The following is a 144,179-nucleotide window of genomic DNA, read 5'->3' as shown; positions in this document are numbered from 1 at the left end:
ACCTATTGTGGAATACACATGAGCAATCCCTCGAAAAAGAAAAGACAGTTACCTTTTCCGTAACTGGTGTTCTTTGAGATGTGTTGCTCATGTCTATTGCACACTCCACCCTCCTTCCCCTCTGTCTGGCAAGAAGGAACTGAGGGTGGGGGGAGCGCACAGCTCCCCTTATACCACGCCATGGAGGCACCACTCCAGGGGTCGCTGGGGCGCTCCCCCACTATGGGTACGGCGAGGGGGAAAACTTCCGGCACCGGTGCATGTGGTGAGTGCGCACACCTATTGTGGAATAGACACGAGCACCACATCCCAAAGAACACCAGTTATGGAAACGGTAACTGTCTTTTGTACACTCTTCGGAGATGAAAGCACCTCACCAAGCATTTGCAGTGACGCTCACACAGCACTGTCAGAGCAGTAGGGTTTATTAGTCACCTGGAACACAGCATAGGAAGTGCGTAGGTTAGTACAGAGAACTGAAGGTTAAAGCACAGTCCATTCTGGGTAGCTCAGCACCAAGACAAGCTAAGCTTCGTGATCTCCACTGTTCAAGCTCTGTCTCTCCATCTGTCAGACTTCCGTGGTCAGAAGAACCTCAGGTTAGAGCCCTGACTGCCTCTAGCAGCCAACACTTATCCCTCACCGCATACCTCTATAGATCTTGAGCTACTGAGAGGCAAGCAAGTCCATAGTTCTCTGGGTCACTGTGTGCTAGGTTTCACTGTTCAGGCAACTGGATTTGCCATTTTCTTCTCAGAGGCTTCATCAATGGGGGAACCAAGACCCAGACAGCTCGGTGACCCACATATCTATGTGTCTTCACCTGCCTTGAGAGCAAACAGCTCCTTTCCAACTCCGAGATAACGCAGCTTACAGGGGAAACTGCGACACACAAAGGCTTCATTAAAAATATTACAAAAAATTCCCACTTTGTCAAACCTCAAAAGGTTATCTAGTCCTAGCACTGAGGCAGGACTAGGTATTATCTTCTAGACCATCCCTGACAGGTGTTTGTCTAACCTATTCTTAAAAATTTCCAGTGACAGATTCCACAACCTGCCTAGGTAATTTGCTCTAATGCTTAACTATACATGGATAACTATAATATGTGTTTTATTTAAAAGTAAGCTTTTGCCTTTCATTAATACAGTGAACTCTATTTTCTACTTCTGGATATCACATAGCAAACCTAAAGGAGCTGAACCTATACAAAGCCAGTAGGTGGATTGGTATTTTCTTTGATGCTGCATGGTGAAGTAAATTATTGTTTTTTCTGTACTCCTTGTTATAGTACCCAGATGTGCTATGACTGTGTAGGAGATATAATAGATTGTAGATTCAGTTCTCTATCCATTTTTGAGATGGTAAGTATGGACACTATTGTAAGAACCTGCAATGAGGAAAATATTTTGTATTGTTTTATGATATTCCAACACATTATATTTGTAAAGGCTTTCCAAAATAGAGTTTGTCTGAGCAGATACCCTTTGAAAGTTAGTGTCTTGTATCCTCTGCCATGTATTTTGGCAACAGCATTGCGAGTCTGAGCAACCCAGTGAATTTCATGCGTCCCATAGTATTTTCAACTCCCAGAGTAGCTAAAAGTCAGAAAAACGTCTTTTTTAAATTTAAAATTATGTTTTAAAATATTGAAGAAAATTTCTGATAGAATTTAATAGTGGTCTCTAAAGATTTTTTTTTCTACAAGTTGTAGACTTCCAGCACGTGCTTAATATCAAATGATGTGGCAAGTCATAATTTCCCGGCGTTACCTGAAGTGCTACTGTGTCTGGTTAGCACTTGATGTGTGTCTCCCAGAAGCACCTATATGGTCTGAACCTAAATTCTGATGCTGCTTTCTGCAGCAAACTGGAAATGCTTCCACGAGTAAGCATTTTTATTATTATTAAATTACTTTGAAAATGAATAATCAGTATTCTTTGTTATTTATTTTGATATTAAATTAAACTTATAGGACACTATCCCAACACAGCTTTTCAATTTCCAGTGTGCCACAATATTTTGTATTGAAAATGCACAATTGTATTGTACCAATTGCCATTTTGTGGTGGAGCAGGGCAGGGTTGGAGGAGGGAATGGATAAACTAGAGATTTGGGCAATTGGATAGAAGCAGGTTGGGGATTCTGATATCCAGAAAGTCATAGGAACAGGTTGAGAATCTGGAACCCACATTCTTGAGCCTTCTCGCACTGGATAAGAAGGGGACACATTTTCATGTTCCAACTTCTTCCCTTTCAAGTACTATCAGAGGGGCGCCTGGTGAACGCTTGAGACAGCTGCCCCACTTGCCCTCTACTAATATGCCCCATTGTTTCTCAGTCCTGGCAACTGGAGATCTTTGCTTTGAGCCTGGGGGTAGGACTGTCCCTCGGGAAGAGCTCTCCAGAACTCTGCCTCCAGGCGTCACATGCAGCAGACTCCAAGGCGTTTCGAAAAGATGTTTAACCAAATGTCACTCAGTTTCTTCATTGGCTTTGAGGGTTTTCTCCTCAAAATCGATACTCAAAAATAAAAAAGTCTTTTGCCATCCTGAAGCGGGTTTGAAGGACAGCTCCTTTCCTCCCAGAGAAGGCAGACAGCAGGCTGCAGAAACCAGCTCCCAGCCAGCCTGCGGGCATGGGCCATGCTGAGATGGTTGAGAAGATCACAAAGCATCCCCTTCTCACAAGCTTCTTTTCGGTGGAGTAGTGAGGCCCTTGTGCAAGAATAGGTTAGGTCCCCGCTCCCCTGGCCTCCTCATCCTTCACTCCTGGGGCCAGAGACCCCTGCCCCCCAGCCCTTCCCCTGGAGCTGCTCAGCTCAACCACAATGGGACCTGGGCACCCCCTGCCTGGCCCCTGTAACTTCCGCACCCCCCAGTCCACCCCCACTGCCTTTTCAAATGAGCTTCTCCCTGTTGAAGTAACAGCCACAGTGTGAGTCTGTGGCTATGGCACCGGCCAGGGAAAGGACCAGGGGCTACCTGGCCCTGTGGGAGCTGAAGCCCCACCAGCGCTGGAGATGCTGCTAGGAGCAGCCCCAAGCAGCTCAGTGCCTGAGCTGGGGATGAGGAATGGCTGGGGAAGGAGTGAAGAGCTTCCCCAGCTACCCAGCAGGGCCACTTCCTGCTGCTCTGCTGGATGGGCCCTTATAATCTCATGGGCCCCGGGGCAACTGCAGCATTGTAGCTACACCAGAGGCTGTTTTACCTGCAAGGCCTCAGCTACCTTGAAGGTGCCAGCTCCTGTGACCTCTCTGATACCAGCGAGTCCTTTTGTGCACAGAGGCTCCAGCTCATGCTCATTCTGTGCAGTCAGGCCCCACTCAGCCCTGCCCCAGCAGCAGGGAGCACAGTGTAAAGTGATTCAGATCCTCTTCCCTAGGAGATGAGCCTAACTGCTCTTCACTTCCAGCCTCCAGGAGTCCCACAGGAGGCCATGAAGTGGCTAGCATTGTCCCCAGGGAGACATACAGGACATATGCTTGCCCTGTCCTTTCAATCTCCCTGGTAACGCACTCTGCTCCTCACCGGCCCCTCTGCTTCCTCTCAGGGGTTTGGCCCAGGGGCTGGTGAAGGATATTGCTCTCAATCAGCTCTTAAAAGGGCAGCAGAAAGTCTCAACACATCTCAGGAGGGAGTCTCCCGTCTAGATCCTCTACAGAAAAGGAGAAATCTCTAAAGCTGGGGTACTTTGAGCGAGGCACTACCATCTCTAAACTAAACTTCCCAGAATTAAGCACACATGGGGACCTAACTTCATAGGTGCTTATGGTTTTAAAAAATGAAACACCCCAAACAAACAAACAAAAAACAAAAAAAACCTTGCAAAGCTGAAGAGCCGTATAATTCTATTCTTACCTGGTTCATGAGGGCATAATTAAGGTGGAGTGGAAATTACCTAGCAAGTCCTTCTTGTGCCTAAGGATTAAAGGTCTTCATTACTCTGCATAAAGTTAAGCCTGCTGTGTCCTCATTAGTGAAGGGGAAAATAATATTAGCTGAGGGAGTATTTCTGCCATAGTCACAGACAGGAGAATAAGGTCTCTCAGACTAAATTTGGAGACATCAGCCTCAGCCCTTAAACTATTGACTGTAATTTCTTATTGTGGAATTTGTGCTCAGTTGGGATGCCATTGTGAGTGTGAGCAAAAATCCTAAAACTGAAATACAGCAACAACAAAACCACTACACCCAAGCTACTTTTAACTAGATCTTGCTAGCAGCTGTCAGGATGATGCTTCACCTGGCTCTGACTTGCTATACATTCAAAAACTTCCAAAGATGTGTCCTGGAAGTCAACTATAGCTCTGCTTGAAGAAACTGGAATTGTGGGCTCACCTCTGATATCCTTCCAAATATTTGTGCTTATTTGCTCTTGGGGGGGAACAAAGACAAAGCAGTCACTGAGGCTTCAGACAAGGGAACAATTCCCTCCCACCAATGAAAGAGCTGTTGAGCTCCCTTATCTCAGCACGTGTTCCCTTTGAAACTGTGGCTTCTCCAGGGTCTGGCGTAGAGATTACACATTAGGGAGAGGCCATTGCCATCTAGAGAGTTGGAAGAGCAAGGCTGGGATTCTCTGAAAACCCCATACAACTCCTAAAGCTCTGTGGGGGAAAAAAGCAGTGATTTTTGTGGGCAGAGAGATCACACACATTTTATGAGGTCTGAAAGGCTCCTACAGGCTCTTCCATCCACACTTTTTCAAATGCTGGGGAGTAGATATCCTCACCCCTGCTGAGGCAGCCTTTGGTAGAAGGGTGTTATGGAACAGAGTGCCCCAGTAAGTTTTCAGTTCCTGTTCAGTTCTACATGGGTGTGACACGCTGTACCTCAAAGTAGTACCTTGAAAACCCATGTTCATCTTTGTGATATGATTATATGTTTTGTGCAAAGTATGCCTTGTGAGGTATCATTTTGCAAGGTCTTGATTTGTTGAACAATAGTATCCTATTGGATTGTATGTACTATCATTGTATGGAAAGTTATGAGGTACTGCTATATTATATGTTAGACATATGTTGTGAGGTTGGGAACACCCACCACCAGCCTCTCAGTTACAACAAAGGAGTAGCCGTCACCAGCCAGACGGTCGTTAATGGCTCTTTAACACCCAATCTACTATCCCAGAGACTTCTTAGAGAAGGCACCTACGCAATGGAGACTGCTTGACCAATGGGGACTGACTGACCCCCATGTCACAGCAAGGATCTCAGAAGGTGAAGAAGGTGTAAAAAGAGAGAAAGTGACATCATCACTTGGCCTTTCCCCGCACCCATCTCAACATCTGGAAGAAGGTCTGGAGGAAAAAGACTTTGAACTGAGGGACTTTGGTCCCAGGCTGGAAAAGGGTCCAGTCCGTGTATTGAAGAACTGTAAGTTGCTTGTGCCATCTGTTGGGGTGAGAAAAGCTGTTTGACTCAGCTCTTGCTTAGTCTAAAAGTTTAGGATTTAGAACGCGTGTTTACTTTTTTATTTCCTTAAGGTAACTATTTCTGACCTTTATGCTACCACTTATAATCGCTTAAAATCAATCTTTCTGTAGTTCATAAACTTATTTTAATATTTTGTCCTTACCAGTGAGTTTGTCTAAAGTGCCTGGGAAATCTCAGGTTACAAAGGCCAGTGCATGTTCACTTTCCTTTGACAGTGTGGTGAACTAGGCAGTGAATGTACGCTGGCCAAGCTTCTGACCAGTGCAAGATGGTACAGTTCTGGTGTGCAAGACAAGAGAGCTGGGGGGAATTGAATGGAGCCTCCCTATTGATGGTTTAGGAATGGCTGGGAGATCATTCATGTAACTTGGTTGTGTCCCTGCCTGTGGATAGCTGTATGAGTGCAGTGCCTGTCAGAGGCTTGCAGCTTGACATCAACAACACCGTGTGAGAGGCAGCCCAGGCTGGTGGGTTTGGAGGGCTCAGCAGTCCCACAGTCCAGGTTGCACCCGAGGGACCCCGTCCCAATGGGTCGATTGAAGTCTTCTCCTTCCTACACTCTGGATGATTTATTGTGCTCCATGTCTGACCTCGAAGATTGTTTGACCAGGAGAGGACTGAGAAAGGAAACATTTGGTCTTACATGTGACTTTTCCAGAATTGCCAACTTCAAGAGATCCATAATGATGAGTCGGACTCTCCAAAATCGTGAGATCAGCCAACAAATCACGAGATCAGAAGAAAGATTCTATTGCATTTTTTCAGTCTGTCTTTTGATTGTTGAGCTCCCTCTGCCCATCCCCTGCGTGTGACAGTTTGTGCTGCCTGCTCTGCCAAATGTACTGAATGAGATGACTTTGGACCATGCTGCAGGAGCTCTCACCCTCATATCTGCCCATTTCCTACTCCCATCCAGTCCTTCCATCAGTTTAGTCCTGCCTCAGTTCAACCCACCCTATTGGCCCCCGCGGCCCACTCAGTTCAGCCCCCCTCTTCCCCAATCTACTCCTTTGAAAACAGAGTGGATGGGGGGAGACTCAGCTGGCTTCTGGCAGGGCTGAACTTCTCACAGGACTCTGGAGCTTCTCACGTCATTGTGAGACGGGCTGCAAGACTCTCCAAAATCCTGTCTCTTGGGAGGGAAAAAATTGCAAAAGTTGGCAATACTGTTTTTCTTTCTAGGACTCTCCACGCCAGACATTCTGAACCTCCTTCAGAGGATTGCATTATGTCCAGGTTTTTTTCCTGGCTACTCCTCACTTGTTAAGTAGTTTGAAAAGGAAGAGAGTGTTTCTCCAGGAAATCTCTAAATTTTTTGTCAAGGCTCTGCTGCAAATGGTTTGCGTTAAATAGCACTTTTATACACTTAGCATTTTTCAGCTTTGAAAGCTATTGTTCTGGAGCCATCTTTCTGAGCGGTGGTTCTAAGCCCAGGATCACAGCAAAGGTCTGGTCTGCTTTCAGTTGCCATGGAAATGAAAAACACCCCACTGTGACACCTGTCAGAGATGGAGCATCCTTAACTGAAAATTCACAGATAAAACAGAATTTTCCCTAGCTAGCAACAATAGGTAAGCTTGTTAGGCAGATTTTTCACTAAAGGGTTAGCAGTGAAATAATTAGCAATGTTGACACTGAAATTGTGATCATTAAATTTCAGATTTAACACACCATTGAAATAAGTGGGACAGTTCACAGCTATTGTTTCAGGCTGCCCTCAGACCTGGAAGAAAACAGGTAAAATTTTCTTTGCAACCACAAAGACCAAACATTTTCTTAAAAAGAAAAGTTTAGAATCTGTTACAAAATTATGAGGTGGTAGATACTTTAGTAAACGGTACAGCCATGGGACTGCAGAATACATGGGGCCCTGCTCTTTTGTTGTCCACACAATGGCACCAACCTTGCCCTGGTTTTATCAAGAATGGTCCCAAATTTCTATTTGCTGGAACCTTCTTTGTTCTGTTCCACCCCCTTATATAGCTTTGTCACAAGGCGAGAATCTTTTGTCTCTCCGGGTCCCCACTCCCCTTCTAAATGGAAAAGCCCCAGGTTTAAGATGGATTCCAGTACCAGGTGACATGGCCACATGTCCTGTGAGACCCCAAGCCTTCATTCTTCCTAGCCTGACCCACAGGAAGGCTTGCAAGTAAACAAAGCCATTTACAACCAATTGTCCTAGTTGATGGGAGCCATTAAGATTCCAAACCACCATTAATGGCCCACACTTTGCATAATTACAATAGGACCTCAGAGTCATAGTTCATATTTCTAGTTTCAGATACAAGAATGATACATTTATACAAGTAGATTATAAGCTTTGTAATGATACCTTACAAGAGATCTTTTGCATGAAGCATATTCCGGTTACATTATATTCACACTTATTAGCATATTTTCATAAAATCATATGGAGTGCAACGTCACAGTTGCTACCATGAGGAGACATAAAGAAAGGAGGGGACATTCATTCACCTTCATTCAGTAGAGTGAACCGTCCTTCTCCTCAGGGGATGGAATAAGGAAAGGCAGAGGAGCTGGAATTGAGAAAAAAGGGAATTCAAGGGTGACCCTGGGAGGGAAAGTGTGACCCATGAACCCCTCTATGCCAACTGGCAAAGGGGTATAGGAATGCCCTGATTTTGGTATGTCCATTCCAGTTCACCAAAGAATGTTGCATGAGATCTCAAATGAAAGCCAGGGTCACACTGGTCGTTAATATTGTTGTCAAACGTCTGTACAGATACTAGGTAAGGAGTTATGTATGTATACTGAAAATATGCAGAGTTGACAAACAGGTTTTCTTTTCAGACAAAGATTCACCTGTCAGCACGTAAATTAAGCACTGTAAGCCAACACAATGGCTACACAGCTGCATACGACGTTACCAGAGGGATGTGAGCAGCAGCACACCAGAAAAACAACCCATGGGGTGGGGGGAGGGTTATGCTGCCTCTGAGTATAGACATTAACGTTGTGGAGATAAGGAAAAGGCAAGGAACATACCTTTTTATGCTGTGCCTGAGAAGTGAATGGGCAGTGCATTTACCTTTGTGAAAACAGGATCTTCAGCAACCTTGACTGGGGAGAGGAGGTTAGCTTAAGTTAAGTTTAGTCTCTAGAAGACATGTAATGGTTTTGCATTATATGTAACCCTTTTATTTCCATTATCCTTACTCACTATCTCTTGAATCTTTGATGATCACCATATTGTTGTTTTCACTATATATATGTCTCAGTGCTGTGGTATTAAGCAAAATGTTGATCCTGAGTTGAACCATACAAGCTGGCATGCACACTGTTCCCTTGGGGACAGCAGACATGGTATTTCGTGTGAGTGTTCGGTGGAGAAGGGGCTGGACACTACAGGGGAATGCTTCAAAGCGGCTCGGGGACTGGGGTACACTTGTTGTTAAACTGCAAGACAATGTAAATGCGTTCTAATAGTTCATGAATTAGGGACCCGATCTTATGGGGTTCCAGGGGCTTCTGTATAGATTATTTAGGTTAATCTTTCTATCTACCCAAGGGGACTCAGTGCTCATTCTAGAAGATACCATCAGAAATGCTTAGTTTTGCAGTTGTATTATGTTGTATTATGCAATAAGCGCCAAACCGTGTAATATAAATGTTGTAGAAATGTACTTAAAGCTCGCGTTCACTCACAGCATGCGTCCCCACTACTGCGACACCGCATTACCATTGGTCCTACCCTTCCCCCTCCAGCTACTATTCTAGAAAATTCTTTGACCTATATAAACGGCCGCGTCAGGCATGCCCAGCTCAGTGTCTACAGTGTTTGTAATCTTTGTTGCGTGTACTCTACTGAAATAGCATAATAAGCCCGTGGCTTTATGTTTTAATTCAATTGTTTGATACCCTTTTAATTTTAAAATACGGATCGGTGCGTTGTTAATATAAGAAAAGGAGCAGACAAACTGAATTATAATGAATGTGCTGATAGTAGTGCAAATACCTCAGACTCCTCTGCTAAGAACTTACATGAAGATAATGCTGCCACCAGTTCCAGTGCGTACAATAAACTGAGTAATGACCAACAGAAACAGACTTTGTCTCTTAGTTCAGGTCAGCGTAGTTCCTATTCAAAGCCATCAAACATTCTATCTGATGACCCCATCTGTGATATTCCAAAAAAATAGATTAGAATGCCAGTCTCGATTATCTAGAGGTCCTTATCAGCCTAGATTGAGTATGTTTCGTAGAAGTAAAATAGGGAATAAACAACGAAGCTTCAGTGCGATTGGTATGAAAAGTATAGGTGGTTAGAATATAGCTCAACAGAGGATGCAGCATTTTGCTTTTACTGCCGTTTCGTCTCCTCTAATGATGCAGCAAACAAAGGTCACACTGATCCAGCATTTACTGATAAGGGATTCAGAAACTGGCATAGGGCTAACGAATATTTTAAAAACCACCAACTGTCAAAACCTCATGTGTTGAGCTGTTCTTCATGGTCAAGTTTTAATGAAGCGATGAGGGCAAGCAGGCTTATCTGTCTAAACAAGAAGAAGAACGGTGCCATAACCGAAGTGTAATGGAGCGACTGATCGACGTTGTTCTGTGTTTGGCGAAAAGTGGGAGACCATTCAGGGGTCACAATGAAAAAGCTGACAGTTCTGAGAAAGGTTTATTTCTAAGTCTTGTCAATATGCTTAAAAAATATGATCCCGCAATGGCAAGGCATGTGCAACAATCTCCTCGAAACGCTACCTATCTGAGTAATCGCATCCAAAATGATTTAATTGTGGCCTTGCACAACGTTGTGCAACTAAAGATTGTGTCTTCGCTAAATGGAAAAATGGTCTCAATAATTGCCGATGACACTACTGATTGTGGACACCATGAACAGACGTTCATTGTGTTGCGGTATTTTGACAATGAAAAACATAGTCCAGTTGAACATTTTGTGTCTGTTCAGAGACTATTAACAGTTGAAGCTCAGTCTATTTTTGACCAGTTAAATGACATCCTTGGCATTCTTAAAATTGACTGGTCATCAGTGACGTCTGTCTGTTTTGAGGCGCAGCTACGTCTGGATGTACTGTGGGAGTTCAAATGAAATGTAAAGAAAGAAACAGTGAAATACTCTATGTACACTGCTATGCGCATTGTTTGAACCTCATCCTAGAAGATGCATGCACTGCAAGTAAACAAAACAGAACTGACTTTTTATGCCTTCATGGAGGGGAGTCCTGTGCGACATAAAGTAATGGAGAAGATTTCACAAGAAGTAGGATCCCAGTTGAAGACTTTGAAGTCCCTGTAAAACACAAGATGGGCATGCAGAGCAGGAACAGTGGCTGCTGTAAAACAAAACTACTCCATCATTTTACAAGCTTTACAAGAGATTATCGAAACAACTCTCCTTGCTGACGCTAAAATAAAAGGGGCCTTATCCATGAACTAAATTCATTCAAGTTCATCTTTGCCCTTCACATGATGCACCCTATTTTCCAGATGGTGGTAAAAGTGAGTAAGGCTCTTCAAGCTCTAGATCTCAACTTACTTACTGCAATGACGAGTGAAAAGCTTGTGTAACTCTTTGGCTGCAATGAGAAGTAGCCCAGAATATTTTCAATCTATTTTCAATGACAGTGTGAAAATGTGTGTAGAGAATGATATGTCGATTCCTCCAGTTAAGAAGAGAAAAACATCCACTCGTATTGATGATGCGTTTGAGTCCCAGCATCACTTTGATACAGAAGAGGAGCAGGAGAGAATAACTTCATTTTACCCACTCCTAGACTTTGTGATTACAGGCATTGACCAGCGATTTGAACAGGAGACTTGTAAAATTGTGCCTGCAATGGGAAAACTGCTGAGCTTAGACATTGGCAGGGACAATATGAGAATCATTGCCAACAAATTTAAAGTGTCCTTGGATGAGTTGGAAGCTGAAGTCAGATTGCTTCGGGGTTATGACGAATCTGTTCCTAAAGTTGGCACTACGAACACCACCAGAGAGTGGCTTGATTGGCTAAAGGAATCGGATCGGTCTTCCATGTTCCAGCCTTTTACAAATCTATTCAATGCTTTGCAGTCTTACCTGTTACAAGCTATTCATGTGAAAGAGCCTTTTCGAAACTAGCACATGTAAAAAGCAAACTAAGAAGTACAATGTCCCAGCAGCGCCTTGACTCACTCATGATTTTGTACATTGAACAAGAATTGGCTTTGTCAGTTAATTACAATGATGTGATTGAGCAATTTAAGTCCATAACACTTGGTGAGGGACGTCTCATTCTCTAGGACAGGAAGATGAAGAGACCTTCATCTGTTGTGGTCAATTTGGGTTAGCTCATTATCTGGTTAAAGATAAAGATCATGAAAATTGACTGTATCTTTGTATATGCCTGGTTATCACTACAGCAAAAATTTGGTATTTTGTGTCTCATTTTTTAAGTTTGTATATTTTAAGTAAAGTTTAGTTGTTAATTTAAAAAACATTACGTTTAGTTAAGTTTTAGTTTCTTTAGTTGTTTGATGAATAAAAATAATGTCCTTTATGATTGAGTATTCAATAAATAAAATTCCCTGGGTGCACACCCTAATTAAATGTGCTGCGCATGCCTATAGGTGCTATAGTATGATTATGCATAGGGTCATGCATAATGAACTTAGAGAACTCATTTCATGACAGGTTTGAAGAGGGATGACAGTACATGTGGAGGAAGGAATGTAGCCTGTATATCACACAGTTTTGGATCTCTCATTATGTCTGCACACAGAACATGGTGCCAGAAGTCAGTTGGCTCCTTCAGGTACATGAACTCAGAAACTAAGAATATTGTATCAAAATGCCCCCCATAATCATGGTGACAGATGGCCACGTAAAAGCGAATGTGTTTAACAACTTGACAATTTTTAGAGCACAATGGCAAACCTACTAAATTGTTAAGGGTTGGATAAAAAGGAAAACAAAGTAAGAAAAGCCACACTATTAGATGTAATGGGCAAAGGCTGCCACATAGTCCATCAGCATCTCAGTATGTCAGCAGCAGACTGGGATGACCCTGGTAAAATGCTACACTTGTACAACTGACTAGGTCTGTCGGTGTGTGAAAAAAATGCACCCTGACTGACGTAGCTATGCCAACACAACCCGCAGTATAGACACAGGGTACATCTACACTTAAAACACTACAACAGCACACTGACAAAAAAGATTCTCCCATTGCTGAAGTTAATCCACCTCCCTGAGAGGCAGTAGCTAGTTGACAGAAGAATTCTTCCATTCTACTCTAGGGGTTAGGTCGGGATAGCTCCATCTCTAAGGGGTGTCAATGAAAGTTTCCAGTGTAGACCAATCCGCAGATATGTCAATGGAAGAGTGCTTCTGTTGATATAGGTAATGTCATTCAGGGAGGTGGTTTCCTACAATGACAAAAAAGTCCCTTCTGTTGATGTAGGCTGTGTCTACACTATGTGGCTATGCCGGCAATTATCAAATCTTTAACGATGAACTAAATTCTTGATAGACTAGTAATAGGGATAAAAAATGCAGATGCTCAAATTAGAATGTTCAAAGAGACAACACTAAATCTCCAAAATCTACAGATGTGTGTAAAGTTATTGGACAAGCTCACAGCCAAATGAAGAGAATAAGTGGGGAAGACAGAGATAATTCACCAAGGAGTATAGGAAAAGTATAGGAAAAGAATGAAAATACATGTACACACAAATTTATGCAAACACAAATGCACGGAGACAAAATGCAAAGCAAGATGTGTGGATACTGTGGAGAAAACCATGAAAATGGAAAATGCCCCATATGTAGGGTCATATGCAATAACTGTGGCAAGAGAAATTCATTATGCCGAAGCTTACAGACAAGAAAAATAAACAGAAAAATATCAAGGATGCATGCAGAGATTCAAAAAAATGAGATATTGCATGTACATTACATTAATGCAGTGCAAAATAGCAAAAATATACAGTTTATAAAGCTCAGACTAGCACCAAATGCAAAGACCAGGGAGCAGTATACAAAGAAACAGGAAATGTAATGTCAAATAGGCAAAGGGGCATCAGAAAATGTGCTGGGGCACATTGTGGGGCATAAGAAAACGTACAAAGAGTTTCAGCATCATGCGCAAACAAAAAAAATAGAAGCAAAATTACAACCAAGCAAAGCCAAATTAAAATTCTACAATGGCACAACCATAATACCATGAGGAGAATGTAAGTTACAAGCAGAATGCCAAGGAAAAAATATACAGACTGAAATTTCAGGTAGTACAGACAACACAGAAGCCACCGCTTTCAGCTAAAACAAGTAAATGCATGAACCTAATGCTCTACACCTGGGGGAAATGATGCACAAGCAAAACAAAAAACAGCCAGAGCAGACAGTATGCTGTGGCATCCCTACAGCAAAGCTGCTAAGTGATTACCACAATGATTTTGAAAGACTGGGATGTTTTCCAGGCATGTTACACCTAGAAATAGATAAAACAATTCTGAGCCAGAACAGCACCTGTCTCACAGAGCAACCATTGCATTAGGAGTAAAAAAACAGGAGCAATGAAGCAAATGAAGAAAGAGCCCACAAGCTGGCTTAATAACATGGTAGCCATTGAGAAGCAAGCAAGCTGTTTATTAGCATAAACAAAGCGCTAAAAGAGCTCACTTCCAAATGTCTATGACTGAAGAAATATTACCTGACTTGGCAGGAGTAACAATATTCTTAGTACTTGATCCCAGGGAATGACATTGGCAAGTGCTACTAGATACAGAAAGCAGCTATCATACCACATTTTAAACACCAGCAGGTACGTAGAGATGGTTGAGTACCATCTGGGATCAAACCTCCGGCAGAAGACTATCAACACCATCAGCAAGATGTACCAACAGGGCTTGCTAGGATCAGTGTCATAGCTGATGAAATGCAACCATGTGTAACCCTTCTGCCCATCAGAGTTGGCAGCAACAAGGGCCGGGTTCAGTATCTAGGGGTTCCATTCCAATAACACAATGCAAAACCAGCTCAAGTCCCCATCCAGTGACCTGGGACAAATATATACCACCCCTGCTGTGCGCCTCCAAGAGGCAATACTTCCCCTCTCGCAAGCATGGAGTCTGAGTGTAGCAAAAAGCCTTTTAATAACAGAGATAAACAATGTGGCATTATGTTGGGGAAACACCACAAACAGGATTCATAACACAACCCATGAGCAAAAACCCACCCCAAGCAAATTGGGGCATGCCCTTTCCCTTTGGTTCTTGAGTCCAGCAACCCGAAATCACCCAAAGTCCAGTGACACAAAAGTCTCTGTCCCTGGTCAGGGCAGCCCCAGAATTTGAAAGTTTATCTGCAGAGTTCTACCTCCCAACCTGGGTGGAGATGGGGGGGGGGGGGGAAGAAGAGGTAAGGGGGCACCTTACATGATCTGAAGCTGCCCCACAGCTCCATAGGCCTTCACTTCGCTCCACCAGCCAGTCCACAAACTGCTCTGCTCAGCTCCACTCCGCGTCCCACAAGCCGCTCCAGCCGTCCCACGAACTGCTCCACCAGCCAGTCCACAAGCCACTCCAGCCGTCCCGCAAACTGCTCCACAATAGATCTTCAGGCTCCCCCACTACTTAACAACACTCAGTGATTTCAGCTCTTAATCAGTTTTTAGCTCTTTTGTGATTTCAGCTTGTAGTAGGGGAGCCTTAGCGCTGGTGCACCATTAGCCCAAAGTGAATTCAGCTCAGCAGCCTGTAACTAGACTCCGAATGGAATCAACATTAGTTCTGATATTCCACAGTGGAGAGAGGAGGAAGTGTAATTAGCATGCAAGACCCTCACCAGGGAACCCATGCCACCAAGTATAAATACCTGTCCCCAACCTCTCTCCATTCACAGAGTTTTGGAACCCATGTCCCTTGCCTTGTGAGTGCTACTTAGTTGATGGTGAGTCCCTCCATCATAACAAAAGGCCAACTACAGTTCCAAGCACAGTTCCCATAATCAGGGTAATAACAATTTATTCTTCCTGCCCCAATAACAGAGACACTGGGGATCCCACAGCAGCCAAAGTGACCATTTGGGCAGCTATGGCCTCATTCTTGGTGGGGTGGGTTTCCTATGCAAATGAGATCAGCCCCTGAAGTTCTTTTCCACAACTTGCCACACCTCACCACCAGATGTCAGGGTGGAGCTCATCCTGACTCTGCTTACACATGCAATGTCATACCAGTGAGACAGGGCTTGAGCTATCACTCCTATAAAAAGGGACAATGGACTAGAGATATGCCCCGGTTGAAAAGGAATGTCTTGCAATAGTGTTTGAGTGTGAAAAGTTCAACCAATAAGCTCAAGACCAGGAAATTATTCAAGTAGAAAGTGACCAGAAACCACTAGAAAGCATTCTTTAAAAGCCATTGCTAGCAGTTTCCAAATGCCTTTAGTGCAGGGATGGGGAACCTATGGCTCGTGGGCCGCATCCGGCCCGCTGCTTAATTCCATCCAGCCCACAGCAAGTCTCTGCACCACGGGCGAGAAGCCCTGGGCTTCAGCGCCCTCCCACTCCTCTCCCCCCCACCCCCCCGGGGTGCTGGAGCCACAAACACTGGCTCACCCCACTGTGGGGGGAAGCTAGGGTTGCCGGGCTGTTAAAAGTCCAGTCGGCTCTGCGCAGCTCCTGGAAGTAGGGGTGATCAGGGAAGCTCTGCATGCTCCCACCCTTTGTCTGTCTTGTCTGTTTAAATGGTAAGCTTTTTGCGCCAGGGACTGTCACTCGTTACATGTTTGGACAGTGCCTAGCACAATGGGGCCCTGATCTGAGCTGGGGCCTCCAGGCACTACAAAATAAAACAATGATAATAACAAACTCAGAATTCTAGTTTATTTTTAAAAATGTAATACAGTTTTAGTGTTAGGAGAAACTATAATTCTCACTTTTGACATCACAACAGACTAATAAACTGACCACACAGTGAGAAAGCAACAAAGACAACCAAATAAAGCCAAAATCATTAACATGAAACTTACACTAAACATCCTACCAGGAAGGTGCCGAGAGCACTTTGCAGGGCCAAGCCCAGAATAATCAGTCCTGACGATCCAATCTTAAATGCTGCAAACTGATGGAAAACAAAAGTTGAGTTAGGAAAATAAGAATTAAACTACATCCCAAAGGTAATTTTAGTATTAGCTCACTAAATTGAGACATGGAAAGTAAGCCACTCCTTGCTCTATAGCTTCATCTAGTGGAAAAGAAAAGGCAGATTAACTTCATCCAAGCAGTTTTCAAACCTGTTCAGGTCCCAGCTTTTAATATGCATTGCCTTGGGGCCTGCTCAGGGCAGGCAGCCTAATCTGTTTTGGAGTTAGATTTTCCAAGCTGCAGTAAATTGGCTCTGAGCACTATGTTACAGGTCAATTTTTCTTATCCATTTCCATATGTCACTATATCTCCTCTGCATTTATTTTAGAATTATACACTCAGTACCACAAAATGCAAGGGGGAAAGGAGACATTCAGTATATAATTGATTTTAAAAGAGAGATTACTTACCAGGAGCCAGTAACCTGTTCGTTTCCTCTGTGCATTCAGACTATTCTGTTGAAGTCCTCTCTAAAGTGGTAACCTCAGAAGAGATTGTCCATCTAGATCAGCATTTCCCAAAGTGTGGTACATGTACTCCTGGTGGTACATGAAAGTATTTCAAGGTGTACACGGCAGAATTTTTTATTTTACTTTATCATAGGTTTTTTTTAGCAGCAGAAAACAAATCACTCAAATTTAATATATAAGAATGGTGTACACTTGTACAATAGAAACACACAGGTTTACATTGTAACTAATCTGATAACACGTTCAGTAACATCTAATAGCACAGCAGAGCCGATGCAAACCACGTGTGCGCGTTACCGCGGCTCGGGCAATACGCTTGCCTTTGTGGCATGCGCAGAAGTCATCCTGATGGATAAAAGATAAAAGTGAATAACTATTGGTAGTAATCTAAAGATCTGGCTACATCAGACAATTGTGAAGAACAAAATTAGTGAAACATGTGAACCATCTGTAAGTTTATTGAACGTATCAGCAGCAAAGAAAACGAAAAAAGCCCGCAAATATGTTGAAGAATATTTTAAACTGGGATTTTCGTGGACTGGCGATGAGGTGGAGCCTGTTCCACTATGTGTGATTTGTTACAAGACTCTCACAAATGAAAGTATGAAACCATCCAACCATTTCGATAGCAAACAAAGAATACGAGGGAAAACCTGTAGAATTTTTTGAAAATAGGCGCAAAGATCTCCAGAAATCCCAGAAAACAATTTGTAATGTGACGGGAGGTGAAAATATGAAAGCTTTGGCAGCTTCATATAGTGTAGAGCACTTAATTGCAAAGTCTGGAGCTGCTGAAGAGATTGGCGAGACATAAGTAAAACCTGCAGACAAAGTAATGGTGCAAGTGATGATTGGAGACAAGGCTAGCAAAACTATAGATTGTGTCCCCCTCTCAAATAATACTGTTCATCGTAGAATCACAGATATGGCTGAAAACGTTAAGCAGCAATTATTGTCAAGAGTACAAAAGAGTTGCTACTATGCACTGCAAGCGGATGAATCCACTGATATTGTGAATTTAGCTAATCTTTTGTTGTTTGTCAGATATGAGCTGAATAATGAAGTCCACGATGATATTTTGTTCTGCCAACCTATGCCAACACCTGCAACCGGAGAAGCTATTTTTAAAGTTATTGATGACTTTATCAAAACTAATGACTTGGATTGGAGTAATTGTGTTGGAATAAGCACGGATGGCGCCAGAGAAAGGAGTTTGATGACTGGTTTGAAGAAGGGAGTTGTTGCACGTACTCAAGCTGTTGCACCAGAAGCAAAAATCGACTCATTGTTGCATTCACAGGGAAGCACTCGCACCCAGAACATGCAGGCAGATCTAAAGCAAGTACTGGATGAAGCTGTGAAAATAATCGATTTTGTGAAAGCCTGCCCTCTGAACACCCGGCTGTTTTCTCAGCTTTGTGATGAGATGGGCAGTGATTACACACACCTCCTATTTCACACTGAAGTGTGTTGGCTTTCACGTGGAAAAGTTCTGAATTGCCTGTTTGAGCTGTGAGAAGAACTGCAAGTTTTTTTTAGATGAAACCTTTAACCTGTGAGACCGTATACACGACTGGAAATGGCTATGCAAACTAGCATATATTGCAGATATCTTTGCTCATTTAAACAACCTCAATCTATCTTTGTAAGGGAAACTCATATCCATATTCCATGTTCAAGACAAAGCGAGCACCATGGTCGCAAAATTGAAACTGTGGCATAAACATCTTAGTCGTTGTGAACTGGATTCCTTTCCATTTCTTCATGACTTAGTAATAAACTTGACTAACGAACTTGATAGTGATGTTTTGCAAACCATGAAGCAGCATTTGGAAAGCTTGCAGAAAGATCTTTGTAAGTATTTCCCTGAACCGGACTGCACCTTTGAATGGATAAGGAACCCTTTTATCATCAATGTTCAAACATTGCCAAATAACCTCTCTGATTCAGAAGAACAGCTCTTGGAGCTGGCTTCAGATAGCTTCCTGAAAACAAAATTTGAGCAAAATACACGAACGTCATTTTGGCTGGGGGTTAGCTCTGAATATCCAGCTCTATCCGACAAAGCTGTCAAGTATGTTCTGCCTTTTCCCACCTTGTATTTGTGTGAGATCGGATTCTCTACTCTGGTTGGCATCAAACCAAAAAAATGAAATCATCTTATTGACGTGGAGCCCCATCTTCATCTTAAGATCACAAACATTGACCCAGATATCCCTGCGATAGTGTCTGGTCAAAAGCAGTTCCATCCCTCACATTGAATAATTTGGTTTGTACTGAAACTTTTTCAATACCGAATGAGTAAGTATTAAAACTAGTGCTTTCTTCACTAACCTAATCAAACCAGCGTATTTTAATTTCAGAATGCTATGAATTCACCATATATATTATATACATACATATACACACATATATATACACACACACACACGCTGTTCTGCCAGACTGTTGATTCGCTTCTATTATTTTAATTATTTATAGTACTATTTCTATATGTAATTATTATTTCTATTAAAATTTTTGTTTCAACTGTATGTAATATAATTTTGTATTTCTAATAACATTTAATCCAGAAGGAAACAAATTAGGAGTGTGTTATAAAAATGTGGTTACCACCGCCTGCCAAAATTATCTTCACCGGAGAAGGGGAACGCCGGTAAGACGAATGTCTCAAAAGGAGTATGCAACTGTTGTAAGTTTGGGAAACACTGATCTAGATCAACAACAAACTCCTTAATCCTGCACTAAAATTCACACTTCCTGCCTACCTTCCCCTCTACCCTGAGTTCTCTATGTAAACAGGAGCCTGTGGTTCAGGAGAGCAAACTGAGGTGGCTGGTGGCCCAGCAGATGCACTCTCTTATAAAGCCTTGGGTACTGAACATTCAATACCATGAGAGGGTGCTCAAGCATCCCGCAACAGACATGGCTTTGAAGAGGGCTCTGTAAACTCGGTGCAGAAGCACAAAACCCCACATGTGAGAGGCTCCCTGATTTCCCACTGCTTGGCCCCATGGAACAGTGCAGGGAGCCGCCCTGTAATTCAGTTGACTCCCCCGCTGTGAAGGAATCTGTTGAGGAAGAGGCAGCTGCAGATATCACCCAGCAGACAGGGCAACACAAAAAGAAAAGTTGGGTGCAGAGTGCAGCAAAATGGCAAAGTGCTGAAGTCTCTGGCACTTTGGAAAAATGCCAAATTCTGCAACCACAGAATAGCAATCACAAGCTTTTCTTCGCAAGGGCAGGAAATAATTTTTACACGAAAACTGAAATTCTGGAGCAAGATTCTGCCACAAGAGGTGGCTTCCTTGTCTGAAGAATACATGTCACTGGCATAATCCATGCAATTACGCTGCACAGGAAAGTTAGGGTGATGATATTAAGTTTATTTATAAAGAGGGAGGGCGGGGCTCTGTTGTGACTTTTAGTCACAGCTCTGTATAGTGGGTGAGGAGCAGCTATCCCATCCCAGTGGGACTGCTGGAGGCATTGTGCTTCAGTAAGGCACAATGCTTCCTGGGACTTCTAGTTGCCCAGGGGACCAGACCTCCTGCTACTCCCCCAAAAGGGATGCAGCATGCTTTCTCTTTCACACTCAGCCAGATCTGCTACCTATTGTTTGTGGGAGTAGGGTTGTCAAATTTCTAACTGCAGAAAACCGAATACTCTTGTCCTGCCCCAAGGCCCAGACCCCACTCCATCCCCCCTCCTTCTGTCACTCACTCTCTCCTACCCTCACTCATTTTCACCAGGCTGAGATAGGGGGTTGGGATGAGGGGCTTGGAGTGCAGGAGGGGGCTTCGGGCTGGGAGGTGGGGCCAAGGGGTTTGGAGTGTGGGAGGAGGCTCTGGGCTGGGGGCAGAGGGTTGAGTTGTGGGAGTGGGTTCGAGGTGCAGGCTTCAGGCGGCACTGACCTCAGGTGGCCCCGGCATTTCCCGGGGACAGAGGAAGTCTGCACGGAAAACAGCAGCAGCATGTCCCTTTGGCTCCTAGGTGGAGGAGTGTCCAGAAGGCTCTGTGCACTGCCCCAGCCCGCAGGCGCTGTCCCCGCAGCTCCCATTGTCCATGGTTCCCGGCCAATGGGAGCTGCAGCCAAGCGGACTTTTAGTGGCCCAGTTGGCAGTGCTGACCAGAGCAGCCAGGGTCCCTTTTCAACCTGGCGTTCTGGTCAAAAACCAGATGCCTGGCAACCCTATGTGGGATACATAGCTTTCTTTGTCCCAGTTCTTCCCACCCTTGGAGTGCTAGCAAGGAGCAGTCCCCTCTGCTCTGGAGAACACAAGGACTGCAATTGTGGCCATTGTCTGCCCAGGGAGCACAGAGGACATGTGGGGGAGAGCCTTACTTTTGCTCTCAGAAGCTAGCAACAATCTGGCCCATAATCTCCACTTCAAAGGTGCTCATGGCATTGTGCTGTAGTACAATGAAAACAGAAAATATCATACTGTCACCCTCCTGAAACTAGATAAGAACAACCAATGGGGAAGGAGGTTTGACACAAGAAAAATAAGGCCAAACAAAGGCAGAATAATAGGAGTGGGAAAGGTTATCAATATGAGTTCAATACCCACCTCTGGGGAAGCAAGATCTCTGCATTCTCAACTGTTTGCAGGCAGACTCCGGCAGGTTTAGCAATCCACTGAAGTGTTTAAAACATTCCACATCAAGATGAGGATGTCATCTGACAAGTAAATTTTTCTTTGAATGAGGGTTCCTTACGTGGGCTCCACTCTGAGTGTGAATGTGCTCCAGATGCCTGAGACCAGAAGATTTTTGCTAGCAGAGTTGATTTTTCCATGCTTGAGCCCTGCACCTCCTTGACCTCTGAACTGAGAGCATAAGGGGTGGGGTGGACTGCCTGCCTCTCCAATTCCTTTATCATGCCCGTGGTCCAGACAGAACACCTTCAGTGTCTGCAGCATTAGGTGGCCTTCTTCTTCTAACCTTCCTCTCCTTCCCCTCTGCATGAAGCCTTATCCTTCAGTTATTCATGGTAAAAAGGAACTGGAGAAGCGGTCAGTCTCCGTTGCCCCTTATGCCCATGGTTCTTAGCACGAGCCAATGAGGCACATAGGCAAAGACTAACAGAGACTGCTAGCAAAAATCTTCTGGTCTGAGGTGCATGGAGCGCATGGGAATCCAGAGTGGAATATACTAATAGGGACCACAAGTCTTGAAGAACTCCAGTTACTGTATGAAGTAACCTTTCCTTATTGCTATTCCTTATGTCTCTAGTGTGAGAAGTTACAATAGTATTTTTTCAAATAGAATACGGTATTTTGACTGTTCTGATTCCTCTTAGCTTACTGGTGGGGGAGGGAAATGTCTCTTGGGAAACTTCTCCATGAGACTGTTAGGTGTTGTAAGTTGGAATGGCATCTTGCCAAGGAGGTAGTTTTGGCTTATGATGATGATTGTGAAGCAGTTTTCATAGTAATGTGCTATGCTTTCCAGCACACAGCCTATTGGAACATATGGCCCTATATGCACAATCTGGATATGAGGGTAACAACTTCCTGTAAAAAAAGGAAATAAGTTTGTATTGGCAGGGAGATGAACTAAATAAGATATGTTAGATCCCTGCACCAAGCTAACACATTAGAAAACTATCTCATTATAGTAAAATGTAGTAAAGTAGGCAGTTTCTCACCAAATGTAGAATCAGTGACTACAAACTCGAGGTGGAAACTGGGAGGCACAACTTACAGTCAAAACCCAGAGAGGCATGATTATGCAATTAACATAACAGAGGAGTGATGGAAACAGAGGGTTGCTTTCTGTTCTAATGTCCAAAATTAGAGGGAGTATTTCCTAAAGGCATCAGGAAACAGAAAAGACATCTCAACAAAAAGAACTAAGGAAAAACTACATCTAACTCAGTGAGAAAGTTGGCAGAGATGGCATCATACTGCTCAGTAACCTGCCACTGGCTTGGGACTGAGCAGTAATGGCAAATGGACATAAGGGATAAGCCCCCGACACAGAGTGTATCCACATTGGATCACACCTACCTTCGTCAGATACTAAAAAGAAAATTGATTTAGAATCCAAATAAACATGTGTTTATTGCTATTCTCTCCTTTGTAGTGTGGCTGGATCAAAATACCAGGAACATCTGGAAAGTGCTACAATGAAGCCTGGATTTAGGCCCCAGTTCAGCAAGCTACCTAAGCAAATGCATAAGTCCCAGGAACATATTTATTTATCGTTGTGATGTGATGAAGCAGGGAAATTGCCCACCAGCACAGCAGGGGTTAAAGAGAGCCTTTGGGCCCAGTTAGCCCCGCCCTGCTATATCTACAGCCAATGCTAGGCCCGAAGGGGGAAGAAAAGGAGAGTCTGGCAAAGAGGTAGAAGAGGTCTGGCAAAGAGGTAGCTGCCTCCCTACCTGAGAGGAGGGGGGTCACTAACCTGCCAGCGGAGACTGCCACCAGGGAGTAAGTATGGTCTCCTCAGCCAAGGGAGACGTTGTGAGGTTTGGTCTCACCAAATTTAGGACTACCCTGCCTGAAGAATAGGGTTGCCAACTTTCTACTCACACAAAACTGAACACCCTTGCCCTGCACTGCTCCTCCTCTGAGGCTCCGCCCTTTCCCCCCCTTATCAGAGGCCCTGCCCCCCACTCACTCCATCTCCCCTCCCTCTGACGCTTGCTCTCCCCACCCTCACCCACTCATTTTCAATGGGCTGGCTCAGGGGGTTGGGGTGTGGGAGGGCTCCAGCTGGGGTTGCGGGCTCTGTGTTGGCTCGGGATGAGGGGTTTGGGGTACAGAAGGGGGCTACTGGCTGGGGGTGGAGCCAAGAGGTTCGGAGTATGGGAGGTGGCTCTGGGCTGAGGCAGGGGGTTGGGGTGTGGGAGGGCATATGGGCTCTGGGCTGGTGGTGTGGGTTCTGGGGTGGGGCCAGAAATGAGGGGTTCAGGGTGTGGGAAGGGGCTCTGGCTGGGGGTGTGGGCTCTGAGCTGGAGCTGAGGATGAGGGGTTTGGAGTAAAGGAGGGTGCTCTGGGCTGGGACTGTGGGTTTCGGAGGGTGGGAGGGGGATCAGCACTGGAGCAGGTGGTTGGGGAACAGCAGGGGTGAGGGCTCTGGCTGGGGGTGCAGGTTCTGGGGGGGATGAGGGGTTTGAGGTGCAGGAGGATGCTGCAGGCTGGGACTGAGGGGTTTGGAAGGCAGGAGAGGGATCAGGGCTGGGGAAGGGGGTTGGAGCACTGGGGGGTGGGAGAGCAGCGTTGCAGGCTACGGGCAGCTCCCAGAAGCAGTGGCATGCTCCCCCTCTGGTTCCTACACGGAGCTGTGGCCAGCCCTGCACGCTGCCCTGTTCGCAGGCACTGCTTCCGTTAGCCACGGTTCCTGGCCAATGGGAGCTGCCAGGCCAGTGCTTGGGGCGGGGGAGCATGCGGAGCCCCCTGGCTGCCCCTACGTGTAGGAGTTGGAGGAGGGACATGCCGCTGCTGCCGAGAGCTGCGCGGAGCAACGGCAGGCAGGGAGCTTGCCTTTGAAAACCAGACATTGGCAACCCTACTGAAGGAGCCTGTGACTGCAGCAGGGGGCTGCCCAGGATCCATGGAAGGGCACTAAGGCAGGTAAGCCACCTCAGTCAATTGGATTATAGGGGCCATGCCCCAAACTGAAGGGACAGTGGTAGGAAGTAGCCCGGGGCAGGTGGGGGAGGGTTGACTCACAAAGAGCCCTGGGCTGGGACCTGATAGAGTGGGAAAGCCTGGGTCTCCCCTACCTCTACAGCCTAAAAGATGGAGGCACCTCATCAAGGGAAACAAGGGGCTGGAGACCAGGTGTGCCAACCACTAGGTGGCCAGCCCTCCAAGTTCCCTGTTACAATCTTGCTGAACTGGGGCTGTAGTTCTCTACTACTTATGAAGGGCTGTGTACCTCTGCCCTCATTCTAAACCCCTTATGAATGTGCGGCTGGCTTATGTGAATCCTATATTGTAATTACCTAGTTTATTTTTTTTTCCCAGATTTAAGATTTTGAAAATGTAATTAGGCACTTGTGAAAGGTGCCAGAATGGCAGCTCCAGAGTCTGAAATCCTCTCCTTATCCACAGAAGAAAAGAGCATAGGCAGCAGCAGTGCAAGTTTCCCTACAGTATCTCCCTATGTGCTGCCAACCTGCCCTGGAGGAACCACCTTCTAGGGGTGAGTAGCTAGCTCAGCCTCCATGCCCATTCAGTCTAATGGCTCTAATTCATTCAGTCATCTATCTTTCCCATATATATTCAAAGCTATATACTCTTATGTATTTGTTTTAATGCTTCCACCAATCACTATGCACGCTCAGAGATAAGGCTCAGTCCGTCACACAATACAACTTTCCAGTGTTATTTAATTATCATGTTTGCTATTGCTGCAATTTAGAATAAATACTCTTTAAATCAAACTTGGGTCATATTCCTGATATTTACAATCATTCCTACAACTGAAGGGAACAATTATTGGCACTAAGTAGGATGGAAGGAAAGCCCAAAGCTTCAAGGCATACAGCAGATGATATATGTGAATTTTACAGCTTACAGAAACTATACACAGTGTTTAGTCAATTTAAAGGTAATGAAGACAAAAATGACATTCTAAAACTCAGAGGAGTCTAAGATGTGTTTCTAATACCTGATGTGTAAACTTGGAGAGAAAGTTGGAAGTAAATTGAAGACTTGAAAGAAATTAGATTACTTGAGAGGGAACTGTAATTGAAAAAAATGAGATGTGTGCACTTGAAATAAATTTATTTACTACCATGGGATTCAGTAATTGAAAAAAAGAGAAACTTGTAGAGCGGAGCATTTGAAATTGACTTGAGTGAGAGAGCAAAAGAGAGGAGTGCTCTACTGAAATGAATTTCCTGATTGATTTGTAGTACTAAACTTTGGAAACATAACCAATTAACTTGAAAGTATAATCTTTGCTCTAGGGAGTCGGGCATTATGGATTTCGAATAGGACACTAACATACTGTGGGCTGAGTGGGACTTGCCTCGTCAAAATTCCCCAGTTCTTGGTCAATGCCCTGTAATAGTTTGTCCAAGATATAACCAGTGCCTGCTTTACATCTAAATTTTTTAGGTAGGATGCTAAAACTTGCTTCTCCTCTATACGTGCTTATTCAGGGCTCAGATGTACCTTTAAGTTACAGTCCCGCTTGGGGGTAGAACTGGAGCTGTACCATCCCAGAGATAGCTCAGAAAAGCAGAACTTCTCCCAGGGCTGGCCAGTACATATCTCAAGGTGTGCAGGTTATTCTTCCCTGCATGACCAGCCAGCTCCACTTGCTGGTGCATGGCTAGGGTTTGTGGGGGATTCCCCTATCTCATCTGCACTCCCAAGGAATACATAAGGAGAACAGCCTCTGTCCAGTGCAGAAAAAGCAAATGTGGTCTGGACTGCACAATTGTGCACAAGGATCTGAGGTGCATCTTGCATCCTCAATGATGCACCATCATATTGTGTTGGGGGTGCAAAGCTGTAAGCATTTCTGTTTCTATGTAATGCATTTTACAGAAATATTCACATGTGCTCATCAGGAGTCCAAACCTGCACCACTATGGTGTATGGGAGTTCTACTGACTTCAACGGGAGCAGGGTTAGTCGCTAATTAAAGGTACTTTTGAAAGTTTCTCCAGTGCTGCATATTGGCCAACAATATAGTCCAGCAGCTACTGGGGCTTTTATGGAGCCCATTCCAGAAATGCATTTGACAGTCTTGTATCCTTATATTCACAACTTTTACAAAACTATAATCTCTTGTACAAAGTATGCCTCATGAAGTATTTGAAAACTCATAATTTGCTGATCATTGTACGTGAAGTTATGAGATTCTACTGTATGACATTGCTGAGATATGCTCCAAGTTTAGAAAAACAGGCACAAACCAGTTCCTCTGAGACAAAGGAAAACTGACACCTGGTTGAGGCATCAAAAAAAATCAAATGGACTATCACCTAGTTAAGTAGCCATTCTTTGGCAGGAAGAAAGGGGTGAGAGAAATTTACATCTTGGCAATAGAACAGTTGGGGGTTTTAATGTAACCAGACTCGCTGTTGCCTGAACCCCAGCTGGAGATGATTTCTCAAAGAGGAGGAAAAGATATAAAAATGAGTAACAGAGGCCTCAAATCACCTCTCTCCTCTCCACATCAACAAAGTTTGAAAGACAAAGAAAGCATCATTGAACTGGTTGAAGGAATCCAGCCAGACAGCTGTAAGCATGTGGTGAGAGAAACCTTTAGCTTTAAATTCACTTAACTTGTTAAATTAGGTATGTCTATATTTTACCTTTTATTTCTTTGTAACTAATTCTGACTTTTATGCCTCATTACTTGTAGTCACAGAGAGATGGATTTTAAGTACTTAAAAGCAAGTTTATTATCTAAGCTGGTGTGTTTGGACTTAAGTTTTCGGCAAACTACATTTGAGATAACTGGGTTTGTGCATATCATCTTTTATTAATGAAATGATGGACTTGTATTGTCCAGAAGGAAAGAGCTGAGCAGTACAAGAGGCCCATTCCTGGGAACAAGTCTGGGAATTTGCAGGTGTTACTCTGTAATATAATTCAGGAGTGACTGGCTAGAAGCTCCCATCTAATTCAGATGGGAATGATTTTTGCACGCTAGCAGCTAATGTGAACAGACCAGGAGTGGTGGTTCTCACAGAGAAGCCCTGTGAAAGGCACTCCAGGTTGAAGAACTGAGAGGACCGCTGTTCAGTCTAGATTGTTCCCTGGGTAATATTACAGTGTTCAGCACTTAACTCTGGTTCTACTTGAAAACGACCAGTAAAATTGGCATTGTGGAGTTCCATGCCTGGAGTCTGAAAGATTCCAGGTCAAATGTGCTTGGTTTACAGGTTTGCTTGCATTTCAACTACTAGCCTTGCAACCTCTGCTTGTGAATAAAGAATTGAGCGGGGCTCTTTCTGCCTCACACATACCCTGTAGAATATTTATTAAAAGTTGTCAAGGTGCCTTCCCCACTCTGAACTCTAGGGTACAGATGTGGGGACCTGCATGAAAACCTCCTAAGCTTACTTTTACCAGCTTAGGTTATAACTTCCCCAAGGTACAAACTATTTTAGCCTTTGCCCTTGGACTTCCACTGCCACCACCAAACTTTATCTGGGTTCCTGAGAAAATGTAGTTTGGAAACGTCTGCCCCCCCCCAAAATCCTCCCAACCCTTGCACCCCACTTCCTGGGGAAGGTTTGGTAAAAATCCTCACCACAGACCCAAACCCTTGGATCTTAGAACAATGAAAAAGCATTCAGTTTCCTTACAAGAAGACTTTTTTAATAGAAGTAAAAAAGAATCACCTCTGTAAAATCAGGATGGTAAATATCTTACAGGGTAATTAGATTCAAAACACAGAGAATCCCTCTAGGCAAAACCTTAGTTATAAAAGACACACAGACAGGAATAGTCATTCTATTTAGCACAGCTTTTTTCTCAGCCATTTAAAGAAATCATAATCTAACACATACCTAGCTAGATTACTTACTAAAAGTTCTAAGACTCCATTCCTGTTCTGTCCCCAGCAAAAGCAGCATGCATACAGACAGACAGACACAGACCCTTTGTTTTTCTCCCTCCTCCCAGCCTTTGAAAGTATCTTGTCTCCTCATTGGTCATTTTGGTCAGGTGCAAGTGAGGTTACCTTTAGCTTCTTAACCCTTCACAGGTGAGAGGATTTTTCCTCTGGCCAGGACGGATTTTAAAGGGGTTTACCCTTCCCTTTATATTTATGACACAAGTGAAGTCAGGTCTTCAATGACACCTGTGGATCCTCATTGCCATTGGTGGTTTTGGATAGATATAATTTATTAGTCCTGTAATTGGAACTTTGTAAACACTACTGTTGAGGATGCACAAGAGGGAATAGAATCTTCAACTCACTCCCACCTACCTGTGTTGGCTCTACAGGGCTAACAGGAGTAAAATGCAATTAAAACTTTAATTTAGTCACAAGTCAGGGCATGGCTTATTCCATGATTTCACTGTTGTAGAATTCAGCCTCTGCTGCAAAATCATGCTCTAGAATCTCCGCTTTCACTTAACAGTTCCTTCTGACATCCAGACTCTTTCATTCTTAGCCTTGCAGAGCCAACACCGCTAACAGGAATAAAAATAGTAAGCTAGTTTGCCAGTGAAGTCAGCACACATGACTCTGAATATATATACAGTGGACAGATCTGAGTAAGAAGGTGCTACTATTTATTCAACACAGTTGCTTTTCAGAATAGAAATGCTCTTCTGAGATACTCTAAAAGGTGTCCTTTGGTGCTATGCTATGGCTGAGATGCTGAGTGCTGCTGTTCTGGAGTGCCTCCTACTGAATTGCACATATGTGCACTACACAATCTGGGACACCACAGCAGCTGGCTCATAAGAATCCTTTGTGTTCCATTATGCAATGACTGGAAGTAGTGCAGAGGATTGGGATGAGGGTTAGTTTATTTTTAACATTTTCTTTTTTTTAATTGCTCTTGAAATGCTAAAAGTGTAAAAAGTGTTTGATTGCAAACCACTCCACAGTTCCTGTGAATACCTCACAAAGAATTTTTTTTTTTTTTGGAAATAAAAAGCTGCTTCCTGTAAGGAAAAGTTGTCGGTCTACTGCAGTAGTGCAGATCACACCCATTTACCCTCTGATAGCTGAGCCAAACAGAGTGTGAGGCTAGACATACAGGAGTTGGTCAGCCCTGTAGAAGTGCTTGCGTTGTGCCAGGGCTGAGCCTCAGCACCTCTAGGCTGGGCAGTTCATAGCCCTGGCACCTCTGGGCTTGCCACATCCATTATGAAAGGAAAAACATTTCTTGAGCCCTGGCACCTTTTTTAATTACAAATTAAGCACTGCCTGTAGATTCGAGAGTAGCTGATTTACCAGAACCAATAGATAGATCTGCTGCAAGGGCTGGATTCCAATCCCTGTACCTATTTGGATATGGGCTACAGATTTCTGTTTCACCAGCAGCTAAGGACAGCTCAACTATTAACCTAAGGCCTAGAATGCTGCTAGCTGTGACGACTCCAGACTATTTGCTGATAGAATTCTGAAGTGGTTGGAAAAGAACCGCGTCTGCCATTCTCAAGCTCTGAAGATTGCAGGTGACACCAGTCTACATATTATAGTCACACTATAAAGATGGAGAACCACTCTCAGAATAATGGTGGGGGGGGGGGGTGTGTGAGTGTGAGTGTGAGCAAGAGCAAGAAAAAGTATAAAGTGTAAATTGTATTGAAACTTTTATATTTAAATATCCGTAACCTTAACAAAGTAGGGAAGTCTGTAAAGGAAAACCAGGAGATTTGTTGCCTAGCAGCTGTGGAGTGGTTATAGAGTGACTGCTTAACACACGAATTGCTGTATTTGTCCTCACACTATAACAGATTTTGTTAAAGTTATGTATCGTATTTGAAATACTATTTACAATGTTTTTATAATATTTACAATGTTCTTTGTGTATTCAATGTTTGCACAAAGAATGTGTATGATACTCTGACATTCTCTGGGAACTATTAACTACTTATCAGGCTCTTATTAGTGTGTGAGGGGAAAAGAGAGGACACTTAGGCCATCTCTGTATTAGACAGCATACAGTGCACTGCTGTACTGATTCAGCTGTGCCACTGTAAGATCTCTTGTGAAACCTCTCTGTGCTGCCGGGAGAGCACTCCCCCATCAAGATAATTAAACCATCCCCAACGAGCGGTGGTAGCTATACCAACAAAAATGCTGGTGCAGACATAGCCTTAGAGAAATTTTATCTATTTTTTCACTTGCCTCAGACTATATCAACACTGAGGCTTGGTCTGACCTAACTCTGTAGTGTAATGTAAGGCAGCTTGCATCAACCTAATTATGTCAGTGTCTACACTACAGCCTTGCTCCCACCAATGGAAATGCCCTACTACACCGACTTAACTCCACCTCCACAAGAAGCATAGGGCTTATGTTGGTGTAGTTAGGACGATGCAGTGTCTGTGTACACTGTGTGTTACTTTGGCAGTCATTCTTGTCAACCCCCAGATCCTTTTCTGCAGTACTCCTTCCTAAGCAATCATTTCCCATTTTTATTTGTGCAATTGTGCACCTCCTAAGTGGAATACTTCACATTTGTCCTTCTTGAATATCATCCAATTTATTTCAGGCCATTTCTTCAGTTTGTCCAGATCATTTTGAATTCTAATTCTGTCCTCCAAAGCACTTGCCACTCCTCCCAGATCGGTATCATCTGCAAACTTTATATGTGCACTGTATAGACCATTATCCAAATAACTTATGAAGATATTGAATAGAACCAGACCCACAACATATCCCTGTGGTACCCCACTTGATATGCCTTTCCAATTTGACCGTGAACTATTAAGTTTTTCAACTCGTTGTGGACCCACCTCATCTTGGCTGTATTTCTCTAGTTAGCTTATGAGAAGATCATGTGAGACCGTATCAAAAGCCTTACTAAAGTCAAGATATATCATATCTACTGGTTTCCCCCACCCCCTCCATCCACCAGGCTTGTTACCCTGTCTAAGAAGGATATTGGGTTGTTTCAACATGATTTGTTTTTGACAAATCCATGCTGACTGTTACGTCTGACCTTATCTTTTAGGTGATTACGAATTGATTATTTGCTTCATTATCTTTCTGTGTACCAAAGTTAAACAGACTGGTTTCTAATTCCCTGGATTGCCCTTATTCCCTCTTTTATGGATAGGTACTGTATTTTCCCTTTTCCAGCCCTCTGGGCTCTCTCCCATCCTCCAAATTCTCAAAGATAATCACTAATGGCTCAGATCTCTTCAGCGAGTTCCTTGAGTACTCTAGGATGTATTTTGTCAGCCCCTACCAACTTGAAGACCTCTAACTTCTCCAAGTGATTCTTAACTTGTGCTTTCCCTATTTTAGCCTCAGATTCTACCCCATTTACATTGTATGACTAAAAGAGAATATCAATCAGTGCTAACTTTTTTGGTAAAAACAAACAAAGGCATTTAACACTGCATTTTCTGTTGTCTTTCCCTCAGAGTAATGGGGCTACTTTGTCCATGTCTTCCTCTTGCTTCTAATGTACTAGTAAAATGTTTTCTTGTTACCGTTTGTCTCTAGATAGTTTAATTTTGTTTTATAACTTGGCCTTTCTAATTTGCTACCGCCATGCTCATGGTGGTGCGGTTTTTTAGTTTTTATGTTCAACCTTCATAATTTGACCTAGTTTCCACTTTTTGTATGACTTTGAGTTTCACTTTGGTGAAGATCTTCTGATTAAGCCACGGTGGTTGCTTACCATACTTCCTATCTTTCCTACATATTGGGATAGTTTGTCTTTGTGCCCTTAAGGTCTCTTAAACTCCCATATCTCCTGAACACACTCATCCTTTAGACTTGCTTGCCACAGGATCCTACCTACCAATTCTGAGTTTACTAAAGTCTGCCTTCTTGAAGTCCATGGCCTTTATTCTGCTGTTGTCCCTTCTTCCATTTCTTAGAATTATGAAGTCATCGTTTCATGATCACTTTCACCCAAGCTGCCTTCCACCTTCACATTCTCAACCAGTTCCTCTCTATTTTTCAGAATCAAATCTAGAACAGCCTTTTCACTAGTTGCTTTCTCTGCCTTCTGTAATAAGTTGTGTCCAATGCATTCCAAAAACTTGTTGTGTCGTCTGTACCGTGCTGTATGTTCCCAACAGATGTCTGAGTAGTTGAATTCCCCCTTCGCTACAAAATCCTGTGCTTTGGATGATTTTGTTTAAAAGGGGGGAAAAAGCTTCATTTGCCTCTTATTCCTGATTAAATGGTCTACAGTAGACATCACCCTTGCTTTTTACCACGTATAACCTTACCCAGAGACTTTCAACAGACTTTCCCACTTCTGTCTCAACCTGATATGTCCTTTAATAAAAGAATACCATAGATTCATTTTAAGGCCAGAACGGGCCATTATGACCCCTCTAGTCTAATCTTTTGTATTACACAGACCATAGAATTTCACCCAGTGATTCCTACATCAAGCCCATATCTTGTGGTTGAGCTAGAGAATATTTTTAAGAAATTATTTAGAAAGTGGTGGTTATCTTTTCAATTGGTAGGAAAGGGAAAAATGTAAATTGGAAGGTAAGAGTACTATCTCAGATTGTTTTGGCTATGTAAAGGCCAACTGGGGAAACTACTAAACACTTTTAAGCTTTATCATAAGTAGTTAACAAGCTGCAGTAAGCAGTCACTGTTGAAAGCTCTGTATTGTCTACAGAGTTTGCAGCTTTGTTAATTTTTTTAAATGAACTGATTTTAATTTAGCAACGGACCCAATAATATGAACCAGAATAGTATAAGAAGAATAATAGTAGAAAGGTATAGAGGCTGCTACCTTTAGGATGATAGGTCAAATCCAGGTAAGATCAAGTAATTGAAAATCACTATCGAATGATGTTTTTGAAATCATTTTGTGATAAAACCACCCTGACAATCTGCACTTTTGTTGGCAGTGTTCATGTACAGCTCATGGAGACTGTTACCTTCACCTCTCTGTTTGCAGCATACTGACAAATCTGTATGGAGGAAAGTAGGAGGCTGTACCTGATCTGTCTCTACGTACCGAATGTCAGTCTCCAGTGCTGCCAATCAAGCACCTTTTGCAAGCTCTAAATTTACGGGGGGAATAATTTAAGTGAAAAAGAAGGCATGGAAATGATGAGCATACCTGTAATTCAGAGACTTAAGTATAACTCTTTTAGTTGGCAAAATTTACTTAAACCATTTCCCGCCCCCCCTCAGTACAGTGGAGGCTGTACACTGCTGGTTCTAATCCTGCATCTGCCACTGACTTGCTGTGTGTCCTTGGGCAAGTCTGATTTCCTATCTGTACCTCAGCTTACTCATCTGTAAAATAGAGAGATGATACTTACCTTTTTGCAAAACACTTTGAAATCCTCAGATAAAATGTGGAAAGTACTCATTTCCTGAATGTTTAGAAAATAGTGCATTTCATTGGCAGGATGGGGTAGTGTGATGAATAGAACTAGAAAGAGGGGCAGGATTTAAGAGGAATCTATCTGGTATTACACCAGGGATTTGGGAATGCATGCTGTTGCTAGGTTTCTACCTGACAAAGACAAGTCTGCCAGCATGTAACACTGACCTCCATGCATGCTCACTAAAGACCTTCCTCCTACAGCTCCACCTGGATGCTGAATCACCTATTGCTAATTAGGTTATTCATAAGTGTTTTCCCCTGTTTAAAGTCTAATTGTGGAGACACAGACAATATAAATAACTTCCACTGTAGGAGACATGCCAATACTACAACTCTGGTGTCTTTGGGAAGTATGTTCTCATAGGTTATTATTTGTGTACCTAAGTAGCCATAAAAATACATTTCCCCTGCTAAAAACTATCACTAAACAGAAAAATGTGCCAACCAGACTTCTTTTTACAGACTCTCAGAAACCTCTAATGACAACTGAAACTACTCATTTATTTGCTGTGCAAAACATTGAGAGCTGAAATAGAACTGAAAGACGGACATTCTGTTCTGTGTGTGTCTACCTCTCTTTCTCCTGTTTTCTTCAGTGCCATTCTCCACACATGGAAAGACTTCCCAATGCCTCAACACCAGGCACCCAGCTTCTCTTAATTCAAATTCCCTCCTTAAAACTCAGTTCTTTCCCAAGGTTTAAAAAATACTAACCTCTGCCCATTTAAAAAAAATGCAGCAGCTGAATTGCTGACAGCTGCCCTTCATTGAAATACAGACGTTGTAAACTGCTCTTTGACCAACTTCCACAGTCTTCCAGTGCATCTTGTGCTTTCTGTCTATTGAAATAGTAAGTTCTTGGGGGCAGGTCTGGTATCTTTCTGTGCATTATACCCAGCAAAGCATACCAAAGGCACTTAAATAGTTTATGGAAAAGGACATCTTCAGAATCCATTCTAACAATTAAGGCTCATTTCATTCAAAATCATGGGCAGATTAATTCTCTCCCCCAACACAGGTGGAAAAGCAAAACTGGCTGCATCTTTTATACTGTATCCAGGAGGCTGGGGAGTTGGGATCCAGAGCAGCTATGGTCCCATAGTTAAGAGTGCAGCCAGGTCCTTTTAGAAGCCTTTATTAGTGTCTAATGTTCCTCTAGTTCAATAACAGCTTGATAGTACAGCTATGGATTTTCCATATAGTTAAATTCCCCTTTAAAAAGCACATACTGTACTTTTACAATGCTGGGTTACAAGGAAGCAAAGTTATGTGTTTGTATTTAACTGCAATAGTTATAGCATGCATATGAGTGTGAAACTGACTCAGGCCAGTCCTTGCTTACAGACAGCCCCCCAACCTGAAGCAACACCACACAACAAAAGCACTAACCCAGGAACCTATCCTTGCAACAAAGCCCATTGCCAACTGTGCCCACATATCTATTCAGGGGACACCATTATAGGGCCTAATCACATCAGCCACACTATCAGAAGCTCGTTCACCTGCACATCTACCAATGTGATATATGCCATCATGTGCCAGCAATGCCCCTCTGCCATGTACATTGGCCAAACTGGACAGTCTCTATGTAAAAGAATAAATGGACACAAATCAGACTTCAAGAATTATAACATTCAAAAACCAGTCGGAGAACACTTCAATCTCTTTGGCCACTCGATGACAGACCTAAAAGTGGCAATTCTTCAACAAAAAAACTTCAGAAACAGACTCCAAGAGACTGCTGAATTGGAATTAATTTGCAAACTGGATACAATTAACTTAGGCTTGAATAGAGACTGGGAGTGGATGTGTCATTACACAAAGTAAAACTATTTCCCCATGTTTATTTCCCCCTCCTACCCCCCCACTGTTCCTCACATGTTCTTGTCAACTGCTGGAAATGGCCCACCTTGATTATCACTACAAAAGGTTTCCCCCCCACACCGTTCTCCTGCTGGTAATAGCTCACCTTACCTGATCACTCTTGTTACAGTGTGTATGGTAACACCCATTGTTTCGTGTTTTCTGTGTATATAAAATCTCCCCACTGTATTTTCCACTGCATGCATCTGATGAAGTGAGCTGTAGCTCACGAAAGCTTATGATCAAATAAATTTGTTAGTCTCTAAGCTGCCACAAGTACTCCTTTTCTTTTTGCAGATACAGACTGACACGGCTGCTACTCTGAAACCTGACTAACATTGGTAGCCAAAGCAGGGAGGTCTCATTAGAATTGAGACTGTTGCCCTCTCCTGGGGTCTCTGCAATGCTGTGGTTAGAGAATTTAAAGTCAGAAAGGATCAGCAGATCATCTGGTCTGACCTACTGTATATCACAGGCCTCCACCCCCAACTTCAAACCCAGCAACTGAAATTAGACCAAAGTATTACAGCCCATCAGAAACTAGACCATCCTGTGCCATGGGCAGAGAATAGGAGGGCCCACGGTGCACCAGTGCGTGAGGCCACTGTAGTGGCAGGGAAATGATTGAGTGAGAGCCTGTTAATCCTGGCAAATGATCCACAAGCTGCAGAGGAAGGCAAAAAAAAAAAATAAATAAGCCCCAAGGTCACTTCCACTCTGACCGGTGGGGAATTCCTTCCGGCCCAAACATTTGGCAATCAGCTTGAACCCTGAACATATGAGCAAGAATCAGCCAGTCAAACACCAGAGAGAGAGAGACAATGCCTGTTGTTGTTGCTGTATGTCATGTATTAAATAATATTTGTGAAGCAAAGGGAGAAACCTTACCGGCAGGGTGGAGAGGGGGAATTGGAATGTCTGCTGAATTTTTAACAGCCAAACACAAGGGCAACAACGACAGCCTATCAAGAAGCTGTACAGCTGAGGAAGGCCTTAAAAGATCATTTTAACAGTGCGCCATTGTATTGCTGTGCGCTGCTTTTGTGTACGTCCGACTTTGGCCTGAATATGGCTCTCTGATTTATAAACACCTTTTATGAATTCGGTGGGAAGGGATGGTGCTTTAGTCTCTGACAATTCTATCTGGTGACACCCAATAAATATATTGTGATTTATTTATTTTTCCAAAAAATGTAATTTTTATTGAATGCATATACACAATGAACAAACACTGTATTGCTTGCAAAGGATACATTTCTTATGTCTTTTATTTTTAAGCTGAGATATTGATGTCAGTATCTTTGTTTGTAACTAATTTGATTTTTAATACATTAAAATTTCATCTTTCATAAAACACTATCTGGATGCCAAAACATGCTGGCTTCTAAATGATTCTAATATTCTCTTATTTCGTTGCCAGTTCATGGTTTTTTAAAATCGACTATTTTAAAAGTCAGTTCCTTTGTTCTCGGACCATGCAGAAGGGTGCCATTTTGAATGACTGAAGGAATTGGGGAGGAGGGTGGTTCAGGCATTGCAAAAGAAAAAATACATTTAAAAAAAAATCATGCAGCTATGCACCTACCTGTGCTTCCTTCCCCTTCCTCTCTGGGCTTGTCTGGGTCTTGGTGCGTCCAGCTGCATATCAAAGAGCTCCTGACTCTCAGCAGGATCTGTATGCCCCTCTGTGTCCCCATCCTCTACAAGCTGGTCTTTGCTGGGCAGTGCTGATGGTCCCTTCTCTTGGTCTTACAAGGTGTCTACTGTCCCATTTGAGGTTAGTAGTTGAGTCCCCACGAAGTATGGAAGAAGAGATCAAGGACTTCTTTTCTGGTCCAGGCAGGAATACTTGGTTTCGCTGGACCTCTGTTTTTGTGCTGGGCCAGGCATATCTGCTCACAAATGTGAATTAGCAGGAAAAGAGACATTTTTCAAAACACACCGAGGATTTTAAAGCTGGGCACGGAGGCACTTCCAGTGACTGACCATCATGCAATGGAGTTCAAAATTATGACTGGAGCAGTTATTGTTGCAGGGACAAGGGCATTGCTGGACTGTGGCTGGAGGACTGTTTTACAAGCACAGGTAAGGCAGCATCCACTGTGGTATTTTGCTGGCAGAAGTATGTTGGCTGAGGAATTGTCCAGGGACCCAGAAAGTGTGGGTTTCACCAGGGGAATCAAATTTTGGGTGTGGACACATGCGAACCTATGGTGACAAAAAGCAACTTCGTCAGGTGGAACAGGCCCCTTTCTCTTGCAGGATTCATCCTACATGTCATCTATTAGTTAAGGGATTTAAAAACAGAGAGAAACTGTGAGTGCTGACATTAAGAAAGCGATATTCATATTTCTGAGCCAAAATGGCTAACTGAGAATTCCAACTGGTGTGAAAGTTCATTTAGGAGAATCAATTATGTGGAAAACGTTTGAGCAGCAAACTTTTCTACTGCTCTCAGACAATGCTGTGATTATTCCAAACAGCCACAGTCACTTTCAGATGTTGGAGAAATAATAAAAGAACAGCCAATGTGACAAAGCTCTGTCCTTGCCTCTGTGGGTCCCGCATTTCCTGGTGGATTTTGCTAGCCTCAGAGGCCCACTGTGACCCTCCACGTAACCCTTCTCTCTCTAGAGACAAGGGTCACAGTCTACTGAGCCATTTTCATCATAAGCCAGCGAGGGAGGTGAGGAAAAGATATCCTTCCTTGCATAGTCTCTGTTGTCTCCCAGTCTCAGTAATTAATCAGGGGGCAAAAGGGGCGGGGGGAGAGCCCAGGCCCACCCTCTACTCCAGGATCCAGCCCAGGGACCCTAATAGTATCAGCTATGGTAGCTGACCTTTTAGAAACATGACATGTACAATTCCCTGGGCTACTTCCCCCACAGCAGCCCTCATTTCCTCAAGCTCCACTTCACCCTCACCTCAGGGCCTCCTTCCTTGTGCCTGATATGGTGTGTACTACTCAGTCTCTCCAACAGCACAACTTCCTCCCACAGCTCCTGACCTGCACACCCACCTGACTGGCTGGGAGGCTTTTAACTAGTTTCAGCCAGCCCCTGATTGGCTTCAGGTGTCCCAATCAACCTAGCGTTCTCCCTGCCTTCTGGAAAGTTCTTAATTGGCCCCAGGTGTCTTAACTGAGCTGGAGCAGCTGCCATTTCACTTATCCTGGTACCAGGGATTTGTTTAGCCTGGAGCTAATATATCTATCTCCCCCTACTTTTCTATAGCCATCTGGTCTTGCCCCATCACACCAAATATAGATGTCAAGCTTCAGATCTGTCTGAAGAAATGAGATGCGGGGAACTGAGATCCTTTGCTGATGATCTGCAAAAGCTAAACATAAATCTTCCTCAAATAAATTATCTAATCTATGGACCCCCTGCCCTGTACATTGATTAAGAAAATGGGTTAGTGAAACCAGTGGATATGTTTTCATCCTGCTGTAACAGAGAGAAAGGAAACCGCCAGGTAATAACTTTGGGTGGGAAAAAATCTTTCTGCCAGACTCCAACACAATAAACTAGTGAGTCTATTATGTTAGATTTCTTTGATTTACTTCCCTTTGTGAAGCTGATCTTGATGAGTGAAGCAATAAGTGTGTCTCATGTCCCACAGGCTTATGCAGGAAGATCTGTAGTTTATTTTTGAAATAAGAGTCAGTACCTGTATGGACTTCTAGAAGAAACTGTTGTGTGAGAAAAACAAAGAGGGGATTCCTCAGTCTGATACAGTACAGGCTGGGGAGAAAAGGGGTGTTTGGTCCGTTGGAGCAAGAAGCTAATCTGCCTCTACGGCTGCCACAACTATTCCCCCTGCCCACTCAGCTCCTGCATGCTACTTCAGTTCCCCACACACGCCCTACACTGGGCCTTACCATTGGGAGCCATTGGAATTTTATCCTTAAATCCATCCTTGCCCATGTTTTATACCACTATTTCTTATTTAAAATTCTTCAGAGGTGAACGTCATATGTCTGATATGACTTATAGAAGCTCCTATGCAGACACCATGGCTCAACAACCTCACCAGTATTGCTAGCAGACATAGTATTCAAAGCTCTTACCTTTGGCCATCTTGAGCCTGCATAACAGTTACAAAGAACATCTGCTTGTCCTTCTCTGCAAAGCTGCTGTGAATTCTCTGAACCCATTTCCAGGGACGACAGCATGCAGGAACAGGCCCATTGGCACACCTTGCGCTGTACATACAACTTGATATCCCAGTCCAAATCTGGCTGCCAAAAATATTTCTGTTCACTCTAATTCTTTTAGTGTGGCTTTCATGCAATTCTGCCATCTGGATTATGGAAATTTTTGGTATCACCACATGGAAACTCCACAATATACAGTCAGTCTCTGCTTGCAGTTCCACTTTTTAAACTGTATATGATGTAATCTGCTCACTGAGGACAACCTTCTACAATGTTATCCTTTGCAACAGAAGAGGCCAGATGTTACACTGCAGTCCCTTTATGCTGCTCCAAGAGTGCAAAGAGCTGTTCTAAGTGCAAAGTAGCAGCTCCAAGCCATTCCTCTCAGCCTTCAGTGTAGAAGGTAAGGGGACATGACTGGAGTATTACTGTGCTCTGGCTATTCTTGGCTACTGGAGCAGCTGCTTGGAGCCACAGGCAGTTGAGTGAAAATTAAAGGAGCCCTGCGCTGCTCTGACCTATGTCAAGAGTTAGGCACACATGTGGCTGACTCGAGAACAGGGAAAATGTTAAGGTGACTTAAAGCCATCTTTGCCTTGCTTTTATTCTGGAATCCAGAACAAAGAATTAAGCCCCAATCTTTTTCCTAAAAAGAAAAGGAGGACTTGTGGCACCTTAGAGATGAACAAATTTATCTGAGCATAAGCTTTTGTTGCATCCGATGAAGAGAGCTGTAGCTCACGAAAGCTTATGCTCAAATAAATTTGTTCGTCTCTAAGGTGCCACAAGTCCTCCTTTTCTTTTTGTGAATACAGACTAACACGGCTGCTACTCTAAAACCAATCTTTTTCCTGTCTCCAGTGTAATTACTTTTGCAGCAATAGGAAATCTTTCCAAAAATGAGATTTTGAAGATGAGATTTGCTGGTGGTAGATTTTTCACCTTTTAATAGCAAAGGGCATAATGCTTTGTGTTTTTCAGATGACTCATACCAGATGTCATAATAATAAGACATCAGTTTCTGAGCCCATTTCTGTAATCCAGCAGCAGCTCAAGCCAATACAGTAAAGGTGTTTCTTTGCTGCAGTTATCCAGATGTTCCTAATTTCCTCCTCCCATCCACACATAAAAACCTAAGTTTGGTGATGCTTTCAACCTGTGCGGTCTGGCCTGGGGGTTGGGTTAGAGTCCAGGTTCTGCCTTTGCTTGGGCTGGTAATCTGGCCACTTTGCAGTGAGGACACAGGCTAAATCAAAAGCCTCAGCATACTCTGAACATAATATTTCCAGGAGATGGGATGCTATATTTAGATTCATAGATACTAAGGTGAGAAGGGACCATTATGATCATCTAGTCTGACCTCCTGCACAACGCAGGCCACAGAATTTCACCCACCCATTCCTGTGAAAAACCTCTCACCTATGTCTGAGCTATTGAAGTCCTCAAATCGTGGTTTAAAGACTTCAAGGAGCAGAGAATCCTCCAGCAAGTGACCCGTGCCCCATGCTACAGAGGAAGGCGAAAAACCTCCAGGGCCTCTTCCAATCTGCCCTGGAGGAAAATTCCTTCCCGACCCCAAATATGGTGATCAGCTAAACCCTGGGCAAATGGGCAAGATTCACCAGCCAGATACTACAGAAAATTCTTTCCTGGGTAACTCAGATCTCACTCCATCTAACATCCCATCACAGACCATTAGGCCATCACAGGCCATGAATATTTAATTACCAAAATCATGTTATCCCATCATACCATCTCCTCCATAAACTTACCGAGTTTAATCGTAAAGCCAGATAGATCTTTTGCCCCCACTGCTTCCCTTGGGAGGCTATTCCAAAACTTCACTCCTCTGACGGTTAGAAACCTTCGTCTAATTTCAAGTTTACCTTGCACTAGTTTAAGCAAAGTGCTTTAATCATTTGAGCCAGGAATGATCCCCTTTGTTAGAAACAGATCCATATTACACTGTTTACCTTGGTGTTATAGTTTTAATCTGATTTTCAGAAAACTCCACTTTTTCCTTTTGTAGAGGTTTTATGTATTCATTGTGTTGATTCTAAGGGCACAACACAGTGAGTACTTATGACATCTTTTTCTATATTCCCAGACAAATAAACATTAAGAGGGAGTTACAACTGAGAGCACATATCAGTAATTAAAATATTACTCTGATGTTGTAAAAAACCAAGCATTATAAACACAGGAAATAAAGAATTAAGGTTAAACTTAAAAGAAATCAAAATACATCAAGGCATGGAAATGTACAATTAAGGCACCAAAACAACCTTAACTCTGCCCTGTAGTGACACCATGCAAAAACCATATGATTATGATGAAGGCATTTTTGTGTCTGTGGCCCTAGATTAGATTAAACTGATTTTTAAAGATAAAGACATTCTTCCCCCTTATGGGGAAAAATGATTTGGCATTTCTGAAAATTAAACTCAGGCTGCTTTGTGTTAGATACCAGAAAATTGAGACATTCACAGTAAAGATGTTGGCTTTGATCCAACAGTTGCTGAATTTAAGCCTCTAGGTCCGTGGTGCGGTGCCAAAACTTTTCCTGTTGTCGTCCCCCCCGTCCCCCCCCCGTAATGGAACCTACCCACAGCCCCCTCCATGACTGCACAGTTGGCTCAGCCGAGGCGCTTGGGCTGACAGCGGAGCTGGGGGCAGAGCTGGCGGGTGAAGGGGGCATGATGGCAGAGCTGGGCTAGGGGCAGAACAGAGGGCGGAGTGGAGTGAAGCTGTTGCTGGTGCCAGAGCTGGGCTGGGGGCAGAGCGCGGCTGGGTGGTGCTCCCTCCCCACTTCTCATGGGGAGGGGGGGCAGGACCAGGCTCCACCCCCCAACCCTGAACATTCCTCTGTGGCCCCCTAGGGGGCTGAGCCCCACAGTTTGGGGACCACTGCTCTAGGTAGAGCCTGTATCTGACAATCACTTTTTAAACTATGTTGCTAAATATATTCTTTTCCCAAAGCCCTATAACTGCACATGAACATATGGATTTAAGAGAATTGCACTGGTCGCTTCTTATCAAATTGTTCTGAGATGTTGAGTGATAAATTGATCATACAGGAGGAAACTGACAAAGCTAATGACTGAAGAAACAGTAACACAGATAAGGCCCGTTCTTTCAGCTGAGACTCTGGAGATCACCAATAGAGAGGGAAGCTGGCAAAAGATAAGAGCCCTTTGTTAATTGTAAGATATAGCAAATTGAAGCGTTACTTTCTGTGTGTGGGTAAATCATTTATGCAAAGTTCATTTGGGTCTTGTCCTCAGCATCATGCATCCGATGAAGTGAGCTGTAGCTCATGAAAGCTTATGCTGAAATAAATTGGTTAGTCTCTAAGGTGCCACAAGTCCGCCTTTTCTTTTTGAAAAAAAAAGTTCTGTAAATTTTATGTGTTTTAGAAAAATATTAAGGAACTGGATTAGCAGAGAGTACAAGATATAGAGCAATTGGGGGACAAGAGTAATTTATATTGTATTCATTCTTCCCCAAAGTGGGAGTATAAGAGATGGGTCCATCTGTCTTCATCTGCTCTTGCAAGATTCAATAAAAGATCCAAGTTTATGTTCGGTATAGCTTTTATAAATGATGCTGTAGCAGCCCTGGATATTTTGACCCCTTAGGGACCTATTTGAGTTTTTAGTGAGAAAAATGAGACCTCAGATATCCAGTTTCCTTAACACTCTGATAATTTCTCGAAGATGTGAATTGGATGCAGAAATTTAGGCACAGTTCTGTCAGGATCAGTGACTTTTGCACAGACCTAACATACAGGCTAAGAGCACATGCAGTAGAGTTGTGCAGGAACTAGAATTTTCATTTCACGGGAAATTCTGTGATTTTTTTTTTAAAGGGATTTTCATATTCAGTTGGAGAAAAAATTCAGAACACAGAATTTTGAAATCTACTGCAAAATAAAATTTTCAACCATTTCATTTTTTGTTTTTTGTTTTGTTTCAAAATGTAAAATCAAAACGTTATGTTCCAAATATGCTTTTCAATTTTTTTGAAAACAAAACTTTGTCAAAATCGACATGTTCCCTGGAAAAGTTTTTGTTATCTGATTAAATGACATTTTTCCAATGGAAAAATACTGAATATTGTATGTTAGGGCTGATCAACATTTTTCTGTGAAAACTTTTGTAACTAACATGCAGGAAAACAACTCTTGTTAATCATCTTTGCTTGACTTTCTTACATCTTTACTGGAAAAGAAAATATGAAGCTCCTATCCTGCATCTGTATGCCCATGAATAACCCCATAGGATGGGGTTTACAGACCCCCCACACAGACTGAGAGTGTCCAGGAGCAGTACTGGGCCAAGAGGGCCTACAGAACATGTTCCAAATGACAGGTTTCAGAGTAACAGCTGTGTTAGTCTGTATTCGCAAAAAGAAAAGGAGTACTTGTGGCACCTTAGAAACTAACCAATTTATTTGAGCATGAGCTTTCATGAGCTACAGCTCACTTCATCGGATGCATACCGTGGAAACTGCAGCAGATATTATATACACACAGAGATCATGAAACAATACTTCCTCCCACCCCACTGTCCTGCTGGTAATAGCTTATCTAAAGTGATCATCAAGTTGGGCCATTTCCAGCACAAATCCAGGTTTTCTCACCCTCCACCCCCCTACACACAAACTCACTCTCCTGCTGGTAATAGCCCATCCAAAGTGACAACTCTCTTCACAATGTGCATGATAATCAAGGTGGGCCATTTCCTGCACAAATCCAGGTTCTCTCACCCCCTCACCCCACTCCAAAAACCACACACACAAACTCACTATCCTGCTGGTAATAGCTCATCCAAAGTGACCACACTCCCTACAATGTGCATGATAATCAAGGTGGGCCATTTCCTGCACAAATCCAGGTTTTCTCACACACCCCCACCCCCATACACACACAAACTCACTCTCCTGCTGGTAATAGCTCATCCAAAGTGACCACTCTCCCTACAATGTGCATGGTAATCAAGGTGGGCCATGTCCAGCACAAATCCAGGCTTTCTCACCCCCGCCCTTTTTTTTTTTTGACACACACACACACACACACACACTCTCACTCTGCTGCTGGCAATAGCTCATCCAAACTGACCACTCTCCAAGTTTAAATCCAAGTTTAACCAGAACGTCTGGGGGGGGGGGTAGGAAAAAACAAGGGGAAATAGGCTACCTTGCATAATGACTTAGCCACTCCCAGTCTCTATTTAAGCCTAAATTAATAGTATCCAATTTGCAAATGAATTCCAATTCAGCAGTTTCTCGCTGGAGTCTGGATTTGAAGTTTTTTTGTTTTAAGATAGCGACCTTCATGTCTGTGATTGCGTGACCAGAGAGATTGAAGTGTTCTCCGACTGGTTTATGAATGTTATAATTCTTGACATTTGATTTGTGTCCATTTATTCTTTTACGTAGAGACTGTCCAGTTTGACCAATGTAAATGGCAGAGGGGCATTGCTGGCACATGATGGCATATATCACATTGGTGGATGTGCAGGTGAACAAGCCTCTGATAGTGTGGCTGATGTTATTAGGCCCTGTGATGGTGTCCCCTGAATAGATATGTGGGCACAGTTGGCAATGGGCTTTGTTGCAAGGATAAGTTCCTGGGTTAGTGGTTCTGTTGTGTGGTATGTGGTTGTTGGTGAGTATTTGCTTCAGGTTGCGGGGCTGTCTGTAGGCAAGGACTGACCTGTCTCCCAAGATTTATGAGAGTGTTGGGTCATCCTTCAGAAAAGCCAAGTGAACTCTGTCAAGTTGAGTGGGGAGGCAGACTGGGGGTTGGGGTGGGGAGTTTGGCTGACAGAGTTGGTGAGGCTGGGGGGCCTGGCTAGAAACTGGAATTGAGGCAGCTGCTGGCAGGCTGCTGGCTGGAGGCTGGGGCTGAGTGCTGCTGTCTGGCTGAAGGTGGTGTAGGAGCAGGCCAGGTGGAGGGCTGTGGCTGGCCCCCAGATGAAATGATGCTGGACATTGAAACTGACAGTACAGGTGAGGGGGAGAGAAAGTTCCCTTGGACTATAAAAGAGAATAAGCAGGGGTGAGGAATGGTCTCAGATCAAGAAGAGGGAAGAAAAAAAAAGACTAGCTGTATCAGGATTGGAAGAAGGAATGCATAGAAAAGAAAAACAGGAAAGAAGTCAACATTTTATCATTGTCAGAGACAGCAGATGTGAAAATAGGAGATGTTTAAAGACTGAATGGATAAAGCAAAGTGCTGGTGATGTACAAAGAATGCAGGGTGGAGATCTACTGATAGACTATACCCATAAAGAGCAAGCTGGAAAATGTCTTACAACTGTAACCTGAGGGAAAATGAAAGTTCCTAAATTCCTGCTGGAAGCAGGAGGAGTTATGTCTGGATTGTCACTAGGTTTGTCTGAGGATGATCTCAAAAGGAGTATAGGCAAAGATAAAGTATTGTTTGTTTGTTAAACAGCTACTTAGTAGGAGAGAGGGAGAAAACCAGACATCTACAGCTTCTTGCATAACACATAAACATGGGCTACTTCCAGATAGGATCCAAATGGGGTATCAATCTTTCTGGGTTAAACAATATATTCACACCCCCCCCAACCCCCCCCCACACACATGAAGTGCTATAATTGTCAAATGTTTGGACATATGGCAGCCATTTGTAAGCAGCCATTCTATCTAGAAGGAACAGAACCTAAATGCAGCAATGGCGGGGGGGGGGGGGGGGGAAAGCACAGTGCAGCATATAAAGGATGTGTGATAGCACAGTGAGCCGTAGAAATAAAAAAAATTATTCAAATAGTATCACTTATATAATAGTATCCTCTCAAAAGGTACCCACTGAAGAAAACAGAAAGTGAGGAAAACATGTGCGGGGCAGCAGAACGTATATTTGGTCAGGCAGGTGAGTAAGAGAGGAATGGGAGATGATGTATTGCTTGTAGGTAAAGAGAAGTTTACAGCATTCATTACAGAAGTTATTTACAGCACCTTGCAGACAAGGAGAAACACTGAAAGGATTAAAATCATAGCAAAAGCAGCAGAAAAATATCTAAAGATAGACACCCTCCATTAGACCTCATTTACACAATTTTAAATGAAGGCAATAATACAATTTAAATAAGATAGTCTTAATGATCCTTAACTGGAATGTACATAGTTTAGTAATGCATGGACAGGCACAAAAGAGAGCCATCTTTGAAGTGGGGGAAAGGCCTAATCTAATATGTGTGTAAAGAAACATGGCCAATAAGTAAATTTGCATTCAGTTCAGCAGGATATGAGATGCTCCGGAGTGACTGAGAGGCTACCTGAGTGGCAGGAGGTTCGCATATTTATAAAAGAGGGACATAACCATGTTGAAATGGATGTGTAGAAACTAAGTTTTGAATATAATGCTATTGAGATTCCCATGCATAACAAAAGCATTTACTTACAGATTAATAATGTTTATAATCCATGCAACATTAGCTAATTTTTTAGTGCTAAAATAACTAATATCAAAAACCCATTTGTGATTTGAGGAGATTTTAGTAGCCATAAGCAGCTATGGGGAAGTAAGAAAATTGACCAAAATGGTGAATGTTACTGAATACAGGAGCAGCTACTAGATTTAATCAGTGGATAGTTCCTTTTTCTGTTTTGGAGTTGGGAATTGCAACTAATATTATAGCTAGTGAATGGAACTGGGAAATTCATAAAGATGGAATGGGAAAGAAACGGTTACTCACCTTCTCGTAACTGTTGTTCTTCGAGATGTGTTGCTCATATCCATTCCAGTTAGGGGGGTGTGTGCCATGTGCACAGTTCGCTGGAAGGTTTTTCTCCTAGCAGCGTCTGTTGGGTCAGCTCCAGAGCCCCCTGGAGTTGCACCTTCATGGCACCCCATATAGGGCCTCGCTGACCCACTGCCACCTCCAGTTCCTTCTTGCCGGATATGCCAAAGAGGGGAAGGCGAGTGGGTTTGGAATTGACATGAGAAACACATCTCGAAGAACAACAGTTACAAGAAGGTGAGTAACAGTTTTTTCTTCTTCAAGTGCTTGCTCATATCGATTCCAACTACGTGACTCCCAAGCCTTACCTAGGCAGTGGCACAAGGTCTGAAAATTTGGACATTGCATCCCATGACTTAAAGTTATATCGGCTAAGGATTACTTGCTGGTTTGTGATCCAAAGCTGGAGCCCTCTGGTGGAGTATATCTTCCTCCTGAAGAGGTCCAGCTTCTTTGCATCCTTAGCTTGAGGGGTAGGCCCTTGCTGCCCTTGTCTCTCCCTCTCATTAACAGACACCCCCCCCCACCGAATCTGTCGGGGGGGTGGATGAACAAATATTCATAGCCCATGGAGGGCACCAAGTACTTTCTCTCAACTCCTTTATCTGTAGGAGCCAGAGAGGATGGTGTTTGCCAGAGTTTTTGTTCTCCTGAATGGTCTTTATCAGGGCAAAGGTCACCCTGGTGGGTCCTGCCAGGGATAAAATGTCCATAATTGGGTCTGACACCTCAGTGACCTCTTCCATCTGTACCCCGAGGTTCTGAGTGACCCAGCTCAGAAATTCAAGGTGGGCTGTCAGGAACAAGAGACCCTGCAGATGTTCCTGCCACTGCCTCCTCTGAAGACGATGAGGAGCCCCAAACATGGGAGGGCCCCTCCTGCCCATCTGGCTCCTCAAAACGCTGTGGCTCCAGCCCCAAATCGGCGTCCACCTCAGTGCTGGCCACAGTACCAGCTGCGGCGCTAGCCGCAGTACCTTCTGTGATACTGATCATAGCCACAGTGCTGGGTATGGTGCCGCCAGGTTCGGTGCCGCCAGGTACAATGCCGGTGCCGGCTCTGCTGTCTGTGCCAGGTGCAGGTACTGATTCTGGGAGTAGTGGTGGCTGATGCTCAGGAGAGATCCCTGGCCCTAGACACGGTTCTTCTCTCAGAAGCGACCGAAAAGGAGCATGCCAAGGTGGACCCCGAGACTGGTGGTAAGCCCACGGGGTCCAGAAGGGTCACTGAGTCAGCATCTGCCATTGTGGAGGCCACGGTACCAGGGGGAAATTTGAGTCATCCCCGCTGTCTGGGAGTGCTGGTGTCTACGGTGCCGGCTTCTCTGGGACACATATGAGTCTGTGTCCAATTTGGACTCCAATGAGTCCATGCGCAGAGACCCTGGCAGTGCCCAGGATCAGTGCTGGGGCGATGGAGACCGTTGCCAAGTCATAGCCGGCTTGCTCCTGGACTGCACCAGTGGCCTCTGTCATTTGGGGCCTTGGTACCAGTGCAGTGCAACCATGGTCGGGGGAGTATGGACCTGTCAGAGTTATCAGGTCCCGTGCCACCTCATACATTTTGGGTGTGGAAGGGCGATCCAAATCTTCCACCTGGGTCTTTAATGATCCCTCCCATGGGCCTGGAGTCGATGGTGCTGGCTCTTGAGCTGGAGGGGAGGTGCAGTCTTCCACCGGTCGCCCTCCCTTGGGTGGTTCACGTTCCCTTGGACTGGAAGGTGAGCGCCCTCTATCAGTCTTCCTGTGCTTCTTCTTTGGGACAGGAGACTGTGAGCAGTGCGGAGATTGATCCCACACCATGCTCGGTGCTGGAGAATGCTGGTGCCGAGGGTCTCTGACCCCAGAGTCCTTCCTTGGCATCTCCTGGACTGAAGCTGGTGCGCTGCACACTGGCACTGAGGAGCCCTATGTGGTATCCATGGGGCTCGACTCAGACTGAAGGTGGAGAGCTGCTTCCATTAACAGTAACTTTAATCCGTGGTCCCTCTCTTTCTTTGTGCGGAGGTGAAAAATCCTACAGATTTACACCTGTCTGTTTGATTGGACTCCCCCAAGCACTTTAGACAAGCCGAGTGTGGGTTGCCCTTGGGCATAGGCTTCTGGCAAACCCCACACAGCTTAAGCCCCTGGGTCCGAGGCATGCCCCAGGCCCAGGAGAGGGATGGGGAAACAGGGGAGGGACACCCCCCCACACACACACACACTACCCCAAGTCCAAATATTTAATTAACTTTTTAAAAAAACTATCTTTAACTATTTACAGAATACTATGCTAGAGGATCACTTGTTGAACATGAGTCAAAAGGCATCAACGACCGTCACTAGCGATAAGAAGGAACTGGAGAGGCAGCCGGTTGGTGGGGCCCTATGAAGGTGAGACTCCAGGGGGTTCCAGAGCTGACACAGCAGACACTGCTAGGGGAAAAACCTTCCAGCACACTGTGCACATGGCATGCACACACCTAATTGGAATCTATATGAGCAAGCACTCAAAGAAGAATGATCACTTCCTTATGCTTATTGAGAACCAAGGCTGAGGAAATGTCAAAAAGAGTTCCTAGTGTAAAATTTTTAAAATCTGATTGGGGGCCATTTCAAGATCAAATGTGATGACTATTTATGTAGTAACTGTACAAGTGATAACCTAGGAGAATTCTAGACCAACGTAATACAAGGAATTACAGGAGCAGCTGATCTGGCCATCTACAAAGCATCATATTGCCCCTGACTTTGAAATCTGGTTTCCTGGTGGAAGGAGGATTTCAAATTAGCAATCAAAGAAAGAAAAAAGGCATACAAGCAAGCAAAACACAATGAACAGTAAAAACTTAATGATTAGAAAAGATGTAAGGTGGTGGCACAAAGGATTATCAAAAAGACCAAAAACAGGAAAATTGTTCAATTTCCCACAAAAATTTCTCCAAGATTCAAAGCTTTCAGAAATATATAAGTAAATTCAAAGAATGAATGAAATTTAAAATAAAAGTGTACCTGGTCTTATCGTAAACAATGAAACGGAGGTCTTTAACTTAGAATGACGGACATTTTATCAAAATAACTCCAAGGCCAGCAGTGATATGAATCAAAACAATGAGTTTTGTAAGGGGAAATAGGAGGGGTTTTTTAGGAGAAATGTGAACTATTAAAGGACTAGAGAGACTGTACTGATGTGTTAAACAAAAAGTTGAGTGTGCAGGAGCTTATTCCAGCCACTAGGAAAAGGAAGCATACAGCTCCAGGCAAAGATAATTTAAGTAACGAAATGCTTCAACACTTATCAGAAGGGAATATAAAGATTCTGTTGCAGTTACACAATGATATAGGGAAAAGGTCTGCTGCTAACAGAGTGGAAACAAGCATTAGTGATACCGGTTAGGATACTAAGCTAGCTACATACAAGCCCTGATGCTTATAGGCCTATTTCTCTCCTATTGTGTGTGGAAAATCATGGAAAAAATTATAAATGTAAGACTACTGGCATACTTGGAGACAAATGATGATATAACTGACGTACAAAGTGGTTTCAAAAAGGAAGATGCACAGTTGACCATATAGTGAGACTAGAAACGGAAGTACAAAAAAAGCATAAGGACTAAGAACTTCATGATAAGTTTTCCTGGACATTGAAAGAGCATATGACATTCATGGAGGGAAGGCCTCTTATATACACTAGTAAAACTAGAATAAAAGGGAGGATAAGGAACTTCTGAAGTGAAAGATCTATACAAAGTACACCCTGCTTTATCAAAAACCTACAAGCTTACCAAGGGAATGCCACAAACCTACTTTGTTTTCCACTATGATAGATGACCTCACAGAAAGTGTGTGGATGGGAATAGGTATTTCCCTTTTTGCAGACTACTCTCTAAGCATAAAATAGCTACAGTAGCCATGGAAAAGACAAATGAGGCTCTCTAGAGAATTTCCAAGTAGAGAAATGATTGGGGATTTAAATTTTCCCTTGCAAAAAAATAAAGGAGTGCGCCTTTAACCATGAAGAAAATTAGGGAAGGCTGGGACTTATTTCTTTATAGTGGAAAAAATTCAGATAATTCAACCGTTTATGTTCCTAGGAGGAGTGTTTGATAATACATTAACTTAGAAGGGTGACACAGATAATATCCTGCAAAAGTGTAGATGTAGGATGAACTTACCTAAAAATGTAGTTGGAAACAAATGGGGTGCAGATCAGATGGTACTGATGATGATGATGTGTAGAGCATTGATAAGATCAGTTTTAGACTAAAGATACCAAGCTTTTGGTTCAGCCTCAAAAACAACTCTAGAAATGTGGAATTACTTCAAGTCCAAGCTCTGCAATTGGCATGTGGCTCAATTCTAACACCACCAGTGTGTGCGCTGCCAATAGTCGATGGAGACGTATCTATAAATCTAAGGATAAAACTATTAGATCTAATCTTTTGGGCAAAGGTTAAAAGGAATCCTCAAACTAGAAGTACACAACAGATTTATGAGGACTGCTGGGAGTTTAGTAGACAAAATTATGTGGATTGCCACAGACTTCCTCATACTATAAGGTCAAAATGGGTAAAGGAGATATGTGTCACCTTTTGGGGTTCAATCCAAACTGCCTTGTAACCCTGGGTGCCTTAAAACGCTCTGCTACTGTAACTCCCATGTGTGGATGCTCCCAGCCAGCAGACAAGCATGCACTGAGTGTCTGGGTGATAAGCAGCCCTGGTTCAGTAACTCTGCCTCAAGCAGCCTGCTTGTTACACCACAGCTTCACTCCAGTCTCCACCAGCTGTGGATACTACTAGCCAAGTGACCCCAACACACATTCACTCTTGAATTTCTCCAAAACAGTCTGCCCGGAAGCATCCAGCCCTTTCGTGGGCCACTCAGAGAAATAATAAGGTTTGTTTGCTCTTTAAGGAGCAATGCCCAGTAGCTTGCCACATTAACTGGAGTTAATTATTTAGTTCAAACACAGCAGTGGGTTGGTTTAGAGTAAAATAATTTTACAATTATTAACAATAGGACACAGGTTAAGTGATGCCAAGTAAAAGAAATAAAGGTAGAGATGGATGTAAGCAAATACAGAGGAAACATGAATCTAAAACTTAATCTAGCAAGGCACAGTCTTTGTTTAAGATGGTGTCACATACCAGTTATTCTTGATCCAACATAGCTGACACTGTCTCAGTCAGGACCTTCCACAGAAGTAAAGTGCTGAGTTCCTTTGTTATCTTTAGGTGAAAGATAAGTTTGGGGGTTATTGCCCCTCTCTTTATAGTCCAGTAAACCTTTGAAAAACATATCTCTTAAAGTTCAAGAAGCAAGAAGGCTTCCTGGTGATGCGGTCTCCATCCCCTGTTGAAAGTTGAATTGTTACCTCCTCCCTTTGTTAGCTTGATGGCTTTGTTTATCTTTTATATAAATGTACCTTCCTTGTCTCTGCCCGATGACCAGGTTGGTTAGACAAGCAAATACTCAATTCTTTGTGATCCAGTCATGCTGATTCCCAAATCACTTTGTAAGCTTTGATGGTTCCATTTCCCGCATGTGTAAATTTCATTCCCATTGTCATTAGTTGCCCTACTTCATTGGTATTCAAGACCTGGGCAGACCTGTTTCTGTATTTGAACAAAGTAGACTTTAAAAGTTAATATCAGAGGACATCTGTAACTCCATATGCAGCACAGTTGCATATAGTCCACAATTATATTATTGACCAGTGTGTAATTAGTTTTCAAATGCTAGAATCGTAGGGCTGGAAGGGACCTCGCGAGGTCATCTAGTCCAGTCCCTGCAGTTATTTTAGTATTTTATCTAAACCAGTGTGTGTGTTTAGATTGAAGTGTTTGGGAACACTTGAGTTAACAAGGCCGGTGCAGAATCATTTTCCTTTGATGAAATGATAGACTTTCTATGAGCTTGTACTGTCCAGGAGAGTACTAGGCAGTACAAGATGCACATTTCTGAGGTCAAGGCTGGGACTAAGAACATGCGGATGTCGCCCTGTGAGTAATTAATTAATGGCTGGCAGAGCATTCGTGTTACATAGCTAGGGGTGACTTTGCATGCTGAAGGCTGTGTGAGCAGGCCAGAAGTGGATGTTCTGACAGAAAACCTGTGTAAAAGGCATCCCAGGATAGAGAATCTAGGGGGCCCTGCTGTTCCACCATCCAGATTGTGCCCTGGAGATTGTAACAATTGGACATTCTGGTACTTCTGTCCCTGCCAGCCTGGGCCTGCCACTGTGCATGCATGTGAGGTCCTGCTACACAGAAGGCATCATTTTGTAGAGTCCCCCATTCCCACCAGAGAGACCACATGCATGGTGCATGTGAGCTCACTCCAGCGGGGACGGAGTGACATAGTCTTCAAAATGGCACCCTCCACTCAGATACCAGAAAAAACATGTCCAGTTTTGTCTCAGTACCGGACAAGGGACAATGCTGCCCCAAAAGAGGACTGTCTGGCTTGAAACTGGATGAATGACCAGCCTATTGGGAACTCCCCACTATAGAGGAAGGGTTGTGAACATGCCCCAAATTGAAGAGGAGGTGGGCCAGGAAAGGCTGGTCAGGTGCACCAGGAAGAGGCAACCAAGACACTTTACATCTCTCCCCCTTGCATCCTGGGCTGGGATCCAGAAAAGAGAGAAGACCTGGGGTCTGCCTGCCTTTCCCCCTGTCCGTACAGGAGAACTCTGGAGCACCAGGGAACAGTCGACTGCTGGTTGACCACTGGGCCTGCTGACCACCAGGCAAGCCCACCCTAGGACTTTGGGTGTAGAAGGACTATCGCATCGTAGACTACCCAGTAGGCTTGCCCACCTTGGAGTTGAACATGCTACATACACCCCGAGTCATGCAAGTACTCCTGTTGACTTCAGTGAGACCACTCAGGTGAATGAGCTTGACCTCACATGAGTAAGGCTTTCAGAATCGGACACTTAGGCCTTGTCTACACTACACAGTTTTGTTGACAAAAGTCTCTGGACTCTAGAGAGATTACTGATGAACCCAGGAAGCTGAGTAGCAAATACAGCCTCCACTGCTGTTCTGGGACCTGCATGGGGCATATCAAAAGCTTCTTCTGATGAGAGTGAGAGGCTTTTCCCCACAGCAGCTTCGGGTCTGGGGAGGGGAGGCACAGCATGTCTGTGGCAGGGCCAGGGCTGGGGCATAGGGGGAGTGGGCCTCGGGGCACCTCCAGGCAGGTGTGTGTGTGGGGAAGGGACTCAGGGCCTCCAGCCAGCCTGGGGCTCCTCTGGCTGAGGGGGGCTTGGCACTCCTCTGGATTGGTGGGGATGGACTTGTGGCTCTGGCCATGGGGTGTGGGAGGGAGAGGGTCTCAGGGCTCTGGCTGTAGGGGAGGGGTGCGGGTGAAAGGGGCAGAGCCGGGGACTAGCTTCTCTTAAGGGGGGCTCCACATGCATCACAATGCAATCCCACCACTCAGTCCTTGTTTCCTGAGCCCAGTACCGATGGTCCTCCGTGTGCAGCTGCTCCGTGAATGCCAGCAGCAATTTTGAATTGTTTCTTTCCATTGCACACAGCAGGCCAGTCACCACAGAATCACTTTTCTGTTTCCCAGCTCATGAAATCCTGCAGGACAAGCCGCGTTGTGCTCATAACAGTCATCACCAGACTGATCAGCAATTTAGGATACATATCAGGCAGAGATGGCAGATGCACAGTTTACAGGGGATGTTAAAAACGGCTCAAAACAAAGTAGGAAGCCCACGGAATGATGGGGTGGAACAATGAGCATGCCCCTATGATGCACTGCGATCCATTCCCAGATCTCCCAGCAGTAGAGGGTGGAGAGTTTCACAGTGGAATAGCTACCCACAGTGCAATGTTCTGTCAATGCAAGAGCACCAACTGTGGATGCACTCCACTGACACAAGGAGCGTTGTGTGAACATGCACGACCAATGTAATTAAAGTGGCATAGGGCTGTCCATGTAACGTAAATCAACTTAACTCTATAGTGTAGACAAGACCTTAGTGACTTAAGACAATTGCACTGTGTTGATTGGCCATAAATTGTAGTATGAATTAAAAAACAACATGATGTTGTTTTCAGTGCTATAGTCTTGCGTTGCATTTTTATTATTAATTTTCTCTTTGTAATTCTTAGTCTTTCTGTTGTATTCTGGAAATAATATGAGAACCTTCCTGTGGCTAATTTTCAGACTCGTAAATTCTCATAGCTGATGACTGAAAGGGTTTGTCTTGACTAGGATTTAAAGTGTGGTATAATTTTTTAGCTAATACGTTCTAAAACACTAGTCTAGACAAAGGAGACTAGACTTTTACCACATACTACCTGTTTGTCTTGAAGTCTCTAGGGGAGCTAGTTTTGGTGTTTGTATCAGTATAGAGTATCTCAATAATTTACATCAACATATATAATGACACTAGGGGATTGTGCTACACTGAGGGGTTGTGCCAATTTAACCAAATCAGTTTTTGTATCAGTGTAGTTAAAACAGTACAAAAACTGGGCATAGTTAAGCCCTTAGAAGTTGTCTACCTTGGAAATTAGCCCTGGTTTCAGCCATCAGTGTAGCTGCAACTCCCTAGTGTGTTGTTTTTGTTTTTTCTTTCCTACAATTGGCAACAGTAGAGCTTGTCCCTGCTTGAAACTGAGGCAAAACACCAGTGGTGTAAATTGTAGCTTATCTTCCAGAAGAGGTTTACACGGGTGCAGCTATATTGCAGACCAAAATCAGGGTTAATTTCTAATGTAGACAAATGCCCTATTCTCTGTGTTAGATTACAATGTTTTCAACAATTATTTATGTTTTTCATCCAAAAAATAAATATATAAACAACTTCTTGCTGAACAAGCAGAACATAATGCATGGTATTCAATCAGTTTTCCATAACATATTGTCTTCACTTAGATTTTTGACATGAACTAGGTAACAAGAATATTTTGCTCCTTCAAAGTCCTGGGCCAAATTCATCCATGGTATAATTAAATGGAAAGTAATAGATTTACTCTAGAGATTAATTTGACTCGTTAACTAATTAATCCTCACAACATCCTGTGAAGTACATTAGGTAAATAGGTACTATTATTCCTGTTTTACAGGTAGGGAGGGATTTGACTTGCTCAAAGTCACATTGACCATTGGTTTGAATGGAAGTTAGGAGACTTAACACCATTATGGATCTGGATCCTCCTATCTTCTCTCTTAGGTACTTATGTGACACTCCTCCCACACTATATCCATAGTGTTTGAGCACCTCCCAATCTTCAATGTATTTATCCTCACAATACCCCTTGTGAGATAAGTATTTAAAATAATGAGAGCCTAAAGTTAGATTCCTAGAGCGGGATTCACAAAGGTATTTAGGTGCCTAATGCCCCTTGATATCCCCTTATTTAGATGTCTAAAGTAGCTTAGATTTTAAAAATTGATGGTTTTTGTAATGGTTTAATGGTTTTTGTACCCAATGTAAAACACTTTAAAGGGGCCCTACCTTTTCAGAGGGTGAATAGTCCGCACTTTCTGAAAATCGATCATATGTAAAGGGTCTCAAGTTGGGCGCCCAAAAGCTGAGGCACTCAACAGGACTAGCTATTTTTTGTAATTTAAAAGCTAATGAATTAAAATCCTGTTAAGCAGTAACTTTTATTGCTAACAATTCTATTAATATTTTCCACCCATGTGATTAATTTTGAGGGTTGGTTTTTTTGTTTGTTTTTTTTCCCCCCATTTTTCTAGTCAGATGTTAAACAAGCCAAGTCAGAAAAAGAACCGTTCAGCCACATAAAAAAATGATAGCTCTAACAGCAGCCATATTAGACAAGGGTAGCTATTTATTTGTCTTCCAGTATATAGTGGTCCTGCCTTTGCGGGTTCTTATGTGCATGTTGCTGTGTAAACTCATTGGAGAAGGCCAGGTTGGAAAAGTTCATGTTGCACTTGGATCAAAAAGAGGGGAGATTTGCAATGGACCTTAGCTTCTGAAGGTATTTGTGCCACAGTCTTGGACTGGCCCCTGGGAAAGTTCTGTCTCCTGCACCCGCAAGATATATTCTTATTGTAGAGAGTTCCATTGTACCAGAGGAGCAGAGTTGTTGAACACAGTCTTCATCCCAGAGCTTCAGGCAACCTTTTGGATATCCTGGGCCCAGGTGACTGAGCACCACTGAGCAAGCTGAAGATAAGGGCCCAGATCCAAAAAGGTTTAGGTGCCTAACTCCCATTGATTTCAATGGAAGTGACATTCCTACAAACCTGTGAGGATCTGGGCCCAAGACGTGACATGGTTTGATAATGGTATGGGAAGCCAATGCAGAGAGTGGAGGACAGATGTGATGTGCTCATGTTGGTGAGGAAAAATGCTATAGCATTCTGTAGTAGTTGAAGTTTTGTAAGCACTGAAGTCTTCATACCCAGGTGTATTGCACTGCTGTAGTTCATCCTGAAGGTAATGATGGTATGTACAGCTGAAGCCAGGTCATTATCTGATAGGAAGGGATGCTTTCAACTGAGCTACAATGATTTGCACAAATTGAGGATCTGGCCCATATTTGTCTTCAAGATAACTAGTCAATTATCTGTTCTTTAAGGCCCCCATCGCTATATATCCGAACATCTACACAGGTCTCAAACTATAAAGGGTTTTATAGAGCAAAACCAACACCTCCGAAGCCAGCGCAGACTTTGCAGCAAAGGTGAAATGTGATCTATGCATGAAATTTGATTCTCTCTTCCCCCTCACCAATCCAGAGCTCCTATCTGTGCGAAACTTAATTGTGTCTTGGTTAAGTTCATACCAACATGGTCCACTGAGGAGATGGCACTTCAAAGACGATCAAACTTATTTTTAGGGTTAGATCATATATATTGATTAACTTGGTTAATTTTAATTAAAACAAAAGAAACTTATTCTTGTAAATAATAATGAAGAGTTAATACAACATTACATGCAAAGAAGCACGTCTCTAAACATACTTTCCGACTTCTACCCTTGTTTCTGACTTTAACTAAAAAGATTCTACCAAAAAAGAACCAATGGACCAATCCAGTTCAGTTCAGTTGTATTTATTTGGTACATTGCATTTAATTGGGACAGGAAATCCACTTAATTGGCAGGAAACTTACTGAAGCCTAATGATATGCAAGGCTGGGATGGCTGCTTTAGGGAGATAGTAATTCTGTTTAACTGAGATGTTTTTAGGTGACGTAATGGTTCAAATTGGTGTTTAGCTCTTTTTCTTCAGTATCATGCTGGTTCTGTCTGTCTGTTCTTCTAGCTATAGCTTGCAGTTACACCTTATGTGCGACACAAAATACTTCATCACTACCTGCTCTTATCTGCTAACCTGTATTTTCCATACCAGCTGTACCTGCTAAGTCTCCTACTGCAGTGCCTCCGCTCCATGGACCTGTCTAGTAATGTGAAAAAATTGCTGCATTACCATTGAAATGGCATCTTCTACTAATCTGGGGAATTTATCACTAGCTCTGGGGATCCTTTTATCTCTAGGTCTCTCATTCAAATCCAGCCCAGAGCAGCAATGACTATAGCTCGTTGAACATTTCTGACAAAAAAACAAGTCATGCTTCCCCCCACTCAGACATTTTCTAGTAGTAAGCTACTGAATGATAGCTGTTACATCTGATGATTGTTCAGTCACCTGTAGGACATGATTTAGTAAGCATAGTCCAATTTCTTAGTAGAGCGATTACCTATCTTAACTGTGCCATTTGCTGGCAATCTCAGGAGTGAAGCCAAGCAAGGAATGGGCACGGAGACTCAAATGTTCTCTCACTTCTAGAGATGGTCTCTCCAACTCAGCGCTCAGTTATGCTGACGGATGGTGTTGGGAAGCTTGTACTTCTGCTGCCTCCCCCGAACCTATTCTGTGCAGAAATAGACGAAATAAGTTCCAGGGCTAGTACCTTCTCTGAACCATTAAGTTGACCAAACAGGCAAGAAGAAAAAAGTACATTGGTAAAGATACTATTTTAAACAAGATGCAAAGCTTGAGTAGTTTCCACAGTATGAGGCTGTAGACTGTGTGTCAGCATACCATGAAGCCATACTTCCAACAATGAATAGCTTAATAGCAGAAGCCAGTTCACGCTAAATGAAGTGAACAGGCTCATTGCTTGAAATTAGACCCTATCAAATACTGTGGTGTAGGTCCAAGAGATGTCAACGGTAAGCAGCAAAAGAAAATTGCAACCCATATGTGGAATTGAGAAGAGCAGGAAGGTCATGGAGAAATGAGTAAGCTGATCATATAACTTTTAAACCACCTAGCAAACGAGCAGGTGCCTTTGACACATGGCTAAGATAAGGGAGGGCAAGAGCTGAAAGTCTACTCATTTAAAAACAATGACAAGATGGACCTATCAGCAAACTAATGGATCCCTCTTAAATTGGACTTTTTCTATCATGCATCTCCACACCGCCATTATTTTACCCCAGCTCTCTGCATTTGAAACACCACTTGGGACCTACGTTGGACACAGTTTAATGGGGGAACCTAGGATCAACCCTGGCCAGCTAGCCTGGGTTCAGAGATGTTGAACTGTGTTTGTATTCCATCCTAACTGGCATTTCAAATTAGTTTGGTGAGCACGATTTTTTAAAACATGTTCTCCTAGATTAGACAAGGCTTAATTGGAGAGGGGACAGAACGTTGGAGCCAGGCAATTCCACAAGGGTTGGGATTAGCAGAGGGGACAGCAGCTGGAGTGAGGAATAGGAAAGAGAGCAGGGGACTGTGTGGGAGGGAGAAGAGGAACAAAATGGGGGAGAGGAGGAGTGGGGTAGAGAGAAGACAAAGTAAGATTCAGCAGAGACTTGCTGCCATAGTTCCCCTGCTGGCCCTGGATCCTTACCAGTTGTGGAGCTCAGGGGTCAGAGCATGAATGGGAAACTCATTTAATTTAAAACTAACTCAGTCAGTATAATTTAGGTCGGGAATCCCCATAGGATTGATGTAATATTTGCAGTATGTGACTTAATGCATTTTGTAGCTTCCCTATACATCCCGGGGTCACCACAGCCCTTGCACTTACTCCTGTTCTGCTGACTCCATATCTTCCACTCCACTTCTTGCAGATGAACCAGCCCACCAGTTCAGTGGCATGATTTCATTATTTGTGAGAGGCAGAACAGCTGCAGTTTAGGAATTTTAGGAGAAGAGGAACATGGTGTTCATAAGAGAAACAAATCTACAAAATTCTTATATGAACCATTGGATTTGGTAATATGAATGGATCAGTCCCAGCATTGTGTTCCAAATCTTCCTCCTGCTGCCCATCACCTCTCTGCATTCCTCTCCTACTGCCCTTCTCCAACCTTTCTCCTGTTACCAGCCCCAACCCCAACCCACTTGTTCTTAAACCCTCCCCCCCACACACATAGGGAGTTCCACAAGAGACAGGAGGAGGCAGAAAACAGAATGATACTTCTCCCTTCTCTGTGTCCTGTTTGACTCTGCCAGGATTTCATCCTCTCCACTGTGAGGTAGAGGGAACAGTTTGACCCTATGTTCTATAAAAAAAAGTGAAATGTGATCTGGGTGCCTAAAGTTAGCATTTTTATTATAGCTAAAGCAGTTTTATTTGAGGAGACCAGCAGGGTTACAAATGCTTAAACTGGATAGTTGCAATAATTCTTTTATAATATTGTAATTCAATAAGCACTTCCTATTGATAACAAATGTGAACTAATTTATATCTGCATGAATGTAAATGTGGCCACTTCCATTCCATTGATTTTTTTTTTAATTATTATTATTATTAAGATATATGGCCAGGTCTTAGAGTAACTGTAAGAACTACAGTGTAGAGTTGGATGGAAGGTTAAATGCTATTTTGAGACTCTTATTCTCTTGCTAATCATACGCTCTCTGAAGATTCATTATTGGAAGCATAATTTGACTACCATTACAACAGATTCTACTTTAGGCTTCCAGGCAGCAGTTTGATGGTGCTACTGAAGTTAGAAATTAATTTTTAAATGGTATGAATCAATATTAAAATGTAATCACCAGAGGAGCAAACTAAGATTTTTCATTTATTTCTTAATATCACAGCTGTACAATTTTCATACATACAGAAGGAAATGCACATTGGATACACAATGGCATTTGGCTGCATTTCCGATTATAATACAGTAAGTGCAACTCCACTTAAAAATTTACATTTATACACCTTATACAAATTAAAGATTGCTACACTATTATCTGTGACAGTATAAAGCTTGATTTATGTTAAGTTTCATTACTAAACCACTTCCTGGTTAAATATAAAATGTACTCAATCATTTTAAAATGGCCCTTGTGGTACTCGGCCAGTATATAAAATATTTGTCATGTAAAATTTAACCATTTACTTTTTTAAAAAATAATCTTCTAACGCTATTTAAACATCCGTTATTGAACTGTTATACTGACACACTCTGTAGCAGAAGTCATATTTTACCTTCTTGTTTGATCTTGCATTGGTCATCACTGAAAGAAATTAAATTTGTAATGTACTGTCATTTTATTCAAATACAACTGGATGGCTAAATATTAGACAGTTTGCTGGAAAGGTAAATAACATTCCTCTATAAAGAAAAATGAAATTACATTAAGCAATATTTGTTATCTAAATGTTAATGGGTATAGTGCTACCAGCACAAAAAAGAAATATTATATTGTCTTTAGATCTATCTGAACACTAAATTTAAACACTTATTACATGTTTATTAATGTTGGTCGCCAGACCACTTTCTTTTTACAGCTGTATCAAATGGAAAAACAAAATTGCTCTTATTGCCGTCCCTATAACAGGAATGGTTTAGTTTCTAACCTCCTTTAAAAATATACATTTTACAATCCTTGCACCTCAACAAAGGTGACACTGACAATAAATACACTGGTTGGTTGGTTGGTTTTTTATCTTTCTTCACAATCAAGAGTCTACAAACTACCTGTTGTAGGCCCTTTCTTTTTTAGATTTCTCCAGTGCCTTGTCCATAGTTTTCTCATTTTCTCCTCTACATTTAGGGCAGTACCATTTGCCCTTTGGTTTATGATTGAGTCCCACACATGAAAAATGAAACCACTCAATTGGGCACTCATCATTATCACATCCTATCATTTCTCCATAGGAGACTTGATTACACAAGCAGTATGTTGGCTCATTGGGATCAATAGGAAGATCCGCAGGAGAAGCCTCCCTCTCTGCTTTAGCCTTAGACCTCTTCTTTTTCTTGGATGTTTTTGCTTTCTTCTCCTTTGGCATTCCTGAGGTGATGTCATCATGATCATGATTATTAGAAGCATTTTCTCGATTTTCATTATTTCTTTGCCTCCTAGACCTCTTATTGTTGGGCTTTTCAGCCTGAGTGATTGTCTCATTCTTTGACTTATCTTGGCTGGCTTTGCCACTGTTTCCAGTGGTCTCATTAGTCTCTTGACAGGTCTCAAATAGTTCCACATGACTGTCCACTTGCCTGGTTCTATTCTCAACAAGCTCCACCATCTGACTGACAATTTGGATCTTTTCATCTCCCAGTTCCTGACTCCGGATCAGTGCTCTCTGTATGCAATGCAACAGTCTTCTCTTTTGCACTGCATCGGTCTCTCGTTTGAACTTTTCATAATAATCATCCAGCTCCTTTAAGATCTCTGCAAAGGAAAAAAGTAAAACTATAAATATTCTGCACATACAGAATGGCTGAACAAAACCTCCCCATACTATTGCCTCCCAAAAGCAGCACTACTTTCTTGTAAAGTACAAAGCTGATCAAAGGCAGTCACACCGAAGTTGAAATCTGACAAGTGGCGGCTCACATCTACAGCTGAATAGTTGGTCTCTCTGGAACAAAATGCAAATGCCATCTAGTTTAAATTTAGAAATGTATTATTAAAATAATTTCATTTTAGACTGTTACACCCTGTGCGAGTTTTGTGGGTGCGGCAGTATGTGATGTCTATGAAGCAGCTTGTCACAATGAAGGGAAGTTACAGATTGCCAGGTAAGTGGCCTAGATCTTCAAGACTTTTCCTTTTAGACAATTGAAGTGGATTGAAGTGCATCATGGGTGAGGGCTCAATGTCCCATGATGCAGTTTTTTCTGTACCATCATTCCATGGGCTTTCAACTGCATTTTGTGGCATTTTTCAATGGCCCCTGTTTATTGTGCGCTCGCAATCTCTGTCTGAAAGGATGGATCCAGCATTGCTCTCTATTGTTGTGATCACTGTTATGAGCACATCATGGCTGGTCACTGAGTATACCATGAGCACCCAATTTAAACAGGAATCAGAGGTGCCTGACCTGCTGTGTACCATGGAAAGAAACAACACCAGATTGCTTTTGGCATTCACGGAGCAGCTGCACATGGTGAACCATCACTTTTGGGCCCAGGAAACAAGCGCTGAGATCGCATAGTTATGCAAGTCTGGGATGATGAGCAGTGGCTGCAAAACTTTTGGATGCAGAGCGCACCTTCCTGGAACTGTGTGTGGAGATAGCCCCAGCAGTGCGGCGCAAGGACACCAGAATGAGAGCTGCCCTCTGAGTGGAGAAGCGCGTGGCGATTGCTGTGTGGAAGTTGGCGACTCCAGACTGTTACCGGTTGGTTGTGAATCAGTTTGGAGTTGGGAAGTCAACCATTGGGGCTGCGGTAACGCAAGTGTGCAGGGCCATTAATCACATCCTGCTACAAAGGACTGTGACTCTTGGCAATGTGTGTGAAACAGTGGATGGCTCTGCGGCAATGGGATTCCCTAAGTAAGACAGAGCAATAGATGGCAGACATATCCCAATTTTGGCACCAGACCACCTTGCAATAGAGTACATCAATAGAAAGGGGTATTTCTCGATGGTGTTGCAGGCACTGGGGATCACCATGGGCATTTCACTGATATCAATGTGGGATGGTCCGAAAAGGTGCATGACACATGCATCTTCAGGAACACTGGTCTGTACAGAAAGCTGCAAGCAGGGACTTTCTTTCCAGACTAAAAGATTCCAATGGGGGATATTGAAATGCCCATAGTGATCCTGGGAAACGCGACCTATCCCTTACTGTCACGGATCATGAAGCCTTACATGGGAAACCTGGACAGCAGCAAGGAGCGCTTCAACAATAGGCTGAGCAGGTGCAGAATGACTGTAGAATATACGTTTGGCAGTTTAAAAGCAGGCTGGCGATGCCTTTATGACAAGTTAGACCTAAATGAGGAAAATATTCCCATGGTCATAGCAGCCTCCTGGGTGCTCCATAATATTTGTGAGGCTAAAGGTGAGACGTTTCCCACAGGGTTGCGTGGAGGCGGATCACCTGGTGGCTGATTTTGAGCAGCCAGATACCAGGGCTGAAGTGCACCAGGGGGAGAGCAATTTGAATCAGGGAGGCTTTGAGGCAACACTTTGACAATGAGCTCCAGTAATGTGTCATTCTATACAGCACTCTGCCATGCTTTATTAACTTGCTGCGTTGTATGAAAATGTTGATGATTCCTGACCGGGATGTGTAGTGAGCAAATGATGAAATTGACACTGTGTATTAATTCCAGCATAAACCACTGTGTTTTGGAGACAAATAAAGACAGGTTATCATTCAAAGAGTTTGTTTTTATTAAATACCAATTAACAACACACATAAAAGACTTGGTGGGAAGGGAGATAACAATGAAGGGCAGTGTAGGCTTTCATAGCTGAGTGTAAGTCCAGCTATCATTCTGGAAGCTGTCCAAAGAGGTGGAGTGACCAGGTACCAAGATGGGCTGGGAAGTTGCACGGAATGTGTGGGAGGAGTTTGGGGAGTGCATGGAAGGCAGTTCTGTATCATCTGCAGGGGGGTCGAACACATGAATTCTGCCTGCGGTGTGATTAGAGACTTCAACATCTCTGTTTGCTCCTCCAACACTTTTATCATCTGCTCCTAGCCTACTAAAATTCACTCCTAGCTCTCCTTTCTGTCCTGCCTATTTTATAATTTTTTTTTTAAAGTCTCTCTCCACAACCTGCTTTCTTGTTTTTCGGCCTCTGAGGATTGGAGCAATTCTCGGAACATGTCCTCCTTGCCTTAGCTGGCGGAGGCACTCCACCAGTATGTAGGGGGTTCCACTGAAGGCCACAGCTGTAGAAACACAAGAAACAATAAACAGAAGCATGAATGTTAGTGCACACACTGCATCGACTCATTATAGTAAAATGCACCTTTAAAAAATACGAATCAGTTTCTCACGGTCTTTTGGCAAGCAGACAGCTCAGTAAGCACTCTAAATATGGTGAGGTCGGCCTAGGGGAGGGGAGGGTGCACTCAAGATGGGGCAAAGGGTCTCGTGTTTTTTTTAAAGAGGATCACTGCAGGTGACTAGGGACAATATTGTAAATTCTGCCACCATTTTCCATAGACAGGGGTCAATGAAGATGCTATCTCACTCTTGAAGGTAAGCCAGGATGTAAGGGTGCATCTCTTGCATGCGTGCAGCTTCAGATCGAGTGTCTATGCCACTCGCCTGTGTGCTGCTTTGGTTCCTGCACAAGTGATTGCTGATTGGCGCGGGAAAGTTTCCTACAATGGGGGAAGGAACAAAGCAGCTCTGCCAACGAACCTTCAGCAGAGGATTGGCGAGTACCTCCAGGAAAGTTTTCTAGGAGATCTCTCTGGAGAATTCCCGTGAAATCTCGGTGTACATTAACACGCTGTTTCACCGCACTGCTTTGCTGCACAGAGGAATGTAAAGCACTTGCTAACACAGCTAGTCTTGTACATTTCTATCCCTTTACCCACTTTTACAATATATACAAAGCAAAGGACAGCTCTACTTCATATAACTTCAGCTCAAAAAGATCACTTACCAGAGTTCTCCTCTGCCGCATCATATACACCAGAGATGGACTGCTGGGACTGGCTGGACCCCTCTGGAGTGGAAAAGAGTTCCTGACTCACCACACCACTGGATGACCCTAAAATGTGCTCTACTTTGTCCTCGGGGCTGTGTCCGCTGCCCCACCAAAGTATCCATGGGGCTCTTGGCATTGGAGGTGGGGTTGCTGCAGAGGATGGTGTCCAGCTCCTTATAGAAACAGCAGGTCTTCAGCGCAGCACCAGAGGGACTGTTTGCCTCCCTTGCCTTCTGGTACGCCTGCCTCACTCCTTTATCTTCGCGCACACTGATGCATGTCCCATTTATAGCCCTTATCCAACATGCTAGAAGAAATCTGACCGTAAGTATCACAGTTCCTGCAGCTGGAGCAGAGCTGGGACTGCATAGCCTCCTCTCCCCACAATGCCAGCAGATCTAATAACTCAGATGTGCTCCAAGCGGGACAGCATTTGTTGCATGGAGCTGCCATGGTCAGCTGGAAAGACTGTTGTGAGCTGTCCACACTGAGCAAACAGGAAGTGGAATTTCAAAAATTTTCAGGCCTTTAAAGGGGGAGGGATGCCTGTGTGCAAGGCAGTCGAGTACAAACTGCTGACCAGAGCGGTCAGGATGGATATTGTGGGACACCTCCTGGAGGCCATTTACAACAACATGACCAAGTGCAGTGTCTACACTGCCACTTTGTCAATGTAACTTTGCTGCAAAAAGCTCTATGTCTCTTGTTGAGGTGGTTTTATTTTGGCAGCAAAGTAGGAGAATTTTGTTGGCAGAAGGAACACTGTAGTGTGTACATCTCCACTGTCTTGTCAACGAAACCTGACTTTCGTTGACAAAACTGTAGTGTAGACAAGGCCTTAAGCTACCCTTCTATTCCTCCAAGTCTTTGGCAGGTGAGAGCCAAAGCCTAAGGATTGCTGGATCAGGACTGCAATATATAAACTATAGCTATATTTTAGGTATTTTACCTCCTTTTAAGATGTGCAGGAGGCTTGGATACATGCCTGCATGTGGCCATGTCCCTCCCGCACCAACATATTCTGAAATGGTTGCAATCTGAGTAAATACATGCATCTATTTTCAATATGTATTTAACCAGAGAAAATAAGTATTTAGGACATTCAAATATATTTGGCAACAGTTGGAGCAGTTATGATCTCGGATTTAAAATAGTAAAAGTATAAACCAAATGGAGATAGTCTTGAAGTGGTATTATTGTCCTACTTACTATAAGGATTTTTTTCAACAGGCAAACATTATTTTGGAGAGAAAGAAGTTTTAAAGGGTCAAATGTGTGATTCTAGAGTTCATAACTGTGAAAAATAGATGGATGTGTTTGATTTGTGCTCATTTCATCAAACTCCATTCAATATCAGTCAGACATGTTAGATTCCTTTCCCTTTCACCATCATAAATATACTCGTTCCTCATCAGATATTATCTACAATGAGGATTCTTTTCTCTCTTTTTTTTTTTAAACTGCATCATGTTCTGTTTCTCTTTCCATTCACCTTGAAATGAACACAAAGGCTGCTGAGAAGAACAGTTTAGCTTACTAACCAAGAATGAAGGTTTTAGAAAAATGTAAGACTTGGCAGAAAAAACAGACAAGTAACTCAGTTAACCTAATAAATATTACAATCACATCTACATTTAAATGAAATAGCAAAGGTCTGACTTTGAATTTTACAAATGTGGACATTTATCTCCCTAATAAGACTTTCTTTTGGACAAGAAAACATGCTAATAGATCTTGTTACACAACTAATCCCAACAAAGCTGTTGCTATTTAGGCTTTGTCATGATTAGGATAAAAAGGTGTTTGTTTTTTGATAACATGTTAACTAATACATTTTAGGACTCTCGTTTAGATACAGCTAGTTGTGCTACAGCAGGTAGAATTGGTGTGAATGAGCTAGCTAACCTTCTTAAAAAAAACAAAACCTTTTATCCTAATCAAGACAAACTCTTAGAGATTAAGTATGGTGGGAGATTAAACATTTATCATCATTATTCCCAATGACTTAAATTCGGAAGTCTATATTCCAATTTTGTGGCACTTAGCCACGGTCATTAATAGATTAGCCCACTTAAATTTGAGATACAGATAATCTTTCTAGGAGAGGTTTCAGAGGAGCAGCCGTGTTAGTCTGTATTCGCAAAAAGAAGAGGAGTACTTGTGGCACCTTAGAGACTAACCAATTTATTTGAGCATGAGCTTTCGTGAGCTACAGCTCACTTCATCGGATGCATGCCGTGGAAACTGCAGCAGACATTATATACACACAGAGAATATGAAAAAATACCTCCTCCCACCTACCAGCAGGACAGTGGGGTGGGAGGAGGTATTTTTTCATATTCTCTGTGTATAAATAAAGTCTGCTGCAGTTTCCACGGCATGCATCCGATGAAGTGAGCTGTAGCTCACGAAAGCTCATGCTCAAATAAATTGGTTAGTCTCTAAGGTGCCACAAGTCCTCCTGTTCTTTCTAGGAGAAATACTTTTCTTTGTGGATATCCAAAGAATGTTTCTCTACAGGCTACTAATTTTTTTAGTGGCAAAATAGTTTAATTCGGTTCTCCATTCCTATTACTAAAGCTTCATTTTAAATATGCTATATGCACATGAAAAATATACCATTATCACACTGCTAGCATTGCTCTACTATTTAATATATTGGTAAGGCATATTTCATTTAGTCATAATAATCTTGATCTTCCGAGCTGCAGAGCACTTCCTGTGAGGTGCTAAACAAAGTTGCTCAGCACAACACAAGACACTGAGTGATACAGTTGGCTGCTGTTTACAACTGTGCCCAAATAAAAAGGGTTGCTCAGCAACAAGTGGGTGTTCTGATGGATGGAGTTGGGAGACTGTGGTACTTAAGTGTGACACTAGATAAGAAAATAAGTTTCTTAGCAGCTATTTCAGCTGAAAGTTGTGCCAGGCTCTAATTTGTAATATTCCTTAGAGAAGCAAACTCAGCAGCATGGCTTGCCTGTCCTCTCCAGAATGGCTAATACTAATCCACTCTCGGGTAAATACTGTATAGGCCCTATGCAAAAGCCTAGCTGTTTCAGTGTCTCCCAAGATAGTCAACTACCTGTGAGTCCCTGGTTTTACTCTGTCACCTGTATGTTTAAAGCACGTTGGGGAAGTTACAAATGCAAAAATCACATGCTGGGAATTCTGTGCACCTTGTAACTCCGTAGGCTGCAGAGGACACAAACTATCGGTTTTTTTGCTGTGTAGCATCAGAAAGCCCACCCTCAGCCATAAGAATGAAAACATAGGCAATACCCATCAGACAATCTTAAGTACTGCACTAGCTGAGCTAAACAGTTTCTCACAACACACAAAAATTCTCTTTGAGACATTTATTTCAACATTATCCACTGCTCTGCACTGAAAGTTTCTAAGCCAATAAAATCCCAGGTTTAAAGTATAGCTGTAGAGATAAATTTGTCTACCTTGTTCTAATATTTGCCCAGCTCCCCTGTGATCCATATTTGAATAAGAGTCACAGATTTATTTTCCAAGTTTGAAATATTTACCTCACTGTTCCCACTGATTGATGGCAGCAAGCTCAGGCCCCCATAAAGGTAACTAATTTGGAATATTCAGTGTTGATCTGGAATAACAGCCAGATCCTGTGCTGCAAAGATTATTTCTGTCTGCATTAAGCAAAGCAGACTGCTGGTTTGATGCCTGCAAGGGTATAAACCTTGACTTGTGTCATTTTAATTTTTTTCAGAAAACATAAATGAACAAGAGGCTCTATTTCAACAGTCACTTGAATGGCTTTGAGTCAGGGCCCCCACCCTTCTCTTCTAACAAAGATCTAGAGGCCAAGTAACAGGGGACACTTGATTACTCCGGTGGAAACAGATAGTTGCTGTACCCTATATCTGCCTATCCTTTTATATTGTCAGTGGTCTGGTGTGCATGCTCTCAGGTTGAGGCTAGCATAATCATTTCCCACCATTGCTAACATTGGTACAGCTCCATCAATAGACAAGGTGCCAGTAGCTGCCAACATCACTTTCTCAACCATGCCCACAGTATGTCTAAATGGCATACTGAAACTCCCATTGACTTGAAGGGGAGCAGAGTGTGCCCAATGCTAAGCACTTTTCAAAATTCCACCTTCAAAAAGGTGACTTTTCACAAACCCAGATGGAAACATGGGTATTGTTTTTTTAAAAAAACACAGCTTTGTTAGATGTAAGGGGACTGTTGCCCCGTTGCTAACATTCAGCGGGGGTGTTTTGGTTAGCTAGCTCCCAGTACTAAAAAGGGGGAAGGGTCAATGGGGAATCAGGACCCTGAGACTGATAGTCCCCAGGCACAATGGGGAGAGGCCAATGCTCCAGGTTAGCCTGAATGACAGGGCGGGCAGGCTAATCAGGGAGTCAGGAGGCAAGGGAGGTCCCGTCCTCCGTGTGAGCTGGATTTGCCTGGGTCAGACAGAGTGGGGCTGAGCTAAGGAGAAAGCAGGGGCCCAAGCTAAGCTGGGGAGCAGAGCTGGGCCAGATCCAGAGGGACCAGAAAAGCAGCCCCGAGAGAGCAGAACCTGTCTTGGGAGCAGAGCTGCAGCCCCAAGGCCAAAGGCACAGCCCAGAGAGAGCAGACTTGCCCTGGGAACAGAGCTGCAGCAACCAGAGCCAGAGGGGCCAGAAAAGCAGCCCAGGAAGCAGGTCAGTGCTGGGAGGAGAGTCACAGAAGCAGCCTGCAGAGCAGACCTGTCCTGGGAGCAGAGCTGCAGCAACCAGAGCCAGAGGGGCCAGAGAAGCAGCCCAGGGAGCTGGAGGCAGAGCAGCAGAGACAGAGTGGTGGAGCTGGAGCTGGAGTAGTCCGGAGCTGGGTGCGGTGAGCAGCTGGGCAGACCGAGGGGGACCCTGGGCAGCAGGCCCAGCACAGGGAGACGCCTCAGCCAAGAGGCTCTGCAGGCCAGGCTTGGATCGTAACCCCGACAGGGCGGGGGCAACACTGGGTAGAAGGGTCCTACCACTTAGCCTGAGAGCATGTGGCCACCACCAGAGCAAGTGTCCAACCCACAGCATCCCAGCAGCACAGCCAGGGCCTGAGAAGGAGGCCTGGGACTTCCAAGGAACAGACTGTGAACTGCCCGGACATTCCAGAGACACTGTTTGTGATGTTCCCTGCCACAGAGCGGGGTGATGTGTTTCCTTTCACCTTTCCCATATCCCCTTATTCTTTTTAAAATTAATTGTTGATTAAATAACTTGCATGTAATGGTCAGTGGGTCAGAGAAGTGCCCAGTGCAGAGAGAGTCTCTTGGAGTGGGGACACCCTAGCCCCTGTCCTAGGTGACCACAGCAGGGTTGGGGGTTGAGCCCCCCAGGAATCCTGGGCCCAGCCTTGTTGGGATTACAAGGACTCTGCCAGACAGGACAGTGGAAGAGGAGCCCTCAAAGGCAGGGAGGCCCCTGAGTAAAGGAAGTGGGAGCGAGGACTCAGATCCTTTCGCTAGCCCACTTCACCGGGGTAGTGCAGAAGCCAGCAAAGTTCCCCACAAGAGCAGGACTATTCAGCCGCTTACATAATGGTAGTTTGGGGGAAACGTATATTGTATATGGTAGAACCTCACTAACTCAATAATTAGGAGAGTAGTTACTAATTATTAACTTAGCAATTTAGTAAATGAACAGTGGTGGTAAACGATACTGCACTATCTGTACTTTGTTCATTTACTCAACTATAACTCATTTTGTGACACTTTGCCATACATCAGTAAGTTTTATATTTTTATACAATGAAATCTGAGTACTGGCATCTTACCACAATGCTCTACTCTTTATTATTTTTTAAAGGTATGTCAGGAGAGACCACTATTTGTGTGATTCATGAGGATTACTGTTTAATGAAGTGTGTATTTCAAAGCTTCTGATATACTACCACACACTATAAATCAGCAAAATGCTATGCAAAATTCAATTTATTTAAGGAACAATCCCACATCTAAAATAACTGCCAAAATCTTGCTATAAACTATATGTATAAGCCCAATGGTAATTTATATTTCTCGGATCCCCCTCTCCCTTTCAAAATCTGAAGAGATTGTTGTTTGAAGGAAGGCTAATAGCGAGCTAATGTGCTTTTTTTTTTAAAAATACATGAAGGGTGGGGGGGGGGCATTTTGAAGGTTACAGAGCAGAAGAAATTCATAGGTTGTGGTCTGGACTTGCCAGCCAGGCTACCCCGGGGCCCGGGTGTAAATGGCATCTCTCTGTGGAGAGGAAAGAGCTCCCTCGACACCGGCGTGGGGTGCAGATTTGCAAGGAGCCGGTTTCCGGGCTAGGGACCGGGCTGGGCGTTGGCTGTTGCACGCCTGGAGGGGGGCTGCCCAGGCGGGGGCCAGGATCGCTTCTCTCCCCCGTCCAGGCTGGAGACGGCGGAAGGTTTGGGGTCTCGGGCCAGCCGCGGGCGGCTCTGCTCCGCCCAGTTGGAGCCAAGCCCCGCTGCAGGAGCGCCCGGCCCAGGCGAAGGCAGCGGGACTCGTCCCCCGCAGCAAGGACCCGAGTCCCGGGGACCCGCCACGCGCGGCGCGGCGCGAGCTCCGCCCCGAGGCGCCTAGGGCCGCCTCCCGGGAAGGGCGCTGGGCAGCGGAGTCCCGCCAGCCCCGCGCCGCCCCAGCGCCCCGCCCCGGCTCGGAGGCCGCCCCCTGCCGGTCAGACAGGACACACGCGGGGAGGGGGGGGCGCTTGATTCCCAGCCTCCGTTCCCGGCTCCTCCCCCCACACCGCGCCGCTGCGCTCCGCCGCCATTATAGGCGGGGGCGGGGCACCGGCGGGCGCTCAGCCAACCGGGAAGGCGCTCTCTATCAGTCTCCTTCAGGAGGCTCCGCCCCTCCTTAGCAACCGGCCACTTGCCAACGCAGCAGGCACAACCAGGACGTGACGTCAGGCTATTGTTCTTTGAACAGGAAATGGGCCCAACAGAGTTTCCCGTTTTTCGAAACAGAGGGAAGGAGGCGAAGCCGAGTCTGCCCTCTACCAATCAGAATCAAAGAGTACAGGGGTAACCCGCCTTTATCCGTCCAGCACGCCAATCAGAAAGAGAAGTGCGAGGAACCCGTCCCTTTCGGCGCAGCAGGCCAATCGGAATCAGAAAGCCCGGTGCTCACTTCTCCAGGGCAACCGACCAACCAGAATGGAAGGACCCGCCCACCAATCCCAAGGCTCCAATCAGAACCAGAAGGCGGAGACAGCACAGGCCCCCCACCTAAAAACGTGTCAATCAGAATCCGAAGGCCAAAGTTGCGCCAATCAGAAACGGGGAGGCGGGGAGAACCTCAAGATATTCAAATCAACCCCACAAAAAAAAGGGGCTTCGGAAACGCCGCGAAGAGGCGGAGCTAGAAGGCGGAACAGCGAGCCCGGGCAGTGAGCGGCAGAGGCTGAGCCGTGGGGGCAGAGCCCGGCCAATAGCGCGAGGCGGAGGCGGGGCGAAGCGCGATATGCTAATGAGGGAGGGCTATAAATGACGCAGCGAGCGGGGTGACTGACTCCGACATAGCGCGGACGCAGCTCCTGTTTGCACTGTGGTGGGTGTGCAGGAAAGCGCGCCGCCCTACGCCTCCTCCCCCGCACCGGGCAGCGCTGCCCTGTAGCCCCTGCTGCCGGTGCCTTCGATGGGGAGCTTTCCACCAGTCTCTAGCCCGCGTGCGGGGAGGGGAGCCCGCAGATCAGCGGCGAGTGCCGCAGAGACCAGCCCCCCCCTCGCCCCGTACAGCAGGAGGGGTCCCCTCCAGCACCCTTTGCCCGCAGCGCCCAACAGACCTTCCCGTCTACACACACAGCAAGTGACAAAGCTGCTCCGCAAACTAACCCCTCTCCCCGCGGGGCAAGGAGACGGCATGCCCCGGAGTGAGTGCAGCCAGCATGCTGCGGGGAGGGGACACTTAGCATTCAGCTCATCCATAACCCATCCAGCGTTTATTTTATATAACTCCCCTCCCCCCTACACGGGGCTGTTTTACAGGGTGAAACGCACCCCCATTAAAAAGAGCCTGAAGAAAGCAAACCCTGCCCCCCACTCGCATCTAAACCTCCTCCCCCTTCTTCCCTAGCAGCCTCTCTCCCTTACTACAGCCATAATGAATACTGTACATTCCTAAATGTTGTTGTGCTGTAATCTCTCCCTCTGTCCACCCAGCACTTTCCCGGTACCTACAAAACCTCCCCCCACAACTACACACCCAGAAATAGCCCCCCCATACCCCGCTTCCCTGCCCCCCGTCTTCTTGTCCAGTATTTTACACTGAAAAGCAGAGTCCTTGCTTAATAAGAGAAGCCGGAGACCTTTTGTTCCGCCCCATGACAAGAGCTAACGCTGCAGATCAGCCCCTCTCTCCTCTTCTAGGCTCTTTTTTCCTGCTTTCTCCCTCCTCCCAGAAATAAAAAACTACCATCCCTGCAGGGTGCGGGGAGCGGGCAAGGGGTGCCAGGACTCAGCTACCAAGGAAAGAAAAGACACCACCTAACCCAGCACCACACACACACAAGAAAGCACTTACCTTGATATTTGGCGTCAATTTCCCTCATCAGGGAGACATTTCTCTGCAGATCGAAGGGCAGAGACTCGATGGAGTCCAGATAATCCTCCACATAGTTCACGAGGTGAAGCTGCTCTCCGTTTGCAGGACTCAACATTTTCATCCGGCAAGACAAACAGTCTTCCTCCCCCCTTCTCTGCGAGACGGAGGGCTGCTCGCTCCAAAGACGACAGCCCCAATCTGCCCGGCTCGCTCCCTGTCCACCTCTCTCTGGAGCTCCCCAAAACCGAGAGAAGCTACATCTGACTCCTCTCTTGTGAACGCCGAGAGAGAGAGAGAGACACGCACCCTCCGCTAGTCCCCACCGCCAGCAGCAGCTGATTGAATGGCTGTCGTTGTGGGTAACTCACGAAGGAGGTGGTAGGAACAATCAGAGGGATTTGTGTGTGCGAAGGGGGAGGCAGGGAGGGGGGACTCAAACCAGATCCTCCGAAACAATCTGGAAACAAAATCTGTTGTGCAAAGTGTCTGACAGAAGCAGCAGCTCCTCCGTGCGCCGCTCCTCGCCTCTCTCCTTCCTTCCACGCTCTTCTCGCCGCCGCTGCTCCCGTCCCCGGTTATATTAATGCAGCCTCCCCTCTCGCTATACGCCGCACTTGATCCAACGTGGAAAACCCAAATACCAGTTTCAAACACTTGGGAAACATTCAGCCCCGCCACGCAGCACGCATGCGCACCCCTCCCCTCCACACACTGACCCCTTCCCCCCCCCCCCCCCGCAGCAGCAAACAGCAGCAGCAGCAGCACGAAGGCTTATGTGCATATTCATTCTCTCTGCACCTCCTCTCCTTACTCACGTTTAAGAGCAGGAGGTGGGGCAGCTGCAACAGCAGAGCCAAGCGGGGAGGGGGGAGCTTGCGCTGCGGCTGCCGGTAAGGTACCGAGGGAACAAATGGGTTCCAGAGGCAAAGGCGCGTGTGTGATGCCGGGAGCGCACCGGGAGCCAGGGCATGGTGCTCGGGGGCCCGCTGGGAAGTCGTGTGGCTACGTGCAAGAGCGCTGACGCTACGGGGGAAGTTGTGCATGGTGCTGAGATGGCGGCGATGCACGGGGCGTTTGTGCGTGATGAACTCAGCGGCTGGTGCTTTTACACGGGGGTCCCTGGCACCCACGCTGTGCAGCGGGTGGAAACGGCTGCGCTGTCCCGCACAGCCTCTCCCGCGGGGCGGGAGGTATCGCCGCAGGACCTGGGGGGGGGGGGGGGGAGATGGTGCAACGCGGCTGCTGCTTCAGCCCCAGAGTGGACCGCCCAGCTCCCAGGCACGGCTCCCTCGGAGTCCCGCTGAACGGGCACAGGCCCAGTCTGAGCCGCGGTACCCGGATCACCGGCCACTGGCACAGCCACCGCCAGGCAACGGCATGAATTCAAGAGTCACCCAGCCAGCGCAGGCGGCTGCTGACATTGCTGCCAGCCAGTCGTGTCCCGCCCCGCCGCCCTGCGAGCCAATCAGAGACGGGGATCGGGGCGGGACAAGCAATGACAATTCTGCTTGGGACACCGCGACAAGGGAGGGGGGAGGAATGCGCATGCGCCTTCTGACGAGGGGCGACGAGAAAATGGAGGTGGGGAGAGTTAAACTACATTTCCCAACAGCCCCTGGGTCCCCGGGCATGCGCCGTACACGTGTGCACTGCGGGGCGGGCAGAAAAATCCCTCGCACGCAGTCCGCACATGCCCATGCAGGAAACAAAGGGGTTACTGGGGAGGGAGGGGACAGCGCGTGTGTGTTGGGGAGGGTCTGCGGGGGCTCACGTGTGAGGGGGAGGGGAGTGCCTCAGGGGTGTAAGGGGGCCATACCCTATGGAGTGGGAGGGGAGGCTAGGCGGTGCCTTTGGGGTGTTGCCCGTGTGAGGGTGGGTGGAATGGGAGGGGGGATGCCTGGGGGACCTTTATGCAGCCCCGTCCCCTGTCAGCTTCCTGCCTAAGTGGGGTCCTGTGTTCTTAAAGGTAATTTGATGAGAACAATGACATTCATCCCCCCTACTCCCCCCCCCTTTTCTACTTGGACAACTCAAGAAGCCCCGTAAGCCTTCTGGGGCTCTGGTTTTCCCACATGTCTTCGTGGTCTCACCGGAGATGAGGACTGGCTGCCCCTCTGGCCAGGAACTGAAGGGGCCAGCTTAGAATCATAGAATATCAGGGTTGGAAGGGACCTCAGGAGGTCATCTAGTCCAACCCCCTGCACAAAGCAGGACCAATCCCCAGTTTTTGCCCCAGATCCCTAAATGGCCCCCTCCAGGATTGAACTCACAACCCTGGGTTTAGCAGGCCAATGCTCAAACCAGTGAGCTATCCCTCCCCCCTCCTTGTTGTATCTTTAACAAAATAGCTTTTCATCCAGCAGTTTGAGTTAAAAGCCAACCAAAAAGGAAAAATAAACAAAGCAGCAGGAGAGTTTTAAACTGCCTGGAGAATTAATCACATCTCTAAACTAATTTGATTTCACGTTGTTGGCAGCTGAGATGTCCTATCTCTGCACGTTCTCTAGTAGCCCACAGAAAATGAAAAAAGTGATGCCTGAGCTATTAATATGTAAAACAAACCCTTCAAGCCTTCATGCAGCATAAAGAAATTTAAAAAAAGATACAGCCAATTATGTTCCCCAGTGTAGGTCACCTTTAATTTAGATTGTAACTAGAGGAGAGGGAGTCTTTGTTTTCTAAAGTTTGGTACACATCTATTCTGCTGGATGTGCTAGTAATGAACATCTCACAGAGGCTGAAATACTGTAGTACCCAGTATGCCCCATCCCCGAGGAGGAAGAAACTAGTGTACACAGCAATTTCTCTTCCTCACATCGCCCCACTAAAAATGCCCCATTCTCCGAAAAGGAGAGTGCCTAATACACAGCAAAATCCTCCCCGATAGAAGATATCCCCAGCAGAGCGAATGAGAGACTGTAACATGCAGTAAATCTCCATTCCAGAGTGTGATAGTAAAACATACACAGTGTGCAATACTCTCTGCACCATACTGGGGGTAGGTGGGAAAGGAACAAACCCACCCCAAAGCCTTCAGAACACACTCATTTCCAGAGGCTGAGATACTAAAACACACACAGCAAAATCCTTGTCTTATCCCTAGACAGGGACACAAATATGCAGCAAAATTCTCCCTCAATCCACAATACTTTGAGAGGGGAGAGAGAGTGTAACACACACACACACACACACACATATCATCATCATCAAAACCACCCCAAACCTCATTGGGGAAATAGACTGCAATACGCACAGCAAAATCCTCCTTTCCCATTGATAGTGTTTCCTTCCCTCACACTCTCCCTGCTCTCCAGTAAGGGAGATTTTGGGTAGAAAAAGCTCTGGCTGGAAAGCTCATTTCTCCAGAGGTGGCAGAGACTCAGCATTTCTCTGATCTGCCTTGCTGCTGTGCTGTGGGAGCTTAGATCATGATGGCAGAGGGGAGGTGTCTTTCGAAGGAGCTGAAAGTGTTATTATTTTAACAATAGCCTTTAAAATAAAGTGATTAAAAATCAGCAGGTTTCTCCCCTCCCTCTGTGTGCTTTAATGGGGGGAGGATATTTTATTTAAAATGGATACTTATTGGTAAGCCTAGTTGTCAAGACAACAGTATCATTAGCAGGAGAGGCCTAGCTCCTCCTCTTCCTCCCCCTCCATCTTCTCTCCCTCTCCTCCCAACCTTCCTTTCTTCCTTCCTCTTTTCCCTCCTCCCCAATCATGCTTCGGTTGCTTGTAGTTTCTCTAGTAGCTCTTCATGCATTTCTTCCCTGCGTTTCTTTCACTGACCTAGCTGTTGCTACCACTGAAGCTTCAACTGCAGGAAGCGGAGGATAACCCTGGTCTGTGTCTGGAGGAATCTCTCTGGCGGGGGGAGGGTGGGGAGGATTGGGAGCAGGTTTCTCCTGCTTGTTTTATTGCTTATGCTATAAGTACAAAATATGGGAAGTATAAATAGCAAAACTTCATTTTCCGGGATGCTGCAATGTCTATGGCTAGGTGAACGATCACAAAAAGAGCGGGAGGAAGAACAGTGTTGTGATGAAAGCACTGCAGGGTAGACCTCTTATTAAAGCTTCCTTACAAGGTTCATATGTATGTTTCTCTTCTCCCGCTTTAAGCAGTCTTCTCATGAAGACTTGACTTTACTCATGAAGACCTTCACTTAATATAACTGGATTGGCAACATGTGTGATTTTATCATAAGTCTCTCAATATTAGGAAAATGTATCTGTGCTTATCTGAAAATTTCCTCTTTTAAAGCCCCAGATCCAGAAGTCATACGATTACGTGAGAATCTCAGCTTTCATTTAAAAAAAAAAAAAAGTAAGTTTCTAGCCTCATGGTTGTAGAGAAAAGCTGGAAAACACGATCCCTAAATGCTCCAAAACCAGGAGGCAAATAAAAAGAACCCCCCATTTGTTAGTTTAATAATCTCATGATTTTAAGCCAGTTTCATGATTTCTGGGGGCCTGACTCATCATTTTTGAATGCATAGGGTTGGCAAAACTGTTATTGTTTGTGAAGCATTAACACTGTGGTCATCACTATACAGAACACAGAGGAAGAGCCAGGCCCTACCCAAGGTATCTGAATCTATCTAGATATTTATGCTCATCACAATGATATCTGAGCACTAAATAACTACTATCCAATCTCTGCTTTCTTTTCTGTTTTATGCTTTACCCTATCTGTTTTCTCAGTTTCCCCTTTTTGTCTGTTAGTTATCTTACTTATGATGTAAACCTTGAACAGCTAAGAGAGGCATAAAATGTGTGTATTTATTCTGTGTAGTAAAGCACCCACATAATGCTCTAGGCACAGAACAATAATTATACATGCAAATTATAAACTCAAATGGCTGTAAAAGGCCCTCCTAACTCACCAAAAAATGAACTCTCCTCCTCTCCCCTCCAGCCCTATTCAATGCTTTTGGGGAAAAGCCTGGATAGATAAGCTTTTCAGTGTTTCCTGAAGGTCAATAAATCTGGGCTGTGTGGTGCCAAGAGGGAGGAAGTTCCAGAACTGAGGATCTTTCACTGACAAGACATCCTAACCTACCCCTTGTTTGAACCAGGGGATTGTAAACTCAAGTGCCTTGGTTGATCCCAAGCTTCACAGTATGACAAAAGGGGAGAGAGAAGGTCTTTCAGGTAGTCACAACCCAAACCCTTTAAAGTTTTATGCATCAACACCCACAAACCTGAGGTTCACTAAGAAATCAACGGACAGCTAATGAGTGCTGGGGACTGGACTAGATGAGCTTTCGAGGTCCCTTACAGTCCTATGATTCTATGATCATAAATTCAATGTGCTCTCTGCATGAAATACAAAACGGGCAGCCTCATTCTGCACTAACTTTAATTTTTTCAATGGTGACTGGTGACCTTTAAGGATAGTTGGGCCTACCCCCACATCTGTGACTGACCAGCTGATGATGTGACCCAGGCATTAGGTGATAGCCTGAAGATCTCCTGGTCCTCATAAAAGTCAATAATAGTGACTAGTGATAGTTGCAGGAAGACTCCCACAGGAGTTTCTGTGTCATGAAAAAGAACGTACTTCATATGTGCCTCCAAGGCAGATGGCCTGTAGAGTGTAACCCTGTAGGGAGTAGATGGGGTTCTGGGGAAGGCCCCAAATCAGGAGGAAAGGAAATGAATGATATTTTAAATTGTGTTAAATTTCTTTCTTTGAAGAAAGAAAGTGAAGACCTGTGGCAGGAGAACGTTCTCTGATGCATGGGCTTGTGAGTTAGCCCACCGGTTTGCAAGACGCATACAGAACATGTTGCAGCGATCCAACTTATAGGTGACAAAGGTACGGATACCCAGGATGAGATCCACATGTCAAATAAATGGTCACAACCTGTTTTACCAAGTGCAAATGATAAAAACATATGTAGCAACCATGGCAATGTGGGGATCCAGCAACAACTGGAGATCCAAAGCTTTCAGGATGTGAACTTCAGTAGCAAACGGTATACATACTACATTAGTTGAAGGATCTTGATCTAGGGTCCGCCATTATTTTCTGTTATTTACCTCAGCCAATTATCTCAGTCGCACCTGGACTGAGCCTCAGTCAGCTAGCCCTCATTCAGGCCTACACTATTCGGCTTGAGTAAGTTGTTCAATTGTATTGCCAGGGTTGGATACTGAAGGCATTGTATCCCAGATCTCCCTATTAACACTCTTAACAACCTCATGTATATGTTGAACAGAAGGGTGCCAGCCAGAAGAACAGCATGAAACTGTGAATGAGAGAGCCCTTGGGATAGATGAACAATTGCCTAACAGTAATCTCTAAAATCTCTCAGACAGAATGGAACAGAGCCACTCGAGCAATTCTCTCCAAACATGCCAGGCTACAGTGACATATTAACAACACTTAATGGTCAATGGTAGCAAAGACAATAAAAGAATCAATATGGACATCTGAATTCTTTCCAGGAGGAGCCAATTTTGTCTCCATATCCTGGAGCTGGCAATAGCTGGCATGTGTAAAGGTAGTGTATTAGTATGTGTGTTTTTAGCATTTTGGGGCATTGCTCAAAGAGGACAGAGTTAAGGTTACATTGCAGGACTATCATGTATCTTTACTTTTTATTTCCTGGTTTTCAGAGATTTTAGTGTAGCTGAACTCTGGAAAGGCAGGAGGAGGCATCAGTGGGCAATCTTAATTCTGTTTCAAAGAAGTTTTGGGGCATTTAATTTCACTGGTTTTTAAAAAATAATTTCTTAGCATCCCACACCCCAATGTACCACAACCCAATTCTCTGCCTCCCCGGCCTTTGGCTCCCTGGCAATGGTAACCCTGGCCACAGAATGCACTAGCTGCATGCTAATCCCTTCACAGTGACATGCCTGTTCTCAGTTCCACATCCTGGTCTCAGCACTATGGGGGCAGTTTTTGAAGGGAGACAGAAATGGAAGGGGGTTCTGGATGTGGGGCAGAGCTAATGCCCTGAGTGCATCCCCCACTGCAAAGATCTGACCACCTCCTTTCTTCCCCCAACTCTTCTGCACTATTCTGACCTTCTCTTTCCTTCTAGAAGCAGCAAGAGGGGAAAAGATGAGCTCCCAAAGAAAAAAGGTCCCTCACAGAATAATCGCTTCATTGAGAATAATATTCATTGAGGGATAGTAGAAAATCTTTTGAAAACTTAGTTCTTGTCATGTACACTTTGTCCATGGTAGGTTGCAGGGCTGCTACTAGTAGGTCAAGCTTCTGTGCAGACATCTCAGAGAGATATACACCAGATGTGTTCAACATAAAATCTTTTAATGTGCTTCTAGGTATGGCTGAGGTTTAGTTAAATAAGGTATGTTATACCCAATGCCACCTAGTGGATGAACATTATAATACAGTTTAGCATTCCATTACATCTCCCCCTTTAAATTCAACGTTCCTACCATTTACAAAATTTTCAATATCACGGTATCTTTGAAGTATCAGTCTGTTAAGTGTCTCTGAATCATACTGTTTTTTAATTACATGACCCAAAACTTGGTCATCTGGCTGTTAATTAATTGCAACAATTGACTGTGGTCGGTTTGCAATTTTTGAGTCTTCTTCTTGTTCTGCAGCTGCCATCTGTAGAATTTGCTCAGTTGACTGTTCTTTCTGAGGAACAAACTGTAAATGTCAATGGTTTCTGTTTAACTCTCCACTGTCGGTCTCAATCACATATGATTTGGGTGATTCATAGATTCATAGATACTAAGGTCAGAAGGGACCATTATGATCATCTAGTCTGACCTCCTGCACAACTCAGGCCACCAAATCTCACCCACGCACTCCTGTGAAAAACCTCACCTATGTCTGAGCTATTGAAGTCCTCAAATCGTGGTTTAAAGACTTCAAGGAGCAGAGAATCCTCCAGCAAGTGACCCGTGCCCCATGCTACAGAGGAAGGCGAAAAACCTCCAGGGCCTCTTCCAATCTGCCCTGGAGGAAAATTCCTTCCCGACCCCAAATATGGCGATCAGCTAAACCCTGAGCATATGGGCAAGATTCACTAGCCAGATACTACAGAAAATTCTTTCCTGGGTAACTTATGACAGCTGAAGTTGTCCATCCTTTTTCTCCATCCAGTTTGACATGAATACAGTCACCAGGTTATAGACCCGGCAGTTCTCTAATTGAGTCTCACCCGTAGTAAACATGTTCATAAGCTTTTTTTGCTGTTTTTTCTGATTTGGCTACTCTCCTCATGTCTGGCTACTTTAGAGAGAGATTTTTTTCCGAAGTTGGAATGGTAGTTCTGAGTTGTCTTCCCATCAGGAGTTGTGCTGGACTATATTCAGTAGCAGCTAGTGGTGTTAATCTGTAGCTCAGAAGAGCAAGGAATGGATCTTCCTGCTGCAGGATTTCCTTGGCTATCTGAACAGCTGTCTCAGCCTCTCCATTTGCTTGTGGGTAATGTAAGCTGCTAGTAATAGGTTCAAAATCGTATTTAGCTCATAATGAATTAAATTCTGCTGCAGTGAATTGTGATCCATTGTCCATCACTTGTTGTTTTGGAATACCAAAGTAAGCAAAAGTGCACTTAGTTTACCAATAACACTGTGACATGTTACAATATGCAACAAGTACATTATTTCTATACATCTGGAAAAACAGTCCACTATGACCAGGTAATGATATCCTTTATATTGATATAAATCTGCAGCTAGTCTTTTCCAAGGTCTATCTGGTAGAGAGATATGTTATTCAAGGTTATTTATATTGTGTCGGTCTACTAGTTCTACAATGTTCACATGCAGATAATTTATGTCCTTGCTGATGCCTGACCACCACACTGCTTGGTTGACCCAATCACAGCCTTTAGTTAGTTTAGGATGTCTCCTCTTATTTTGTTTGGAATTACAATGCAATCACCTGTAATCATGAGTCCATTTGCCTTACTTAATTGTCCATGTACTGCAGAGTAGTTTCTTGTTACTTCCCTATTGTCATTTAGATCTTGGACCTTCCAACTCTAATGTAACTTAGAACTTCTTTAAGTTGTGTGTCTGTCAATATTGCTCTTTGTAACTGATGTTGTTTCTTTTCTGTCATTGAACTGTATGCATCCACAGTATCCACGTATGTCTTTTGTATCAGCTTTGAGCTCACGATAGTTGAGTGTGATGCTGGTCTCCATGACAGAATTCCTGCTACTAACAGATTTTTCTCAGGAACCTATTTAGCATTTGGGTTAAATTGCATTAATCTTATCAAAAGATACTGGCATCTCAGCGGTGTTTGATCCAAGTCTTTTCAGTTAATGAGGGTTAGAAGAAATGTATGGTCTGTTAGTGTAAACTAATCCAATCCACACAAATATCTGTAAAAGTTCTCACATGCCCATATGCTTGCCAGGCACTCCTTTACAATACGTGCATATCATTCTGCTGCTTCTGTAAGCATGTGGGAGGAAAATGCAATTGGCTTCCACTCAAATCCATGTTGTTGCAACAATACATCACCTAAGCCATAACTCCTTGCATGCATACTGACCACTGTGGGTCTGTTCACATCCTAGTAGTTGAGAACTAGCGCTGTTGAGATAATTTCTGTTAGCTTTTTGAAGGCAATTTCTTGATTTGGCCCCCATAGCCAAGATGTGTTCGACTTTAACAGTTCATTCAGTAGTTTTGTCACTGTGGAAAGGTCTTGTAGGTCCCTTCTGAGATAAGTGTGACATCAGCTCCTAAGTCAGTTTTAAAGTCAATCATCTTTCTATGAATATTCAGCTTCATTCTCCAGGCAGGTTCTGTGTCATCACATATGATAGATACCACAAATAATGGCTCTTGATTGTATTCATATTTAGCATTCTCACTGCCTTAGTGCAGCAAACAGCTGCAAAATGTCCATATTTTGTGCATTTATTACATATTTCACCTTTAGCTGGACACACATCTTGAGCTATAATATTTTCCACATCTTGTACATTTATTCTGAAAGGCTTTGTAGTTTGCCTGGAATTTCCTCATAGTCTCAGGGCTTTTAAGAGAAAGACTTTTAGCGCTTGTATGTCTGTGTATGACTTAGGGTTAGTTTACCTGAAGCTAAGCTAATTTTAGGTCTTTAAAGCTGCTTCTGCCTTTTGTTCTGCTCTTTGACTAGTTTAAACTGCTTTGTTAGCTGTATAGCTGTATTTAGGATTAAGTCTGGTTTTAACTGAAGATGCTGTGAAAGATTTTTATCTGTTAACCCAATAACCAGCTTCTCTCTGATATTGGCATGTTTTGCAGCCCCCAAATCATAGTTTTCAGACAATGCATGCAGAGTTCTTATAAAACATCCAGCATTTTTCTTGGTTCTTAAATTCACTGGTAAAAACATGCTCTGTCATAAACCACATTTCTCTGAGGTATAAAGTGTGCATGAAACATAGCCAAACTCCTTCATAGGCATCATTGTGACTATCTTCAGTAAGGTAAAAGATTTAAAGATATGCTCTGCGTGCTTCCCAAATAGCATAAATTAAAGAGGATACCTGTATATCTTCAGTTTCCTTATGGAGTTTTGTAGCAATGCTTCCAGGCTGTCCATTGTGAGGGTTTGTCAAAGCGTTACATTCTCTGGGGCATTGAAAAGTGGCATCTTGATGAGATCCTGCAATCTTTATTGCTTTGTTCCTTCTGTTTGCAACCTGTGTTGCTGTTTTTCTTTTGTTTCTGTTCTTCTCTGGAACTGGTTTATTCCTGACACCATGTCATGTCAGGAGTCACTGTAGGTTGCAGGGCTGTTACTAGCAGGTCAGGCTTCTGTAGCAGATATGGACTGGCCACAGAGCTTCCTTCTCAGACAGATACGTGTACAGATATGTGTTCAGTATAAGATCCTTTAATTTACTGCCAGGTGTGGCTGAGGTTAGCTTAAATAAGGTATGTTACACACACTACCACCTAGTAGCTGAACAGTATAGTACAGTTTAGCATGCCATTGCAGTTGTAATCTAAGATCTAGTTACCAAACTAAGTTTTCAAAAACATATTATTATGATTAATTATTATTATTTATTTGTATTATAGTAATGCCTAGGAGCCCTAATCATGGACCAGGACCCCATTGTGCTAGGCGCTGCACAAATGTGGAACAAAAAAGATGGCTTCTGCCCGAAAAGTTTTACAATCTATATATAAGACAAGCGATAAAAGATGGATTCAGATGGCGGAGTACAAGGAAACAATCAGACAGTATTGGTCAGCATGACAGGTTGTAGTCACAGCACACCAGCAGCCTAGTCCTTGTCATGTTTTTTGCAGGCATCACAACCAAGGAGAGTTTTAAGAAGGGATTTGAAGACGAACAATAATGTGGCTTTACAGTTGTTTATGGGGAGCTCCTCTCAAGTATGAGGGGCAACATGGGAGAAAGCACAAAGATGCTTCTTTGAAAATTTAACAAATGGGTGATGGAGGATGGCATCATGGACCAATTGGAGATGTGAGTTGATATCTTAATAGTGAATGAGAGATGATAGGTACGATGGAGACAGGCTGTGAAGGGTGTTGAAAGTGAAGACAAGTAGCTTATATTTGATGCACCAGAGAAAGAGAAGTCAGTGGAGGGATGAAAGACAGGGGTGACATGGTTAAAGCAATGGGCTAGGAAACATACAAACATAAGAACAGCCATACTGAGTCAGACAATGGTCAGTGTAGCCCAGTATCCTGTCTTCCAACAGTGGCTGGTGCCAAATGTTTCAGAGGGAATGAACAGAATGGGGCAATTGTCAAGTGATCCATCTCCTGTCATCCAGTCCCAGCTTCTGGCAGTCAGAGGTTTAGAAACACCCAGAGCATGGGGTTGCATCCTTGACCATCTTGGCTAATAGCCATTGATAGACCGATCCTCCATGAACTTATCTAATTCTTTTTTGAACCCAGTTGTACTTTTGGCCTTCACAACATCCTATGGCAATAAGTTCTGCAGGTTGACTGTGCATTGTGTGAAGAAGTACTTCCTTACGATTGCTTTAAATCTGCTGCCTATTAATTTCATTGCGTGTCCCTTGGTCCTAGTGTTATGGCTTAAATAACACTTCCCTATTCACTTTCTCCATTTCTTTCATGATTTTATAGACCTCTATCATATCACCCCTTAGTCATCACTTTCTACAATGAACAGTCCCAGTCTTTTTAGTCTTTTTTCACACGGAAGCTGTTCAATACTCCTGATCATTTTTGGTTTCAGTGTAGCAGCCGTATTAGTCTGTATTTGCAAAAAGAAAAGGAGGACTTGTGACACCTTAGAGACTAACCAATTTATTTGAGCATAAGCTTTCGTGAGCTACAGCTCACTTCATCGGATGCATTCAGTGGCACTGTAGCTCACGAAAGCTTATGCTCAAATAAATTTGTTAGTCTCTAAGGTGCCACAAGTCCTCCTTTTCTTTTTTCTGATTATTTTTGTTGCCCTTCTTTGTATCTTTTTCAATTCTAATATGTCTTTTTTGAGATGGGGTGACCAGAACGTCATGCAGTACTCCAGGTATGGGCATACCATGAATTTATATAATGGCATTATGATAGTTTCTGTCTTATTAGCTATCCCTTCCCTAATGTTAGCTTTTTTGACTGCTGCTGCACATTTAGCAGTTATTTTCAGAGAACTATCCATGACTCCAGGATCTCTTTCTTGAGTGGAACCACCTAATTTAGACACTATCATTTTGTATGTGTCATCGGGATTATGTTTTCCAATGTGCATTAGATTGCACTTACCAACATTGAATTTCATCTGCCATTTTGTTGCCTAGTCACCCAGTTTAGTGAGATTCCTTTGTAACCCTTTGCAGTTAGCTTTGGACTTAACTATCTTCAGTCTGCAAACTTTGCCACCTCATTGTTTACCCCCTTTTCCAGATCATTTATAAATATGTTGAACAGCACAGGTCCCAGTACAGATCTTTGGGGACACTGCTACTTAATACTTTCCATTGTGAAAACAGACCATTTATTCCTTCCCTTTGTTTCCTGTCTTTTAACCAGTTACTGATCCATGAAAAGACCTTTCCTCTTATCCCATGACTGCTTACTTTACTTAAGAGCCCTTGGTGAGGGGCCTTGTCAAAGGCTTTCTGAAAATCCAAGTACACTATATAAACTGGATCACCCCTATCCACATGCTTGTTGACACCCTCAAAGAATTTTAATAGATTAATGAGGCATGATTTCCCTTTACAAAAGCTGTGTTGACTCTTCTCCAACATACTGGGTTCATCTGTGTGTCTGATTCTGTATTTTCCTGTAGTTTCAACCAGTTTGCCTGGTACTGAAGTTAGGTTTATCGGCCTGTAATTGCCAGGATCTCTCTTGGAGCCTTTTTAACAATCAGTGTTATATTAGCTATCCTCCAGTCATCTGGTACAGAGGATGGTTTAAGAGATAGGTTACAAACCAAAGTTAGTTATTCTGGAATTTCATATTAGAGTTCCTTCAGAACCCTTGGGTAAATACTGTCTGGTCCTAGTGACTTATTACTATTTAATGTATCAGTTTGTTCCAAAACCTCCTCTATTGACATCCCAATCTGGGACAGTTCCTCAGATTTGTCTCCTAAAAAGAATGGCTCAGGTGTGGAAATCTCCTTAAAATCCTCTGTAATGAAGATCTATGCAAATAACTCATTTAGCTTCTCTGCAACAGCTTTGTCTTCCTTGAATGCCCCATTAGCACCTTGATTGTCCAGTGACCACACTGATGTTTGCAAAAAGAAAAGGAGTACTTGTGGCACCTTAGAGACTAACCAATTTAATAAATAAATAAATTGGTTAGTCTCTAAGGTGCCACAAGTACTCCTTTTCTTTTTGCGAATACAGACTAACACGGCTGTTACTCTGAAACCTGGCACACTGATGTTTGGTAGTCTTCCTGCTTCTGACATAGCTAAAAAGATATTTTGCTGTCACGTTTTATGTCTTTGGTATTTGCTCTTCAAATTCGTTTTTGGACTGCCTAATTATACTTTTATACTTCACTTGCCAGGGTTTATGCTCCTTTCTATTTTCCTCATTAGGATTTGACTTCCAATTTTTAAAGGCTGCCTTTTTTGCCTCTTACCACCTCTTTTACTTTGTGGTTAGCCATGCGGGGATTTTTTTGGTCCTCTTACTGTTTTTATTAATTTGGTATATATTTAGGGTATGTCTACACTTAAAATGCTATTGCCTACCTTAGAGGTGGTAGTTAGGTAGATAGAAGAATTCTTCTGTTGACCTAGCACTGTCTACATGGGGATTTAGGTTGGCTTAACAACACCGCTCAGTGGTGTGGATTTTTCAGGCTGAGGTTAGTCTCTAAGGTGCCACAAGTACTCCTTTTCTTTTTGCGAATACAGACTAACACGGCTGTTACTCTGAAACCTGTCAATGTAGTTATGCTAACCTAATTTTCTAGGCCTTCGTTTGAGACTCTGTTATGGTGTTTTTAAATAGTTTCCACACAGCTTACAGGCATTTCATTCTTGTGACTGTTCCTTTAATTTCCATTTAATTAGCTTCCTCATTTTTGTGTAGTTCCCCTTTCTGAAGTTAAATGCTATTGTGATGGGTATCTTTCGTATTTTCCCCCCTACAAGGATGTTAAATTGAATTGCATTATGCTCACTGTTACCAAGCAGATCAGCTGTATTCACCTCTTGGGCCAAATATTGTGCTATGCTTAGGACTAAATCAAGAATTGCCTCTCCCCTTGTGGGTTCCTGGATTAGCTGCTCCAAAAAGCAGTCTTTAATAGCATCTAGAAATTTTATCTCGGCATCTCTTCCTGAGGTGACATGCACCTAGTCAACATGGGGATAGTTTAAATCCCCCATTATTTTGAGGTTTTCTGCTTTTGTAGCCTTTCTAATCTTCCTGAGCATTTCACAGTCGCCATCGCCATCCTTGTCAGGTGGTCGGTAGTATATTTCTGCTGCTATACTCTTATTATTCAAGCACAGAGTCAGCAACCCGGAGTAGCCAGCTTCAGCCAGAGTGAGAAGCAGCTCCCCCCCACTCCCCACCCATGCTTGGCTGCCAGGGACAGTGGCCAAAGATGCTGGGGAAGAGGCACAGTGGGAGAAGGACGGAGGCCCTGCAGATAATGTTGGTGGGGTGAGAAGAACGTGGTGGCCCTGGGCGGGGCGGGGAGGTCACTGGGCAGAAGAGACATGTGGGTTGGTCACATGTTCTCCTCTTTAGATTGTGCCTCCCCAGTATCAGGAGGCATGAGTCATCTATGAGAGGACCCCTGTTGCCACCCTTGTTGCTTCATTGGGGAGGAAGACCCTGCTGCCACTCTTAGGGGGCAGAAAGTCCCATGTTGCTGTCCCTTTCTTTTTGGGATAGAAGGGTGGTCCCCTAGCACCACCATTCTGAGTGGAGATTGGGGCCACAGGGAAGGGATGGGTTTACCAAGAACCTGTGTCATGGTGTGCCTGAAGCCCCAGACTGCCTGAATTTGGCCCTGTGTTTGGAAATCCCCAGAAGTATTCTTGATTTAAGGTGCATAATTCATGGTTCCAATACCTCATGATCATTAACCCAATTATTCTTGTGGGGAGGGTTAGGTTGGCAGAAATCTAATTTTCCTTTTAGAGTAACAGCCGTGTTAGTCTGTATTCCTTTTCCTTTGAAATCTAATTCTCCTTTTAGAGTAACAGCCATGTTAGTCTGTATTCGCAAAAAGAAAAGGAGTACTTGTGGCACCGTAGAGACTAACCAATTTATTTGAGCATAAGCTTTTGTGAGCTACAGCTCAATTCATCGGATGCATACTTTTTTTTTCCACAGAATGCATCCGATGAAGTGAGCTGTAGCTCACGAAAGCTTATGCTCAAATAAATTGGTTAGTCTCTAAGGTGCCACAAGTACTCCTTTTCTTTTTGCGAATTCTCCTTTTAGTATCTCAGTTTTCTAGTGCTTGCAGTAAACTATCCATTATTTCACTGAATTTATTCTACTAGAATAAAATAAGTATAAAGTGTAATGTAATGTTTATTGTTTATTTAAGTGCCTTTAATAATAACCATAACCTTTTGTGCACTTAGAAAATCATATTTCATTGCAGGACATGAAGGTTATGAATCGAATGCTAAATTAAAGCCTTTCTGAGTTCCACAGGTTGACTACTTCATTGTATTCTCTTTCGGTTCTTAAACCATACTCATCACCATACTATCTTAGAGCCTTCCAATTGTGCATTAAATGACATGACTAACGTCTGTCATGGGTTTGTTATCTCATCCTCTCCCCTTGGGGAGAAGCATGTGCAATGGAGTGACTTGTTTTAGTAGGACTTTTTATTTTTAATGAATATACCCGTTGCTATTTGTGTGTATGTTAAAGAAGGCAAAGTCAAAGAAGAAAGTGGTAAGGTTTGTGATAGCCCTGAGTTCCTCAGGGAGTTCATTCCACAGTCTCAGACCAGCCCTGAGAAAGTTTTCCCACACCAATAAGCTTTACCCTTATTGTAGAGAGTTCCATTGTGCCAGAGGAGCGAAGTTGTCAACCATGGTCTTCATCCTGGAGCTTTAGGTGGTCTTTTAGATATCCTGGGCCCAGGCCATGGAGTGCTTAAAGATAAGGACTGATAGCTGGAATATGATTTGAAATGATTTGGGAAGCCAGCGTAGCGAGCAAAGGACAGGTTTGATGTGCTCTGAAACTATATGAAGAAAAAAAATAAAAGAGGAGTTCTAAATGCATTCTTCTGATCAATCCCCAGCTATTTTAACAATGTCAGCCAAACTAGGGAATGAGTTAAAAACCATGCCATTAACTGTTATTTATTAATCATTTGAACTCTGCCAAAGTGATTTGCACTGTACAGAACAAAGAAGATCACAGAGTTAATGACAACTCTGCTATCAAGATGTGCGTGGAATTATACAGGAATCAAAGAGATGAGACAATAAAAAACTTTCACAATGGAAACTGAAGTAATTGGCCTGTGAAGCTTCACAGAAATATATAAAGCATATGTACACAGGGTATTGGACAGTATCTTTGATTTCATCCCAGCAAGACTCAAAATAGCGAACCATGCATTGGTGAGGTTTCTTCCTCATCAAAAATCTGAAATTGTTAGATCTAAATATTGTGGAAAATGACACATTAGGGGAAAAAAAATAACTGCTGGAAGAATGCTAGGGCCCTTACATCTTACTCTCTGTAAACCAAAATGAGACCCAGAGATAGATAGTTTTGATGAAGAGAGATTTCTATTATCACACAGAGGCAATGAATTAAATAATCATAATAAATCCCAGAAGACTTATCTAGACCTATCCTTATAGCTTTGAGGGAAACCTATTGAGGTTCACGTCAGGCCCTCCATGAGGCAGCATACCACAAAGAGACTTTCTATACTGTCCAGTCAAAACGGAAGGTTGTGGTCATTTACTTCCAACTAGAGCTGGGTGACAAACTGATTGTTTTGGTTTGGTGGCAGTTCCAAAAAATAGAAGAAAAAAAAATCAGGCCTGGTCAAACTAAATCTGATTTTTATTTATTTTTTTTAATTTTCAGTGAATTGAAAAAATCCACTTCAATTCTGGAGCAGAGAATTCAACGAAGGTCTTGTATATTCTAGGGGCCTGGCCTAACCACCAAGCTAAAGGTGCTTAGGAGAGGGGAGAGTGGAGTATGGCAGTACCACTTCCTCCTTCGGCTGTTTTGTGAATGGCCAGATCTATTTGGGTCATATTGAGGTATAGTTTCAGGATGACCAAAACTGCAGGTTTTGTCAAATAAACTATTTGGCAAAAAAATTCTGCCCCACACTAGTTCTAACACATCTACCTTTTTTGTAGAGGTAGTAGAGAAGTTTGCTGATGAAAGAAATTCAGCCCTGTAGGAAATGGTAATGTCTCAAAAGACACCAGCCAGATCAACCCTTTCTGATATGTATTTATTATTTGCATTTCAGTAGCACCTAGAGGCCCCAAAGAGGGATCAGCGCACTCCAAACAGTGTAGTCACCACTTTAATTCCTCTTTGTGCTCCCAAGGGAGGAAGATCAACAAACAGGTAGCTGTAAACAAAGTCCAAAACCAAAACCATCGAAACACTGGTTTAGGGCTGCGTTTTCTGCTTGTAATGCCTGGTGAGAAAGCGGATTTGATAAATCAGCTGATGGAAACTGGGGAATTGCCTAGGAAGACTTTTGGAAAAGTATCTGACTTGTAAAGATCTTTTCAGAGTTATCTGGAATTAAAATAAATTGCCCATGAGACCAAACTTCAAATGCAATCTGAGAAAATCATGCCACCTTTTACTCTGTCTTTTGACTTTTTAACTCCCCTCTACACACTTGTCAATGTGTGTTTGATAATTTGAGATTGAAAAGTCAACCTCTGGTGCACACAAAAATGCACACTTTTCCCTGGCTACTCAGATGGAGACTCCACTTATCAGCTCCTTACCCCTGAGATATAGGAAATACCTGGGTGGCAATTACCCTTAGTGTCTTGACTTCCCTCCTAGGAGAGTCAAGAGACTAAGGTGCAGCTGTAGCACTTAAGAACATGAGAACATAAGAATAGCTATACTGGGTCAGACCAAAGGTCCATCCAGCCCAGTATCCTGTCTGCCAACAGTGGCCAATGCCAGGTGCCCCAGAGGGAGTGAACCTAACAGGTATTGATCTGTGATATCTCTTCTGCATCCATCTCCACCCTCTGACAAACAGAGGCTAGGAATACCATTTCTTACCCATCCTGGCTAATAGCCATTAATGGATTTAGCGTCCATGAATTCATCCAGTTCTCTTTTAAACCCTGTTACAATGCCTAGCCTTCACAACCTCCTCAGGCAAGGAGTTCCGCAGGTTGACTGTGAGCTGTGTGAAGAAGAACTTCCTTTTATTTGTTTTAAACCTGCTGCCCATTAATTTCATTTGGTGGCCTCTAGTTCTTATATTATGGGAGCAAGTAAATAACTTTTCCTTATTCACTTTCTCCACACCACTCATGATTTTAAATACCTCTGTCATATCCCCCCTTAGTCTCCTTTTTTCCAAGCTGAAAAGTCATAGCCTCTTTAATCTCTCCTCATTTGGGACCCGTTCCAAACCCCTAATCATTTTAGTTGCCCTTTTCTGAACCTTTTCTAATGCCAGTATATCTTTTTTGAGATGAGGGGACCACATCTGTACGCGGTATTCAAGATGTGGGCGTACCATGGATTTCTATAAGGGCAATAAGATATTCTCTGTCTTATTCTCTATCCCTTTTTAATGATTCCTAACATCCCATTTGCTTTTTTACTGCCGCTGCACACTGCGTGGACGTCTTCAGAGAACTATCCACGATGACTCCAAGATCTTTCTCCTGATTTGTTGTAGCTAAATTAGCCCCCATCATATTGTATGTAGAGTTGGGGTTATTTTTTCCAATATGCATTACTTTACATTTATCCACATTAAATTTCATTTGCCATTTTGTTGCCCAATCCCTTAGTTTTGTGAGATCTTTTTGAAGTTCTTCACAGTCTGCTTTGGTCTTAACTATCTTGAGCAGTTTAGTAACATCTGCAGACTTTGCCACCTCACTGTTTACACCTTTCTCCAGATCATTTATGACCTGTGAAGACTTCAGTGAAGACTCCAAGACGCTACTGGGAGGGGTTCTCCTGTCAGGGAGGTACTACACCTCCCCAAGAGGTAGTAGTTAGGTCAACAGGGGAACTCTCCCATTAACCTAGCACTGTCTACACGGGGGGTTAGGTTGGATTTTCAACACCCCTGAGCGAAGTAGTTATACTGACCTAATTTCCTAGTTAACATGAGGGCCTAGTTTATTTCTATTGATAGAAAAAGGGCTGGATGGGAAGTGGTTTGAGAACCACTAACCTAATTAATGTGTCATGACTCATACAGGCGCACAGAATTTATATTACTTTTTTTAGGTTGATGAGTTAGATATACATATTAATGAACTTTACATTAATTCCTTCTTTCTGAATTTAGCTGAATAGGGGGCAGAGGAATGTCAGGAGTGGGGGGGATCTTTGACAAAAATGAATATAGTATATGTTATGGAACAGCAAAAGAGAAATAAACTCTGTCCTTATATATAAGTAAATTCATATGTTTATGTAGTACTAAAAGAACAGATGACATATTCACAAATAAGTATGAAATAACTAATCAATGTTAGCTAACAGGTAATCAACATACTCAAGGAGGACAGTGTTATATAACTCCCGTAATTAAATAATTAACAAAAAATTAAGTGTTGAAAGTATTTTCAGTATTCCAAAATTGACCCAATAATTACAGGGTTTCTATGCAAAAATGTGTATCAATCATTCACATAGGCGCTGACCTCTTCAATTCTCGGGGAGGTGCCCCACCCCCACTCCACCCCTTCCCCCAAGGGTCCCCCCCCGCCTCTTTCTGCCCCTGTTCCTCCCCCGCAGTGCCTCCTGCATGCTGCTAAACAGCTGCTTGCAGCAGGGCGGGAGGTGCTGGGAAGGAGGGGGAGGCGCTGATCGGTGGGGCTGCCAGGAGTGCGAGGCCCTGGGTGGATGGGGGAGGTGCTAATCCATGGGGCTGCTGGTGGGTGCTGAGTGAGCAGCCACTGTTTCATTTCTGTGGGCGCTCCAGCCCTGGAGCACCCACCGAGTCGGCGCCTATAATCATTCATATAAGCAATAGTGTCACAGTCCAAACAAAACAGGATTGGTTTAGCCTTTTGCAAGAAGCAGCACTTCCCTGATCTCGGCTCTTCCCTAGCCGAGACTCCCCCACTGCCCCGCTTCTGCTGCTCTAGACCCCACCTCCATCTCCTCCTTATCCCCTATCTCTCTGCATCCCATTCCCCTGCGACCACTTAATCTTTCCTGCTCGCCAGTGTACATCGGTCACAGAGTCTCTCAAGCTCCTCACAGTCCCTGTGTCCTGTCTGGCCCCCTGACTGACAGACATTTTGCCCATGGGCATGTGGCTTCAGTCTCATTGAAAACAATGGAAGGTGGCTATCAGTTTTATTAAGGACAGCCTCTCTTCCACATGCAGATAGGCTGTAAGGAAATGGGAGGCCATCCTGCTGACTTCAGCCACATTGACAGTAACAAGTGATAGTGGCCACTTTGAATAAGGCAAAACTTTTGAGCTGATAGCCCTTCATCATGAAACACTTCAAAAATTGCGAGTCATGATAAATCACAAGAGTTTGCAATACTGGCTATGGGATATCCTGAGGTGGGGCTCCTCAGTCTCGCCTGTTGAAGTAGTTCCACCACGTATAAATAATTATTGGAGCAGGGGACTGAGTCTTCCACTTCTGTACCCTAACCACCAGGCTACAGAGCCATTGTCACCTGTTTGCTTGTTCTCTGGCCTAGTGACTCTTTAATAGATTATTTAAATGTACAGTGGAACAGCTTCCACAGGAGAGATTGAGGGAACTCCTGTCCCGTAGCTCTGTGGTTGGAGCATTCACCTGAGCAATGGGAGATCCCTGCTCAAATCTTTTCTCCCTTGTAGTAGAGAGGGGGAAACTGAATCTGGCTCTCCCCCATCCCAACTAAGTTTGCCAATTATTGGGCTACAAGCTGGGCATCTGCTCTGCTGGCTGTTTTGTGTGGAATGAGGCAGGTGCCTAACTCTGTCTCACAAGTAATGATTTCGGTGCCTAAGCTGCGTGACTCCTAAAAAGGGCTCCCAGCTGTGGATATCCAGCAGAGATAAGCACCTCCCTACAGCCTGGAGTGAAGTGGCTACCGCCAGGAGAAGGGCGGGGCTTCGGACACACCATTCTTGTCAGCATCTCCCAGCTTAGGTGGCTCTCAGCCTAGCACATTTGCTTTTGTGGATAGTATTTTTGATACCTATCTCTCCCCATTCATTGTATGGGAGCTTAGGCTCAGACTTCGTGGATTGCAGTGTTGTTTCTGTGATTTTCTAGGAACCTAAAAGTTAGGTATTTAAAGGCTCAGCATCACAGCACCTAAGCCCTTTTGTGGATCTGGGCTTTTGTCCCTATCTTATGCTAAATGCAAGACAAATTCATCCTGGTATAACTCCAATTTGTAGCATAATGGACTGAATTCTGTTGAGTTACTCTAAGGATGAATATGGTCCATTTTTCTTAGAAACACCTAAACCTCATCAAAAGACATAAGACATATGGCTTGCCTAGGTCAGTTGAACTCACATGGTGACTTTAAACTAATTTAGTTAAACTGGTGCAAAAGGCTTTATGGACACTAGGGGTGCCAACTTTCTAATTGCACAAAACCAAACACCCCTGCCCCATCCCTTCCCCGAGGCCCTGCCCCTGCCCCGTCCCTTCTCCGAGGCCCCACTCCCGCTCACTCTATCCCCCTTCTGTCCATCGCTCGCTCTCTTCCACCCTCGCTCACTTTCACCGGGCTGGGGTAGGGAGTGGGGTGTGGGAGGGGGCTCAGGGCTGGGGAAGGGGGTTGGGCTGTTGGCGTGGGGTGCAGGAGGGGACTCCAGGCTGGGGCAAAGGGTTGGGGTGTGGGAGGGGGTTTGGTACAGGGTCCCGGCAGCGTTTACTGCTGCTCCCAGGAAGCAGCTGCCAAGTCCCTGCAGCCCCCTAGGCACATGGGTGGCCAGGGAGGCTCCATATACTGCCCTTGTGCCTGCAGGCGCTGCCCCTGCAGTTCCCATTGGTCATGGTTCCCAGCCAATGGGAGCTGCGGAGCCACCCATTTGCCTAGGGGCTGCAAGGACCTGGTGGCTGCTTCTGGGAGCTGCATGGAGCTAAGGCAGGCAGGGAGTCTGCCTTAGCCCCGGGCCCTCACTGCAGCAGGGTCCCTTTTCGACTGGGCATTTCGGTCAAAAACCGGATGCCTGGCAACCCTAATGGAAACTTATTTCAGTTTAAACTAAACTGAGATAAACATATTTTAAGTAGATTATGAACAAGTCTAAGATGAACTGAAATAAACCACTTTTAATTCAAATTGAGTGTTCACACACAGGTTTGCAACAGTTTAACTAAATTGGTTTAAAAGCCAATTTAGGTTCAACTCAAACAACTTTCTCATGTATACAAGGCCTTTGTAAAGTTTACCTGTATGTCCTGAAAATTTTGACAAAAATAAGGCTATTGTACTAATACTTTGCATTGATATATTTTATTCAAATACTTTGAAAGTGGTTTATTAATCTTAATTAAATAAAAGCTTCTCCAAATCTCCGAGGAAGGATAGTCCAGTCCTTGGGGTGCTACCTGGGAAGCTGAGAGACCCAAGTTTAATTTTCAGCTCTCACAGATTTCTTGTGTGACCGTAATCACTCTGTGCCTCGGTTTTCCCAACCATAAAATGGGGGTACTGTAAGGGTACTTCAAGGCTAAACACATTATAGATTATGAGACACTATGATAAAGGGGGGGACGACACACACGCAGATCCACTTCCTTTGTTAGGCTCTCACCCTGCAAACCTTTAGGCACTTGCTGACCTTTACGTAGGTGAGCAGATTACAGGCGAAAGTGCAGGCAGCAAAGCTAATGGAGTGTGTTACCGCAAGGGCAAGTGTGACACCCCCCCCCCGTCCTTCCCGTGTCCAGGCGGGCATGGCCGCTGCTCGGAGGAAGCCCTGGGCGCTGGACGTTTCCCCCTGCAAGCCCAGTGGGAGGGCAGCGAAGCAGGCGCCGCGGCAGCACCAAGAGCATCCAGCAGCGCAGCCCCGGGCGGCCCGGCCGCGGGCCCCGCTCGGCTCCGCCCGGGGCGCGGCCGGCGCTGGGACAGAGCCCCCGCCCCCGCCCCCGCCCCCGCCCCTTCCTGCCGCTCGGGCTGTAGCTACATCGCTCCCTCCCTATCCCCTGCACAGGCGGCCCGGCTGCTGTAGCTACACCCGGCGCGGGCTGTGCCGCGGCGGCTGCAGCTCCGCCCTCGGGGCGGGGGAGCCGCTTGGCCCGCCCCCCTCCCCACCCCCGGAGCCTGCAGCCTGGCCTGCCCCGCGCGGAGCTCTCGCCGCCCCGGGGGTGGTGGCGCGGCGCGAGCATGCTGCAAGCCCGGCGGGCCGCTGCCTCCCGCTGCCTGCGCTCCGGGGGCCGGGGAGATCTCCCCGTGGCAGCCGGCCGAGGGGCTGGTGCGGAGGCCGGGCTGGTGCGGAGCCGGGCCTCCCCGGCGAGGCGCTGCTCTGGCGTCGGGAGGAAGTGGATCAGGCCCACAGGCCGGGATACCGGGATCCAGACCTACAACAGCCTGAGCAGAAGCAGAGAGCCCTTAATACTGGCCAATGCAGGAGTGGCGACCTGGTAGCGATTTAAATAGCATTAATCAGTGGCCAGCCCAATACAAAGTAAAAGGTTATACTCTGCAGCCTTCTAGAAATAATGCTGCTGGTGAGATGGGGGGGAGGGGTCCTGTCAATGTTCCCTTGCTTTTAAACTGATAGCAAAGGGATCCATCCTGCACAGCTAATCACCTTCCTGTGGCAGTGTTCAGTTTGGTTAATGTATCTGTTTTTAGTTGTCCATAGCAGCAGGTAATACGTCAAACAGCTTTTGACTATTTTATTATTTGTTCTTCACTAGATCTTCCCTTTGTTCACAGGTATAGCTGTGGGCCAACAGTATATGATCATGCGCACCTTGGGCATGCTTGGTGAGTTGTTTTAAAATTATAGGAGGAAGACTGCATTAATGTTTTATGATGTCAGGTGACTGACTGCAAGGTAAACACCAGCAGCTGGTCTGTGTCAGCTGGTTCAGGGACTCGCAGGGGGTCCCAGAACTGGGCACCAGCCTGAGTCCAAATGTCTACACCGCAGTTAAAGAGCCCTATAGCCTGAGCCCCACGAGCCCACGTCTCCTGATATGGGCCTGTCACAGGTTTTTAATAGACAAACCTCTTGTGTCTAGCAGCTCAGGACAGCCAAGAACCTGAGGTGGATGAATGAAACGTAATTGCTATCCAAAGGACAAGCTGCTGTTCTTCACTTAAGAAAGACGGTGCCTCTTACCAGAGACTGAAAATGAAAGCTAGCCTCATGCAATTGTTTCCTGGTGAAATCTATTCAACAGTGAAACAAATGGCTTATTTTGGTTGAGAGGAGCTGCTTGGGAACTGCCCCATCCTGTTAATTTGCTAAATTCTTCCTCTGGGAGTTGAATTTCAGGACATTTCTAATCCTGTAACGTAATCAGCATTCAACATGACCTTGAGAAATTAGAGAATTGGTCTGAAATCAACAAGGACAAGTGCAAAGTACTACAGTAAGGGTATGTCTACACTTAAAATGCGACAGCCGCATCACTTCTGTGTAGACACACCCTACACTGACCGGAGGTGTTCTCCAGTTGGCGTCACTAATCCACCTCCCCAAGAGGCGGCACCTAAATCAAGGAAAGAATTCTTCTATTGACCTAACACTGTCTACGTGGAGGGTTAGGTCTTCTTAACTATGTTGTACAGGGGTGTGGATTTTTCACACCACTGAGTGACATAGTTAAACCAATTTAATTTTCTAGTGTAGACAAGAAGGAAGAAAAAAAAATCAAATGTACAACTACAAACTGAGGAATAGCTGGCTAGGTGGTTGTACTGCTGAAAAGGATCCGGGGGTTATAGAAGATCAGAAATTGAACATGAATCTACAATATGATGCAGTTGTGAGAAAGGCCAATATTCTGTGGTGCGTTAACAGGAGAGTCATATGTAAGACGCAGGAGGTAACTGACCTTCTCTACTTGACACTGGTGAGGGCCCAGCTGGAGTTCTGTGTCCAATTCTGGGCACCACACTTTAGGGACGATGTGGGCAAACTGGAGAGAGTCTAGAGGAGATCAGCAAAAATGATAAAAGGTTGAGAAAACTTGACCTAGGAGAAAAGGTTAAAAAAATTGGGCATGTTTCATCTTGGGAAAAGAAAACTGAGGGGGGACCTGATAAGTCTTCAAATATGTTTATAAAGAGGATGGTAATCTATTGTTGCCCCGTGAAGGCAGGGAAAGAAGTAATGAGCTTCATCTGCAGTAAGGGAGATTCAAGTTGGATGTTAGGAGAAGCTTTGTAACTGTAAGAGTAATTAAGTTCTGGAATAGACTTCCTTCCAGCTCTATACTTCTATGGTTGTATGCTCTTCAGAGTGGAGCTGGGTGTACAGCTGCAACTTGGTAGCATTTACCGTACAAAGAAACTGAAGGAGAAGATCTGTTGTCTGACCTAGTGCTAAAATAGACATATACTAGTTAATACATCCAAAGTTTTCAAGTTCTGATCAGTTTGGCAGTTTGTCTCTATGGAGGGGAAAAATTTTTTTTGTATATATTTTCATTTATTTATTAGGACAGTATGAATTATTTTGGATCATACCTGCAGAATAACAAGGGTGCCACCAGACTCCTTGCTGTTTTTGTGGATACAGGCTAACACGGCTACCCCCGATACGTGATACCTGCAGAATGTGACTGTTACACATAATACATTAACTTTAATTTGCTAGACAGTTCCATATCAATCTGTTTTAAACATTTTGGAAGAAGAGCAGCTGATATGCCACAAGTAATTTGGATTTTAAAAAAATGAATAATTTTGCCAATTGTTTATTAAATTAACTTTAAATGCTTAAGAATATACTGCCTGAAGTACGTTTACTAAATTCCTGTGTGCAGACAAGTTAAAGACTGTTAGATCTGTATAAGCAGCTCTTTTGATCACATTACATATGAACATAGGCTGCAAGAATGATTTCTTCCTTTCATTTGGCTTGGTTACTATGTCAGCAATTAGAAAAAACAGTACGGGGCTGTTAGCCTGGTAAAGGGACATTTTAGGGTTGGTAGGCTCAAAAATTGTCTTTTTTTCTTTTTTGTTTTAAATTGTTTGAAAATTCTGTGTGACTTATTTTTTCCTCCCCATAAAAAATGTTTCAATGCCTTTTTGTTTTATAAAACCAAAGCACACAAACCTGCCAACACTTCAAAATTCATTAACAGTTTTATAGTAATAAACCAGTTTGTGTGAGTAGGATTGGAAGATCGGGGGTAATTGTAAAGGAAGCATTTCATCTTTTTTTTTTTTTAAATTGATGTAAGGCATGTGATGACTGTTAGTTTGTCAGCCAGAGAGACTCTAAGGTCCTTGGGTTACCAGTCCTGCAACTGTATGATAGTCAAAACTCCTGCTGACTAGGAAGTTTTGCTTTCATCTGTACTGCAGGAGAAGAATATGTATAGCTTGGACAGGAACTGTGGAAATGATCTTAAATTTCCTCGACAACTTGTTTCAGTTTTGGAGTGGGGTTACCTCCACTGGTGGCGAGAGGGTAGTTTATTGTATGGTTACATTCAATCTAGGGCTTTCCTGTGAGAGAGATCAATGTAAACAATAGTATGATGTGCAGGTATGGCAGAAATAACTTTGAAAAATACCTTCACCATGTTAAAGAAAGAATGCTACTAGCGTGGCTAGAAACTGGGTGTGCTGAACATCTCCAGCTCCCACTGAAGACAGTGGAAGTTTCAAGTGCTCAGCAGCTGTTATGGTTCATGCCAATGATACTTAAAATCATAAGTGCTGGAACTAGGGGTGCTGTTGTACCCCCTGGCTGGAAGTAGTAATAACAACCCAAATACATGGTTTCTTCCTTCCGTACCTCCATTATAAAAATTGTTCCAGCACCACTGCTTAAAATAAAGAGTGTATTGCATCTTACTCCATCTCTGAGGAAGGATGTCTTTCAGGTCATGGTTAGCGGTATGAATGTCAAATACCACTTAATATTGTAAATATTTCTTCTTAGCTTATGCTGCCTCATTGACTTTGACTGTGTTCTTTCTCTGAACCCATTGTGTTCCATTTTCTGCTGTGGCAGGAACTGTGAGAGGAGAATTAGAATATTTATTTCTATGTATCTCTTGTAGAAATGCAGGTTTTGAAATACTAAGTGCCCAGACATAGAACTGGCAACCTCTCCTTTTTGCACTCTCAGTACTTATGTGTTGCTGTATTCTTTTTGTGTGTTTATTGTTGTAGTTTTCCACCTTTTCTGTAACTTTCTGACAGGGCTTTATTAATCTGGATGCTAATAAAGGTCAGAAAATCTGGAAACCATACTTGAATTATTTTTAATTAATACCTAATATGCAGTATGATGATGTTTTAACTTCCAAATAACCCCTATTTTTAGTTCTACAAATTGGTGGGGGAGAGGGCTGACACTGTTCACTTCGGAAGAATAGCTTAAAACGTCATTGTTCAAGAAAATTATTAAACTTGCTATATCAATAAACTTCTTTACTCCACAAGTACCTCATTCTAGGCTCTTCTGTCAAGTGTTTTTTCCTCTGGGGTAGTGGCTCTCCACCTCTTCCATGTTAATCCCACATTACAACACAAAGTTTTAGAACCATTCTCCCTTCTAGCTGTAACAAATGGGAGTGTCATTGCACACCTCTGAAACCTGTTTGGACCTCGCAGGTTGGGAACCATGCTCTCTGTTTTGAGAGTAGGGAGGTAAGTGTCATCTGAATGCAAATAACAAAAGGAAATATCTAGTAAATGGCCTGCGAGAAGGAAACCCATAATTTTCCAGAAAGTTTTATTTAAATGTAGCATCTTGTGTGCCAGTACCTTAGCATGGGTGAGTATATTCTTTTAGTTCAGTGGAATACCAAAATATACACTATAGTAGCTCATTTCTAACTTAATATCCCATATAACTTTTGCATAGTGAATTATATTTGGATCTCAGGGTTGAAACTGTTACTGTTTCTGTTCTTAACTATTATCCCAGTTCCTTTTTACCCCCAATATCTTTTTCTGCATGTATGTCACTCTTTTAGTACAAACCCTAAATAGTCAGGCTTTGTACTGGAAACTAAATGGAGGCAGGATGTTTAATATTCATGGACTTTGTTAAAACAATGCACAACTAATTTACTGATTTACTACACAACTAATGCACAAATTCTGTGGGCTGGAATAGCAGGAACCAACACAATGTGTCCCCAGTTAGGGGTTTGGGAGTCTCTGGATCTGTATATGTACTTCCTCGTAGCCCTTCTCTTTTCCACCGCTACTTATTCAGAGATGGTGAGGAGGCAATTCTGCGTGTCTGCTCTGCTCATTCATCTCTCCCTCTCCTTTCCTGGACAGGTCTAAAGTTGAACAGGCCCTTTACAACTCAGGGAATTTCACCTTGTTTTAGTCTCATTTTTCTGATTATCTCTCCATCCATCCCTCTTGTCCTCTTCTCTCTGCTGCCCTTTGCAAGAAGGGATATGTAGGAGTTCCTAACTTACCTTCTCTATATTATTCAGTTTTTCATGTACTTCTTTTTATCTCCTCTCTGAACTAAATAGCTCCTGTCTTTCACTCTTTCCTTATATGGAAGTTTCACCATGCCTCTAATCATCTTCATCTCCTATCTTTGAAATCCACCTGTTTCTCATGTTTTTTGTTTTATAAAGGGTAACTAGAACCGAACACAGCATTCAAAGTATGGGTGCACCATTGGTTTATATAGCTGCATTACGATCTCTACCCCATTCCTTTTGCTTCCTCATAAATTGTTTGTTTTGTTGACTGCAGCTGTACATTGGGAATAGGCTTTCATGGAACTGTCCAAAGTGACATTCAAGGCTTTTTCTGGGCTCTTACGGGTTAATTTAAAATTCACTAACATGTATGAGTAATTCAAATTATTCTTTCCAATGTGCATAATTTTCCACTGGTTTTTACGCCTTCACATTGCCCAGTTGCCTTGCTTGGTTAGGTATAACTTAAGTGTTAATTTGACTAGGATGGCAGGTTTCTCTTAGTGTCCCTCTGTAGTTGGGTCTGCTTACAGATTGCTTCTGCTCTGGACCCCTTCTTCTGCAGCTGCTGGTCAGTCGTCAGCTGCTGAAGGAGGTTCATGTGGCAGGCAATTGATTAGAAAACATGGGGAGGCATCCAGGCCTATAATGTACCCGTGAGACCCACCACTCCTAGCAGCATGAAGAAAATGCTCAGATAAATTGGTTAGTCTCTAAGGTGCCACAAGTCCTCCTTTTCTTTTTGCAAATACAGACGAACACGGCTGCTACTCTGTTTAAACCATTTGTGGTCCATAAAGTTATATTTTCACTTTTTTCTTTTAATCAAAATTATTTTTGTAAAGAGTAAGGATGCCATTTTATTACTTAATTCTTCAAACAAGTTTTTATTTTTCTTGTTTTTAAACCACGACAGACGCAATTAATGAAGGAAGTAATGGTACAGATACAGAAATGAATTAACAATGGAAATGAGTGTCATCCGCAGGAGGGATTTCAAAGGAATTACATTTTTGTTTTAAACCCTCTCCCCTGCCCCCTACAAATAAACGACCCTTTTATTTGCTGTGCAACAGCCCCCAGGCATTGGAACCATGTTCACATTTGTACGGTGTGTGCCCCCATTTAAGAGGATTCCTGTTAATGGGTCAAAATGTAACCTTGATTTTAAACACTTAATTCTGAAATTTTATCAGTTTGCTGACGTGAGGGTTTCAACTTGGTTAGGATCCAGCTTCTCAGCTGGCTGATTCCTAGCAATAATAATCCCAAGAGCTGGGTTCTTTTCTGTGCCACCCCTTCTTCCTTCACTCTCTCCTTTCTTCTAGTCAGCATGTTGCTATTGAAGAATAAAAGAATCCTGCTCCCTGAAATGCCAAGGTTTCTGCATATTTCAACATGCTGTTTCTTCTAAAAACAGAGTAGAGGTATATAGCAGGAGACAGTGCATTGTTCATACGTGTATTAGCAAAGAAAAACACAGAGCTGGTGGATTTAATTTTAAGCATTTTGACATTAATGGTGATTCTTTTATTGATAGTGAAATGGACTGAGAGGGCCCAGGTGTATTTTGGTGGACTAATACACAACATTTTTATGTTATTAGAATTTTACCTAGAATTAGCCAGGGATTCATTAACTTGATCTGTTTCTTAGTTTTTTATGCTACTTTTCCAAAGACACATTTTAGTATGGCAGAATTCAAGCAAGTAACACTAGTTTTCTTCATGTGCAGTTCAAATATGATATTCACGATTTATGATGTGAGACTAAGAATTTCTGGGAAGGCATTGTGTTATCACCATCAGATCCAGGCAGCTAAGTGAAAGGTGCAAATACATCTGCAAAGTTAATTGAGCCTTGTTTGTTTTTTGCAGACACAGTAAACAGTCTCCAGTTTGTTCAGCATGCTGGATGGTATGGAGAATGTAGATTTGTGAATATCCTTCTGGACCCAGTCCTGTAAGGTACTGAATGCCCACAGCTGCCTTTGAAGTCAATGGGAGCTGTAGGTGCTCATCACCTTGCAGGTCTGCGCCTATCCTGAGATGCTGCTGTTGTTGCTTAGCCACACCACCCGCTTGCTCCCCTGTGGCTACAGGTGAGTCTCTCTTCCTGCTGTCCCTTGGCCCCGCAGTGCAGCCCCCCCCCCGTGCTGGCGGCATGGCGAGCTGAGGCTGCGGGGGAGAGGGGACAGCAGGGGAGGGGCCGGGGGCTAGCCTCCCCGGCCAGGAGCTCAAGGGCTGGGCAGGACGGTCCCACGGGCCATAGTTTGCCCACCTCTGTATTAGAGGTTTTAGAAGCTGAGTATGGAGTATTGTAAGTGTGATCTTCATTTTAGTAGTAAGCCTTTAGGTTAACACAATCTCACTTCAGTATATTGTTTTAAAGAGATGTGTGCAAGAAAAGAAACACTTCAGAACATTTGATGTAATGTGTCACCAGTGCCAGAAGAGGGTAGACCACTTCAACTGAGATTTGCATAACTTCTTTACAGAATGTAACTAGTTCTGGAGTAGCATTTTGTATATATTGTGTGTGTGTGTATCTGTCTCTGTCTGTGTCTCTCTCTCTCTCTAAAGACTATCATTGTTCTCTTTTCATTATTAAGCCATTCAGAGCTGCTATATGGGTGATTTTTGCTGTTATATTAATTTTATTTAGATTTATTACCAATAATACACATTTAAAAGCCCTTATTTTTCTTTTTCAGTTCCTATGTTAGATTTGATATTATTCGAAGAATAATAACTAAGGTTTTTGGAAACGAAGTAGTCATGGTGATGGGGATTACAGACATAGATGACAAAATAATTAAAAGAGCCAATGAGGTAAATATATGACGTTTACTTTGACAAAAACTTATAGTGTTTAATATACTGAGTAGTCTTGGACAACAACTTGGATTTTGTTACTGCTTTTTAAAATCACTGGCTGATTGTTTCCTGGGCTCTCAGCACATGGGAATCTGGCAGAGCTGGCATAGATATCTCTGTGAAGGAAGCAGTGTATAAAGTTGCCCATCAGTGAGATATAGGTACAACAAATGCCATGCCATTGGCTACAAAGCAACCCTACTTAGTCGTCTGCTAGAAGGGCTGTTTTTTCAATACAAGTTTGTTAAGGAAAGTGGAAAGTCATTGGGGTTCTCATTAGAGTTGAGGAGTTGTATTAACCCCTCTCAGTCCTAGGGTGAAAATATTAACCAGTGAACTTTGGACAGTTGTCCATAGTAGCTGCTGTTTTACAGAAATTATCTAAATTGTCGGTATTCGCCTTGGAATTGGTCATTAAAGAAGATGGTTGTTCTGTAAATAATCATGGAGCTTCCATAAAATCAAGTTGCAGGTGCTCAGCACCTCTCAGAGGTCTTCCCGGAAGGATCAAACTGTACAGTGAAATGGACTGAGAGGGCTCAGGTGTATTTTGGTGCACTAACACACAACATTTTTATATTATTAGAACATTACCTAGAACTAGCCAAGGATTCATTGATATGATCTGTCTCTGAGTTGTATATGCGCTACCTTTCTTAATGGCTTTCGAGGCCCTGAACTCAAATGGATCTACTCACAAGCTTAACGTGAGGGATATGTATAAGTCCTAGATTGATAAAGTTATTAACTATCTTTACTCTAGCAAAGTTTTCACTGATGGCTGTTGGCTAAATTAAAAGCTTTGTTTGTAAACTGCTCTCAGTGGGATGCTAATCAAATCAATTTTACCAACTGAGCATAGTGAATTGTCATTCTATCTCTTTTTCTGCTTGATAAAATTCTTATCAGATCATAAAATGTTAATAATATACAACTAAATTGTGAATGCTAATTATTTTTTGAAAGATTTAAATTGAGTTTTTTGGGTGTAAGACCTGGTGATTCCTGCCTTCTGGAACACAAGGGAATCTGTCACAATAGATCTCAGCCACAAACTGCATGTTCTTTTCCTGATGTGAGATCTATTGTGACAGTTATTAAAAAAAATAACTTTTAATGATTACAAGGAAAAAAAATCTATTTTTTAACTGTGATTCACAGCAAATATAGAGAGTTTTCTCATATTGGCCTTGTTATGCTTTTGATAAAAATAAGTTTTTGCTCATTCTTATTCTTTCCCTTAGGAATATTTTTTTCTTGATGGCTGCAGGCCAGTGCTTTAACATACAACCTACATTTAAAACGTGTATGCATGTTTATCTTGAGAATTTTTTTTCATAAGAGCATCATGGTGATTTCTTTGCAGAAAAAGTTGACTTAATGTGTTAAAAGAATTGTAGTTAATTTGCTCCATTCTTTTGTCAAGATTAAAGTCTGTGCTATGAAGTAGTTTTAGCCTTCAGAACTTTTGTAACTATGCTAAACACATTTGATGCTTTTATTCTATGCTTACCAAGTCCCATAAGTTGTATTCTGAGGGGTGTTTTCTACAGTTAGTAGAACAGTGGCATACTGAAGTCTCCTCACCATTTTATGGTATTTATATAGAGGAGGAGGTGTTAGGATTTGTTACTGACTGTCACTCTATGGTTAGGACTGTAGGTTTATCATACTATTGGGTGGGAAAGTCTTTAGAAGAGTTGTGGTAACAATAGCACAAATAATAGAAATCACACACAATTATTTAAAAATAAATCCTAGCTAAGATTTGGTGTGCCTCAAACTGTATTTACAAAACCAAGCCTCAGTTTAACGGTCTGTGGGAACCACAATACTTCTAGATTGCTTAGCATCTGCCTTTTCTGCATTAGTCCTCTGCATTGGTTTAGAGCTCCAGGAAAGGCTCTTGGTCAAACAGCACACTGAGCAGGCCAGAATGTGGTGCTTTGATCCCAACTTTATAACTTCTCTAGGTTGTTTTTGTGTTGGTTTTTCTTTTTTCTTCGGTATCTTCAAAACATTTCCATGAACATTGTCTTCAGATGCAATTAGCTTGCCCTTTATCCCCATTTGAACAAAGCGTTTCTGGATAATATATCATAAGGACATTTCTGCATTAACAGGAGGATGTATTACATGACCTAAACGGCCGTTTTTACATTTATTTCCTGTGATTCTTCCAGCTCGTTAAAAAAGATATTTAATAAAACTGATCTGACACCAATTCTTGAGAGTCATCCTGTAGAGTGACAATCTCTTACTCAGTGGGCATTAATCATTAACCTTTGTTTTCAATCCTTCAGCCAGTTTTTAGTCCACCGGGGTAGGGTTCATATCCAAAGGAAGTGGAATTAATTTTGGAAGTAAGATTTCTTGACACTGTATCAGATGCTTTACCAAAGTCCAGATATAGGACATAATTGCATTCTCCTTCTCAATCCAAAAAGCCATTTGTTTTGTCTGGAAAAATTTGTTCTTTATACTCTCATGCTGTTAATTGCTGTTGATTCCTTCTATCCTCTAGATTTTGAACCCGATCGTTTTTCAAGTCCCGATTATGGAATACATTCGGAGAGAGGCACAGGTCAATGAACAAGTTGAGGAAGGGTACGCCCCAGTGAGCTTGAGGAGCAATGCCCTCGTGAGAAGTCTCACTAATACTGAGATTCCTGTCGGGGGTGCTGGCTCCTAAATCTTGCTCAGGGATTCATTTGGAGCCTCTAGTGTCTGAAGCAACTCCTTTCTGGTTCCTAGAAGGGAGAAGAAGCTTTCCTTTCGTACCAGGCCTTCTCTCGATTGCAAGAGATGTGCCTCCTCTATTCTACCTCTTCCCCCAAACTCTTGGCTACTCTGATAAGTGGTTGAAAAAGTACTAAGCACTAGCCTGGTGAAAATCAGGCCCCTTTAAGATGTCTTAAATCAGGCATCCAAAGTCACCTTTGAAAATCTTGACCCCATTGCCTGCCTCTAGTTGCTTATAACATTTCTGAATAGCATCTGCAGAATAAAACTGATGTATTTCTGCTCACCTAATTCTGAATGGCAGCAATAAAATTGAATTTTGTTCTGTTAATTTAATTCTGTTGCTCCTGTCTGCCAATTCAGAAAGACAGCCTTCCGTTTGTTCACATGCAGCAGATTATTTTCCAAAACCTAAGGACTAGAAATTTAAATCTTGCAAAATTTGATAACATAGCACCTCCACTTGCCAGGGAAGGTTTTGTTCTGGTGAATTTTTCAAGCCCTGGCTATGATGAGTATTTGAGACAAATGTAATATCAAATGCAAACTGACTCTTTATTCTGCTTTCCACTTATTTATTCACTTTTGTGAAGATCCCTGTGCCTAGCTGTGAGCATTAAAAACTTGTAGATATTGTTGGAGTGCTACTATGCTTTACAAAATATTTGACTGTCTATCAGTTCATTTCCCCAATTGCATTCACATATTTGAGGAACAGCAATGAAAAGTTGAAGTATCATATTAATTTTTAACAATAAAAATACCATGTGTGATGTCTGTAAGTCTCTGTTCTATAACTCTGACATATATCAGTAAGTGTTAGAAATGGCTTTATTGCACCATGAATCATAGAATATCAGGGTTGGAAGGGACCTCAGGAGGTCATCTAGTCCAACCCCCTGCTCAAAGCAGGACCAATCCCCAACTAAATCATCCCAGCCAGGGCTTTGTCAAGCCTGACCTTAAAAACTTCTAAGGAAGGAGATTCCACCACCTCCCTAGGTAACGCATTCCAGTGTTTCACCACCCTCCTAGTGAAAATGTTTTTCCTAATATCCAACCTAAACCTCCCCCACTGCAACTTGAGACCGTTATTCCTCGTTCTGTCATCTGCTACCACTGAGAACAGTCTAGATCCATCCTCTTTGGAACCCCCTTTCAGGTAGTTGAAAGCAGCTATCAAATCCCCCCTTATTCTTGAATGCAAAGTAAGCTTAGCATTGGAAGTGAAGTCCTTTCTGAATAAAAATAAAAGATTTGTGGACTTAATTTTTAGTCAGTTTCTATAAAAAGGTGTGGATTAAAATGTTCCTATAATTCAAACATAAATGAAATGCCACTTTTATGCTAAAACTGTCTTTTATATAGTCTCTTTACTGAATGTTGGATTAATAAACCTTCCTTACTTTTTTTTTTTTTACCTCGGGGAACCTCATAACTCTTCCAGTTAGCCATTAACTGACTGATAAGACTATACTATTTTGTATTATTTTGATTTTTGATTCACTCATCTGCCTCTCTTCTACAGATGAACATATCACCATTAGCTCTTGCCCGGGTTTATGAAGAAGGCTTTAAACAAGACATGGCTGCATTAAAGGTGTAAATCTTTAATATTTTATTTTTTCAAACTGAAATTATTATAAAGTGCATTTATTTGTTAAAGGAAAAATGACAACCTGATTTTTAAGTTATATTTTTAATTGACTAATTTAAAAATACTCTATTTCTGATGAATCGTCCTTTAAATAGTACAGAGTGAACATTTTTAAAATTCCTTTTCAAAATTTTTATAAGATTTCATCTGATCCCCCTATGTTTACATGTGTCTTTTGGCAAGGGAGAAATGTCTCAAGGAAGGAATGAACGGTTATAAGCTCTTCAGGATAGGTACTGCATACTGCCTGTGTTTGGGCAGTGCCCAGCACCAGGGGGCTCCATTCTTGGTTGTCTCTAGGCACTAGCGTAATGAACATGATTAATCAACTACAGAAAGAGCCTGATCTAAAGCCCATTGAAGTCAGCAAGTGTCTTTGCATTGACGCCAAAGAGCTTTGCATCTGGCTCAAAGTGCTGTCAAATGCACCAAGTAAATAAGCTAGGAAAAAATGGAGAAGTTCTTTTTTCGGTAACTGTTTTCAGTTAAAAGCATCTTAGGTGTTATCTGTAACTATAGTATATGCAACATTTTGAGAAAGAACTGTTGTGTTTTTACGTTAGCTGGGTTCCTTTAAACATGCTGGTATTGTCACAAACTAAAGCAGCATATTCTTTCTGCTTCTTTATTTAAGGTTCTTCCCCCGACAGTATATATGAGAGTTACTGAAAATATTCCTCAGATAATTTCTTTTATAGAACGAATAATGGCTAGTGGACATGCTTATGCGACCTCCAAAGGTAAGACTTCTAGCAGTACAGTTTGATGTTAATGTGTATGCAAGAAATTCATTCTCTTCGTTCGAGTTATAACCAGACCACTCTGGGGTCAGTTCAGATACTCAATATCATCTCTTCCTTTGATTGATAACTGATAAAGCAAATGCTGTGAATAACTTTAACACACTTTTTATACATGTTGTTAGCACTGTATACTTACATTGTAATTGAAATGTGACTGAGTTTTTAATGTTCTTTAAGGGCATTAACTGCATTATATAATTCCTAAGGAGAAATCCTGGGCTAGAAAACCATGGAACTGGCACATTCTATTTCGTCAGAGGTTTGTGCAAGATAAGAACCTGGTAGTCCCTATGGGAAGGTGTGCATCCCTTATGCACTGCAGAGCACATCTTTTGCAAAACGGAGTGCGTAGTGGGGTTTTAGAAGCAGGGCTGACGATTGTGGGGGGACCGCAGCTGCACGTTAACTACACCTGTGAGAGACTTCATTTGAGTCCTGAAGAGTACAGTTGATATTATGTGAGCAGAAAAGAACCCAATATGACTTTTATATCCTAGGGTGGGTTTGCAGTTAGAAAAAATAATCTTATGTGCGTGATAAGCAAACTTAATCTGTAGTCTTTGAGACACCATAAACATGGAAACACATGCTCTCGTTATTGCAGTCACTGTCCAGAGCAAAATGATTCTTTTAGGAAATGGTACACAATAGATGCTTTACTCAGGAAAAGTGTTTATCTTTTCACCACACTGGCAAAGTGAATGCCCCCTATCTTTATAATAAATCTCAATGTTTGTTTTCTAACAGGTGATGTTTATTTTGATGTCAAGTCTAGGGGAGACCGATATGGAAAGTTAGCTAGTGTTTACACTGATGTACAAGAGGAAATGGGTATGTTGATATGGACTGGTTTGGATCAATACTTTGTTTCAGTTAAATGTGTTTTCTGAGGCTTAACTAGCATGTGTATGAAATCCTAATATGAAAGGCTAAAACAATACAAACAGTGCATCTCCTTCTTAGTCATAGTTCTTTTGTAACTTTAATTCATAGATAATATTTATTTAGTGCTGAAGAAGTTTTGACCATTTTTTCTGGTTGTATGCATTTAAGGTTTTTTGTTTTTTTTTCCCCCCTGACTTTACTTCACTTAAATACAGTTTTCTTGCTGAAAAATTGGAAGGAAAGTTATTCTGCAACCACCAGATAACCTATGTTTAGGAGAAATGATTGTTTTATATTCTCCAGGTTATCTTTGGATGGAATAGAGTTAGAAATATGTTAGGTGTGGGTCTGTTAGTGGGAGCTAAGATCGGCCTGGGCACTTATAGATAAATAAGATTATATAATTTAGTCAAATACAAGTTACTGAGTTCAATGCAGGGGGAATTGGGTGAAATTCTTCAGTCTGTGTTACAAAAGGAGTTAGACTAGATGATCTAATGATCTCTTCTTGCCTTAATGTCTGTGAATGAATCAGAGTCCATTTCTAGCTCACGGTAGAATGTTCAGGATATAATTTTTGTTGAACACTTTGTGTCCAACATGTCTGTCCTCCTGGCTAGGGAAAAAAATACAGGAAAATGGAAGTGTCTGTCCAAGAATAAAATCTGGATAGCTCCCTTTACTGACATTCTGAATGGCTTCATGCATTTACTCTTTTTGGAGACTTATCCTATTAACAAATAATAAATTATTGGCAGTTGATAGCGATAAGCGACATGTCAAAGATTTTGCCCTGTGGAAGGCAGCCAAACCTCAAGAACTTTATTGGGCTTCTCCCTGGGGAAAAGGAAGACCTGGCTGGCACATTGAGTGCTCTACAATTTCGAGGTCAGATTTCCTAGTTTTTTAATTTTGTGCGAAAGTGTGTGCCTGCGTGCGCGTGTGACTGATGTGGATTTGGTAACTGGAACAAGGAAAGGATATGTCCATTTGTAATTTTTGAATATAAACAAAAATAAGAAATTGCTGACTATAAAGAAAACATGTTCATTTTTGCAGAAAGTGAAACTGGACAAATACATTGCTGAAATTTTAGTATTTCTTAGAATACTTGTTCTGTTACTGTAATAAACTGGAGAAAGCATTTGGATTTAAAGTGTTTCAATCTGTTAATTACTACATTTCCTTACAAAGGCTCTTGTGGTGTTCTGATTTTGATCAGTAAAATATTATTACAGTACAGTGTTTGGAAGTCAACTGGATATCCATACTGGTGGCATAGATCTTGCGTTCCCACATCATGAAAATGAAATTGCACAGTGTGAGGTTTATCATCAGTGTGAACAATGGGGAAATTATTTTCTACATTCTGGTAAGTAACAGCTTAAATTTAGTCATCTTAAATTTTGAATATGGCTTTCAGCTTTTCATGGCATGCTTTTATGCTCAGAAATGTGGAGAAAAACTTATATACAGATATACTGCTACAATGACCAAGTTTCTGTTTTCTCTAAATTAAGAAGGATAATTGAAAATGAATTTTACCTTAAATAATACAAATTGACTCTTACTTTAAAAAAAGTTCAGAAATGTAGGAGTTTGTAATTGGATTTTTGGAAGTCTCTAAGTAGTTAAACTGCATTACCATGTGGGTTTTTTTTGCCCTGGATGAAAGAAATGGAAGGGAAGGTTAATTATTACTCATTGAAGATATAATCTCACAGAATTCTCACTCATCCTTCACCTGCTTTCCTTAGAATTTTGAGATGTCTTTTTTATATTTATTTCTCCCAGAAAACTAGAAGAGATTTATTTATTTATTTATTTAATTGTTGTGTGTATATTCCTAAAAATAGAAAAACACATCACCTTGGAATCAGAGCCCTCCAGATCTGGGGGAAGGTGAGCAGGGTAAGTAGGTGAGTCAGAATTCTGTGAGATGTCTGATTATAATTTTCAGAAGCACCAAAACGGAGATGGATTACAAATCATTCTTGGAGTCCTTTAACTGTTGGCATCAGGTGCACTGGGCTTGAAATAAAGTGTTCAGTAGAAAGCTGTAACCAAAACGGCAGTATTTATAAATGTAATAAAGGGATTTGAGTTGTGGTAGGGAAAGTCATCTGTACCAATGGAAAATTAAACCTGAGGATAATGCTGAGATATATAAACAGATTAACAAAGAAAACCTCTCAGTGGTGTTTTTCCAACAGAGAAACATCTGGATTAGAGAAAGATACTGGAGTTCTGAATGTGTAATTATCTGTTGTTGACATAGCACTAAACTCTAAATTCACTAAATCCACTGAATTCTGCTGAGAAACTTTTATCTACTGTTAGCATTATTTCCAGTCATGAGAAAAGAAACAAGATTGTGTCTAACATGCTCTATAATTGACTTCCGTTGCTTTATACTCTCCTGTCCTGGCGTCGTGAAAAAGAAACAACTTCAAACAAAGATTTCTTCCCTCTGCCTCCTACTCTTTTTTACAGTCTTGTTTCTCCACAACTCACCACAGTTGTTGTATTGCCCAGTCTATTTGGAACTCACTCACTGGGCACTTTATCTTTAAATTTCCCCCTAAAGCTGTGGGAGCAGTTCATCAGCTGGTCTAAACTGTCATAACTCCATTGAAGTCTTCCTTTCTAGCTTTCTTTAACTTCCTCTTTGTGATCCAAACAATTTACATTGTCTTTGATGGCAGGGTTGACAGACTAATCACTTCATATCTTGAGGAGATTCCTGTACCCCTTAGCACAGGTGAGCACCAGAGACCGTTAAATTGCCATATCAACTATGATATGCCATTCTATTTTATAGCTAACTGTTTTCAAACATGGTTTAAAATTAGCTTGGGCCATATTGATTTTTAAACACTCTTATCAATGTGAACTTTATTTAAATCAAGTATAGAAACCATATCTAGCCTATGCACTCTTAACTGATTTTAATCACAATTTGGCACCGTCAGCATTGGTCAGAAGGGGGAAAAATAATAAAGGACGAGGTTAGCTAAAGCATACTTCTGAATGTCCCCTGCAGCTTGGTGAGTGGGGAAATTCAGAATGGAATTGTTCAGAGGTCTAGTGTGGATGGACCCATAGTGTAGACAGCCTCAACCTCTTATTTCCACACTCTTACAGAGCTTAAAAAAAGAGAAAGATTGAGAGTTGGGTGACTTTGTCACCTGTTAAGACAAAAGACGTTTTCCAGACAGCTACCTCATTGGTTTTATCTAAATAGACTCTGTGAAGGGGCCAAAGCCTTGTCTGACAGAGTCTCCTGTTTGTGGCATTGCTCAGGATTGTATAGTTCCATTCTTTGCTGCTCTGAGTAGGAACACCCCTAACACATCTGTGTACAGCACTCCAGATAACTTTGCTCTGCATTAGGCTTTGCCACTGCATCATCTTATCCATGGTACCATTGTCAGTACCAATATATCTACCCTGTGTATTATGGTCCTCTTTCCCACAGTGATTATTCTGACTTTCTCCAAAGTTGGTGGTGATAATAGCCTGATTCTGCATCCCCAACCCCTGCACATGTAGAGTACTGCTTCTTCATGCAAGAAGTCCCATTGTGTTAATTGAACTACTCATGTGAGTAAGGACTGCAGAATAAGACCCATAGTATGTGGTATATAAACATAGGCCTAGCACAACTTGCTGAGCAGTAGATATAAATTCATGGGGATTTGAAAAATGATCAGAGTGAGAAGAAAGAACCGTAGAACTGAAATGCCCATAGTACAATTCTGCTTGGAGGAAACTCTTGTTGCAGTTGAGTATATCTGTAATGTTGGAGCCATAGTTGATCAAATATCCAAATGCTACAACTATTGGTTTAAACCCAGTCTGTGACCCAATATGTTTGAGTTTAACTTTCTGAGATTACAAGTATAGACAGTACTCACCCCTGGAATCTTCCTGCTGCAGCTATAATGCTAAGCAGTATGTCATTTCAAAAATTCCTGACCTGTAATCACAAAGTATTAGTTTTCAAGTCAATATAAAGATGTCCATTTTTGTTTTGTCTGTTAATAGGCAAATATGTCTTTTGTGGGACCAACTGAAATTTTAAAACTTACTAGCAAGTTCTTTGGGGCAGGGACGGTCGTTTTGTTTGGGTTTGGACAGTGCCTAGGACAGTGGGGTCATGATGATAATATAAATAATATATTGGGAATGGCTCAGACTTGTTTCATGTATTACCACCTGCACTGGTTAAATTGAACGCTGGTTTCAACTCCCAGTGTAGAGTATGTTGTAAATCAACAAATGGAGATTGTCCAGTGGCAGTCTGTTATCCACGCTTTATTCCCCAAATCCAGGCAAGTTTAGTGGTTTCCTTGGTGAAGGATGTTCACTACTTTTCAGTGAGGGATTCTAGCTGGTGGTACCCTTTCAGTTTTAGTCTTAAATGTTGTAAATCAAACTGTAGAAACATTCTTGTCTAGGAAAGAATGAAGGATTCTGAGTTCTCCCAGAAAGAAGGAAAGGAAAAAAGAAAGGGGAAAAAAAACCTGGATTCCAGTGAGAATTCAGATGACGATTCTCTAGAAGCCAATAAATTATATTCTTTCAGTTAAGAAATGCTGCTGGAGGAGGATATTGTGAATTATTTAGGACAAATGATTCAGCTTCAAAAATAATTCTGCTAACACTCTGGAATACTGGCAGGCTCAGAATCATAAGAGCAGTCCTCATTAGAAGAAAATCCCTGCACTGAGGATAAATCATCTTCTAAAGATTTTATTTTTAGACTGCTCAGCCTCTGGGAAGAACACCAAGCCAAAGTTGTGAAAATCCTGATATTTTAGATTCTTTAATGGAACCATCCTCTCCCAGTGATGGGATTCTCTCATATAGAGGAGTGGGATTTGAAATAATTCACATGTTGCTGATGACTTCTTATGAAACCATGTGATAGAGATACTCTGGTCAAACATTTAAAACCTGCCTGCCTAAAATTAAGCACTTAAATCCATACTTAGACACACACAAAAATGGCCTGATTTTTTCCAGGTGCAGCGCAATATGAGTTTCCACTGAAGTCGGTCAGAGCGGCAGGTGCTCAATCACTCTGAAAATTTGGACACTTTTATTTAGGTGCCTAACTTTAGTAATAATACCTAGCTCCTGTATAATGCTTTTCAGTAGCAGATCTCAAAGTACTTTACAAAGAGCTCAGTATCATTATCCCCATTTTACATATGGGGAAACTGAGGCACCGAGCGGGGAAGTGAAAATGATGGCCTTTGCACAGTAGACCAGCATTATTTCTTACCGCATGCTATAGGATGAAGGACAAATGCCTGAAAATAGGATCTTGTTTTGATGGCGGATCCCTTTTTAAACCAGTCTTACACCTGTGGATCCCTGACTCCTCTCCCACCCTTAGCACTGTGAATTGTACAGATTCTGTTTCCAGTTGAGGAGGAAGGGGTTCGACGCATTCTTCCTGGAGACCATCACTACTGATCCTTAATCAGCCACAGGAATTACTATAAAGTGCTACCATACTGGGCCCTTCTCTCCACATCCCCCACACCCAGGGCTGAACACACGGTCTCTGTAATAGGTCCTGATTTTGTTTTTGTGTGTACACGCACGCGCACACAAACAAACCTGCAAATCAGTATTATGCACTGAATAATGTAAAATTCGTACAGCCAATTAGACTGTTGAACAGTACAAGGAGCAGAACTTCTGCTGTCTAAGAGAAACAAAACATAATCACATCACATAATATCCTTTAAAGAGCATTCTGACTGGGGTATAAGATGAACACTGGAGAGTGCTGATTTGAGTGGGGAGCAGTAATAATTGGATGGAGTTCAAAGCAGAATTATTGTAATTGAATAGCCAGGAAAGTTCAATTATTCATATCCACAGTCCAGTATAGTTCTTACAGCCACAATTTAGTGCTGGATCCTGAGAGGAGCTGATCACCTATGAGTTGAATGGGAGGTGCAGTTGCTCAGTATCTTTCAGGATTAGTCCCTTAATGTGAACAGCTGGCTTAAGGCTTTTAACCACACTTTTTGAAGTGGTGCTGAGTGCTTTGTTCTTGGCTACACTTATAGCTAAACCATACTCGGCACCAGTTCAGCTGCACAAATTCCTTGCGCTCATTATCAGCAATGGATGGTTTTGCTAATGTAAACAAGACCCCAGAGTACCGATATATCTGAAGGGAACTCTATCAAATGTCAGTGACATTGTATAGCAATGTTTGAGCTGAGCTACATGCTATCCCAGGTGCAATACATACTCCTGGGGGAATTCTGCCCCTAAAAAGTCTGCACACATCACTTTAAAATCCTGCATATTTTATTTGTCAAAATAACACAAAATAAGCATGCCGGTTTCAATCATTTTGGTAATTTATTTCAAAATACCTGTCAGCAAGTATGTCTGTAACAATACAGAAAACAGAAAGCATCCAGGAAATGTTTTTTGACAAATAGATTCCTTACTAGGCATATTAATACAGAACTTTGAGTAGTTCACTTAAACTACAGTATAGAAATGTGTGTCCCACATCCCTCAGAAACAGTGCAAAGGCTCGGGGGGGAGTCAGAGGTAACGGAGGAGGTTAGGGAGAGGGAAGTAATTTCTGGGGGTGAATCTGGAGGAGTGTAGGGGAGAGAAGTATGGAACAGGTTTTTTTGATGCGGGGGAGGGATTGTTAGGGAGTTGGGGAGCCTCCCCCATGAAGACCCTGTCTGACCCCTAGTCTCTCCCATTCATTCAGGCACATCTGCCTCGTCTCTGTCTCTGTCCCTGTCCCCGCAACTAACTCTTCTGAATTCCAGCGTGAGACCCCCCCCCCAGCAGCCCCTGGGTGCCCCACTCTGTCATTCCCCACCTCACCTGGCCCCTCAGGTGTGCTGCTGTGAGAAAAACAGCCCCTGCTGTCTCCCTTGCTGTGGCTGGCTGCTTTGGCTCATGAGCCAGCTGCCCTCTCTTCTGGTGCCACAGCAGCCTCTGGTGGGCGAAAGGTGCAATTGCAGCACCTCTCCAGCAGAATGTATTATTATTCTGCGGAGATAAAAAGTCTCTGGAAGACATGAATTCTGCACATGCGCAGTGGTGCAGAATTTCCCCAGGAGTAAATACGGATGGCTGCTGCCCCTCCTCTGCTCTGGGTCCTGCAAACCCAGAGCTTATTTCAGTCTATAAAATGCAGCTATTAAAGAGTCTAGGGGCATGTGGAGTTTAATTTAAAACAACAAGCAAACTGCTCGCCCACATGCAAATGCATCATCCCAACACACCAAAATGTAAGTCCCCACTACCAGTTCACTTCTACCCTCTTAACCCATCCTCCGAACCTGATAAAATATCTTGACCTCTGTAGGCTGGCACTTTCAGGTTGTAGTGGACCAAAGTGGGCAGTAGGTTTCAGAACAGAAGCCCCTTCTCTGTAAGTCCTGTTGCCAACCTTCTCTTTAAACTGTATGACAGCAATAAATAAAACTCCCTTGCTCCCCATGAACAGAATTTGGTAGTCTGTGCTGCTCAATGTGTGGAGATGGAAGGGAGCAGTTTATCCACAACTACTTGCAGAGATGTCAGATTTAGAGCATCGCAATTCATAGGTCTAAACATGATGCAGCCAGGACGATACCGTTCACATGATCAGGGTTTCCAAAGTGGGTGTGTTTTAAGGGGCTTGCCTTCTGTTAATTGGGGCTGGCCTGTTGTGTTGGAGGGGCAGCCAGGGAAATATCTGCCTTGTGTGAAAAGGATGCAGTCCCAGATACAGTGTATTATTTTTGACATATATTCAGGCTGCCCCTTTAGTTCATTCTTCTCTGGTCTTCCCACTAACTTTTTCATCACTTTTAGCTCCTGAAGCATTTCTAAGCCCAGATCTTCACAAGGAAAACAGTTTCCAGTTAGCCTTACTTTGGGAAGCTGCTGGTAAAAACTGTTGATTGCTTTTCAAAATCCTTGGCTTGCTTTCAAGTCCTTTTAAGGTGGAACTTCACTGTGTATATGTGATCTTTCTGTAATAGATGAAACAATGCTGGCAAGATGTAAGAACACTTAGTATCACCTGCTCCTATTAAATCCTAAATTTGGTGGAGGTTTGTATGTCTCTTCCCTACTTTGAAACTGGCCCATTTTGTGTGGGCACTGTTGTAAGGCAAAGCTTCTGAATTAGTTGTCCGTCTGTGTTACGCTTTTATTCCATTTTTGAATTTGGTTAGAAAATGCCTTGCTTTGCATGAGGATATTATATGTGTGAGGAGGCTTTACAGGCCTCCAAATATTACAGAAGGATGTCAAGAGGTAAGACTTTTTTTTATTATTATTTAGAAGTGTGTGTGTGTCTGTGTGTTGGCATTTCTGGTGAAAGCAAGCTATTTATTTACTTCCATTATGTTAGTTTTATTTCTTTAGATTAGTTTAAAATGTCCCCATCCAAACCTCTGGGTGCCTAATGGTGTAGGATTTGGCGTAAAGCTGTGGTTAAAAATACAAAGCACTGCACTGAAATGGTTATGACAAATCCATCTAAGCATGTTGTACCTCCAGTTCCTCAAAGCAGAGTTTGCTTTTTCATTCACCTCTCATTCAGTAGCAGACTAATTTAACCATATTTTTTCTTCCAGGGCATTTGCTTATTAAAGGAAATCAAGAAAAAATGTCAAAATCATTAAAAAACTACATTACAATTAAGGTAAAATATTGTTATGAACTAGAGAAGTTCTGGTGCGTGCGTGTGTGTGTGTTTAATGTGCTACCATTCATTGTGGCCCTGATTCAGGAAAAAAATGTGGACAGGTTTAAATCATGTGTTTAAATCCTGTCCTGTAGAGAAACGCTTTCCCCAAATTTCCAGACCTGAAGAAGAACTCTGTGTAGGCTTGAAAGCATGTCTCTCTCACCAACAGAAGTTGTCTCTGTTCCTCAAATTGGGGCCTTTGTGCCCATTATGTCTTATTCAAGCATATTAACCTTTAGTTATCAGTAGGAAACCTGCTCTTACTTAAGGGTTGTTTAGCGTCCTAAGGCCAAGGCAATGAGCCATAATCAAAAGATATAGTTCAGTTCTGTTCGCATAGTGAATTTGATACTCCTGTCTTAACATACGTGAACAAAGATACATATTCTGGAACACAACATTCATACCATCTATTAAACTGGTCAGCAGACAAGCAGATATGAATTCATTAACATAGGTTATTCAAACTCTTTCAGTCTGGGGACACTACTTTTTTGAGACTTCATTCCTTATCTCATTTATAATGAAGCAGGATTTGATAATGTAAACCCTTTTATATGGAACTGATGTATTTTCCATCGCCAGTGTAGACGGCTGTTGTAGCTGGTATTTTTGTTTTAATTTAATTTTATTTATTTTACTGTCACTCTTCTTAACTCAAATAGACCTTTACCTCGTAGCTAATATCAAGTGCTCGCAGTGTTTCAGCCTGTGCGATCCTGTTAGATGATTACCGTATTAGAGAGGCATAGGCTCTTGCCAAAAGCAGCTTTCTTAGCTAACTCCACTGAAGCAGTTACTTCTGATGGCTCCTGTCTATATGTTTATTAGTGGGTTTAACCACAGGTTTTGAAGTGGTGCGGAACACAGTTTGTCCTTGATTACGTGTACAATTAAGCTGTGTTTAGCACCAGTTCAGCTGCACTCATTGCTGACATCCGTTGTCAGCAATGGGTAATTTTCCTCATGTAGACAAGGATTAAAAGGCTGTCTCAGCACATACATTCCTCTCTCTCTGCCCTCCTGGAAGACTAATTATAATCCTTTGAAAATCAGAGTGGAATGTGAGCTGCTTTATTCTTAATTCTCCTGATGCTGTCTGTGTACAGCTAAGCCTCATGTGCCCTAGGAAAATTATCCATTGCTGACAGTGTTGACAGTAATTTTCCTAGTATAGACAGGTGCTGGAGAGGAGTTGGAGGAATGAGGGTTAACGCAAAAAGCACAACTTCAAAAAATAGAAATAGTCGGCAGCTGCATTTCTAATGGAATGTTATGAGCTGAGAGAGAATGTTCCTGGGAAGGTGAAGAGAACTTTGTCATAGCAAATAGCATTTACATCCAGGGCAAGTCAGATACATTCAACAATAAATAACTACTGACCCAGCACCCCTCCCTGCAGTTCCCCAGGTGTACTTTTTCTTTAGTCTAAATATATATAGATTAGCCATGATTAATGAAGGTAATCTTGTCCTGTAGGTAATTTTCAGACCAGTGAACCAAACTTCCTCGCATTTAGTCATTCTGCATCATGAAAGCTAAACCCTATGTGGGACTTTTCATGAGAGTTCTAAAAAAATTCAAGGCTAGGATGACAATGCCTACTGCCATCGCTTTATCTCCCCTGCCAGTAATACACTGAACACATTGCAAATAGTCAGTGAGGCATGGCTTTCCTTTCCTGCAGCCATGTTTGATGCCCTTGATCAAGCTGTGCTTTTCTGCAGTATTCCACATGCACACACCTTCTGGTCTGTTAAAATAGCTATTCATATTCTCCCCCAAAATCAGTTTTGTATGAATATTTTCAGTTTTCCCATACACCCCCAAAGAGTAACATGAGTAACATGCTTTCCCCCAAAACATAGATTTGAAAAAAAAACAAACAAACCATATATACATACATACACATATCCATCTATCAAGATCTTCCAATTCAGATAATCCAGATGGGCCTTGCTCCAGCTCAGAGTTTTGATTCATACAATTTATTTCCTTCCTTAGGCATAATACTCTCCTACCATACACTACCACAGTGTCTTCAGGCACTTTGAGTTTACTAAGCTATAGAAAGTGTATAGAAAGATAATTTAGTATCACAGTCTGATTCTTGATTTAGCTTAGCCTTGATTGCCCCAATTATTTCTATTTTTATTTTAGACACTGTACGTGCTCGACATTTTGCTACCTTCACTGTGCCACTTGCTCTGTAATATTGAAACAGATGCTACATTTCTATATGCATTTCTTTGTTTTCCCATCTTTTCAGACTTGTACTAACTTCTCATTGCAATGCTATGGTTCAGCAGTACTTAGAGGGGCTACCAATTTACTACCTCTCATCTGCTAATTTAAAAGATCATGAATGTAGCATTCACTGTTACCTGCCACTCTTCGTGCTGAGAAGTAGACGGGGTTGTCACGTGGTTGACCATTTTTAAATAAACCATCACAATTTGAAATAGTTCTTTGGAAGACACAGTAAATTTCATTATCACAAGAATGAATTTTTAAAGCAACCTTAACATTAATCCAAAATGAGGGAGTTACCCTCTGGATGAGTAGGTTTTTGACAGGTCTGTATGGATAAATCAAGGTAGTACAGGAGAAGTTAACTTTCACACAGTCCTGATTTTTCCTTCTATTCCTACATATTCTAATCTAATTATAACATATAAATTAAACTCTAATCTAGTTCAACAAATCCAACGTTCTGTTTGTGAAGCTAGCAAGACTTCAGGGTACCTTCACCTTTCTGTTGTATCTGAATCTCAGCACAGCATTTCAGGTTTATTTTTCTCTTTGTCCTTCATACTGTGTGCTTGCGTGAGATGATCATAACAGTGAAAATTTAATTTTGAATGCATCTTTCAATGCTTTATATCGACAGCTGGCATATATCTGACATTGTCTTGTTTAATTCTGCCACAAATAAACTTTAGTTTAAAGTTGAACAATTAAAATAATCGTTTTCATACATTAAAACATTATAATGGCAAAACTGGATAATCAAAAATGTATTTATTAATCATTCCCAAAAGGCTAAGAAATGAACACAAAATACAGAAATACAAATCCCATCAAATACAAAGTGTAAAATTACACAATGAAGATCTGTTTAGACTATGTCTAGTATAATACTGATTGATTATTTGTTTGTTGATTAGGATTTTTTGACAAAGAATTCAGCGGATGAATTCAGAATGTTTTGTTTGCGCAGCAAGTACAGATCAGGTAAGAAGAAAAAGGGGCTGATTAGTTTGTCTTTTCACACAATCCTCCAAAATACTGAGGGGGTCAGCGCTTCAATGTGTTGGGTTATCTTCATGTGGAGTCTAACTACGTTAATTCCCACACGTAGAAGACTGCTCAGCACCTTGGTAATGTGTGCTGATCTCTAACATGCTGGGAATTTTCATGCTTAAACAGTTCACTGACAGAGAGATCTTTTTGCTGCTTAAATAACTTCAGCTATTTGTAGGAGCTACACTTTTCCGCTGCCTCAGTGGATCCTTGCTCACGTTAGGGGTATGTCTACACTACAGCGGCACAGCTACGGCGCTACAGTTGTGCCGCTGTGGCACCCTAGGGTAGATGCTCACCTCGTTGATGGAAGGAGTTTTTCTGTCGATATAGTTAATCCACTCTCCAAGAGGTGGTAGCTAGCTCAATGGAAGAATTCTTCTGCATCTTCCCTTGGGGTTAGGTCAACCTTACTCCAGTGCTCAGAGTGCAACACTTTTTACAGCCCCTGAGGGACGTAGCTAGGTTGATCTGTTTTTTCAGCGTTGACCAGTGCCTTGGTAGCCGAAGGCTCTAGGAGTGCTGTTTATTCCTAAAATATTTCACAGAAAGGGATGAAGAGAGAGTTAAGAATTAGATCGACCTAGCTAGGCTACTCAGGGCTGTGAAAAATTTTGTGCCATGAGCACCATAGTTAGGTTGACTTAACCCCCAGAGTAGATGCGACTAGGTTGAAGGAAGAATTCTTCCAACCTACTGCCTCTTGGAGAGGTGGAGTAGCTGCTTGAATGGAAAACCCCCTTCTGTTGATGTAGGAAGTAACTACCGTGCTCAGCACAGCTGTTGTGCCGCTGTAGACTTAGCCTGACTCTCAGCAACAGACCTCCATTACTAGGGAAAATAAAGAGCAAATTCTAGAAGAATCTGGATGCTGAGCAAGCCCTAAGTGTGGATGTGTGTGAGGTTTTCTGCGGCAGAAAATGGATGGCATGCTCCTCACCTCAGGGTCTCTGCACCCGTCACAAGACAAAATTAGTTTTGAGCACATGAATGGGTCCTTGATATGCACCTCAAGGCATTGGAGCCCTGAACAAACGTGTTCGTTTGTTTTTATAAAGAAATGGAAACCCAAACTACATTATTACATCGTACATACGTATTTTATGGCTCAATAGCTCAGCCAAACCTTCTAAAGCTGACCCTGGGGTGAGGAGAAGTGCCGACTGCCCTGCAGCTGATGAATGGTTACCCATCATTTGCTAGAGCCTCATTAGTTCATTTACAGGATGTGAAGACTCACTGCAGTGAGTCTGGGCTCTTGTGCACGTCTCATCTGATAAAGGATAAGGACATAAGAAACCTTATGATTTGGAGTCCAGTGGGAAAAATGAGAATCTGCTGATGTAACCTACAGAAGCAAACAGATACGTGAATGACTGCTGCCGTCTATACAAAGTGGGCACGTAAGGTTAATAAGGCAGGACGTGCTGTGGGACATGGGACTGTTCTAAGGCCATGTCTACAGTACAGAGTTATGATCATTGACAAAACTTAAGTAGACTTAAGTTACTTTAATAATATCAGTGGAGCGCATCCACGCAACACTCCTTTTTCAGCTGAGCATGTCCACAGTTGTTGCTCTTGCATCAACAGAGCACTGCATTATGGGTAGCTATCCCACTGCATCTCACCACCCTCTGCCACTGGGAGCTCTGGGAATGGATCGTGGTGCATCATGGGGACATGCTCACTGTCCCACGATGCAGTTCATTCCATGCCATCATTCCATGGGCTTCATTTCATGCTGTTTTTCAACAGCCCTTGTAAACTGTGCACCCTTCATCTCTGCCTGACAGCCTGGATTCTGAGCTGCTGATCATCAGGTGATGAGTGTTATGAACACAACACAGATGGTCCTGCAGTATTTCATGAGCTGCGAAACAGAGTTCATCGGTAATGCCTGCCCAGCTGTCTTCCATGGAAACAAATAATTCAGGATTGCTGCTGGCATTCACGGACTAGCTTGCTACGGTGGACTGTCGGGATCACATCGTGGTGCAGGTCTGGGATGATGCGCAGTGGCTGCAGAACTTTTGGATGCACAAAGCCACCTTGCTGTGTGCAGAGCTCGCCCCTGCCCTGCGGCGCAAGGATACCAGACTGAGACCTGCCCTCACTGTGGAAAAGCAAATGACAATCGGTATGTCGAAGCTGGCAACTTCAGACTGCTTACCAGTCAGTTGCGAATCAGTTTGCAGTTGGAAAGCCCACAGTGCGGGCTACGGGAATGCAAATATATAGGACCATTAATTGCCTCCTGCTTCGAAGAACTATGACTCTGGGTAGTGTGCAGGAAATAATTGATGGCTTTGAGGCAATGGGATTCCCTAACTGTGGCGGGTTGATAGATGGCACAGATATCCCAATTTTGGCCTCCGACCATCTTGCAATGGAGTACATCAACCAAAAGGGCTACTTCTCCATGGTCTTGTGGGTGCTGGATTACTGGGACCGTTTTGCTGACGTAAGTGCCGGTTGGTCAGGGAAGGTGCATGATGCAGGCATCTTTAGGAACACTTGACTGCATAAAAAGCTGCACACTGCGACTTTCTTTCCAAACCAGAATTTTCCAGTGTGGGAATGTGCAAATGCCCATAGTGATCCTTGGAGACAATCCCATGGCTCATGGAGCCTTACACGGGAAACCTAGGCAGCAGCAAGGAACACTTCAACAACAGGCTCAGCAGGTGCAGAATGACCGTTGAATGTGCCTTTGGCTGATTTAAAAGGTTGCTGGTGCTGGTTTTTTTCGCCGGTTAGATCTCAATGAGGAAAATAATCCAGTGATCATTGCGACCTGCTGTACTCTACATAATATTTGCTAATAGAAGTGGAGTTCTCCAGGGGAGGGCTGCTGAGGCTGATTGGCTGGCTGGCTGGCTGGCTGGCTGCTAATTTTGAGCAGCCAGATGCCAGGGTAATTAGAGGGGCACAGCGGGAGCCTGTTTGAATCAGGGAGGCTTTGAAGGAGTATTTTGACAGTGATTCCCAGTAGCGTGTCTGTATGTGATGGATTTGGCTAGGCTGCCATGAATTACCTCTGTAGTGCTCACTTCTTGAGCATTATTGCAAGGAGCAAATATTCCTACCTACAGCCACTGTGTTTCAGTGTTCACACTGAGCGATGTATGTATGTCACAAATAAAGACTCAGTTTATTTCGAAGACTCAAGTTTAATAATCGGCTAAAACACAAATTTTCAGACAAACGGGACATGAAAATGAGGAACAGTCTTGCAGTTAGGGCTCTTACAGCTGGGTGTAATTCCAGGTGTGGCATGCATGGGGTACCGTGAGGAACCGGGAATACGCAATGAATGCGGTTGGGGAGTTTGGGGAGGGCATGGACTGGAGTTCTGTAGTGGCCAGAGGGGGAGTTGGGCACGGGTTTGCTCTGATTGCAGGCTAATGAGGGACTTCAGCATCTCCGTCTGGTCCTCCAGGAGCTTTATCATCCGTTCCTGCCCCTGTGAACTTCCTTGGCTGTCCACCCTCAGTCTTTCATTAATTGTCCCCCTCCACGCTCATTTCGCATCTGTTGACTGCAGCAGTTCATGAAACATATCCTCCTTACTCCTCCTGGGTTGCTGCCTTACCTGATGGTGGTGCTCCGCTGGTGTGGAGGAGTGTGTTCTCATGGGGACATCTGCAGAACGCAAAGAAATAATGAACAGAGACAGTATTGTGAGTGCGTTGACAGCCGTGAATCACAAAAGGTACACATACACCTCTTTCTCACTGTCCCTTGGCTAGCACACAGGTTGCCGTGAGTTTGCGGGGAGGAGAGTGGGCAAGGGAGAAAGAGCAAGAAGGGACAAAGGGTGGTTTGTGAAGGGGGTTTATTATAAGCAGTTGGGAGCCTATTCTGAATATTGGTACCCCTTTCCCCAGGCTATAGTAATCGAACCCGATATCTCATGCTTAAGGGTAACCCAGGACACAAGGGAGCATCTCCTGCATGCGTGTGACTGCAGACTGGTTCTGTATGCCCCTTGCCTGTGTGCTGCTCTGGTCCCTGCAGCAGTAATTGCCAGGTGATGCATCAAAGTTTCCTAGAGCAAGAGGAGAAACGAGGCAGCTCTCCCAAGGAACCTTTGGCAGAAGATTGCAGAATACCTACAGGAAAGTTTTTCCTAGAGCTCACTCCGGAGGATTCCAGAGGCATCCCCGTGTACATGAACAAACTTTTCTGCCCTGGCCCCACTGTGTCAATGCACTGGCTCTGTTTTTAATTTCTGTCCCGAATCCCTCCTCTACCATATAACTAAGTATATGAGAGCTCAGTCTCGTCTCACCATGTGCTATCAAAGTAAAATGAGCACTTCCTGGAGCTCCCCTCTCCTGCATGCTGTGCGCCATACTCGGAGTGCTGGGACTGGCTAGACCCCTCCAGAGTGGAGAAGAGTTCCTGACTCACTGCGCCACCGGATGACCCTGCCGCCTGCTCCACTTTGTCCTCCGGCTCCACCTTCTCGTCCACCACTTCCTCATTGGGGTTGAGTCCACTGGCCTAGCTGCCTCCAGTCCCGCTGAAGTATCCACAGGGCTCTTGGCAGTGGAGGTGGGATCGTCACCGAGGATGGGCATCCAGCTCCTTCTAGAAGCAGCAGGTCTTCGGCACCGCGCCAGAGCGATGGCTTGACTCGCTTGCCTTCTGATACGCCTGCCTACTGCGTGTCCTTTTCGTGCCCCTTCTCCTGCGTGGCGCTAGCAGTCAACCCATCAGTATCAAAATTCTTACGGCTGGTGCAAAGCTGCAGCTGCAGAGCCTCTTCTCCCCATGTACTCAGCAGATCCAGCAGCTCCGGTGTGCTCCACGTGGGAGCGTGGCTGCTGGGTAAAGCCATCACGGTCGGCTGGGAAGATGGGGTCAGCCTTTAAATGGGGGAGGGGCACGTACCTGTGTACCTCCAGGGCAGGAGAGTTCAAACTGCTGGCCAGAGCGGTCATGATGGGCATTGTGGGACACCTCCTGGAGGCCAGTTAGAGTGACATAACCTAGTGAAGCGTCTACACTGCATTGCTCTAACTATGTAGCAAAAAGCTTTGCGATGCTCGTTGAGATGCTTTTATTATGTCGGCATGGCAGGGGAGTTATAGTGGCGGGAGAAGCATTTTCAGTGTGTACACCTCCACTGTTTTGTCGACAAAAGCTGACTTGTATCAACAAAACCGTGTAGTGCAGACAAGGCCCAAGATAAAAAGCCAGAGTCTGTCCCCCTCTCCTGAGTTAGCTTTGTGTGTGTCTGTGCATCCATCCGTCCCCACTGTTTAATTCATTTTTAAAGCTTCTTTTACTACTTGCTTCTGTATGCTGCCTTTTGCAACTGCTTCCGATATAAATTGCTTAGTGCAGAGAAATTCTGCCTGAGTTCTTTGTTTGTACCTCCTTGCTCTCCTTTGTTTGTTCCTCAAAAAGCTCTGTTGGCCTACATTTGACCCAACGATAGCTGTCTTTAAGAGGAGGCATATTCTAGAGGTTAGAATACAGACTTGGGAGTCAGGAGTTGTCAGGGCTGATTCCCCACTCTGGCACATCGAGTGCAGAAGGTGGAGGCTCGCAAGGATTTTAAAAATTAATACTGGCCACTCCAGGCTTGTATTAAACTCCCAAGGTTACAAGCTTCTCTCTGACCTTGGATGGGTAGATGCTGCCACTACCCAAGTGCAAAAAAACCCTTTGAAACCAGAAAGGCGCACTGGGGAATTCCTTCCTGTGGGGTACCCTCAAGCCCTCTCCCCCCCCTACACACCCCACGGAGAAAAGCTGAGAAAGAAAAACAAAGGAAATCAGCTGTTGCCACCAGCTAATTAAACAACATATGCACAAACCTCTTAGGACACAAAAAACCCAATCCTGTTTTTAAAAAAGGTAAATTTTTTTAAAAACAAAAAGAAAGAAAATACATCTGGAACTTAGGCTTTTGCTAGATTTAAAAAACCCACTTACAAAAATGAAACATCAAGAATAACCTTCCTGAGGTCCAGTTTAAAGGTTACAAGCAAAACAAAAGCATTTGGGGTTAGCACAGAAGAGTCCACAAGCCAATAAGAAATAAACAGAAATAAACCTAATCATGTCTTCCTTGACATTCCCTAATTTACTTACATATCTGGGGTTTCAGATAAGCAGTCTCTAGGTATGATCTGATGGTTTTTCATACCTGGCTTTCAGCTTCTCACAGCATAACTGCTCCCTGTTCCCCTCTTTCCCGGAGAACCATAACACACAGACAAAGGGAAGTTTTTTCCCAATTTTAAAAAATTCTAGCCCTCCCATTGGCTCTTTTGGTCAGGTGCCCCTCCTTTCCTTTTACCTGTGGGCTTGTTAACCCTTTACAGGTAAAGCAAGTAGAAAATAGCTACTAAGAGGAATTCTATAGCTAACAGGCTGGCTGGGTGTCCACAAAAGGGAGCTACCTCCCACCCCCCGGTCCCCTTTATTTGTCACAGGAGTCTAATGGTCTAGGCCCATTAATGAGCTCCTGAAACTCTGAGATATGGACAGTGGTTAACCACTCTGCTTCTCTGGCACAATGGAGCTGTCCACCAGGATGATAAAGCTTGTTTGTTCAGGAAACAGAACTTTCTCAGGGACTTCATCCAAGGTGATTATAGACATGAATGAGTGGACATAAGAAAACAAGAGCTGCCATACTGGATCAGACCAATGGTCCATCTAGCCCAGAATCTTGTCTCCCAACAGTGGCCAGTAACAGAGCTTCAGGGATAGTGTACAGAACAGCGTAATTTTGGAGTGATGTACGCCTCTTCTTCCACTCTAGAACTAAACACATTTGAACTGGACTGTGCATCTGCACTGGACCATACTTGTAGTATAGGAGATAGGCATAAATCAGTGAAAAAGAACTGCTTTATTCAAAGTGGACTTCACTGTATTAAACATTTATCATGTGTGCTTATCTTACAGTTCCTGTGACCAGAGAAATTCATTGAGTAATCTTATTGGATAAAAACTGATATCCAATTTCTGTAACTTTTTTACCAAAAAAAAAAAAAAAAAAAAAAAAGTAAATGTCTGATTTGAAAAACACAGTAAAGTTTTATTTTTGAAACCAATCTTAATGCGACGTTAAGACCGATTTTATTCACCCACAAGTTGAGAATCTCTCAAATATAGAGCCAGATTTTGACCTCTATTATATTGGGGGTAAATCCAGAGAGATTCTGTTTAAACTGTTAGACTTGTTTTTGGATTTATATTGGTGTCAGTGAAATCAGGTCTGGCCTATGGCTTCCACCACAGGTTTTTCTTGCACCTACTGTTTATCTTTCTTAATGGTGTGTGCTTTTGTTCAGTGTTGTGTAGTCATACAAAGCAGACCCTTGTAACATGTGTGCTTGTGCGGCCAGAGGGAGGGTGCCATGGAAACTGTAGGGCACACTAAGCACTGATATAAGGAGCAGTACACTATAATAAACTATACTTTGGGTGTAAGTTAGTCAGAAAACAGGTATATGTGGCAAAGCAATGTTCCTTATGTTTAGGGCCGCAGGAGGCTCCCAGAGGTTTAGGTGGGTCTGATCTCCGCCAGAGCAGCTGTGCAGGAGGTGGACAAGTCCTGTCCCTCCCCAGCCCAGCCGGAGCTAGGAGCCCCCTTTGCTGGGGCACTCCTAGGAACAAGGGGACATCGGATTTCACAGGGAAGGGCTTATTTCACAGTCCGTGATGTGTTTTTCACAGCTGTGAAATTGGTAGGGCCCTACTTATGTTCAGTGGGTATGTCAAGGCCCTGTACCTTACTCTGACTTGATTCTCTAAAGGATTAAGTTTAAATTCAGCCCTGATGTTGGTGGGTGCAACTTCCAGTGGCCATAACTCAATGGGAGTAGCGCCCACTTACATGAGAGCTGAATTTGGCTCCAATATTGCAGTGTAAGTTAAAACATGTATAACTTTGTGTAATTTAGGAAGATGATCCACAGCTGACAGCTGATGTCAGTGATGGGTGCAGGTAGACTGTTGCTGTCCATGGTTTACCTGCAGGTGTAGCCAAAGACGGAGTGTTCTCAACACTATTTCAGAAACTATAGTTCAAACCTGAGCAGATTTTTTTTCTTCTATCTGAAGCAAATATTTATTAGTAAGCCCTGACTTTAATTGTAGAGCTTTCACATGGGCTAAAACTAGAATCCCTCTTAGTGGTATGATGTTATCCCACATTGATGGACTGAAGATGATGTTATGGTTAATTAAACATGTATGCCTCTTTAAAAACAGGTAAGTATTTTGTGTTACACATCAGGAGATGTGATGATTTATTTTTGATTTTTATGAGTGAGTTGTATACTTAATTTTTTTGGTGGTAATTACAAATATGGCTGATTTAACTATTTTTGGGTGCCTACTAGATGGAAAAATTCAGTATGTGAAAGACTATTGTAAAATATCAGATTCTGCTTCAGATAGTTTTTCTCAGTCTTTGGGCCATTGTATTTGCTTTCTATAAATATGTGCTGTGCCATTTTTAATTACTGGATTGTTTTAGAACCATTAAATCTAATATGCCTAAAGATTAATGTTTTTAGTTAAGTTTGTAGGTAATTTAACAAAACTTGCTGTGACAGATAAATAGTAAAGAACTCGTATTTCTTGTAATATTTTCTCATGGCTCTGTTTCCTCTATATGTTGCACAGTATCTTCTGTATCATAACATCTGAATGAATTTTTTATTTTCTTAGCAATAGAATTTGGTGATGACAGCATGAATGACGCAAAGAACCTCCTTCAGGCCATCTCGTCTTTTATTAGTGATGCAAATGCTTATATGAAAGGACAGCTGGTGTGTGATCCCATTAGGGAAGATGTACTGTGGGAGATGTGAGTGCAAATATATATATTTGATCACTGGAAGATTCTGATTATAAGAGTGATAATATGTGAACTCCTGATTGATTATGAGGGGTTAAACTTTGTGCCACACTGCATGTCATTAAAAAGCTGTACAAAAATCCACCCGGTCAAGATAAAGGGGGAGAGTGAGAAGCAATATCCTCTTCCTTTTCGCTTTCCGATTGCTTTTTTCCCCTTTCTTCCTTAAGCTGATACACTTGTGCATAGTCTACTGTGCTCTGATGCATGGTGTATATGTAATGTAGCCTTACCTAGGTTGCTTTGCTCCTCTTGAGTGACATAACCTCTCAATTGAATTCTGACATGGAGGAGAGGAGAGAGTGGGACATGGAGAGGACCAGAAAAAAGGTGGTATAGGGAAGAATGAGATCACAGCTGCATGGGGCATGACCCTGAAGACACAGAGTGATTTTGCTGTGAATGAGACAGAAGGTGATAGGGAACCAATGAACAGAACACAGTGATGTGATGATGTTGTTTTGTTTCCATGCACTTGTGAGATGGTGGGCTGCACCCTTCTGAATAGACTGGAGCAATTTTGGGAGGCCATAGGTAGGAGCTGCAGTAATAATTTGAAGTAACAAACACATTACAGTGCGACTGAACTGTGCATTCAAGTAGTGGAAGTGGGCTGTTCTGTAGAAGTTTTAGTCAGCATTTGCTTGTATGTAACAGTCATTTGCAAAGAGGAGTTGGTGGCTGAGGCTAGCAAGATTGTGGTCCTGAAGGGCAAGTGGACAGGTCATAGTTGAGAGAAGGAGAATGAGCTCAGTGTGCTGCTGAGGGAGCGTCTCTGGCCAAACAGGAGGATGTCAGCAGCTGGTAACAGTCAGTTGAGGAAAGTTAAGGCAGTCAGGTATTGCAGTGTTTGGGACAGGAGGAAAGGAAGCCGAAAGGGGATGTCAGTGAAGGATTCATAGGATAAATAAATTTGGGTGCCAGCAATGTAAAAGTGGCTGAGAGTAAATAGGTGAGTGATGATGTTAATGATGGGCAGTGGTAGATACACAAGGGAGAAGGGACCCTAGGGGGACCTCAAGAGCAATGTTCTAACCTCTCATGAGCAATTGCCACCAGGCACAGAATGGCTACAAAGGGAGGAGCAAAACAGTTAGTAGGGAGCCAGAGATGCCAGCATAATGTTTGAGGCTCTCAAGAAGGCTGTGGTGCAATCATTCATGTCAAATGACGTACTGAGGTCAGTGGGAATAAACAGAGGGTTGATTGGCAGTGTAGGAGAGGGGGCCATTGACAGCCACACACTGTTTACAAGTTGCCATTTATCCCCTTTTACTAATAAATGCACTGGTAGCATTGATTCTTCCACTGGAGAAGAGAGGGCAAGAGCACCTCCCAAATTGACACCCCGAAGCTTCTCTGTCACAAAGGGCCTTTCCCTCTGAGCCAGGTATCGCACAGACGCAGTGTTTGGTGCCGAGAAAAGAGAGCTTGCTCCTGAACCTGTGTCCTCTGATGCGGCATAAAAAGCTCCTCGCTGACGCCAAGTCCGCTCTTTTGCAACGCTTTGGGACACCACATGTGACTTGGCTCCTGCAGACAGACCCACAGTTAGCGTGAAAGATGGACATTGTTCATGTAGCCATTGACAACTGTGAATTGTGATGTCCTATTTCCCGAGTGGATGTAACGGTTCAGTTTTGGATAGACACAGCTTTCCCCTTTTACACTGAAAAATTTCTGCTCTTCTGAGAGCTGTAGCATTGCCCATTATGGTTCAGATAGGAAGAAAATGACAGTGTCATTTAGATGACTCCCTCTGGCTGATAGATGAATTCAGTACTCTGCTAGCAACTTGTCCATCTTAACTTACACGTTACCTTTTCTTTTTTCAGACTAGCCAACACAAAAGCAAACGTAAAGGCTGCATTTGCAGATGACTTTGACACCTCCAGGGCTGTTGCTGCAATTATGGACCTCATTCACCATGGCAACAGACAGCTTAAGGCTGTCACTAAGGTAACCCATTAGGATACAGAGATCAGAAAATGACAGCTGTCTACAGTCCTACTGTTTAATTCAGACAGATTAGTTTATTGTTCACACACAGACCTGCAGAAACAAAGCTCTACAAATTGTTGACCTTAAAGACACACATTTATCAAGACTGCATCTCTAGAATTCTGTACTATTGTTTTCTGTTTCACTGTGTCCAAAGCACGTTTCTCTCCTGCTGCCTCATATTCATAGGGAAGACTTTTGAAAGACACCTGAGGGTGTTGTTATGTGCCAGAGGCTTTAATGCTTGTTGCACATACCTGCTTTCTAGCCCCATAATACCGATGAGAGTGGACTGGGGATTGATTGATTTTGTAAAGAAGTCATTGTTATGACCAGGACTTCCAAGTGCATGGGGTGGCAATGGCGGTTAACACAGCACCTGTTTTATTCAGCCTTCACAGTTGCCTCTGCTACTTGCAAATAATAAATCCTGTCTCAAACTGCCCCTCTAAGGCTCCAGCTACCCTTCAGATCATTCACTGGCAATTTGAGGCCCCATTTAAAACCTGATGCTGAAGCAGAGGAGGCTTTGGGTGGCTGATTACAAGAGTTCAAGGATGGAAATAAAGCAAAAGCACAGCCCTAGGGACTCCTGGGTTCTGATCCTAATTTTGGCAATGATGTCATCTTTGGTCTTGGGTCAAATACTTAACCTCTCTGCTTCATTGTCCCTGACTGCTTAATTACCAGTCTCATGGTGTTCACAGTTTGTTTTTACTGGGGCTGAGAGGGGTGAGGATGAATGTAGTAATAACTCATTTTCAGATTTTTTTTAAAAACCCCATCTCCTTTGAGTCCTGTAGCAGCACCAGTCCTGGAGATCTGGACTTAGTCGCCGTCTTTTCCTTTCTTTAGAGAGCTCTTCTCCGAGCCACTGAGTCAGTCCAGTTGGTAGTTTAAGTCCTGGATAACCCAGCTGTTTGAATTCCAACAAAACAAGCCCCCCTCGTCCTTTGGATCATGTTGATTGTTTCTGAATTTCCTTTAATTATCAATCTTTCTGGTAAGGTTGTGCCCAGTACTGGTTGCACTATTCCAGGGGCAGTTGCACGCAGCTGCTTTGTGCATCTCTTTGAACATTACTATTTTCCGTGTTTTGTTTCCTACGGAGTATCTGTGTGTTGGGTTTTTTTCTCTAAAGGTACGTGGACGGTTGTTACCGCAGTGTGCAGAGTAGTACATACCTGCACGTCCTCCTAGCCCAGAGCTAAACAGCAGCATGGATGGTGAGGCAGAGGGTTAGGCAAGTAGAGTGCCCTTACGTGCCAGAACCTTAGGAGATGTACCCTACACGGCTCCCTGTATGCCCAAGCAGTGCCTCCAACTTTTAGCAGTGTAGCCTTTCCCCACTGTCTGCACACCGCAATGGCAAGTGTGGACACCACCTGCCTTTCACTGCAGTGTCTAGCTACACATGTAATCTATAGTCCCTGTACTCTACACACACAGCCAATATATATGGGCTTGCATTTCCCTAAACGGAACTTATTTCATTGTTTGCTTTTTTCCCATGTTCCTAATCGCTCTTGATCCATTTGTATCTTTTTTTTCCTGGCTGCTGGTTCTAGCTCCTTCCAGTTTCGTGTCCTTTGCAAATTTCAAGCTATTTCTGGCTTATCCCAGTCATTAATGAAGATGTTAAATAAAACCTCACCAAATACCTCATTTTGATGCATCTCACTACACCCTACAACTTAATATTTTGCCGTTGTCCTTTGCTAGCCAGCCTTAGTCCCCGTAAATCTTTTCTCCTGTTCTTGCCATGTTAATTTTGAATGTTGAGCTCATGTTGGATAAATAGAAAAGGAGAAAGTGTGCCTGCATCCGTGTTTACAAATGCTGCTCCTCGGGTGACCAGTACTTGCAGACAAATACTGTCAGGGTGTCTGAAAATGGCTTTCACAGTGCCTAACTCGTCAGGACAAAAGGTGATGCTTGAAGCAGTTGATGTAATTAATTAACCTGAAAAACCTTCAGCTGTTAATTTGGTTTTCATTTTTCTTCATGCTCATAGGCCTTGTCTACATGGGAAAGGGTGTGTGTTTTTTTTAAATAACCTAGAGCGGGAATTTAAACTGCAATAGTTATGAGTCCCTGGCATGGACACTCTTATTCCCATATAGGAGTGTCTATGATTTAACTTAAAAGCTTTCCCAAATGACATAAGTGAAACTGAAAAAAATTCCACTCTTCTATCAGAATAATTTTCCATATAGGTGGATTATACTAGCATAACTAGTAAAATTTTCCCATGTAGTCAAGGTCATAGACTTCAAACTGTATTGGCAGCTTGAGGCCTGCAATAAACCATATGGGTAAGCCAGCTTTGTTTTTGTGATTTGTAACAGGAAGGTGGATCTCCTAGAAGCCCTGTTGTGTATGGAAGCATGCTTTCCTATATAGAGGACTTTTTTAACACTGTTGGAATATCTCTTGGAGACAGACAGGTATGAAACCGCTCTAAAGATCTATCATGGGTGTCATTGTTTGTATTATAACAACAATATAGTAGCAGCAGAACATTTTACAAAAATATAAGCAAAATGTCGATGAAACTGGTGGTTCTGATTTTTGTAACTGATGCAGAAACACCGAGGGAAGGATCTGCACTGATACAGATGTAAATTATGTGGTTTAGAAGAGAAGGAAAATTAAACACAGATGAACAGTATAGAACAAAGCATGGGCTGAATTCTGCTCTTGAATATTCCTGCGCATCTTCTATTGCGGCATTGGTGCAGTGGAAATGAGTTTGGGGAGTGAAACAAGAATATGTTTGTGACTGAGGTACATAAGTACTCGATAAGATCGAAATAGGGAGGAAAAGGAAACCAGTGAAACGCCAGAGCAAGAGTGCTATGCGGAGAGATGCTAAAAGCCAAAGGCAATAATCCAATATTATATATTTAAAAAATAAACAGGACAGGAGCTGTTTCAGGCTTGTTTTCCATGGATCCTAAAATTCGCAGATGCTATTAAATTCTAAACAGGGAGCAAATTTCCTTTTGTGAGGTAGCAGATCCATACTGTAATTTTTTATAGTGTGTACACACACGCAGCTATTCATTCACAAGCCTTTTAAAATCAGTAACTGTTCAGCTATAAATTGAGGTGGTTCCTTTATATTACTGTGTTAGAGTGGCTTCTGAACAGCTGTGTATGCTAGGAGCTGGCTGTAAGTCTATGCATTTGTCGCGTTATTTTTTGGTGTTATACTGTATTTGGGGGAATCGTGTAATTTTCATGTAGGACATTCATCTGCATTCTGTGGCCTTTGTACCTAGCTCGGTACATGCTTTTCTAGCCTTTTGATGCTGTATCGGGTTCTCTGGGGCTTCCAGGTGGTGCGAGGTAGGATTAGAAGACAGAGAACTCTGTGCCTGGTTTCTCTGGAAGAGAGTTCGTTGTAATTGAATGGAAATGATGCCTTGATAAAGGGATGACAGTTTGTTTGGGTCTACTACAAACATGCCAGATCCACTGCCTTTAAAAGTGGATTAAGCTAATTTGGGAATAAGAGCATCCACAGCTGGAGTTAATCAAGAATAGCTATTCTGGAATGACTTCCCTGTGTAGACAAGCCCGGAGTAGTTGTCTGAGTTTGCCACCTGCCTACCCATTGTTGGATGGTAAAGTTTCTGTAGGCATCTCAAAGTCAAGTCTTAAGGAGGGATTTGGAAATGGATAAGATGCTGGTGCAAAGGTGCCTCACAACAGTATATCTTATTTCCCTTCCTATACCAGAAGTTACATTAGCATAAGCACAGTTACACCATTATACCTGTCCAGTATAGCTAAAGCCATACAACTTTGGGTATGCCTGCACTGCAATAAGTGTGATTGCAGCATGGACTAGCAGTACTTGCTCCAGCTTTAATCTAGATCGCACAGTTCAAAATACCAGTGAAGACACGATGGCATGAACATGTAATACGAGTATGTACCCAGGGTCCCTGGCAGCTTGTAGAGGCTGCATCACTGCAACAACGCTACTGGTTTTAGCTGTTAGCTTGATAAAAGCTGGTGGAGGTTTGCCAACCTGTGCTGGAATCAGACTCCTGATTGCAATGTACACATGCCCTGTGTGTAGACAAGGCCTTACTTCAGAGTTGAATGAATACTGCTTAACTCATTTTCTGATGCAGTGTTTTAACGCTGCTGCTCTTGATTTATAGGTTGTTCCAGAAAACAAAAATTCAGCTATGCTTTGCAGTGTGATTGATGAGCTAGTGAGCTTCCGTGTCAAGGTGCGTAATTATGCTCTTGCTATGCCTGGAGCAACAGAAGCGGTGCAGGTGGAAGAAGGTACCATTCTAGCAAAGGAAACAAAACAGGAAGAGAGAGAGAGAAGACGGCAGTTACTGCTGGAGCGAGAACTCCTTTTGCAAGCTTGTGACAACCTACGGCGAGACCTTGCTGCATTTGGAATCAACATAAAGGTTTTGAGAAAATATTGTCTTTGTAACTCCTTTAGTAATTCATAGAATCCTAGCACTGGAAGGGCCCTTGAGAGGTCATCTAGTCCAGTCCCCTGCACTCATGGCAGGACTAAGCATTATCTAGACCATCCCTGACAGGTGTTTGTTCCATCTGCTCTTAAAAATCTCCAATGATGGAGATGCCACAACCTCCCTAGGCAATTTATTCCAGTGCTTAACTACCCTGATGGTGAGGAACTTGTTCCTAATGTCCAACCTAAACCGCCCTTGCTGCAATTTAAGCCCATTGCTTCTTAACCTCTGAGAATAGGACAATTTTTCTCCTTCCTCCTTGTAACAACCTTCTATGTACTTGAAAACTGTTATGTCCCCCTTGTCTCCTTTAATCTGCTCATGTAACATACTCTAATTTTCTGTTTTATGATATATTTAATTCTGCATTCTACTTTAAATATCCCTCATGACTACCAGTCAAATTGGTAAATCTGAAAACTCCATTACTGGCCTGGCCTGTTAAGAACTTCACTTGTTAAACTGAAAGTGCCTCTGAAGAGTTCATTTCCCAAAACTGCAATTGAATGGCTAGATAATAATAGTAGTCAGAAGTGGACTATCATACTTTTCCAAAAATATTCAACCTCATGTCATTCTTTTGAAGTTTAAAGAGCTCAAAATTAGGCAGTTTATTCTCTTTTAGTAGCCATAAAGGAGGCATATTTTGTTTTGATTTTGCAAAAGTTTTAAACATGAAAACTGACTCTGATAACTTGTGATTACTTCAGTGTGAGAAGGTACACACTAAATATTTTTTTAAAAATAGGCATTACAGTATGTTCATCACCTCATCCAGTATACAGCTATCACAGAATGTGGTCTCAGCAATGTTTTAGAACTGAAGTTGCAATATTTTTCTCATGTCAATGCCATATTATTTAAACTAAACAGAGGAGTGTCCAATGTAATTTACGATCTGTTCTGTGAATAGATGGGACCACCTTTTTTTTTAAACTTGATCAGTAGTGACGCTAGATTATTAGAAAGCCGTATTTCCAAGTACCTACTTGTTTTTTTTAAATGTAATCAGCATTTTTGCCTTTTGAGCTTAATACAGAATGTTTCAGGTTCATTTAGGCTGCTTCTAGGGATTTAAATAATTTAACCAGGTACAAAGTACTGTGTGTAATCAAAAACTTACTGGGTTTGACCCACTTATTTATTCTTACAGGACCGGGGTACTACTTCCACATGGGAAGTGGTGGATCAGAGAAGAGCAGAGCAAAGAACGGAAAATGACAGCTGATATAGCACAGGGACATGACTGGACTGATCATGTGGCAGTGAATGCTTTAGGAACCACTGTGAATTAATTTTTTTCCTAATCAAAAAAGAACTCTGCAGAAACTTGTATATCTATTAATAAATAGTGTTAACTTAAATACCTCTCTGCTTGCCACAACTTGATTTTTCCCTTTGAGAAGGCGTTGAATCTTTTCCTGCATGTATTGTGAAATAAGCTGGTAGTAACAGAAGTAATGCAGCAACTGTAAAAAGGGGAATCTATAATCCAAGTAATTAGCCTATGAGCTGGGTTTGGCATGTTGTAAATGATACACTTGATACTGTTCATATAAAAATTGCTATAGATGGTCAGTAATAAAAGGGAATGGGTACAGAGGATAAACCATCTTCAGCTAAAAGTCTCTTCAGCTTCTGCAGGTGCTGTGTGACTAAGCCACTGCAAATGAAGTACACAACAGTTTTGCTTTATTTGCTATATTTTTATTTCCTATGGAAAGAAACTTGCTACATTTCCAGAATCTTTTAAAATTAACTTGTAACAATTTGTATACAATGGTGAATAACAAAGTTACTTCTGTGTATAGTTAAAACAAAGGCAAATTGAAATTTATACTAACCTCTGATATCAAGCAATTTCATTTTGGAAAAAAAAAACAAAAAACCAAACCCAAAAGGTCTTATTTGATTTGGCTTTACCTACAAATGTAATTTAGAAATAATACTTCTTACATACCAAATACAAAAACCTCATTTTAAAATCAATTCAACAACTGTTTTAAAACTGTTTAACTTTTTTGATTTTAGGAATTAGAGTTCAAAAGTAATTCCAAGGGGAGAAAATGACAATAGCTTCTGTTCCCCAGGGAAGTAGACAGTTTACAAACTGTCTTTGGTAAAATACTGCAAAGTCTTTTCTTAGGAGTAAACAACTGCTCTAATTTTAAAAGTCTTAGAACCCCAACAGAATAAAATGAGCAAACATATAAAAACCTATTTTAAAAATAGGTTAGCAGTTTAGAAAGAAAAACAAAAACGCATTGGGGTGAGGTAGTAGTCACAGTGCATCCAAAAATATGAATTATAAGGGCCGGAGCTACTCAGAACAGCCTTTCTGATTGAATGTGTTTACTGAAGGAAGTTATTACAAGATGTGAAAGTGCAATCTGACTAATATATAGGGTACTAAACTCTATTCTAGAAATAAGCTACTGGAAAAATGGTTTAAATGAATATGTAGCATCTAATAATTAAGTTTGCAAAATTAGTCCCTATGCGGTAATGAATATGCACATTGAGTTAGATTGTAGGTTTAAACCATAGGGCAGTAAGTTGGTACTTACTGAAACGTACTTCTGACTTCCCCCCACAAATTAGTTTTACCTCAGTATTAAGCTGTACATCCAGAAGTTTAAGAACCCCTGTACTGCACAAATCTCTCTCAACTTCTGATTTATTCCTGCCTGCCATCTACTCAGCCAGCCAGCGAGAGACACGCACGGAAGTGCTGACCTGTCCTCCTTGACACTAAAGCGCTGCCTCTGTTAAATGATGATCCACCGAAAGCCTTTAAAAAACCCCTTGCTACGGCCCAGGCCCGACCGCCCCAGGCTCAGCACAGGCTCCTAGTGGACTAACTGTATTTGACTGCCTGCATGGCCCTAATGTCGTATAATTAAATGCAGCTTTCTGGCTCCTCAGTTATTACTTATGCAGGCAATAAATAGCCACATATGCATACATACAGTAATGTGCTCAGAGCTCTACTCCAGCAGTTTGAGTTGGCATAAAAGCACTCAACCGTCTACCCCCACTGACATTTTTGACCATTTAAATATCACTAGTTCCTCACCACACCTAGTACCTTTTCTTCAAATGATTACATTTCACACACACACAGTGCTCCATGTTAAATTTTAGTCTAGAGCAGCAGATGGAATATAAAGTAAGTTATTTCAGCTAACCATAATTCCTACCTTTCATGCCAACACTTCTGGAGTAAATCCTTATTTTAAGGGGGTTCCCCCCTCCTCTATGTTTTAAAATGAGCCTCATTTTTTCTGAAAAACGAAGAGCAAGAATTTCAAATCAGCTATTGCTGCCCATGTCTAGGAATGGGCAAAGG

General features: G+C 43.1%; 2 protein-coding genes and 1 long non-coding RNA gene across 10 annotated transcripts; 1 reads left to right on the top strand and 2 right to left on the bottom strand.

Moving 5' to 3' along the window:
* Nucleotides 1–16,343: 16,343 nt before the first annotated feature.
* Nucleotides 16,344–38,509, bottom strand: LOC140913404 (uncharacterized). The gene is made up of 3 exons (XR_012159577.2): nt 37,451–38,509; nt 16,962–17,090; nt 16,344–16,528 (listed from the first exon to the last, which is right to left on the bottom strand). It is a non-coding gene; the product is annotated as an uncharacterized LOC140913404 (long non-coding RNA).
* A 22,965-nt stretch (nt 38,510–61,474) lies between these two features.
* ING1 (inhibitor of growth family member 1) lies at nt 61,475–75,894 on the bottom strand. Its single transcript, XM_073349736.2, has 2 exons — nt 75,179–75,894; nt 61,475–63,425 (listed from the first exon to the last, which is right to left on the bottom strand). The coding sequence occupies exons 1-2, from the start codon at nt 75,318–75,320 to the stop codon at nt 62,722–62,724; spliced, it is 846 nt and encodes a 281-aa protein (XP_073205837.1). The 5' UTR covers nt 75,321–75,894; the 3' UTR covers nt 61,475–62,721.
* A 76-nt stretch (nt 75,895–75,970) lies between these two features.
* On the top strand, nt 75,971–142,198 carry CARS2 (cysteinyl-tRNA synthetase 2, mitochondrial). Of its 8 annotated transcripts, XM_073349860.2 has the most exons (16): nt 75,971–76,089; nt 80,896–81,016; nt 99,714–99,764; nt 107,133–107,250; nt 111,566–111,637; nt 112,329–112,434; nt 113,245–113,328; nt 114,141–114,270; nt 114,621–114,754; nt 122,010–122,077; nt 125,290–125,356; nt 134,129–134,267; nt 136,154–136,277; nt 138,668–138,766; nt 140,495–140,758; nt 141,984–142,198. In XM_073349860.2, the coding sequence occupies exons 4-16, from the start codon at nt 107,197–107,199 to the stop codon at nt 142,056–142,058; spliced, it is 1,416 nt and encodes a 471-aa protein (XP_073205961.1). In that variant the 5' UTR covers nt 75,971–76,089; nt 80,896–81,016; nt 99,714–99,764; nt 107,133–107,196; the 3' UTR covers nt 142,059–142,198. The 8 variants fall into 8 exon arrangements, with proteins under 8 accessions (XP_073205961.1, XP_073205979.1, XP_073205947.1 ...); XM_073349878.2 differs by lacking the exon at nt 107,133–107,250; XM_073349846.2 differs by lacking the exons at nt 75,971–76,089; nt 80,896–81,016 and adding an exon at nt 99,093–99,415.
* The last annotated feature ends 1,981 nt before the right edge of the window (nt 142,199–144,179 follow it).

The sequence above is a fragment of the Lepidochelys kempii genome, chromosome 1 (assembly GCF_965140285.1).
Source record: "Lepidochelys kempii isolate rLepKem1 chromosome 1, rLepKem1.hap1, whole genome shotgun sequence".
Taxonomy (NCBI): domain Eukaryota; kingdom Metazoa; phylum Chordata; order Testudines; family Cheloniidae; genus Lepidochelys; species Lepidochelys kempii.
This window is presented reverse-complemented; position numbering and strand designations above follow the sequence as displayed.

Excerpts from the sequence above, each read along its gene's own strand:
- ING1 (XM_073349736.2), bottom strand. The coding sequence starts at position 75,320 with ATGAAAATGTTGAGTCCTGCAAACGGAGAGCAGCTTCACCTCGTGAAC. Across the intron at positions 63,426-75,178 it reads AATTGACGCCAAATATCAAG|AGATCTTAAAGGAGCTGGAT; the intron begins GTAAGTGCTTTC and ends TTTCCTTTGCAG.
- CARS2 (XM_073349846.2), top strand. The coding sequence starts at position 99,159 with ATGCTGCAAGCCCGGCGGGCCGCTGCCTCCCGCTGCCTGCGCTCCGGG. Across the intron at positions 134,268-136,153 it reads GAAGATGTACTGTGGGAGAT|ACTAGCCAACACAAAAGCAA; the intron begins GTGAGTGCAAAT and ends TTCTTTTTTCAG. Across the intron at positions 136,278-138,667 it reads AGCTTAAGGCTGTCACTAAG|GAAGGTGGATCTCCTAGAAG; the intron begins GTAACCCATTAG and ends GATTTGTAACAG.